Genomic DNA, 121896 nt, shown 5'->3' on the forward strand with positions numbered 1-121896 from the left:
GGGCCGGTCTAACACCGCATCATTTAATAAAACAAAGGGAACATAGAAGAATGCCAACTTGTGTCGTCGCGCCGCGCGAGTTAAGAATCGCTACTATAGTGTTCTGTGAATGTATATGTAATCGGCCAATGCTTGTACTTTTATCAATTGCACAGCTCGCGAATAAAGGTGCTGTAATAAACTGTATACATAGTACACTATCTAGAGTTGGTCTGTAATGAAGTAAACTGTTTTTCCGGAGTAATTTACCGAGGTAAACATTACACACTTGTTCAATTTACTTATGTGCTACTTTCACTTCTACGTAACAGAAATTTCGGCAAAACTAATTTCTACAATTTGCATTTTGAAGAGCGTCTTGGAGGTACAGAACTACAATATACAATTGAATAGTATATTCAAATTGAAGTGAACCCGAATATTCTCGTCAGGGGTAATCGTCAGCAACTATAGCAGAGAATTGGAAAGAATATTATCAGGGGTGTCAAACATACGGCCCGTGGGTCGCATTCGGCCCGCCAGACGATTTCATCCGGCCCGCGAAGCAATTCAAAGTAGATTGAATTCTTTTAATATATATTTTCCAGCACATTTGTAACAAATGTTGAGATATTTTGCGGGAAATACTTCCATATTTATAATGTCCATTACCCGACTACAGCGCTGTGGTTTCACTCTAGTTACGACTACATTACAGTAACAAGTCGGTGAAATCAACATCCAATTTCAAGAAGGCAAAAAGTGAACACTAAGTTCGTAGTTTTATACAAATATGGACCAAAAAGGTAGCGAAAACGCCAACGCGCAGCCGTTATAGACAGGGAAAATATATTAGTTGCACAAATATATCATTGAAAGATCTATGGTCGCACTGCTGTGTCAATTTCGACCCAATATATCCCCAGACATCAGAGAAACCGGACCCGCGGTTTAATAATAATAAACCTAACTCCAACGTCCGCGTTTCCAATTAAATATCTTGTATTCCTCGCAACCTATATGCAGGACTAACGCCAGACTACGACTAAATCAATTCGAGCATAGAATATGGCTACTATCTTCATTAACGCCACTATTTAAGCAGTTCTTAACTGTATTCAACTGGCAATCATCGTATTTTAGCCAATTATATTGTTCGAGAATAGAGGTTTTGCGACTTGCTACTCCTACTTGCAAAACCAATCTGCGTATTATCTATATGTGTTTTTAACGTATTCAAGTGAAAAGCAAGAGCATGAGGTAACATTTTGGAATCAGTTGACTTGTCGGCCCGCGAGCGATTTGAAGGCTTGAATCCGGTCAGCGACGTAATTTGAGTTTGACACCCCTGTTGTATATCAACAATGTACATTGTTCTTTCCAATTCCCTACTTAATACTGACGATTACCCCTGACGAGTGTCAGCCGAAAATATTCGGGTTCATTTCAATATGAATATTCTATTCAATTTGCATTTTGTACAGAGTACAAAGTAATGTTGGGATATGCTTTAATTGCTTTAATGAGTGTAATTATCATGGTAAATAAATGTATATTTTCTGAGATTGCACGAATATGTAGCTTCATTGGAGGTTTTACGTTAGTCGCTAATATTCACTCTTCAATTTCTAAAGTGTAACTTTCGATCGACTGCTGAGAGTAAGGGAATCCACGAATTCTAATAACTTACTATAGCACCTTTAAGATCTTCACTACATGAAGTAGCCTAGTTCTTAAAGGTATCGGAAACCTGTACTTCTACTTGTAATTCAGCGATATTTATACTTCTATTAAAGTAGCAACAAACGTTCTTCCATACGTTGGCCTTTCGTCGTCAAGGAATCGGTGCGGTACAATAGAAGTTTTCGTAATTAGTACCGCGTATAGCAGGGGCGGGAAACTTCTCCAGTCGGCGGGCCGGATTGCTGAATCGATACATTAGTCGCCCATTTATCCACAAATACAAAGAATTAATCGTGTTTATTGAATGTATTTTAAAGACAGAAATGTCATTTCGAAGCCATTTCTCACCGATAATGACGAAAACAATGTGGATTTAGAAAAGCATTGCCATACAGCCGCGGCCATGACTACTTCTCTCCGATCAATTACCACACGGTGCAATCCATAATTAAGATTTCCATGCGTTCGATAAGCCCGGTACCCCAAATTTACCAATATATCAATTCATTAGGGTTGAGTACATGGTAATTGCCGATACTTACGCGTAAGCTCTACTCTAGCCCGCTGCGTACACACGTATGTAATAAGACTAATAAGTAATAATATACAGCACCGGTAGGGCACTGCAAAATTATCGGTTCGCAATGCTTTATCTTCTATGGCACAATGCTATACACATTTGGATTGACATTTTCCTAAGTGTAGTAGCAGAGGGCATAAAATAGTTACGCTCCCAATGCAGTAATCAAAAGTGTAGTCCTAATTAAGTTTTATAGCGTGAAATATACTACCTATATGTATCTTGGACATAAATGTAACCATATCAAAATGCAATGGTGTGGTCACGGGCGAAAGGCTCCAAAGCCCCATCCGATTTTCCGACTTGAGCATTGTGACCAATGTTACCTCTAAGCTGCGCACGTGCGCGAATGCGCAGTGCTTACAAGAAAATCTACGTTGCGCACAAAATATTCGAAGTGATGACCTTTCTTTAGTCGTTGCGCACTGTTGTCCAAGGATCTGCGCAGTGAGTTGGTGAGTGTGCGCAGACTCGTCAAAAATTAAAGGGAGCATTGATTGTGTCACCATTCGTTTTCACTACGTCGCAATGGATATTTGATGTGTCACGTCATGACATCACCGACATGAAATATCAATTAATTAGGGCGAAGAGAGTAGTTAAAACCAATGTATTATTTACGAGAGTACAGATAGATGGCAAAAGGAGTTCATGTACTTTTGTACTATATCTAAAAATAGTATATTGAGCTTAAGCGCTCTCTTCGTCCTGATTTTTCGAAACTGCGTGCCTATGAGCAATGACGTCATGTTTTGATACGATTGTTGATATACAATGTTCTTTCCAATTCTCTTCTAGTTGCTGTCGAATACCCCTGGCGAGTGTAAGCCGAGACTGTTCGGGTTTATTTCAATATGAATAAAGAATATATACTGTTCGATTCAAATAGATTGGCGTAGCAATTTGCTGCGCAGTAGATCACATAGCTAAGGTAAGCAACACAACTGCCTTAAACAACCGATCGACATTTAAAAATCCTCCGCAGGAAATATGAAGGATTACGGTGCGGTTCGATAAAAATGTCGCAATGTCGTTTCGAGTCGTACTTGGAGGAAAAACTTGCAGTCATTTTGTAGCCTATACAGTATACTCTATACACAGACGGGGAAGCGAGTGGCGCAGTTGGTGAAACACTGCAGTCATGACACCATTGGTTGCTGGTTCGAGTCTCGGCTCTGGCATCTTTTTATGTGTCGGAGGTTTATCTGGGCTCCTCATCGCCGACCTCACTGCTTGAGCGGTGTCTTACGAAAAGCCCAGACGGACAAAGTGAAGTCGAGCTTTGAATAATCGACAGCAACAGATACTGAAGTGCGGACGCACGGAAGAGAGAGTGAAAGATGGTGAATGCGTGCGAGACTGGAAGTCGTCCGCGAAGCGTACGAAAGTGAAAAAGACAAACGAACTTTACAAAATTCATGTTCTGGGCACAAATGACCAAATAGGTTGTCCTGTTACCAAATCTGGTTCTCTGTTACCAATTAGAGGCCACGCACATGCCGGCTTGATACTTGTGGGTTGCGATTCCTCAATGCGGTCCGCACGGTTCTCGCATGCTTGTAGTCTTCTAAGCAGAGACTGCGACTACATCTACACTATGTTCCATATACCACAAGTGTTCGGGGCCGCATGTTTTAGTGGAAATCTGGAGCCGGTATGCTGACAGGCAGGTAGGTCCATTGACATCATCGTGACTCTCATATACTCCCCGGGTTTGATATAATTAATGACCCAGAAACATGGTAACGGTAAGTGTTTGCATACTTTGTGTTTGTTTTGTCATTAGGAATAGTCTTGGAATTTACCAATATGATATGTCAATAGTATGGCAGAATCATGATTTATTGTATTGTATCGATTATACAATCATCAACACTTTTTTTAATTCATCTTTGAATATATATGAAATGTAGGCTAACTAATGAATCGAAAATCATTGATGGGAGAAATTTGAAATGCTATTTATGATTTCAATATTGCTAGACAGATAACTTCACTTGTGGTCGTTAATTTACTGCGAGACACAAGGTAGCGCCACGCTTTTAATTTATCGCGTGTTGATGCGAGTGCAAATATCGTAGCCATGACAATCACGATTGGACCTTATAAAAATGTCAGACTTGCGTCTGTGATTGACGATTCCCACTATTAGTTTATTTTTCTTGGAAGGAATTCGAAATGTTGACTTTCCTTGTTACCTTAGAGAGGGCGTGTACGCAAACGCCAAACTGCATTACCATTTCAAACGTCGGGCAAGGGACGGCCAGGACTGTAGATGAAGCTGCTTACAAAGATACGACTAAAGTACTGATAATAATTGATATTCATTGCATGATCGATATCGTCCGTTATCGGAATTTAACTGGGAGCCATCAACAAAAGCATTGCCGTAGACCAATTATACTGATTAATAAAGCGTATACCACATAGTACATATTTTGTTTATTAGGACGCCAATTGTGGAGTTACAGTAACTTACGCGACCTATTCGTATTAGTAGCATCGCTATCGCGCGTATGATGAGCCTATATAGGTCTATTTCGGGGGATTTATATGCGACTTGAAACGAATTGAGCTTAAAATCTGTTTCAGAATATAGATAGACAATGGGCCTGTTTCATTTTGGAAGTGCGGGCGGATTAGGAATTGCGCTGATTTGCGTGCTCGTTTCGTTGTCAACTCCAGGATGGGTTTACGTTACCATCCTGCCAACTGCAGCCGGAGTTACGCCCGATTATTCGGAGTCGTCGATTGCATGCGGTCTGTTTTACAGTGAACCGCAACTGAACAATTTTGGCGGTAATATGGATTACGGAAATGGACTGTGTGAGTATACAATATTTAGGTTTTATAGATAAATAAGGACGTTGCAATATTGTCACGGAATATGCAAGAAAATGTTAGACAACGAAACGATTAACTCGAATGAACGTATTAATTGAGATGGTTGGTGTTGCTAAAGTCAATTCACTTTGGCACCGACTATAGGGGAGTGTTCCTTAAACTTGTTAACATTTTGATCGCTCCTAGCCTATGATATTTCAAAACATTTTCCGTCCTATCTTTCCACAATGTGTGGCGATACTAAATCAAATTGTTTTGATAGGAATTAATTTCAATGCGTTTACAACTTACGTGTTAAATGCACGAATTACGAACAGCCTTGAAAGCCGTGTTGGGTGAGGAAATTTATGACGCGACGAGGATTCAAATCTTCGAGAGAAGTCGCAAAGCAAAGCATTCGGAACATATTAACCGCACGGAGAACTCACCACGACATCAATTTTGACACTTTATTTATTGCTTGATTATATTTTCAAGTTATTCGATATTCCATATGGTTACAATACCATCAGCGCAAATATCGCAGACAATCGTCGGCATGCACTTAATTGCCGCCATGATGACCTGGCCAACGACCCAAAACTATTCCACTTTTTCTATTCGCACTGTTTCACAGACATAACTTCTACGCAAACCTCGGTGTGTATTTGCTGCATGTGCGTTAGCCTGGGCTTCCTCGTAGTCGGCATAATGGCTAATTCATTCACTGGTAATTTCATCCGCGAAAGACGACTAGCTAAAGTCGGCGGAATTATGGGACTCGTCGCTGGTAAGAATATTTTTTGTCTGATTTTAAATCAGCAATGTTTCAACGTAGCGTTCTAAGTGGTGTGGACAGGGACATAGCGAGATTGAACGGCTCACTGCATTTGGGTTACGTCATACTTTCATTTTGGCCAAAGGCAATAGGCGTTTTGCAGGACTTCGATCACGTGACTAGATACGCATAGCAACCACAAATTGGTTAGCAAGCTACAGTGCTAAATATCGCATAGTGTACTGTTGATTTCTGGTTGTAAACGTTTCGGAAATTTGTTGTAGAAGTCATCAGAGATTTACCTATGCTAGATGTCAATCCCGTACAAAGCACATAGAATGATATCGTCAGAATTACGCAGAAATCCGTCGTTAACGTAGCCGTATTTCGGATACAGTATATTATCGTTTTCGGGCTGTAAACGTTCGCAAGTGTCATGGAGATGCGCAAGGATTCAAATATGTTGGATGTCTTTGATTCATGAACTATGTAACCTCCTTGCGTCAAAATGATCGACATTGTAGCCGTTATTTGGTAGTCAACTATGATTTCATGACACAAAATTCGACATTGCAGGACATTGACTGCATGATATTTATTGCAGCATTAAGTTAGGTGTGGATAGTATAGTATACTATACTATAGTTGTATTGTAGTGGTAGTTGGTAATCATTTCAGCATTTCGATGATTGATATCGATTGCAATATATATATAGGATACCGCCTAGAGACAATGACTGCCAGTGCCAGTACGTTGATGTGTTATGAATTCATGCAATGTGCTACATACCATATATATATTAAACATCCTATGCTATTGTATGGCTTCTCAGTTGAACAATTTAAAATATTTAGACCTCTACACCTATATTACAAGTTATTGATCATTCTGTCATGCTGCCAAGTGCCACTACCCGAAGAAAAATGATCATCAGCTCCAATTGAGGGTGCAACAAACTGTCCCGAGGCCTGGATTACTTGATTGATTGCCTGGATTGGATTACTTCACTCTATGGCACAGTGCAAATATCTTGAGTTTCAAGACATGGCTATACCACATGTATACGAATTAATGATCTGACGAATTATCCCAAGAGAGCCGAACGTAGGCAACTAAGAAATTGATGATGCCCTCGTCAAGAATTCAGCCTGGAGCCAATTATTATCACCACATAAAATTCGGTCATGCGGTAGAAGGCAGCGTGGTTTCATGCCAACAGAAAATGTCAGCAGATGATCTGACCACTGACTAACTGTCCTGAACTTCTTTCCCGATGTTGATGTCTGCTTTGAAAATGATATTTCATTTGTGTACAGCAAGACAAGCGCTCTTCCGTGGATGCTATATGTCTAGACAAGTGGCTATGGAGGTAGAGGAAAATACATAGGCATAAGAGTCTCGGCAGTTATTGAACTTGATAAGGTTAACATGCATTTTTCTTCAACTATTTCTTATGCTCTGGGTATCAAATGCACAAAGATTAATAAATTGCACTTCTTTGCAAGTTTATTTGTAAATTCAATGAATCAAAGAATATCATAAGTTCAGAATATTACGGAGTCAATGCAAAAGAAACAATGTTAGTCGTCTTTAGAGGATGTTTCTAAGTTGGTTGAACCAATACACAGACGGGGTCAGCAACGAAGTACTATTTTACCCGAGTACTAGCGTCATTATGAGTTTAGGCTACTTCCACTTCTTCTTGACACTTTTTAGGTAGTACTTTTTTGTCAGGTTTGGGATTTTGTCAACTAGAAAGTAGCTTTGGCGCATGATTGCATCCCTTCAAGCGTGAGGTTGTCATAACAACTGTGCAAAATAGCCCCAGTACCACGGTAACTAAATTAATTTTTGAAAATTGCACCTATTTGTGGTGTCATCACCCTTTTGCGTTGATCAAGAAGATGCTACATGCAATGTTTACAATTGTCCCATGGCATCAATTTCTAAAACTAGGTGACCCTCAACCAAATCTACTTCATGTAACGAATTTCTTGACTACTTTCCAGAAATTCATTTCTACTTCCACTTGAAGTACTTTGGACATGTTCTGGAAGTAATTAGTGCTACTTGTACTGGAGTATAAATTAAGGCATTACTTCTACTCGGTTCCCAACAATGACCACGTTGACCACCTCTGGGTATAGGATGACCGATCTTGTCACTGCGTTTGAGCTGCTCTAAGAGTTATTTGATAGTTATTTCCCTTAGTTCGCTAAATAGCACACATATGTGACATCAACTATTTATCAAAATCGCGTGTGAGTTGCCAAATCCACTTTAATTGCAGTTGCGAAGTAGTGCTAATAAAATCGGCATTGTATAAGGCAACAATAAAGTGCACTGCTTTGCTTAGTCTTGATGGCAGGTTCTCCCAAAAGATACTTCCGATGTGTTCAGCGACATTTGTTTTATAGAAGCACGCCAGCACCCAAACCAGCAGACAGTATATCCTGATCCTTGCGGGTCCCGGCTGCTTCAGTCATATCATCCATCCAAAATCAGGCTCCACAACAGACAAATAGTACTGCTTGAACTAACAAATACTCTTACCAGAATATAAACCAATCGCTTTACTTCAAATGCATAAATTTAAGTAAATATGATCAGAGTTGAGGACCGTAATACGACTACGTTACCGATGGATTTTTGCGTAATTCTGACGATATCATTCTAAATGCTTTGTACAGGATTGACATCTAGCATAGGTGGATCTCTGATGACTTCTACAACAAATTTCCGAAACGTTTACAACCAGAAATCAACAGTACACTATGCGATATTCAGCACTGAAGCAGGTGCGCTAGAAAGTAGCTTGCTAACCAATTTGCGGTTGCTATGCGTATCTAGTCACGTGATCGCAGTCCTTCAAAAGGCCTATTTTACGGCCATTTTTGACCGGCTTGCCGAGCGGTAAAATATGGTAAAATATGCAGGTATCAATGGAAAGCTGCTGCTGTACTGATTACGAGAATATAAATTATATTCTGCTCATGGTCATGGGACCCCACCAAAATCAGCCTCGAATTTTGCATTGTGTGACGCAACATTGCTGTCAGTCTCTTTCTCCCTGAGCTGCAGTCTCGTTTTGCCTGACAGAATTGTTGCGTCACAGTGCCAAAGTCGATCACAGTGCATAAATCCGAGACTGATTTTGGGGGGGTTCCACGGCCATGATCGGAATAAAATTTATATTTTCGTAATCAATACAGCAGCAGCTTTCCATTGACACCCATTCTATCAAACTTAGCGCTCGGCAAATCGGTCAAAAACGGCTGTAAAATTGCCTTTGGCCAAATTGAAAGTATGAAGTAGTCCCAAATGCCGTGAGCCGTTCAATTTGGGACAATATGGTTTCAACATCGCCTTCAACTAGATCATTATTTCAATCACTTTTTTCTGCTATTTCAAGTGTGAACGTTGTCTTGATTTTAGGAATTTTCCTTCTTATCGGAATGTCTGTCTTCACGGGATTGGCGCTGTCCACTCCGTTTTACCGGGACTTCGTGTTTGGCGATCACGATTTCGTAACCATATCGTGGGGATACAGCTTCGCTTTCGGGTGGACAGCGACTGCCATTAGCCTGCTCTCTGGAGTCGTTGGTCTTCTTGGGAATTCTGATGGCATGTCTAAATGAAGAGGATGAAAAAATAAATCGAAATTAGTGCTTGTATGATAAATGAAATTATGCACGCGCCGGCGAGAGAGTTATATTCGGAGGTTTAGGGAGTCAGCAGTGATATCACCAATGATCAGATATACTTGAGAGCAAACAGAGATTCAAAGGTCATTTATTTCAAGGGAAAGATTATTGTCCCATGCTATATATGTCATTGTACAATGCATCATTCGTCCGGAATGGATGTTCTGATGATGATGACCGCATACCGTAAAATGCTGCACAACGATGTAGTCCTGGTCAAAGATATATTTTTTAACCGTTAAGATATGGCTCGGAAGCCTTTTTTCATCATGGAGCCGTATATTCAACTTGTATTTTAAATTTTCAATGTCAATTCACTGCAACGTCACAATGAAAGATTCGTAACGTCGAGGCTAAAATTAAGACTGCTAAAAACATGCTTAAACAAGGTCATGTTTAAGACATGCTTGTATTGAATTGATCTTTGTTTCAAATATAACCCTATAGTAGCGCAGTTCAGACGACTATCTCAGTTTCGATCACATCTCCGGCCTATCCACGAGATCCTGTCACGTATAAATCACCAGTTTATAGATATAGACCGTCACTTCGGGTTCCAGTAAAGATCATTTTGCCCCTGAATAAAATCGATTTTAATCGAATAAATAATTCAAATAATGAATTTTTTAATTTTTTTTCTACTTATAATAACAACCACACGAACAAAAGAAAATAGGATGAATATCTACCTTGTCAATCAAGATGATGAAGGATAACGCTGAAAATTTGATAATGTGGGGTTGTGAATCATCATACACATAGCTGAAAACGCTTAACCTATGTGGTAATGATAGATCGCTACAATCATTACTGATCTGTTCTAGTAGCGAGGAAACATGTTGTGTCAAATCGAGAAAATCCATAAGAGTTTTGCAACGATTAGGCATCAGCAGAGGTGGTCAAATTAGTCAAGAAAGCTATTCAAGTAGAAGAACAAGTAGCGACGAAAAAATCTACCCAAGTACAAGTAGAAATATTTCTTCCAAAAGCCACCTAAAACTACTTGAAGTTGAAGTAGAATTGACTGACTTTAAATCTACTCAAGTAAGTAAGTAGTTTTGAAAACAGTCCTAATTCGTTCGCATGGACTGTCAAAAGCTGCAAATATGCGGATGGTGCAGAGAGCTTGATTCGTTGTGCTGAATCCCAGGAGGTATAAATTTTCGACAGAATAAACATCCTTGCGCACATAGGCGCCGACTTACGAGGTTACGAGGTGGCGGCCACCTCGTACAAACCTCGACATGCTCAAACGCCCAAGTGATTTGTGACCAGTTAATTTGTAACCAGGCTAATCGATGCGTTAGAGACGTCTTCGATGTCGATACGTGCGTGTGCCAGGCGCGTAGACAGACTAGCCACGGTGGTCGAACTTCCCTATTTGAAACGCGACACACCGTCATTTTCAAATGATCAATCTAACTCTAATATTCAGTTGCTATTTAATAATTGTGTCATCAGTGTTTTGCGCGGCTGATTTGCGAGGAACATGTTGTCAATTAGCGAGAAGCATCTGTGATGATCTTCCGCTGAGATGGTCGCGAAATTAGGTCATTCATTCCCGTGCGTGTGGCAATCGTCGCTGCTCGCAAGCCTGATTTATCGTGTCCGCAGGCTTGAGCAATCGCTTCTGCAATAGGCCCAGTTCACACTATATCATCGCTTGCCTGCGCAATCGCATCTGCATTGGCGGCTTCGGCCTGGTGTGCACGATATCATCGCTGGCCTACACAATAGCATCTGTAATAGGTCTTGTGTGAAAGGTATCATTGCTGGCTTAACTATCGCGTCTCGGGCATAGCATGCTTTGGCTCCTATATCTCGATGGTTTGGAGACAATGCGGTCGAGTTTACGTTAATTGGTGATCGTTCAATGTCATATTGATTTAAAAGCGACATCGCGAAACTGAGTAACATCAAATCGCTGCTAATAGACTTTAACGTGCGTAATTGATTCCCGTTAATAATTTAACGTAACGATCAGAAGATGTGTATCATGGCTTGAGTTCTGAAAGACGACAAAGGTTTGAAATCGGTGCCATCAAGTTCGGACATTTTGATTTGCGAAAACTGTCACCGAGACTGCGTAATACGCGCGCGACCGCGCGTATTTAATTGTTCACCAGCGATCAGGGACTCACTAATTGACAGCACTCGCCGACTCTTTGGCAAGCTTATCATACGCCTAAAGTTGTCAATACGAAGAGATTATATGATCGCCGTTTATGCATGTACTTACCCGGATTGAATTGATGCTATATTGGTAAATTTGAAAATAAATTCCAAATCCCCCTAATTTTTAGACTGGCTACGCGCCTGGCGTGTGCCGAGAAGCACCATCCTAGATTTCCTCTCCCGACCAGGCGCCCAAATAGACGTTCTGCTTTCCTGAAATCTAAATTATGTGCGCCCAACGCCCATATTCGTTTACAAAACCATTCGTGAGTTAGCTAGCTTCTTGATGGTCTTGGTAATCGGAGCGCGAAATTGGAGGATGTGTTGTTGTGTGCCTGCGAATTGGAATTCATTTCTGCGCAGATTCGTTTCTCTAACAAGGCTTTGCCAGTAACATTATTCGGAAAATACAGCAATACAGCTTACATACAGATATAATGAGAAAACCGTTGTCGCGGAGAAAGCTACTCAATACGGTGTCAGACTCAAAACCCGTTCGTGGCGATACTAATTATAATACACACTTTCTCGTTAGCCATCATCTATATTTCTTGCCTGCTTGATACTTGATACATTGGTACTCCGAAATTGTCGCACAATGTCATTTTCAGTGTTCCTTTCGTTATTTATTACCGTGCAGTAAGCCATGCCAAGCCATTGTCAAATATTGATGCATCACAAGATTCTGGGGGGCACAAATTCTGATTTTATTCGATTCGTTTAAACAGTGAACCTTATGCATTCCGGTAAGCTTGATTGCTGGATTTCTATTGATAAGATCGCGGCATGCGCCCGGAAGTGGAATTAATTCTAGCCGAGAGGTGGGCAACCCGCGGCCGTAGAAGGAAATTTGTGCGGCCGTCAACACGTAATTCAATGCATGCAAATTGAATTTACGAATTGACCGATGTATTCCCGAAACGCTTCGCGAACGTAAATCGGGAAATGCACCAATGCCGCCCAAATCGCTCTTTAATCTACAAATAATTGCCGCGGTGCGAGTTGGTCAACGCGAAGCAAGAAACCACAAGAGACAATTACTGATTGGCTGCGCGATTTCGCGTTTGTAATCATCATTATTGTCTGCTTGAAATATTCGAGAGTTGTCGCATGTTACTTGGCAGGCTGGTGCGTTTTAAAATTCCATTTAATAACTCGTCTGCATGGTTTGATATGAACGAGTGCAGGCTGCACGGCCGATATTAAAACGCGCGAATGGTTTAACGCTGCACGTACAGTCGTACACCAGCGGCATGTAGTACTGTAAAGTGTGTTTTAGTGCAACGATGACGTGATCGATAAGGAACGATTATGACGTCACAACACTTCGCCACCTCGTAAAAAAATAAAAGTCGGCGCCTATGCTTGCGCATCATGGGATGCAAATTATAGTATTGATGTGAAAATGCGATACTAACCCTATGTTTACTAGAAGACACTGTTTTAGAGAATATCATGGCATGGTGCCCTACCCCATATTATAAGGCCCCAAGTTTAGGCGAATAGCAATACGTAGAAGTTGTATCGGATACGGTTTCATCACTTTGCGCGATTAGTATACGTTATTAACAAATATTGTGGATCGTAAAAGTTATATTTAGAGTAGCTTTATTTTCGAAAAATAGATGCATTACTACACTTGCTTTGATCCTTCAATATGTATGTTCTGCAGACAAAAGAACTGAGAGTAATTAGAACTCGAAGTATGTTACTTTGGAATTGAAAATGAAATACAAATTGAATATATCACTTCTAAAAACCGGAAAATCTATTTCATGTCTTTTGTCCATGATCTACTAAAGCAGGTGTAACGTTAAAAAAGCCGGATTTTCCAGATTAGCTGGACACGTCATGGGCTGCTAAAATACGAAATGATATTTAATTGCTAGATTGCGAAATGGTAGTTTCAAACGTTATGTAGGGCCATTTTTACTGTGATGAAATATTTGATATGGGCGATAATGCGATGTGAGCGGAACCAAGCAATCCGGTACCTAAATTATATTCACTGATTTCGTGAAAACATATTTCTGGGCTTTACTTGACTTTTATGAATATTAAATGTAGGTATGCCATGAAAACAGCCCCGAAAATCCATCGGCAATCTTTCGTATTTGGGGATTAAACTACTTCTACTTGACAAACTGAAAATGGCGAAAAGTAAGTAAGTAGATCACAAAATAGTACGAAGTAGAAGTATAAGTAGAGAAAATAAGATCTACTTGAGTAAGTACCAGAAGTAGAGGAAAACTACTTGAGTACTTCAAAAAAGTAGAAGTACTTCGTTGCTGACCACCTCTGGGCATCAGAGATGAGGGAATATTTCGATAGAGACCCCGGACTGCGCATCGTTTTCGGTATCCCACGAGTGCCTCGGAAATAGCAGCAGGAAGTCGCGGACAACTAACCATCCACAGCAAAACACTCGCATATTGATTGACTAACGCCCTTTGCTCTTTTGTCGTCTGTCTGTCAAATAGCTGAACTATACTGGCGCCGGTGACGAAATTCTATCTCCGGTTTATATAAAATGCACAGGATTTTCCAACCATAAACCACATTCACGCATCTCGACAGAAAATTTGAAAAAACCAAATTAATCAATAGAATCAAAATTCAAAGAAAAAAACTGATTTAAACCAGAACCCTACTGTCACTAGTAATTTACCAACTATGAATGGTAACGTCAGCAGAAGGTAGCAGTCACAACATGCAAACAATGTGCCCACAATATTATTCTATTCGCCTCTATATTGTACTAGCACTAGGCGGCAAACTTGAAGAAACCAAGCGGCAAGGCCTGCAATATCTAGAACTATACCAGGTTATACTACTGCGATAGTAATCTACAGGTATTTCGGGAAGAATTTCGAGATAAAGGGGTATAGTTTTGCCAAAAACATATTCAAGTCGAAATGGAAGTCATTTTTGTCTGTGACGAAGATAGATACTGCGATTTCTAATGTAGTCGTCTCGGATAGTCTGATTACCTGCTAAACATATATGTGACCTTCTCATCACCGATCCCGCTGTAAACACAGTGTCTTAAAAGCCCAAAGGAAGAGTTAGGCCAGCTCCAAAGTCGGCAGCAGAGACACAAAAGATGGATTGACTGAAAAGTGAGAATGGGCGAGAATGCAAAGTTGCCATGATACCAAAGAAAGGATACTGAACTTTATCATACCGAGTATAATGGTGCTTAAGTTTCGTCTCATTCTACTTGAGTATACCTTTCTTGTGGACTTAGACCCACTCACTCCTCGTTACTGACCGCATCTGCAAATCACGGCAATGCATGCGGATTTAAGATAAAAACCGCAACGGAACAACTGAAAATGGGTATAGGTATAGATTGGCCGACTGTTAAATACGTATCGAGTACGACTAAATGTACTCGCACTGGATCTATTCGAACAGTGTTTGTTTTGTAAAATTTACCCTAACCATTATTCTTGCCATAGTTGTCAAATGAAGTCGCGTGATTTGTCAACGGTATGGCAGGATCATGATTTATTGTAATAAATTATGCTCAGTTGCCGATTGAAATTATTGAAGAACATACAAGAACTGAAAAAGAAGCCGTATAATATGATCCATGACAACAATTTGAAGTGTTGGTCTTAACTTCTACAATCTATTAGACTACAGGGGGCACTTCAATCGGGTTATTATATTGATTTTATAAAACGTCAAACACGTTCTATTTTCCCATTAAGTTCGGAATCACCATGAAAACGCTTCCTGTAACATAACAACACAATCACGTTTCCATACGAGTAAAAGTATTGTAACTATGACAATTAAAGTTTACCGATATATAGATGCCAAACGCTTATTGTACCGTTTGATATTGCTGATTCCAACCGCTTGTCGTTCCCCGATTGCAAGTTGAAGTATAGATTTATACGAAGACGTTGTATTTGAGTGTATTGTTTAGCAATTCAAACAGCAATTGTAGATTTGCAACCTTGGGCTGCGGAAATCTGGAATTGTGTATGGAGCCTACGCCGGTGTTGGGATGACTCGAGTCATTACTTGAATGGAGTCACCTTTTTCGTATGACTTGACGTGACTCGAGTCACTTTGCAAATAGTACTTGACTTCACTTGACTCGAGTTTCAAAAATGCAGATTTACTCGTGACTCTGAGGAAAATTTACGAGTCAATTCCAAGTCATCAAGTAATTTGTGTCGATAAAAATCGCTGCATCATTCATATGTTCGGATAATTCTCGATACGCTGGCGTGATCTATGAGAGCGACCAATTTCATTCATTCAATGATGTCGCGTTTTGCTGAACCTCCCTTGTTCTATCACAAATAAGTTGACCACAAACGACGTGATTGGAGCTTACTGCGTTGGTTGTCGTCAAGTAGTAGGGAATTAATAGCAGAGTATCCATCAATGTTCTATCGATTGGTCATTGGTGCCCGGTTCTCAACTTAACCAAACCTCCTGTATAATTCAAATTGATTTCGAATATAGTTTATATTACTAGTCAACCATTGGCTCAGGCATAAATTGTATCCCATGGATATATAATTGGGTAGAGCATCTTATCACATCGTTTCAACTATCTGAGATTTCATATTCTATGCTCTATTTTGGCGGATAATTATAGAGGGTGGGTGTACCGTTCCTTACGCAGTATAAAAATTATAAGCATGCGCGAGCTTTACAACGCCTTTTTGTAAGTCTATATATTCTATAATCGGTCGTCGATTTAAAATCAATGACGAATGCAAGAACTCACACCGCGTACTTCAAAAAGACAACTCGACTTGAATTGTGATTTGACTCGTGACTTGACTTGACTTGACTCGACTTGTTTCGAGTTACCTCTAAAATCGAGGGACTTGGCTTGACTCGAGTCACCTTAAAAATCGACTTGTTTCGAGTAAAAATGTGCAATGACTCGAGATGACTTGGGACTCGAAGGTAGTGACTTGATCCCAACACTGGCATACGCACAAAATAAACTGCTAGAAGGTATTACGGGATCAACTAACAGTGGAGACAAATCGCACTACTACCACATTAAGCACCGTCTTATACCCGTTCTTGTGATTAAGACGACGTGCATTCGCCTACTGTACAACTGTGCCTTATTACGCTAACTGTTATTGCTTTGAAGTTACATGATATTTTTTACAATAATTTAACCCACCATATTGCGTGCAGAATAAGCCCATACAACCCGTTATTAACGGTAATACATCACATAAGAAGCAGAGCTATATTTCGTTTTAGGATAAGGGTTATGGGCTTGATTCAATTTGGAAGTGCGGGCGGATTAGGAATTGCGCTGATTTGCGTGCTCGTTTCGTTGTCAACTCCAGGATGGGTTTACGTTACCATCCTGCCAACTGCAGCCGGAGTTACGCCCGATTATTCGGAGTCGTCGATTGCATGCGGTCTGTTTTACTGCGAACCACAACTGAACAATTTTAACGGTACCACGAAGTACGGAAATGGTCTGTGTGAGTACAGTGTTTGTGTTTGAATGACGTACCCGGGCATTGGGAATATTGGGAATATTGTAAAAATCAGCGATGTAGCGCGTAAAACGTCAGGAATCCATTATTCAGCGCATGTCAATTGTGCGAAACGGATTGAATATGGAACGTCTGTGTAAACGTTGATGGGCACAGGCATTTGATAGGGTCGATGATCTAGAGAAGCGCTTGGAACTTTTTCGGTGCTGCGAATTTAGGTTTCGGGTTACACAAATTTATCATCTATAATTGAATATACTATTTAATTGTATATTGAAGTTCTGTACCTACAAGAAGCTGTTCGTTTATCATTTAACAGTTGGAATAATTCGTCTTTTTTAGTAAAGATTGTTCAGGGTACCGCTTGGTCAAAAGGAGCTAAATCATCATAGCTGAAATGATCGGCACCGAATAATCCCATGCCCGCAGCTTCGCGATATAAACGCGATTCGCATAGAAAAATAATGTGCCCACTGCCCAGTGACAAAATTCAAATTTGGAATCGAAGGAGATTTTCTAAATCAGACACGCCCCTTTTATGATGGTGTAATATTTCGCCCCCCTCTTATCGTCGTATCACAAAATGCAACCGGAGTGCTAGCAATCCTAACGGATAGTTTGATGGTATGGAATGTTATGACTGTTGATGACAGTATTCTGAAATATGGTATTTGGACTATACACAGAGCAATAACTATGAATTGGAGGTATTTCGCACGGAGCTCGTAAAAAAATTTCAGCTGACTGCAACTTCCGGCCCCCTTCTGGTGCTTTCACGCCCCTAGTTTGAGAACCACTGCTCTAAATCGTCGTCGGTTCTACAGTTAGCAAGTAGTGAGTAGACATAGATTTATGGTACGGATTAGGTGTTGTGATGATGATGACCGCCGACCGTAAAAATGCTGCATAGCGATGTGGTCCCGGTTAAAGTTATTGTTGGTCCGTTTATGACAGTGCTTTTAACCCTTGTCGCCGAAGGATGCACATTTACCCTATATTTTCAATTGTCTATGGCCATCCCATGTGACGTCAGAATTAAAGATTGGTGACATCATGGCTAGAATAAAACACACAATAAGAACCTGTTTGTTTTAAATGTAACCCTACCTGTACTGCTAACTAGCAAAACGTAAAAGATTTTAGGGTAAATTGCGGGTAAATGTGTGCAAGGAAAAGGCCCAACTGAATTCAGCCCATCCGGAGTTTTATATATCCATGAAATGGCGGAGCAAGCAGATGATAATCGCCCTTATTTATGTGCCACTATTGTGATGATATTATGGCTAGAGATCGTGCTCAACATTTTATCCAAGTATACGTGCTGTTTTGCAGACATAACCTCCACCCAAGCCTCTGTGTGTAGCTGCTGCATGTGCGCTAGCCTGGGCTTCCTCGTGGTCGGCATAATGGTGAATTCGTTTACTGGCAATTTCATCCGCGAAAGACGACTGGCGAAATTTGGTGGAATTATGGGTCTCGTCGCCGGTAAGAAAAACTGCCTTGAAATTAATATTCAGCTACATTGAAATGAATTTTTCTAACACTGCGGGTTAACATTACCGTGATTTTAGGATTTTTTCTGGCGACCGCGATGTCTGTTTTCACGGGATTAGCGCTGTCCACCCCATTTTATCGGGACGTTGTGTTTGGCAAGGATAATTTCGGAACCATCTCGTGGGGATACAGCTTTGCTTTCGGATGGGCTGCAACTGGGACAAGCCTGCTTTCTGGAGTTGTGGGACTTCTCGGAAAGTCCGGGGGTGTATCTCCCGAGAAACACGAGTTAGATTTATAATAACCAAACCTGAATTTGAGGCGTGATCAATAAAATATAACCATGCAATACCCCATTTCGATATTTTGAAGATGTAGTAACACGAGATCCTTAAAATTGGGTACGATAAAATGGTATATTTCGAAGCCTACTCGTGTATAATAGAAAATAATTAAAATGTAATTAAAAACTCTCCTCCGGAACAGCGAGCGCCAGCGTTGGCAAGGCAATCAACGAAATATACGGCGCGACGGGTATTTCGTGAGTGGAAATGGGAAATATTCTTTGGTCAACACCACAGAAGTATCGTAAAAAGCGGGTGATTCGGAAGTCGAGTTAATGTGATAACCTTGAGTTTAGCGATCTGCTTTTTTCGAAATTGTAAACGAAGCAGAGGAGTTCTAGGCAAAGATTTTAAGTATAGTGCGATGTTGCTGGTTCATATTTGTGACCATGATAAAGATTCAAAATATCTCGAGCTGCATGTGGCCCCATACGCATTTTACCGACGGTACACCAACGGTTCCCAAACTATGTTGTCTGGTTGGAGGCGGCCATTGCATTAATAATAATGTGTTGAAAATTTTGTGGATTTCGAGTAACATCGAAAATGGTAATTCGAAATCCAGTAGATCTACATTCAATATACAGAATCCAGATATCATTTATTGGTGAAGCTCTACGCACAGTTCACCAAACCTATACAGACAAAGCTAATGCCGTGATTGTATACGACACTTGTGCCTGGAATCTTTCCACAAATGCCAAGAGAAAACCCTGAGGAAGGACGCCCACAGCGAAAGAGAAAGCGCCAAAAGGAAAGAAGATAGCAATCATAAAAAATATGATACTGTCACATTTACAGTAAAGATGAAATCGGAGACAGCTGCGGTGGGTTCAATTAATATTTGCTGATGATACGCCACAAGCAAACAAAGGAGCTCGATTTGGTTGATTGTCGATACCGTGGCAGAGGTGCAACTGAATTTAAGTAAACCGTGAAATTATACCTCATGGTTAAAACTATGTATACATTGCAAAATATAGGCTTGCTCGAGTTCTAGGCCACATTTTTAGAAATGGACGTTGATTCCCGCTGCCATCACTTCACACGAAGGGCTGGCGAAAGACAGGCAATCTGAGGACTATTCTAATACCCGAACGAAACACTCCGTGCCCTATTGTTTTAAAATAGGAGCGAGTGAGAAACGATTGTTGGAAAATTGAAAATTTATGGCTGTTCTATGAAATATCGCCCAAAGGTGCTCTTATCATGTGATGCCTTTTCGTACAAATCTCATATTGCAACAAAATAAAATTATTATAACCGCGACAGCTGCTCGAATTAAAATAGGAAGTAGGCAAACGAATAGCTAATGGCCCAGTGCTGTCTCCGATGTATCCAGATGAAACAAAAACAATGAAAATCGCAAGATATGAGGAAACAAAAGCACTTTGTATAACGCACGATTGGTCGTTACCTAGTTCCAACGACAATGTTCTATTTTTGCTCGATCAGAGACTTGGTTGTGGCAACTTAGACTTTTCGAGTAGCTCGCTAATTCGACGCAGATCACTACCTCACTTTCTATGGGTCTTATCCGAGCCTCCCCCGAGACAGGGCCAAGTGTAAATTAAATAATTACAGAACATAAGATCACAATTTTGCTATTGAAATTTCACGTCAATTTCAAGGTAACGGTTGCAAATTCATTAACAACAGTTAACAACACCTCTAGGCTTAACTTAAAATCTAACTAAATGAATAATCGTGATAACTTAAAGATGCGCCAAATAATATATTAATCGAATCCCTTATATCCCTAATTTAGACTAATTTGAATCACTGACGAAATATCGTTCCCGAAGCCCAGAACGACAAATTGATTAACAAAGCGCGTGGGTTATGGATAACCAGCACTAAACGGTCAAAGTTACTATTGCTCTCTAAAGCTCATCAACACTCCAACATTTCTTGTATTACATGAGTTGCGTATGGAAGTGGGAATTTCCGTGAAATTTGGCTTTACTCCAGGTTAAATTTCAGGACAAAATAAAGTATAAACAAACAAACACATTTGATGACTCCAAAACTAGTTTTACACGGGGAGGAGTGTTAAAACTCAATTTTTATTTTATTCGTGATACAAATGGGCGCAACTCATTCGAACATTCAAATTTGAACCTATCGATTGCGGTTATGGCTATAGGACTGGGCGCAATGATTCGAATTCTCGAATCTGGATCGAGTATCAATTCTAATGATTCGGACCTAGTAGTGCGAGATGACTTAAATTATGCGCTCCGTGCAACTAATAGGCAATGTATCAACGTGAATCATAGTTTCGATAGTATTTTCAATTTTGTTGAAGCCTCGATTGGGCACGAAACATGTATTACTACGCTACGCATGTTAATGGAAACGAAACAACATATTCGTGAAATCGTGATCAGCACACATCATTGTCACAAAAGGCAATGAAATATGCACGTTCGAAAAAATGCCAGATTATCCGTAATTTATTGTGACGTAGAACTGGTATTATATTCTTCGTGGTCGCATAAAAGATATTCATTTGAATTTCTCCACATCATTCCTACTGTTATGGCGTCATAATGAACTCTACTAAAATAATCGATTCGATGTTGCCCAACCCTATAGTTGTGTCACATGAGCCATGTCGGCAAATGTCTGAATTGCGCCGAAGGAATTCGCCGTTGCGCAAACGGTAAGTTCTCATTTCTTAGATGATTTTCGCCCACGTACAACGCCCGTATGAAGTATGCATTTGCACAAGCGCGCGCGAAACTCATTCCATATACCATAAGTCAATATTTCACAATGTGTGGCGTTTCTATCAATATTGCTTTCTGTTTGTTGATACCACGTCATTTGTTTGGAGTGAGAGTATCGACGACAAATTTAAGTTTACATCCGTTGAACATTCGTGATAGCATGATGATTATTCGTGATTGTTGATTCTTTCCGGTTGACCCCCCTCTTTTATTCCTAACTTCTATTTATGAGCTCGCTGTTGCCGCGGAGTTCATTATGTGCAGAAGACGAAGGGACAAACAGCTGGCACTATTATAAAAAAAGCATGCGTTTTCCTTCCATCCCTATATATTGTTTTGACATTGCAGTAGTCCCTCGCGGCTGTTTGTGGTATTCATTGTGTTTTCGACTACAATGATCTTTTGCACAATGGCGACTTGAAGCAGAACCTATCTCCAGATCGTTTTAAGACACCATTTACGCGGATAAGAGGGCGAGGCGGAGCCTAGATACCCTACAGCACTGAAACACTGTAATATACTTTTTAACTCGTTACATGTTGTTGTTGTTGTTATTGTTGTTGTTGTTGTTGCTGTTGTTGTTGTTGTTGATGTTGCTGTTGTTTTTGTTGTTGTTGGTCACCGTGAACACCGATGAGCACCAGAATTGCTAGTATGGTTAACTTGGGATGGTATTTAAGGTGGTGCACATGAAGTCTGAAAATATCAGCGACTTTCAGCGTGTCGATATCGTCTTGCCAAACCGACTACTCTTAATATATTTTCTTAAACGAGTGAGAAGTGCTACTTTATCGACTTAGTTCCAAGCAATGAGGTATGATAGCAATCACGATAATTCATTAAATCTCTCACCGAATACAACTGAATATATGCATCTAACGTTTGACAAATTGGATGTCAGCATACACGGCACAACAAAATAAAATGCTATTGTAGGTATACCGCTGCATTTAAAACAAAACTCAATATGAAACAAATGTTTAAAACGAGGCCATTGTTTAAAACATGTTTTTTATTTATTTATTTATTTGATTGTTTTTATCCATGACGTCACGAATATCTGATTGTGACGTCACACGGGATTGACATTGACAATCGAAAATAGAGGGTAAATATGGCTCCTTCGACGAAAAGGGCTTCCGATCACTGTCATGAACAGATTAAAAATATCTTTAAGTCATTTTCTAAGCGTCTTGGTCTTGGCAGTTCCTGGGCCATTAAACGTCACGGCAATATTCCAATTAAAATCAGCTAATTCTTTCTCCACGGCATGCTACTTCCACTGTCAATACCGTCTCAGCTACTGAGGAATAGTGACGCCGGGCACATAGAATAGCTTATTGTGAACGACAAGAGCAATATTTTTTAGGTGAAATCAATTTCAGTATTTTAAAATGATTTACGAAGCGTACTTCCGAAATCTCAAATCAGGTCGCGAGCCGCAGAATATGACCTCACGGGCCGCGTGTTAGTGACCCCTGTTTTAAACAGTGTTAAAAAAATGCCTTTTTGCAAAAAATAATTTTTTTTCTAACGTTGTCTAATTAAGCCACAATTGTGTAAATACGCCCGAAAGGCCATGCAGTGAACCTACGGACGATTTGCACCCAAAATAGTCGAGGTATACGATGCGGGGCGGCTGGAACTCTCGAAATCGTCGTCGGTACAACAGTTTCTGCACGTAGATATAGATAATTGGTACTGAATGGGTGTTCTGATGATGATGATGACCGCCGACCGTCCAAATGCTTCATAACGATGTAGTCATGGTTAAGGCTTCCCACATGATCTCCTCGTTTTCCATCAAATGCCATGTCTGGGTTACCCCAATACCGATTCTTCATGTAGCGTGCGTAGCTTATAGTTCAAAGAGGGATGTAATTGATCATCACGATATTTTTTAATAAAATATTATTTCTTTTGTGACGACTATGTCCATCGCCCATGTTAGAGAGCACTGCGGTGTACTGGCGTAAAGTTCTAAAAACTTGGTCGGGAAACTGAGTGGCCTATTTCTTTTCGATATTGAATTCATGCGGCCCGCGACCTCTACGAAATTTGAAAAGTGTCCCAAGAACCGTTTTGAGTTGGCGGCCTCTGGTTTAAAACACGTTTTAAAATGTGCTTTCAAACACCATTTGTTTTAAATGCAGCCGTAATGGTGGTGGTCGTGATTTGGGTCATGTTTAAGAGCTACATGGTATAGTCTACTCTTCGAGAAAATGGTCAAACAATATGCTCGGTGGTATGTATGGTCAACGTTATGTACAGTGCCATCTTACTCGATAACGGCTACCCTGAACAGTGAACACCTCATCAATCGCGGCATAGAGAGGAACGTAACGCAATTCAGCGCAAAAAAGTCAACAGTGCCGATCGAACGAACAACCAAAGATGTTTATATTCATCTACCATGGATTGGTCCTATTTCCACCCGCTTTGAAAAACAATTGATTTCCTCGGTCAGTAACTGTTATGACACATTGAAAACTAACGTGATTTTTACGACAACGCAACTGTTCCCTTCAACACGTAAAGTATCAAGCGATTATGTTCCGACTACAAACCGGACTACAAGCACATCTATTTAAATTGGGAATAGCAGATTCAGCCAAGTGCTTAACGTGACGCCAAGAAGAGAGTGTCGCCCATTATTTGTCAAAATTATAGACACCAGAGAAGAGTTCTCGAGGACACGTGTCGGAGGAAGAATTTCGCTCCCACCGTAACAAACTTTTTGACTGACACGCATATTTTTCCCTACGTTGTGGAATTCATTCTCGCAACAAAGCCATATATTTGAGTTTATATTTTGTAATGCAATACCCACCCCTAGATGATAAATGACTTTTTGGATATGGCGAACAAAACCACTTGCGTTATAATCGCCAATCAAATAATAATCAACAACAACAACAACACCGTAAAGACGTGCTTCCTGCACTTCAACAAAGTAATGTAGTGCACGAATATAAGTGCCACTGTGATTGCGGTTAGGTAGGAAGAACGTCGAAGCGTTTGAAGGAAAGCATGGACCAGCATGTCCCTAGATTTATCAGATCGCTTGCATCGCACGCTCGGTGAACCGCTCACCCTTCAAAGGCCATAAATTCTGCCATTGGCAAACATCTGTTGGATAATCTCGATTCTGCGAAAAATTATCGAAACGACAGATTTCGCGTCATCAGGAGGGGCCGCTCACACTTTCATCTGTGTGCCTTGGAGTCGACCTCTATCAAAATACATCAGCCCAAGCTTTGTCATCAAAAGGAGTTCGTGTACCATCTTAAAATAGTACATTAAACGCTCTCTTATTTGAGATCTCATTTCATGCTGGTGACGTCATATTTTGAGATAAGAATGTTGATATACAATGTTCTTTCCAATTCTCTACTAGTTGCTGACGATTACCCCTGACGAGTGTCAGCCGAAAATATTCGGTTTCATTTTAACATGAATATACTATTCAATTAGAACCACCTGTAACCATATCTATTTGGATGCTGACCATTTGAATGTATGTAGCCAATACGAGGCGAATTTTTCAATCTCATATTTTTGTATGCGGTTTTGAGTTGTCGTAGTAGCGTTGTATGGGAGAATTTAAGTAATACGAAGAATCCATGATGTAGCATTTTCTCCAGTAATGCCCGTATCGCGGCAGAGTCGAATCAACTGTACACTAATTTTTATTTTATTTACAGCCGCATACATCTCAAATGAACTCCAAGAGACTGAGGTTTTCAAAATACCCCTAATATTACAAAATGTTGTAAATTGCAACTAATACCTTTTATGATTGGCGATACTAAGTAAACATTTTCATTAAATAACCCAGATAGGTTTAACAAACGAATGTTCATATCGTCAATCCTGTTGATGTGGGAAGACCATTTGTGTTGAAAAGTCAGGTGCGTCTCATTTTGATGATATCACTGAATGTGTGTGAAATTATCATCGAAATCGAAGCGAGAGACCTTATATAAGTATGCCTATTTATACTTGAAAAGGGCGCGGTTTAAAAGCATATAAGCCCTGGCAGTGAGACGGGCCAGAGTATAAGCAAGGTAGCAGGTATCCGGCGACGTTTGGGAAATGCTCTGATGTGTAGACTTCATTCATGTACGCCTCGCAGCACTGTCAATATCTCATGGAAAGCATGATGTTCAAATTTTTATGTAATACATCAAATCCAAATGACCTTACAGTACCCCGAGAAGTCGCTGGTATGTATAAGCCGTATAGGGCATCATTGATTAAATAATATATACTCAGTGGTCCAGAATGTAAACTATCATCTGTGTTCTATATACTGAATAAGTGAATTCATTGCAGAGGTATTGTATGTTCGAACTAGTTCAGAAACACTTATCATGGGACTTTTTAACTTTGGAAGCGCCGGAGGACTCGGTCTCGTTCTGGTATTCGTCATCATCGCCTTGTCGACACCGGGTTGGGTGTACGTGACGGCGCAAATACAAAGTGCAAGAGTGAATCAGACAGAAACTGCTGCTTTTGGGTTGTTTTATAGCGTTCCTGAGCTTATCAATAGCTCAAACATTGATTACGGAAAAGGATTGTGTAAGTACTGTGCCGTACATTTACAGGCGATGTGTTTGACATGAATGTCCCAGTCCGATACCCTGTATGCATGGACCGTATATGTAGAGGCAAATGTAGCGAGTCATTTAGCAGAAAGAGCCCCATCTACTTTAAAGAGATACCACTGGTCCGAGACCAGTAAGTGAGTTATTATTATATTTTTTATTCACAGCAAAACTGGTAAATACACACATAATCCGGGGAGCAACCTGCCCCACAAGGAAAATGGCGAGCTTGAAGTAAACTTTAAAAATTTCAGTAATCAAGTCAAATTGTTATTACTATGCAATACATGAAGGAGTTAGATTACAGAATGGCGCTAGATGAAGAACTGTCAAGGGTTGCAGAGGTAATAAAGATTATTGAAAACGAAGAATCGAAATTACAGAAATTATGCTGTGGTTTTCTAGTACAAGTGTAATTAATATTATTAACATTATTAGGGATAGTGTTTTTCGCAACAGAGGCCTTTTGCACGAAGGCGATGACGTGTGGCCACAGTTAGTCTTTGTCAGTGGTTCTCAACCTTTTTGTCTTCGCGGGATCCTTTCATTCCGTCAAGGACCACCGCGGACTCCCGCGAAGTCTTAGTTCAAATTTGGCACAATTATCGTGCAATCGCCATCCGTCTTGTGCAAACGATAACTGTAGCTTAGTGATAAACATCACCAAAATGAGTTTTCTAGAAAGTAAGATCATACTAATCATGTAGAAATTGGGTTGACTTCTATTATTTCAAAAATAATTCCGCATCTGCATTTCTAGAAGTAAGTGGTCGTGTCTTGAGAATACGCGCCTTCGATTTGACATGAACGAGTGCCGAAAATCCATTTACAATTGAAGTTCTGTACCTTCAAGAAGCTCTTCGAAAATCCATTTTCACAAATATATATATATATAGATGTGGCGAATATCATAATAACGCGGAAGGCATCCGACGACACATTTGGCACCAACATTGACTAACAAATTGCTTTAATGAATATATAACGTCAAGCCTGGTCATTTTTATCTAGCAGCATATCTTTGAGTCATTATGGAAAAATCCTTATGTATCTTAGGAGAAAATGGATTTTTGTAAACATTTCGAAGTCACCGTGATTGACCTTACTCATCCAACTTTTTCTTGCCCGCAACCCCCAACAAAACATCTCTAAACAGCAAAATGTTTGTATCAATGGGCTATGAGCAATTTAGCAATTAAAATGAGTCTGCATGGTAGGATATTTAAACTCAGATGGCCATTCTGTTGATGTGAGCTCTGGAGTTTTACTAAAAACGAAGCGAAACTGCTTCAATATTTTCCGAATTAAAAAAATACAAATTAGGTTATTAAATATTTCGAGGCTTTGCGGACCCCCTGAAAAAGCTTCACGGGTCCCCAGGGACCAGCGGACCCCCGGTGAGAAGCGCTGGTCTATGTGATGAATTGTCAGCCCTGCACGTACTTCTCGCTAAATATCGTCTATTCGCAGATCTGGCGGGAACTTCATCGCTGACTTGTATCTGCTTTTTATGTATCGGGCTCAGCTTTGTCACCGTTGGCGCGTTGGCTAACATATATAGCGGGGCTTTCGAGGAGGAGAAGAAATTAGCGAAAGTTGGAGGAATATTTGGACTTGTCGCAGGTCAGTTCAGTTTGACAGTGTCTTGAATTCTATACCACATCGCCTACAAACCGATGGCTCATGACTTCGTTCTCGGTCTCATGTTATTTGGAGTCGCGGGCTCGAAGCAATCTGGATATGTTCGTGAATGTGAACTTCTTATAAAACAAATGGAACTTGGCAAAATATTATATCGTCTAGAGTTGAATGTCTTCGCACAGCAACCTCAGATTGCTCGCTGCACTATGTCGGAATCGTGAAAAATTATTTTTATGCATGACTAAAACCATAAAGCAATCTGTCCTCGACCAGTTTTGTATATGCGAAAGACAACTGCTTTTCCTGTGGGTTCTTTCAACATTTCAACTTCAATTCCGGCCAATAGCTTTATAAGAGATTCCCGTTTGTGTGGTAATGTGAGAAAAATCCGGCTCCAATATATTTAGACTGAATCGCTAGTTTAGTCTGAGATATTTTGAGATTTCGCAAATAACTAATATGCATTTGCATCGAACATAAACGTGTGAAGGGTTTAGCAATTATTCCACAGGTTTCATCAAGAAGCTTATTCTTGAAAATGGTTTTCATTACCAAGACTATGACAGTGTCACCCCTGTGCCTCAGGCTACTGCTAAGATTACAATAATACTATAAGCCCATCACCCACACACTTAGACTTTGGGTAATCACCGTGGGACACATAACAAAATATGTAGGAGTACAATTTGTACTATGTACATGTATACATTGATTCATTAGGGAATTATACGGGAACTGGAATTTCTGCTCCCTACAAAATGCAGTCCCTCTATTTGACAAATATTTATGTACTGTGTAGCCATCCAATTTTGGTTTAGCCTATCTCGTTGAGTCTAGCCTATTTTATTTATGACAGATTGAAGAAATCGATATTTTGCGTCACGACCGTATGTCGATCAAATTTGTAATTTTATGTATCGATGTATTGTCAACCTCGATTAGCTTATGTGTTACTTCGAATGTATCGTGTATAAAAACTAAAATCTCGGGTGGTGTTGGGGTTCTCTATCGCCTTAAAAACTTAACTCCTCATCAAACTCTCAGATCAGTCTACTATGCCTTAATTCACTGCTATCTCATTTATAGGATCCTATAGTTTGGGCACCTGCTGCGAAAAAAATATCTGCAGATATTGCAAGTCTTGCAAAACAGAGCCACACGAATTCTGTGTCGGAAATCTAGATATGAAAATTGCAATAGGATGTATCGAAGCGTTGAAATATTGAAAGTGGAAGACATGTTCAAATTCGAGGTAATGAAATTTATGCGTAGCTATCATCAGGGTGACTGCCACTATATTTTGATAATCTGTTCAATATAGCTTCAGATACCCACCAACATCATATCAGATTTTCTTTTAACTTGTCTCTGTCTGTGCAACACCGTACAACCAGTCTAGTGCAAAATTCAATCAATTCTATTGGTGTCAGTATTTGGAATAAGCTGCCACCTAATCTCCGTAATTTAGACTCTTGTGCATTTAACAAACAATGTTTTCATTCTTTTATCTCTAACTACCGCTAAATTGTATTTGCATTGCATTTTGAATTGTTGCATGATACTGTGTTTTGTTTTTCTTTTCGTTCCTTGGTTACTTTTTTAAAAATTAGTTATCGACTGAACATTGCTCCTGTCCTGGGTGGCTCGGCTCTGAAGACTTTGTCATATCGAGCCTCCCGTTTACCTTGCATGTCGCATTTCACTGTAACATTTTTGTAGTGTAATGTTGATATGTAATGTATACGAATAAAGATTCTCTCTCTCTCTCTCTCTGTTGTAGTTTGAAAACAGACTTTTCACTAGAAATACGCTTTTCTTTCAAGGTTTATTCCTGACAGTGGGCATGGCGACTCTAACGGGAATGGTGTTTGATAACAAGTTCTTCGTCGAAATATTATCCAATCAGATTTTCATGCAGGAACTCGAGCCTACACTGACAGTAGACTACGCGTGGGGATACAGTTTCGGGTTTGGATGGGCGGCTATGGCTGTGTCGATTGTTTCGGGAGCAATCGGCCTTCTTGGATAACAAGTCACGATATATAGCAGAAAATGATACAAACATGATGCACAACGATATGACAGTACACAGATATTTTGCACAATATAACGCTTTGCATGAGATAGCAATGCTATCAATGAAGATATGAAGTTGTGTATTGCCAACATCTGCGGGTTCTCTGCAGGTGTTGCTGTATATCATATAGTCAGATATGTCAGCTAAAATTTTGTTCATTGCCTATAAATATGTCAGTAGCGATGAAATGCCCTGCGTGACACCAAATCATTTACTTTATATTTCATTGAAGGTTAAGGCTTATTATTTGAGAATATAACCACAGCCGTTTGTTTATTGTGTTGGATTCAATGAATTTCGAGTGGGATACACAAAATCGAATAACAGCCGAATCGAATCAGATTCGAATATCCCAGTCATGATCAGACGCGAATCGAAACGCATACTCTAATACAGATGGTTCTCAAACTTTTTTTAGACACGCCTGCTTTATGATCGTGAAAAATTTAGCGCCCCCCTTATTGTCAAATCACAAAATGCAACCAGAATGCTAGCAATTCCAATGGATAGTTTGATGGCGTCGAATGTTATGACTATTGATGAGAGAATTCTCAAATGTGAAATTAGGACTATACACATAGCTATAACAATGAATTGGAGGTAAATCGCGCAAAGCGCAAATCTCTCTTTCAGTTGACCGCAGTTTCAGATGTTTTCACACCCCAGTTTGAGAATCACTGCTCTAATACGATCTTAAAAGTATACTTTTGGTCTACTTTTAGATATCATATGAGAAAAAACGAACTACACCGTGATTACATTGCTGGGTTGTACTTTGACAATTTTGCAATTGAAATTCTTGAACACATAAAATGATGAGCGATGATGTTGTTGGATTTATATTGGAATACGCCTTATTAGACACATGCTACACATCTCCGTTATATATCGCCCAGTCCTAGGAAGGCTTGACAAATGATCTCAGCTTGTTTGGGATTATTTTCACTTTTCATGATAGCATGTATTTAGCGGGCATCACCCGAGCTACATCTAATCGGATATAAGATTCTATTTATTAGTCAAATTTGCAAATATCCGTTTCATTGATGATTATGATCTAAGTTAGTTATCGTTTACCCAAACACATAGTTGCTAATCAAATCAATCTTCTATCAATAATCAAGATGGTGCTTTGTTTGTTGGGGATTAGCATCAGGCGGCAGAGTATATACGACGAACCTGTGTTAGAAACAGTTAGAACCAATCTCATATCATTCGTCTCACCGCTTCATAGGTTACGAAGAAATATTGATAAAGTATAGCTACAATTTCTGTTATTGTCGGTGGTGGACAAGACCAATACCTGTTATAGGGCCATTCCGATCTATTATTGACTGGACAATTTGTATTTTAGTGCGATGATTAATGAAACCCAATATTTTCATCTAATTGTCGACGGTAATTTTACGAGCGGATGTCATGCAAACAAACTCAACACCGCCGACATCTAAGGATCTTTTACGGAGACCAATCGAAATTGCGCACTGCTGACATGGTTTTAGCGCATAGAAAATGACCTCTGAACAATCAGATATCATGACTATAGGCGCCGCTGGTTTCCTACAGGGTTGGTTCGATTATGTTCACAATAAAGACAGTTTTGTAAGGTTAGTCATGTTCACAATAAGGCTAGTCCTGTTTAAAATAAGGTTAGTCATGTTCAAGATAAGGTAATCTCATGTTCACAAATAAGGTCAGTCGCTATATTCCTGGTATCAATAACGAACAGAACTCGGACAGGTGCTCTTGGCAGCAATTAATATTTATTGACGAGACGTTATAAACAAACAATCCGGGCGTTCTTTTCATCCTCCGTACTGAGATAAATATTTTCACACAGATGCGAGACGGAGAGATTTTGGATACAATTTCGACGTATTATGGGTATAGGATCATGTGGGAAGAACTTTAAAACTCCATTTGTGCGATATCAATGGAATGCCTTTCTTTATTTAAAGTTCATCTAATGTAATGTTCGAGCAAAATCCAACTGTAACGGAAATGCTCAATTTTTCATGGAAGCAACTCGAATATAGAACGCGACTGCACTATATTTCCTAGTATATTTTCAACCATACTCAACAACTGTATCTGTGGCATCGACACCTTCACGCTCACCAGCTATGTTCCGTGTAGAGCAGTATTTCTTAACACTTTAGCGCTCGTACCACTTGAGCTTTTAATAGAATTTCTCCTACCCCCTATCCATTCTCAACACAACTTCTGATGGTACCTGAATTTCAATTAAAACACCGTTGTCATGAACTAGCACGCAGCACGAAGAAAATTTTTGAGTTGAATAACTTGAGACAGAAAAGATTCCACTTTTCATTGGTTTGCAAAATAATTTTAGGCTGTAGATAGCGTGTAAGCCTAATCGCACAATACATATCGCACCCTCTGATTTGGTGCTTCGTACCTCAAGGGGTCCACAGCTCCCTGTTCAATAAACCCCGGTGTAGTGGACATCTCATAAACAGCATCAGCACGAACTAGAATGATTTTTGAATGATGGTTTTCAGTTGAAAAGGATCCCATGTTCAAGTCACTGACACGTTATAACTGTTATTGGGAGCTGTCATTCAAAACCGCTGCAATGTCAATAATTTGGTTATCTCTGTTAATTCGATTCGACATGCGTGATGCGATTCCTGCGTCATGAGAAATGATTCTATTGGATTTCGAACAGGTGATTCGTTTTGCCAATCACCAATTATGACCTTTCGCATGCTTCACGAATACCGAATGTGTACGACCACAACAAATCACTAGTATAATAACCATTTTTGTTGGTTATATTGAGCAAAAGAGTTTAATAAGCAATTGGGAATGATATTCAGCACCGCTAATATTGAATTCTTCTCCATCCCGTTGACGGGAAACGGATAATTGCGTGCATTCGTTTGAAGTGTTTCATTTTGATGATAAAAGAGGAACCTTATATATAAATCGTGAATTAAGCGTTAGAAGCTACTTCGTTTAACGAGTGCAGTGATAGCAATAACTAGTTGTAGATATCACTGAACGAGAGGGTATACAGTACAGATATAGATGATTATTCTCTAATTCTTCTGAATACTCTTGGATACACGCAAAGTCCTATATGAGTGTGCGCACCAACGTATAGGTGAATTAGAACTAGAGTTTACATATAGTAGGCCTATAGTGAAAGAAGTTTCCAATGCTTTGTGTTTTGGACTCGGACTTTGGAACGCAGACTTTGCGTTCGAACCATATCAACTATTGACTCAAGCTCTGTGATCCCTCGTTGAGGGTTGTTTAACCCATAATCAGGTAGCAGCACGTAAGACGTCGGGTTAATGGATTCAGCATTGCACTGGCAATGGTTACCGTGTGACGTGTGGTGACAATAATTTGCCAAATTTGCGACGTTCAAATTATGATATGGGAATAGCCCTTCTCAAGAATCAAGGTAATCTCACAGTTCGACATTTTACCTCCTGGCCAGATCATTTCAACACATTACAAGAAAGTATCAGTGACCAATCTTGAATATCTCGTCAAGTAAGTTGAAAACATCCATGCGCGACACCAACTTCACACGAATTCCGACTTCATTGCAGATACCATTAGATTATTATTAGTTAATATTATTATTATTAGTTCAGATTAGTTAGGAACAATTATCATGGGGATTTTTCACTTTGGGAGTGCGGGTGGACTCGGTCTTGCACTTGTATTCGTCATCATAGCCCTGTCGACACCGGGCTGGGTATATGTGACGTTGGTCGACAATCAGAACTCGACAACCACAGCATTTGGGTTATTTTATAGCGATCCTGTGCGGACTGATGGTTCGCTAATCCCATATGGCCATGGATTGTGTAAGTGAAGCACAATTTTTTACCGGATTTCGCTTATTTGAAATCGCATATTTTTCCACTCATACAAGGAATCAGTCACATCCCATTTGAACACCAGCTGGACGAAGCATAGAAATAGTACTTGCTACATTTATTGAACTTTAGCGTTCTTGTTGTTGTTGTATATAGCGTTCATGTTCTGTCTGCATCTATGGTAATTATATACCGGGCTGATTTGTTGTTAAGAATCCTGAGTTGACGTCAATGTGACATTTGTGGTCGCTCAAGTCAAGGCCACTAGCTGCGCTCGCAGTTTGCCTGTATACTTCATGTTATGTTCATTTCTATGACGTCATAATCGGATACATGCAATGTAGTTAGATGCAGGTTTTTGAACTTCCTTATTTGCTGACTATTGCCCCCGAATAGTGTAAGCTAGAAGCTTCGAATTTACATATATTTACATTATGAAGATATTGTTTAAATGTATATTATAGTTCTGTATCCAAAAAGTCTCTTCATGTCAAGGCTGTAATCAATAACATCATGTACCTCTGGCTGCATCCCAGACGTTCGCATCGTGAATATTAGTTAGGTTGTTGTAACGTAACTTTGTTTCATTATTATTCAAGGCCGAAAATGTTCACAATGGTGAAGCAATTAGCTTTGAAATCTCTAAAATAGCCAGTTCTACTTTATACATCCAAAGTAAAAGGCAGCTTACGAGGAGGCTTGCGACTGAATTATCAATCCAGAAGACGAGAGACGGAATAAATGATTTACTATAAGGCATTGCGAAATTTGTCGCTGAACAGAGAGCCGAAAGCACAGAAGAAGTGAAATATGCATTCACAAATACGTGAATCAGTGAACAAGTATTGTGGGTGTTTGCATCAAAGGGCGTCATATTATCATGTATGACCAATTGTCATTGACCATTGCCAAACACTCTCAGACACCGGCGGGCGGATCCGGATGTGCTTCGTAGGTCGTATACCCGTCCTCTATACCAGTGGTTCTCAACCTTTTTCATTTCGTGGGCCGGTAAAATTTCAAAAAATGTTTGGCGGACCGGTGAACTTTTGAAAATTGAAATCAATCCAAAATGTAAATATGCAACCGTTTTTTTTATTTAATTTTTATTGGCATAAATGGCGCTTGTAAACACTTGGGTCATTTGCACCCGCACAGTAAATTTCGTAAAGTCTTTTAACGCCTTTTTCTTGCGTACTTTTTCTGGTATTTTGCTGCCTTCTTTCAAGAGTTCGGCTCTCTCTTCCTCTGGGCTTTTTCAAGGCGCTGTGTATACAGCAGGATCGGCGATGAGGAGCCCAGATAAACCTCCGACAAATAGTAACATGGCAAAGCCGAGATTCGAACCAGCAACCATTGGTGTCGTGTCTGCAGTGTTAAACCACCTGCACCACTCACTTCCCCTGCAGGTATTTGTTGCTAGAGTGACATTTAGGGGGTTTTGGTCTTAATTAATTATGTTCACGATGCCGTCCATATGCTTTTACGGTAGTGAGTCTGCGGAGTCACGGTAAAATTGCCTTGTCCAAATAAACGTGCTATCGACGAGAGTCGCTTAGAATCTTTCGCCCCAAAGGCCGTGGGTTTAACCGACCACGCCTACTCGAATAATACTCTTCTCTTCAACAATATCGAGAGAAGAAGCGTTTCGGAGTTGAACCAAGCACCTTGTCATGCTACCTTGCTCATTGCCCACAACCACCAGAGGCAGTCTACTCTGGCTACTACGAATACCATGCTCCGCACGAAAAACCTGACAACAGCTATTATACCGGCCATCCACAAAATCAGGTCCGAAAAAGCACTTCGTCAGCCCACCCCAAGAAAACGTTGGCCTTGGGCCCACATGATGATCGGCCAAATCTCTCATGGACATCGTCCCCAGACTCCACAGTGGGGTGGATGTTTTCACCATTACTTGTGAGCAGATTCATTCTACTTTGTGTAGGCAGAGAGTTTATGTAAATCGCACCAAGCGCGAAGATTTTCTATAATTCATGACTGGATAGGTCAATGATATTGGTAACTGCATATATATTGCAATAAATTTTTATCCTCTCAGAATCATCATATTTTCCGGTAAAATTGAGTGAGGTGTCGTCTTGGAGAATTTAGGGCAGTGTTTCTCAACCGGGGGTTCGCGAAGCATTTTCAGGGTGTCCGCGAAACCATTTTGTAAAATGATTGACATAATTAATTTGTAATATTTTTGAATTAGCGAAAACATGATACAGTTTCGCTTCATAATTGCTGAAACTTCAGGACTCACACCATATTAGAATAGTCGTCTGACATGAAATATCATACAGTGCAAACTCATTTTAATTGCCAAATAGCCAATAGCCTAATGATACAAACATATTGCTGTTTTGAGACGTTTTGTTGGGGTCGTTTGAAATAGAAATTCTTGAATTAGATACCCTAATCTGTGCCAATGAATGATTGAAACCTCACCACGAAATCCATTTTCAACTGTGATGTAAATCAGCACTATTCCCGATTGACTTCAAGACGAGATGCTAAATAGAAATGACTAGGCTGGACGTTATATATTCACTAAAAACTCTGTTTCTCAATTTTTGTGTCATATATGTTCCGATCACAGCAAAAGGTGTCGTCGGAAGCGTTACGCGTTAATATTACGTTAGCCAGCGCCTATTTTTGTGAAAATATTTTCGACACTCGTTCATGTCAAATCGAAGACCTGTATTTTCAAGACAATAAATACAGCTGTAAAAATTGCTTCGAAGTATTAAAATTCTATACCCAATTTTTACGTATAGTATGATGTTATTTTCATGAAAAGTCATTTTTGTGGTTGTTTCTCACAAACACAACACATCTGACGGTTGCACGATAATTGAGCTAAATTTGAACGAAAACTTGTGGGGGTCCGAGGGGGTCCGTGACAGTACAAAAGGGGTCCGCGAAGATAAAAAGGTTGAGAACCACTGATTTAGGGCAAGTACGTAGTAATTAAATGTATTCGGGCGGGCGTGTTGGAGTAATTACTTCGTTGCATATCATTATTTCGTGACCTACTGTCTGTTATATAGTGAATAGATATTGTAATCGCCCATGCGCACTAAACTAAAAGACGGACAAGATTCCAAATTAGTATTTCAAACTGCAACTAATTTTTCTCCGTGGGATGACATTCGTCCAGTTGGGTAGGCTACAAGATTGCCAGGACAACGAGATTCGGCGCGAGCAATTTCGGCACCTATATGGACAATTAGACATCTATATATCGAAGTTTTCGGTCAACAAAGAAAAGTCCCTTTCGGTCCATGATTTCTCGCTGCCGATGTTTGGCACATCTTTCGGAGTCCCACGTCAGCCTAATCCTCAATCTGTATTGGTGCGTCGTAGCGCGGTAATGTTTGACAACGATATGCCTAAATCATCTGTTTTTCCTGGAGAAAGGCACCCAATATAACCAAGACATCCAGTAAGTAAAATTAAATCGCGCAGAGCGCGTACAAATTGAAATATGTTAGATAAAGTATTTTAAAAAAGTACAGTATAATTCATTTGCGTTCAACCACGGCCTCTCGACAACGGGGGTGTTTGGCGCCTCGCAGTTATCGTACTGCACAAAATGAATAAATTGAAAACGAATCATCGTGTAAACTGTGCACTGTGCAGTTTAGCGAATCAGTTCGAACTTGTCGCTCGCATGTCGTCAAATGACTTGGCTTGAACGCCAAGTCAAATCGAACATATTTCCAGACACAAAATGTCATCTCACGAAGTTTTGAATCAGTTTAAAATTATAAAATGCCCGGAGGACCGACAGGAAAGTCGTCACGGTCCGGCACCGGTCCGCGGACCGGCGGTCGAGAATCACTGCCCCACAGGACGAATGTCATCCCACGGAGAAAAATTATTTGCCAGTTATAAATACCAATTTGGAATATTGTCCGTTTTTTTAGTTTAGTGCGCATGGGCGATTACAATATTTATTCACTATATAAACGACAGTAGGTCACGAAATATTGAAACGCAACGAAGTAATTACGCCAACACGCCCGCCCGAATACATTTAATGACTACGTACATGCCCTAAATCAGTGGTTCTCAACTTTTTTGTCTTCGCGGAACCCTTTTGTACTGTCACGGACCCCCTCGGACCCTCACAAGTTTTCGTTCAAATTTAGCTCAATTATCGCGCAACCGTCATATGTGTTGTGTTTGTGAGAAACAACCATAAAAATGACTTTTCATGAAAATAACATCATACTATACGTAAAAAATGGGTATAGAATTTTAATATTTCGAAGCGATTTTTACAGCCGTATTTATTGCCTCGAAGATACAGGTCTTCGATTTGACATGAACGAGTGCCGAACATATTTTCACAGAAATAGGCGCTGGCTAACGTAATATTAAAGGGCAACGCTGCCGACGACATCTTTTGCTGTGATCGGAACATCTATGGCACAAAAATCGAGAAACAGAGTTTTTAGTGAATATATAACGTCCAGCCTAGTCATTTCTATTTAGCATCTCGTCTTGAAGTCAATCGGGAATAGTGCTGATTTATATCACATTTGAAAATAGATTTCGTGGTGAGGTTTCAATCGTTCATTGGGACAGATTAGGATATCTAATTCAGGAATTTCTATTTCAAACGACCCCATCAAAGCGTCTCAAAACAGCAATATGTTTGTATCATTAGGCTATTGGCTATTGGGCAATTAAAATGCGTTTGCACTATAGGATATTTTATGTCACACGACTATTGTAATATGGTGTGAGTCCTGAAGATTTAGCAATTATGAAGCGAAACTGTATTATGTTTTCGCTAATTTAAAAATATTACAAATTAATTATGTCAATAATTTTACAAAGGGTTTCGCGGACACCCTGAATATGCTTCGCGGACCCCCCCCCCCTTTGAGAAACACTGCCCTAAATTTTCCAAGACGACACCTCACTCAATTTTACCGGAAAATATGATTATTCTGAGAGGAAAAGAATTTATGGCAATATATATGCAATTACCAATATCATTGACCGATTCAGTCATGAATTATAGAAAATATTCGCCCTATGTGCGATTTACATAAACTCTCTGCCTACACAGAGTAGAATGAATCTGCTCAAAAGTACTAGTGAAAACATCCACCCCGCAGTGGGGTCTGCAATTACCAATATCATTGCTCGCTAATTTAAAAATATTACAAATTAATTATGTCAATAATTTTACAAATGGTTTCGCGGACACCCTGAATATGCTTCGCGGACCCCCCCCCCCTTTGAGAAACACTGCCCTAAATTTTCCAAGACGACACCTCACTCAATTTTACCGGAAAATATGATTATTCTGAGAGGAAAAGAATTTATGGCAATATATATGCAATTACCAATATCATTGACCGATTCAGTCATGAATTATAGAAAATATTCGCCCTATGTGCGATTTACATAAACTCTCTGCCTACACAGAGTAGAATGAATCTGCTCAAAAGTACTAGTGAAAACATCCACCCTACTGTGGGGTCTGCAATTACCAATATCATTGACCGATTCAGTCATGAATTATAGAAAATATTCGCCCTTGGTGCGATTTACATAAACTCTCTGCCTACACAGAGTAGAATGAATCTGCTCAAAAGTACTAGTGAAAACATCCACCCACTGTGGGGTCTGGGGGCGATGTCCATGAGAATTTGGATTATCATCATGTGGACCCAAGACCTAGACCCAAGACCCAAGACCCTAGACCCAAGACCAAGACCCAAGACCTATTATTGGGGTGGGCTGACGATGTGCCGGACCTGATTTTGTGGATGGCCGGTATAATAGCTGTTATCAGGTTTTTCGCGCGGAGCATGGTATTCGTAGTAGCCAGAGTAGCCTACCTCTGGTGGTTGTGGGTAATGAGCAAGGTAGCATCACAAGGTGCTTGGTTCAACGCCGAAACGCGTCTTCTCTCGATATTGTTGAAGAGAAGAGTATCATTCGAGTAGGCGTTGTCGGCTAAACCTACGGCCTTTGGCGCGAAAGATTCTAAACGACTCTCGTCGGTAGCACGTTTATCTGGAGAAGGCAATTTTACCGTGACTCAGCAGACTCACTACCGTAAAATCACATGGACGCCATCGTGAACATAATTAATTAAGACCAAAACCCCGAAAATGTCACTCTAGCAACAATATCCTGCAAAAAACGGTTGCACATTTACATTTTGGATTGATTTCAATTTTTAAAAGTTCACCGGTCCGCCAAACATTTTTTGATATGTTACCGGTCCGCGAAATGAAAAAGGTTGAGAACAATTGCAGTGTGGTACAAGATTGCCAGGACAGCGAGATTCGGCACGAGCAATTTGGGCACCTATGGACAATTAGATATCTATATATGGAAGTTTTCGGTCAACAAAGAAAAGTCCTTTTCCGCTCATGATTTCTCGCTGCCGATTTTTTGGCACACCTTTTCGAGTCCCCTGTCAGCCTAATCTTCAGTATGTGTTGGTGCGTCGTAGCGCGGTAATGTTTGACTACGATATGCCTATTTCTATAAATCATCTGTTTTCCTGAACAAACGCACCCAATAAGCAAGACATTCAGTAACAGTAAATTGAGAAGAGCGCGAAAAAAATGATATATGTTGGATAAAGTTTTTTAAAAAAGTACTGTATAGTTCATTTGCGAAATAATTTTGAGTCTGTTCAACCAATTGGGGTGTTTGGCGTCTCGCAGTTACGGTCCTGCACAAAATGAATGAATCGAATACGAATCATCGTGTAAACTGTGCGAATCAAGTTTAGCGAATCAAATCGGACGCCAAGTCAAATCGAACATGTTTCCAGACCCAAAATGTCGCCTCACGAAGTTTGGAATCAGTTTTAAATTGTAATATGCCCGGCGGACCGGCAGGAAAGTCGTTACGGACCGGCACCGGCGGTTGAGAACCACCGCTCTATACCACAATATCCCACGACCGCACATTCGGGTGCGGGAAACACTACTAATACCAACTCCACACTTCTCCATCGCAGATCTGGCGGGGACTTCATCGCTGACTTGTATCTGCTTCTTATGTGTTGGGATCAGCTTTGTAACCGTTGGCGCGTTGGCTAACATATATAGCGGGGGTTTCGAGGAGGAGAAGAAATTGTCGAAAGTTGGAGGAATATTTGGACTTGTCGCAGGTCAGTTCATTTTGACAGTGTCTTGGATTGTACACCATATCGCCTGCAAACCGATGGCTCATGATTTCGTTCTCGGTCTCACATTATTTGGAGTCGAGAGGTCGAAGCAATCTGGATAGCTTCGTTAATGTGAACTTCTTATAAAAAAAACGGAGCTTGGCAAAATATTATACCGTCTAGAGTTGAATGTCTTTGCACAGCAACCTCAGGCTGCTCTCTGCACTATTCGGAATCGTGAAAAAATATTTTTACGCGTGACTAAAACCATTAACCATTTTGTCCTCTACCAGTTTTGTATATACGAAAGACAACTGCTTTTCTTGTGGATTCTTTCAACATTTCAACTTCAATTCCGGCCAATAGCTTTATAAGAGATTCCCGTTTGTATGGTAGTCTGAGAAAAATCCGGCTCCTATATATTTAGACTGAATCGCTAGTTTAGTCAGATATTTTGAGATTTCGCAAATCACTGAGATGCATTTGCATCGAACATATACGAGTGAATAGTTTATCAATTATTTCACAGGTTTCATCAAGAAGCTTATTCTAGAAAATGGTTTTCATTACCAAGGCCATGACAGTGTCACTCATGTGCCTGATGATACTGCTGAGATTACAATAATACTATAAGCCTATCACCCACACACTTAGACTTTGAGTAATCACCGTGGGACACATAACAAAACATGTAGGAGTACAATTTCTAATGCACATTGATTGATTATGGAATTATACGGGAACTCGGATTTCTGCTCCCTACATAACGCAGTCCCTCTATTTGACAAAGATTTATGTACTGTGTAGCTTACAATTTTTGTTTTTGCCTATCTCGTTGAGTCTATAGCCTATTTTATTTATGACAGATTGAAGAAATTGATATTTTGCGTCTCGACCGTATGTCGATCAAATTTGTAATTTTATGTGTCGATGTATTGCCAACCTCGATCAGCTTATGTGTGACTTCGCGTGTATCGTAGCTGGAAAATAGACTTTTCACTGGAAATACGCTTTTGTTTCAAGGTTTACTCCTGACAGTGGGCATGGCGACTCTAACGGGAATGGTGTTTGATAACAAGTTCTTCGTCGAAATATTATCCAATCAGACTTTCATGCAGGAACTCGAGCCTACAATGACAGTGGATTACGCATGGGGATACAGTTTCGGGTTTGGATGGGCGGCTATGGCTGTATCGATTGTTGCGGGAGCAATCGGCCTTCTTGGATAACAAGTCACGATATATAGCAGAAAATGATACAAATATGATGCACAATGATATGACAGTACACAGATAGTTTGCACAATATAACGCCTTGCATGAGATAGCAATGCTATCAATGAAGATAGGAAGTTGTGTATATTGCCAACATCTGCGGGTTCTGTGCCGTTGTTGCTGTATATCATATAGTGAGATATGTCGGCTAAAATTTTGTTCATGTCCTATAGATATGTCAGTAGCGATGAAATGCCCTGCGTGGCACCAAATCATTTACTTTATATTTCATTGAAGGTTAAGGCTTATTATTTGAGAATATAACCAGCCGTTTGTTTATTGTGTTGGATTCAATGAATTTCGAGTGGGATACACAAAATCGAATAACAGCCGAATCGAATCAGATTCGAATATCCCATTCATGATCAGACGTGAATCGAAACGCATACTCTAATACAGTGGTTCTCAAACTTTTTCTAGACACGCCCGCTTTATGATCGTGAAAAATTTAGCGCCCCCCTTATTGTCAAATCACAAAATACAATCAGAATGCTAGCAATTCCAATGGATAGTTTGATGTCGTCGAATGTTATGACTATTGATGAGAGAATTCTCAAATGTGGAATTAGGACTATACACATAGCTATAACAATGAATTGGAGGTAAATCGCGCAAAGCGCAAATCTCTCTTTCAGTTGACCGCAGTTTCAGATGTTTTCACGCCCCAGTTGGAGAATCACTGCTCTAATACGATCTTAAAGGTATACTTTTGGTCTACTTTTAGATATCATATGAGAAAAAACGAACTACACCGTGATTACATTGCTGGGTGGTACTTTGACAATTTTGCAATTGAAACTCTTGAACACATAAAATGATGAGCGATGATGTTGTTGGATTTATATTGGAATACGCCTTATTAGACACATGCTACACATCTCCGTTATATATCGCCCAGTCCTAGGATGGCTTGACAAATGATCTCAGCTTGTTTGGGATTATTTTCACTTTTCATGATAGCATGTATTTAGCGAGCATCACCCGAGCCACGTCTAATCGGATATAAGATTCTATTTATTAGTCAAATGTGCAAATATCCATTTCATTGATATACTATGATCTAAGTTAGCTATCGTTTGCCCAAACACATAGTTGCTAATCAAATCAATCTTCTATCAAGAATCAAGATGGTGCTTTGTTTGTTGGGAATTAGCATCAGGCGGCAGAGTATATACGACGAACCTGTGTTAGAAACAGTTAGAACCAATCTCATATCATTCGTCTCACCGCTTCATAGATTACGAAGGAATATTGATACAGTATAGCTACAATTTCTGTTATTGTCGGTGGTGGACAAGACCAATACCTGTTATAGGGCCATTCCGATCTAATATTGACTGGCCAATTTGCATTTTAGTGCGATGATTAATGAAAACCAATATTTTCATCTAATTGTCGACGGTAATTTTACGAGCGGATGTTATGCAAACAAACTCAACACCGCCGACATCTAAGGATCTTTTACGGAGACTATTCGAAATTGCGCACTGCTGACATGGTTTTCGCGCATAGAAAATGACCTCTGAACAATCAGATATCATGACTATAGGCGCTGCTGGTTTCCTACAGGGTTGGTTTGATTATGTTCACAATAAGGGCAGTTTTGTTCACAACAAGGTTAGTCATGCTCACAATAAGGTTGGTCATGTTCAAAATAAGGTAATCTCATGTTCCTAATTGATGCCATAGCAATTTCATCTAAATCAGTGGTTCTTAACCATGGCTCCGTAGTGGATGATGATGTAGTAGTATTAAGATATATCCCTAATGAATATAGAGAGCCAAGTAAAATTCCACAAAACATGTCAAATCTCGAAATTTTTGGTGGCTGTACGCGGCGACGTTTGCTACATATGTTTTCATAAATGTATGGGGTTAATATAATTCATATAAAATGGATCGCGCGTACTTTTAGATCGCCAATTTCCCGTTAAAACACTGCCCTTCCGCTTGCTAGGGTTATTTTCAACAAAATGTTTCGAATTACGTATTATATCCTGCAGCGCACAGCGTGTGGATAACTGGATATCGAAGGAGACACAATGTATATCACTTTTGAGAGCCCCTTGTACAGATAATATGCTTTGAAGCTTTGTTCACTAAAGGAATAACTAAATAAACTTGTTTTTGAGAGCTACAAAATTAAATCTTCAGAATATTTATTCATCGTATCATAAAGGATGATACTATCCCCGTATTGCCAATCGCAGATGTGAGTTCGGGATACCTATACTTCTGGTTCGAACCACAGGGCACGAGACCGTGCCCGATTGTTTTATAACAACCTTGATTTGACCCTGAATATACCAGATAGAATTATTATATGGTTCATCATTGTCGAGTTGTCCGCGAGCGCGATTAAATCGCGAAATATTTCCAATACTAAACTCCCGAAAAGATCGATTGGATTTGACCTCTTACAAAGACCGAAACTGCTGCAACCCAAGCCCACAATCGTGGGGGGGGGGGAGCTCGAAAGGGGCCGTAAATTATTGCGGCGAATGAACATAAATTACACATCATGTTTTGACGACTGCCCCACGAAAAAATGCGCATAATTATAGTAAATAGAAATAGGCATTTCGGCGTCGGCCATTACCGCCCCACGATGCACGATTACATATGAAGTTCCTGCCAATATGAGATTCCGAGAAGTGTGCCAAAAAGATTGTCAGCAAGAAAACCTTAGCCGAGAAGATTGCCCTTATGGTGACCGTAAACTTCGATGAATATAAGTCTAATTGTCCATTGGTGCTTAAATCGCCCCTACCGAATTATCATGTCGTCACAATCTGCACCCCACAGGACAAATAACATCCATCAGAGAAGAATTATTTGCCAGTGTAGAAATACCAATTTTGAATCATGTGCTTATTTAAGTTTAATAAGTCTATGCGTTTCAATATCTTTTGACTAGTTAGCGGACAAGAGGTGACAAAATACCAACATGTATTGAAGTAATTGTACCAACGGGCACGCCCGAATATGTTTAATTATTAATTACGTGGGCTTCATTTTTCCAAGACAACAGCTCACTCAGCGCTACTGGTAAATCTGACCACGTGAGCTGAGAGGATAAGACATATATATGCAATTACCACCTGTTCATTCATGCATTATAGAAACTGATGGCGCCTAGGGCGACCAGGCCAGACAAACTTTGCTGACCATCGAAATCACGTGATGAGATTCTTGGGGGCGAAGCCCCCAGAAGTTTGATTTATCACGCTATTGCTGTCCAAGACAATCGTATTTAGGGGGACTGACAAAGTGCTGTTAGGTAGGGTTACCATATTTTGGAATCGGGAAAGGAGGATACTTTTTCACAATTTTCAGACTTACAATACGTGAGCAAAATTCGAAAAAAATGTCCAACTTACCTCAAAATCGCGGTTGGTTGACTAAAAAAATGGTCAGGTTTCAGGCTCAACTCCCGAAATACAGTTATGCTTTTAGATTTTCCGTTGGTCGACTAAAAAAAGTCGTCGCTAACGTTCAAACCACGATTTCCTGTTTAGCATCATTTATGCCCACTTTCACTCGAAACTATCCACCATCGTAGCTCTAAAAGCTGTCAAGGAGGACAAATTGCCATAAAGAAGGACATTTAGGCGTCCTCGAAGGAAATCTTCAAAAACATGAAAAGGAGGACAATATGGGGCTGGGAGGCGCTAGAGCACGATAATTTTTGAAAGGGGACGCTGGATGAAAAAAGGTTAAGAACCACTGATCTAAATAATATCTTTAGAAATCCTAACGATTTTACATGTGGCTATTGGTCGAAGCTAGGTTCATCTGGATATTTTGTAAGAACGAAGAGCAAACCAAGCAAACATGTGTGGAAGCCCACCCATTAGGGGTGTTTGTGTAATGATTGTTAGTTGCTATTGTGATGGTACTGTTATTTCTAGGGCCGCCAAGTGTCTAGCATTGACTACGTGAAATGGACACTTGGTGGATACATGACAATGCATGCTCCCTTCTTGTCTGAACTGGCTACCATGAGGCACGGAAATAAAGCTGTCTAAAAACTATTTTGAATCTCTTTACATCGACTATATTAGGAGGTCTTCCACACATACACTTGATATGAGAATATCTAATATGTGAGTTCAATATGCATTTCGCATTAATAGTAAATGCGTAGGCTGTACAGTGTACACTGTACAGGTACATTAACTTGTGCTTCATTCGTTTGGTCATGTCTCATTGTGAGTCGCGCAATAAAACTTGCATTATCTTGTGTCATTTCGCATGGCACGCTGTCATGACACTCGGTGAACTTGAACGAGATCCGTCAAATTGATAAATAACCAATTAATCATGGTATGAGAGCCCGAGGAAATCGTTATACATTTAACAGTCGAAACATGTATAAAAATTTTCATCTGATGCCTATCGCTGGAGTATCGACCGTAACATCACTTTCAATGAGCAGGTGTTGTTATTCTGTGGTGGGAAAAGATAACCTTTAATATATACACTTTTTTGCTTCCAGGAATATTACTGACAGTGGGCAAGGCGACTCTCACTGGGATGGTGTTCAATAACAAGTTCTACGTGGATATTTTATCCCAACCGACCGTAATCCAGGACACAAGTCCCTCCTTGACGATTACGTACGCATGGGGTTATAGTTTTGGGCTTGGATGGGCTGCTATGGCTGTCTCCATTATATCGGGGGCGGTCGGTCTTCCTGGATAGCAAGACATTGTATAAATGTACGATTACCTGGAAATGAGATGCACAACGACAAGACATCCAGATCAATTTTTCACGATATTACGCATTTTGATATCTGAACGCCTTGAGTGATTATGGGCTATTGTTATTTCCCGACTTATCTAGCGCTGTCTCCTATTATTTCACGTTAAGCATAGCGACACGATAACATGAGCAATTGAGCATGAGCATGGACAACCACGAAACCTCAGGAGCGACGCAGTCCTTTAGCAATGGAAGAGCATTTAGTAACACCAAAACATTGCTTGTATTTCGCTAAGCTTTTGAAATACAGCAATCTTCATAGTTGTTGTTGTTTCGACACCTATATGGTAATTTCACACCAGGTAGATCAGGGCTGGCCAACCTTTTTAGCCAAAGGGCCACACTCGATTGACGAACTTATGCGCGGGCCACTATCCGCGCGAAGCGCGAAATTTTTTCGAAGTTCATAGGTCAATAATATTGCCACTTGACTAGATTGCGGACCTGCTGTATATCGCTGGGCTAAGTTTGCGAGGACTGCGCTATTCGGCGCATGGACACATCGATATCGAAAGCTGCGACCAACATGCGTCGATCATATTGTGCCTAGGTTTCATTGTCGGCAGTCTTACTGCGAGCGCAAACGCACGGTCGCTTATGTTGAACGACACTTTGTCTCGTAATCGCGAATATAGTTAGACTTAATCTGATACACTGGGTGTTCTTCCATTTTCGCAAAAGGGCAACAATATTAAAAACAAGAAATCGACTGACAACATATTGCGCTAAGCTTTTACAAAATTTTTAACTTTGATAAATTTATCGCAAATTATTCTGCTTTATTGTAGTGTACGGAGATCTACCAATATGTGAATGGCTGAAGGATCTGTCAATGCTTCGGAACTGATATTCTAGTCATCACAACTCAAGTGTTGCAGCCAGACTAATCAAATTTTTGGTTGGCCTTGCAAGTTCACAATCTGTGCAATCCATTTTTGATGATATTAGAAATTTCGGAAATTGCCTCGCGGGCCACTCAAATCCTTCTCGCGGGCCAGATGTGGCCCGCGGGCCACGGGTTGGCCGGCCCTGAGGTAGATATTGCTTATTATGATTCCTGATCTGCCGACTTGTAGCACGACCCACCTTCGTTCCAGGCTTTTTCAATACATCGCTTATGCGGATTGAATGGCGAGAAGACTTGGACATGGACATGGACAACTACTATAGATAAATTCTATATAGCTGCGTAAGCTGCCTCATTAGAATAATTAGAGCGAAATGCCGGTCATCTAATTCTCGTCTAATTTGCGTAGCGTTCCGTGGAAATGTGGGTAGAAAGGCGGTGGATTAACTGACTACGCCAACTCGAATAATATTATTCTTCACCTCGACAATATCGAGGGGACTAGGTTTCTGAGTAGGACCATACACATTGTCGTGCTGCCTTATCTCCCACTACCACTATTACCCGCCAGTCCACCGCTAGACATACTGTACTATGAATACAATGCGCCACACGAAAACACTAAGCAACAGCGAAACCATGCCATTTACAAAATAGCTTATGGAATGACCACGTAAACTGCGCGATTTTGCGAGTCAGCTTGGAGTTGTCGCTCGGGTGCTGTTACCGGAGACGGCCCGAACATCAAATTTACGAATTGATTTTTTTAATATTGATGTCATTGGAGCTTTATCACTACTTCGGGAAAGGGTATATGCGGCTATATACCAACAGGTGAGCGTATTTCAAACTTGAACGAAACGGTATGTATTCACTTTATGGATACATGTACCATTTGCGAGTGATGGCAACAGAAGAGGACGTTCAATCATCAATGACGCTCGACCCGGTTATCGTAATTCGATCATCGTTATTCTTCCGCTACCATTCTACCTATGTATAGGCTAACACAACGCTACAAAAACCGACCCTGTTGCGACAGTGCAATGATCGAGTTACCACATCAGAACGTATAAGAATGCTATTGTTTTACCAAACAGCGATTGAGCAGTTGCGCTAGCACAAGTATGGAATAATCTACGACAATGATTCTTAAGATTGAAACACTGACATAAAGCATCGGCGAGAGATAAATAGCAGACGACAGAGTGGTCATGCGCCATGCGGGGCCTACGATAACTTAAGTTGAGTCAGTTTCGAAGGGTCGTACAATTCATCATACGGAATGCTGCTCAAATTCGTCTGTGCTTCGTACAGGGATTCTCGACCCGTGTACAGCGAACCTATTGCGGGCCTTGAGATATTATCCTTATTTTGTTTGCGTCATTGTCGCAGTCAACGGTACACGTCCGACGTTCGTATAGTGAATCGTTTTCCATACGATCGTTTCGTCTTCATTAATCGGTATACTCGTACTCGTATTCCGTCGCTAAGGTAACCATTTCCTCTGGCAACCATAAATATAGCTTTTTAAAGATCGTTTTCTGTTAATTATTCCTGCCGCGGTGCAGGGGGATGAAAACGTTGGGCGATCAGTAAGGAACAAGACCATAGTGCCATCAACTTGTTCTTAACAATTTTAGGTATAATATTAACTTCAGGGGTAGTTTAATTGCTGTTTGTTTCATATTCATGGTGCTTCGACATCTGCGGGTTTTCAGTTCATGTTAATTTGACGTCAGACCGGCCCATGTCTTCCAGCATTGGTGGCTTTTGTAAGACACCACTTACGTTGACTGAGCGGCGAATAAAGGTCTCGAATAGAATTACCTCCAACACTTGGTAGCAATTCAGAAGATGACTTCAAGGTGTGGGCAAACCGCGACTGATATGCCCTTAATCTAAGCTTCAATTATCACGCGTTAAGGCAAACACCTTTTCACGTTCTCGGCAGGTAAAAAAATATGGAAGGCACGCAAAAGATAGGGATATTTGTACTTGCCGTAGCAATAATATTAAATATCGTCGCTATTGCCTCGTCGGGATGGTATACTGTGGCAGATGTCTCGTTTGGGTTGTCTTCATCGGAATCGACAGGTAATGCAAGATATGGCAGTGTGCGAAAAAATATATAATATTATATATATACATGAGATATTTTGACAGGCGCGGCCGTCACTGCGGATAATCTCGCATTGGCGTTGAACATCGTTGGAGACATCTTCCTGGCAGTCGCTATAGGTGCAATAATAGTATCTAAAGGGGGCGTCGGGAAGTTTGGAGGCATAATCGGACTAATTGGCGGTATGTTCAGTGTGCAATATTTCCCAATCTACGTCCGTCCGTACGTAGAACGAGGAGGAAAATGTAGGTTCACCCACCCCGCAGACTCCTGGAGTTGGAGATTTGACGTCATATTCGTTTGCAATGCCACAACGGAGCATTCATACCATGCGAGTTAAAATTTAACCCTAATTGTTATCCTCTGTCAGATTTATTAGCCTATAATTCATGAAGGGTAAACTTCGCTGGGTAAATCCGTTTCCATACAATCATGCATGTTATCACTTGAATATCATGAAAACAATTGGAATCTGTCATCTTAGTGATTTCCTTCGCATATCGCTTATCGTCTGTCGCGATTCTGAAGGCATCTAATCCTACGCTCTTGTAAATGAACGAATGGTGGGTCGTAATTCAAGATTCTGAAGGAAATATAAATACTTTGTAGATATTGATCTAAGCGAGGGATGAGCGAAATTCAATGTTCCAAAACCAGCGACACGAGCAATCCAAAGTATACAAATATTGTTCTTGGATTTGATGCAATTTCCCTTTTATCTTTCAGTTATCTTCATAGTCGCTGCGATGATATCTTATACTATCAGGAGGGGAGATCTCCTGAATTTCTTGCTGGACGGAATATCGTGGGGATACAGCTATGTCTTGGGATGGGTGTCGGGTGCTGTGGCGCTGTTTGGGAGTATATGTGCTATGTGTGGTTGATATAATAATAGCATGTTGTGCGGATTATATATTATTGGGAATAATTGGGAATGTGAGATTCATTTGCTGCTGCGTGCCTGTTCTATGGAATGGAAGACACCGTATTTTTGAAGAAAAAATGTATCAATAGATGCTTTTCTTTTTTCTTTTAACACTTAGGCAATCTAAATTAGTGATAATAAAATTACATACATGCATGCGACGCGGACGTTTCATCGACTAGCACCGTTCACCGTATTTATTTTCTCACTCACTTCATCTCTATTTTTATTGTCAAACGCACAATCTGGGCTTATGTGACGCTAAGTTCGTTATTTAGCATTCACTTCCTTTGTAATTTACTTAAAAATCAATTCGGCATTTGCATATCAGTGAAGAGTCGGCAGCGAATAGGCCTTGCTCCAGTGGCGCATTCGGTTAGCGCGCCGTACTTATACGACAGATACGGAGTGATGCGGAGGGTGCGAGTTCGAGCCTCGCCTGGAGCATGCATTTTTCGATGTTCCTTTCATATAATGTAGCCGTAGTGGATTCGGTTTTCGCCGCTACCCGCGAACGTATAAATTGTACATCTCCCTTTCCGGTGCGATATCGCTATAGCGAAGTAAACGTTTACACATGTGCTCACATGCTGTCAACGATAATTATTCTACCCGTGATAGCACATTGTAATGGTAATTGGGACCATTTGCCACTCATGAACACCGATGTAACTTGTATAGCCCTATCTACCAGTATCATTGACATAATGCAAAATAAGACATCGTCAGTCGTCACATAGCATATGTACATCCTATACTTTCGCTTTGCCTTAATCGCACTGTTTAAGGGTAATACTAATGCAAGGGCGCCCAACCCGCGGCCCACGAGAAGGTTTTGTGTGGCCCGCGAGGTAATTTTCTAAATTAGTTATATTATCGAAAATGAATAGCTAGGATTGTGAACTTGCAAGGCCAACCAAAATTGTGACTGTGACAATTTTGGGCTGTTGCTGACTAAAATATCAGTTCTAACCCATTGGCAGATCCAGGGTCCAGTCACATTTTTTAGTAAATCGTGGTACATTACGATAAAGTGGAATAATAAAATTTAATTGCCACTCGACTCATGCTTTCAATATTAGTACCCTCCTGAAAATTAAAAACGCCAATTATAATTTATCCGATTGAGTCTAATTATATTCGCTTAGTCTTCTCGCGTTTGCGCTCGCTGAAAGACTATAGATGATGCAACCTTGCCACATAATGTCATACTGTCAATCACCAGCACTTTCGGCAATCATTCCTCACCAACGATTGTGCATCGCAATTGTTCAAAGCAATATTCCCCGATTCCAACATCGCAAAGAAGTTTGCTTCGGCCAGGACCAAGACTACAAGCATTGTTACTGGACTAGACTACTTGCTCCATACGCTCAAATGATTATATCTGAACTTGGTGTAGGCCTACAGCCTTTTTCCATGTCGGCTGACGCCTCTAATCAACAAGGTTAAGCTATATCCTCTATGGTCGTCAGATTCTTCAACGCCAAAGTTGGAGTGCACGTTTGTCTTCTTGACCTGCGATCGGTGCCAGGCGAGACATCGGCACGAATCACGCGAACTATATTCTCTCCTCTATTCAACAGAATGGCCTAGACATGAGGTAGCTGCCATCCTTTTCTGGCAATATAGCACCAGTTAATTTTGGCGGATCACAGCGTTGTGGGAAAACCACAAAGTCTTCTCTCGCCTCAAAGAGCAAACATTGCATCTGATCCTATAGTCCGCTGCCCTGCTCATATTTTGCATAATGCAGGAGAGAAGGGCCTCACATTTGACTTAAAACAATCGTATTGAAGATTGGTAGCAAACCAAGGAAAGGAAAGGACTCAGTAAAATCACAGTCAAATCCCAGCTCCAAGTAAAGATAAACCTTGACCTAAGCTGTCGTGAGATCTATGAAGCACCTTCTAATAACAAGGAGTCGCAGGAGCAGTTTGTTTCTGGCAAAAAAGTACGGAATGTGATATGACACGGCTCTTATAAATACAATGTATGTACAGAAACACTTTTTATTGCTAATCTAATTCCTCGACTGTCCTTATTTTTTGGTCCATGTCGATGGCAACCTTGGTTATCTATGACACAATGGCTTGTAAGCAAGAAGTTCAACTACCACTGCTAAGCACGACTGCGTCAGAACAATATATAAATAGATCGCTTTATTATTTCTGTCGTTTAAATTTGAAATAATTTCCCATTTCACGAACGCCCAGGCGAGACCGCCAAAAATTAGATTTTCACTGGGTCACCATTTTCCGGCTATTGATTATTGTTAAAGTCGCCAAAACTGAGTTTATATGTAATGCCTTGGGTCACGTTTGCAGACCTAGGGTGTGCGGGGTGTGTTATTCTACTTGTTTTGGGGAGAAGGAATTATCGCTATCATATGCTATTTGAATATTGGGGGGAAATTATACCCGCATTCCGTACTTTTGTAGCTGTGTGTCGGGAAAATGTAATTTTCAACAGTTTCGTCAGACCGTTAAATGGCGAAGTAACAAATTTGACAGCTTTTCAGGAACTAAGTTATACAACGGATCCCTTCGAGTATATCATACCCTAATAATTCAACAAAAATTATGAATGCAACTTTTTACGGCAACTTTTGTTAAAATTAAATGCAACTTTCTCGCGCTTTTAGTGCAACAAAAACTTGCCCTTGTCATTGCTCAATAATCTATTCTATATCCGTAAAGCAATTCGCGAAGATGACAGACTACTTGGAGAATGCTACACAAATGCATTGCTCTAATATAGCCTACCAAAAAGGATGCATGTGTTTCATTGACGAACTTCCACCCGTGGTCTTCATGTAAGTATATTTTGAACACTGCTGCGTGGGAATGTCGCTACATACCATCAATGCGCGTGTGTCGCATTCGTTGGGAAATTCCACCTTTGTATAACGTGGAAACGACATAAGCGACTCACTACAATCTCAACGCTAGGGACTTCCGCTAGTACCGTACAATCATGCGATGAGCCAGTCGACGCATACGATGAGTAAAATCCAAGGCTATATATTGGAGAATACGAATTTCGTCCAGTCAGTGGAATGGTGTTGCAGGTCTACACAGGTAGCATAACAAACTTTCCAGCAATATGGAAACCTTCACGCCATCATTTCACCAATGAATCATACACTTCGGAAACGGAGCTAATGTCGGTCTTCGTGACTAGGTTTTCGTTGTCGCTCGTGAATTATAGGAAAGGCGATCGTCAGTGCTGGATATAGTGTGTGAACGTCCGTCATGATATGGATACCGTTCTTACTAGGTAAGAATTTCTATCGTTAGTGCCATCTTGATTAACCAGTTAATCAAAATGATTCGAATTTTCGCAATATAGTTCCGTAGAACAATTTGCGCTGTTCGAAAAGTGTGAAATTAGGGAAGTATGTATTGCGATGGACTGTCAAGATATCGTGTCTCTTGCTCCTGGTGTACAAAATGTGAAAGAGGGCTTCATAGTTGATGCAGTTTAGAAAACAGTAAAAGCTTTTCGAAACTATGATTGACTAAGTTCAATAGAATCAGTGGAGCCATAGCAGTGCCGTCTTTGATCATACAGTTTATTCGCGAATTGAATGCTTTGTATCGTTCGTAATCATTACGTAATCACTAGTTTTGCACTCATGAACTTATGACGTAATAGGCAATTGCCACGGCCCGAAAGCACGGACCGAACCACGACCTGCCTACAATGTTGGTACCAGTGTTGGGATCAAGTCACTACCTTCGAGTCACGAGTCATCTCGAGTCATTGCACATTTTGACTCGAGTCAAGTCAAGTCAATCGATTTTCGAAGGTGACTTGAGTCAAGTCAAGTCAACTCAACTCAGGTCGAGTCACGAGTCAAGTCATAATTCAAGTCAAATTGAATTTTCGAAGTATCAGTGACGATTCAAAGTCATAACACGTTGCTAGCTGTGTAAAAGACAGAATAATTGGCCATTTATATTGAATCAAATAACTAATATAAAGTTAAATATTCCTCAAGAAGGCACTGTATCGCTCACGCACGCGTAGAACTGCAAATAAAATACTCGAGTTACTATGTATAGCAACATGCAACAGTCTGTTATTAGCAGCCAATCGGCTCGAAGGCTCGAGAAGTTTAACAAATTCATATGGTACAATACACTATACCGATCCGTGAAAAAATAAACGCACAAACTATATTCGCTGGATTTAAGTCATATAAGAGGGTCGGTAAAGGCGATCACCGTGGAATTTAAGCACTGGGCCGTCTAAGAAACAGAGATACTTTGTTATGAGGTTAATCTGTTGCTACTACTACTAACAACGCAAGCTGTGATCATTACGTTTGTTGTCAATATATTTGTGATGTAACAATAGTGGATCAGTGAAACGTACAATCTCTCAATGACTGGTTACTCTCGCAAGTGACACAGCAGGAGTATCGCACATAATACTAACATTCACAGCATTCAGTGATTTAATCGATACCGTTTACTTGATGACTCGAAATTGACTCAAAATTTTGCTCCGAGTCACGAGTCAATTCGCATTTTTTAAGCGCCGAGTCAAGTCAAGTCAAGTCATTTTTGGAAAGTGACTCGAGTCAAGTCAAGTCATACGAAAAAGTTGACTCGAGTCATCTCAACACTGGTTGGTACATCGCTGTCGCGATATGGGAAACAGAGAAAGAATGGTGCAAGCTATCAGCGCATTCGTTTGTGACATTACCGAAGCGAGTCATGAAATGAGGCACGCATTACCGTAGGACCTACCTTGTTATCTCAAAGGTTTCAAGTGGTATAGCCGACATACCAAATGAATTTATATTAATCCACAATAATCGCAATATTTGTTTTCCCGTAACATTTGTTAGCGGCTATGTAGCCTATGCTTTTATATTGATTGCGAATCTCTCCACATTCCAATAGCTCGTGCCGGTATAATACGTATCCCAATTCATGTTGCATCTTGTCTACGCACGCACGTATTGACGAGATGTGGTCCCGTCCGTTTCATTATTATTATTCACTGCGAGCCTGGGAAATAGGTCAGCTTTTTACTATGTAAGTTTCAGCAATTTGTACACGGCAACATACTGAATTGATGCTAATATGCTAATTTTACATTTGAAATCTCAGTTACAGGCGTGAGTACTGAACTGACTAATACTGACTATACAATACAGATTATGGAATATACAAGAGTTGTACCTTTCCTTGATTTGTGATCATTGCGCAGTGTACCGGTACACACGTTTAGAAATGGGTGCGACACAATTTGGAAGTTTGATGGAACCATCGTAATTATTATCGCTGTCCCTTATCCTATGCACGTGTTCGTGGCACGCTACCATGGACGTTTATCTGTGCTTCCCTTTTCGGGTCTAGTGACTTCTCTGCATAGCCGGTCTCGTTGTAGTAGTTTTAGTATAATTTGCTAGTTATCGGAAACGTGGTTTCTTGACTGTCTACCAGGGCTGTAGAGTCGGAGTCGGTGGAGTCGGAGTCGGAGTCGATGGAGTCGGAGTCGATGGAGTCAGAATCAGAGTTTGTGAAAATGACCCTGACTCCGACTCCGACTCCAACTTATTTATTATGAAAACAATTTCTTTCAAAGGTATCTTTATATTAATAATTATAACTGAAATAGGATTTTTATGTACCATCAATCACTGTCATTAGAAACGATATATAGATCAAGGGCGGCCAACCCGAGGCCCGCGAGAAGGTTCTGTCTGGCCCGCGAGGTAATTCTCAAAATTCGTTATAACATCAGGAAAATGTCAAGTCCAACCCAAATTTGATTAACCTGACCGCGAAATTTGATGATGACTAAAACATCAGTTCTGACGCATTGGCGTAACCAGGATCCAACCACATTTATCGTCGTTCTTCGTATATGACCACAAAGTAGACTATTTAGTAGCAGATTTATTTAATTTGAAATTTTTCTTAGCACTTCGTATGATATAATGTCACTCGATTTCTTGCATTTAGTATTGAAGCCCCAGCTGAAAATTATAAATAAGCGTAATTTACAGAATTCAGTCTGACTATATTCGCAATTAGGAGATAACGTGTCGTCCAACGAACAATTTTTTCGCTTGTGCGCTCGCAGCGAGATCGTCGGCGATGAAACATTTGCGCAAAATGATAGAGGCATGTTCACCGACACCTTCGATATTGCTATGTCCAAACGCCAAATGATCCTGTCCTTGCCAAATGAGCCCAGTGGTATACTAAGGCGACCCCCAATATATGCAAGTAAAATGTTTATTGGTCAAATTGATTCATTACCTTTGAAAAAATCGCGCACTGCCCAGTTGCACACAGAGTTTTCATGACATAATTGTTTTTTTTTATTTTTAAAGCGTAGTAAAATAAGTAATATAAGTAAATTTGAATCTGGATGAACTGGAGCCTTTCATGGCTTCAACCCGCGGTCTGTTTCATCTTATTTACCGCAAAGGTGCCACATACGTTCACTGACTAGGCTTCCAGCGCCTTTCTAGCACCAAAGCTCCCAGACTAATCATTACGGTTACGTCATAACCTTGACGTTCACAAATGAGTTTTTCTATCCCTCACAGGCGCGGTCCAGCTAACCGAATCAAAGAATGACTGCAAGATTTCCGACAAGAATTTGACGCTTCATCGCAGCATTGGAAATATATATCCTGATGGTTATCCGCACAGTTTTTCTCCTAATCAATATTGCAAATGGACGTTCCCGAACAGCAAATATCAAAGCCAGGGGCTACTTATATTAATAGATAAAATGAAACTGATTAATGAAGGAAGACGAGAATCTGCGGGGGATATAAGAATAGGTATGTTTGAGCTCAATGTTATATTCCGTATGGGGAATTTAGAGCATAGGCCAAACTAAATCATGTTTCAGAACGTTTTATCACCTCTTCTATTGGAACTTCACGCAATAAGTGTGCAAAAAGAACCTTCATCCACACTAAGATTTGCCAAGTTGACATTGTGGTATCATCGATGTCTGTGAATCGCTGAGGCCCCATCATTGTATGCCTCTATTACGTAACTTTCATCCCTGTTATACGCTTATGCCCATCTATGCATATTTCACAATCGACATCCATGGATAATCACTGCTATATGACCACTATGACCAGTCATGACGAAGTATAGACGAATTTATGGAAGCAGTACCAGAAACCGTGGTGAACTGCAACCCATGGATTGTCCATACTATTTCTTTAAAGAAGTGATACAGTAATGTACGTCCAGTATACCTCTAACATACCAATCACTAACTCTAATCTATGTGCAGGAACAGTAATATTTTCCGAAATACCAGCAGCGAACTGCAGATTTTACGGGAAAAACTTCAGCGATATTGACGTTCACAAGCTAACCGCATATGTGAAGAGGTACCACGAAAAATACAATCGTTATTGTACCGCCTGGTATATTGACAGCCAAAAGCCGACGGGGATTGTATTTCGAGCACACAACGTAACTACAAAGGCACTGAGTGATATTACGTTCCACGTAAAATATAACTACGTGGACGTGAGCTTCAAAAGAACCAATATAGGTATGGATAAATGAAGGGGTGGCAAAAATAAATTAAAAAAAAACACAATTCTGAAGACATATGCAGATATTTAGTATGAAGATCATTATACTGCTTCACTCTTATTAACTTATGATTTATTTAAACTGAGCTTGTACATGCGTCCTTACGCATGGTCGGCATAGATCAGGAAGAAGGAAGGAGGAAGGAGGCGGAAGGAAGGAGGCGGAAGGAAGGAAGGAAGGAAACACCATGACGGTGCTTTGACGATGGGCATGCGAAAGGACCTTAATGTTGTCGAGTCAGCATTACCATTTCCCAATCTACGCCATTCATGACTGTTGAAGGCTTAGCAGTAAAACCGTGGATATAGCAGATTTACAAGCAAGTCTTTGGTTTGACAGGGCCCCCCTGGTTCGATCCCAAGATCTATAATTGATGAAGAGTATTCTTCTATATCTTCTTCGTCATCCAATCGTTGCCGAATCATAGATATCAAGGAATGAGAATACATTGAATCGACTTTTGTTATTTACAGCTGATGCATTACCCGCTACAACAGCTAATACTCAAAGCTTATTAGCAACCATGGGGATGATTCCACCCGAAACAGATGAAGATAGGACATGTGCAGCGAATCAAACATACGTATTAGTGCTCATCATTGTATGTGTAATACTAATGGCTGCAATGCTGATCGTCGGTGTACACATGCGAAGGTATGCGTTATACTGCGGTGATAAGCAATGGAATGACGCCACCAAGATACTGTGATGAAATCAACGAAATTGTGCCATAAATCACAAAATTTAATATCGGACACTGAAGTAGCCTTAAATGTGAATTGAGAGTGGGGGTTTGGTTCATTGACTCCATCAGTCGTTTTGACGTTCATAGTTTCGTTCAAGTGCAACAGTCTCATCATATACTTAGAAATGAATGAACACCAGTGTGGCGGTCCGATAGACCTGTTCGAATATGTTGAACTGAAGCCTACATCCAATCTAGTTCTGAGGTCTGCGAAAAATGTTAAAACGATTCGGAATAATGCAAAATGAATACTGTATTCAGGAAATACATATCCGAAATAAAGGCTGCCTCTGCTATTGATTCCACGAATGACACAGTCATGACGTACAGTACAAATACCGACCTATCTCCCTACGCAACAGTAGCTGCAACAGGGTATGCATTGCATTCCGTTCATAATTTATTACATATATTCTACAGGTCACATATGGATTGATATAATTAAATTATTTATCTACTCGCAGACAGGAACATAAGGATTCAAGTCTTTGCACTCCTTACGATACAGAGTCAAATCAGCAGTAAGTTAATTGCTAACCTCGTTCTATGCATTTGATCGGTCTATACATCATGATTGCAGGCGCTCCAATCATGAAATGTACGACGTGCCAAAGAATAACCGCCTGAGAACAGTGACTGTTCAGTCTTCACAGAGTGTCATCTCGGAAGAACATTATCAGGTCCCTCCGTCGATTACCACCATCCAAGAAACTGCAGAGGAGACGCAACCCAGCGCTGGGCAAATAAGGGATCTTTATGCTGTGGTTAATAAAACCAAAAACTGACTATACAGCCTGTATACCGATGTCCAGAGCGCTCGCAATGGCTCCTGAAACGGAAACACATTCGTTAACTGACAAGTTGCTGCCGATCAGTGATGTAGAGGCCTGTTTATTTTTGGATATTGGATTTTATTTTAGAGATTCTCCAAAAATAAGATTTGAAAACTTCCAAAAATAAGATTTTTTTGGATGATGTTTTTCAGTGAAATAAACAAGTCAGAGCGATGTAAACGACCAGAAAACTCATAAAAATACACAAAACAGCATCTATGTGAGGGAAGGGGTCACCGAAACGCAAAAACTACTTCCACTCAATCCACTTCACGTTTCTGCTGACCTTGCCTGCCTGCCTGCCCGCCCCTCCACCTTTGTACTCCTATAAGTTTCAAGGTGCGACACGTAGGCCTAGAGAAGACGGGAAGGCAGCTTGAGTGAGGCAAAGGAACGGCGAAATGATATACAGCCACCTCTGTCACAATCACTCCGTCCACACGATGACGGGACTCATTTGCTGATGCTTCAGACGGCAACACAGCTTGATCCAGAGTAGATGGAAAGCGTGCGCCCCAAGTTTGTTGACGCTCGTTTATTGTCAATGAAAAGGGTGGCCTCTTGGTTGACTGGACACCGTACCAAACTCCTTGATGTCATGGACGAAAACAGTCCGGCGTGTGCAACTTCGCTGCTGTGGTCCATCTGATCGTTCTCGATCGCATGGTCACGCTCGCACATAGCTGAGCACCACCGTCACGAAGCTTCATGGTCTTGACGTTCTGATCATGGAGCAGCAGGAGCTCATGCGCCTGGTCGAACGCCTGTGTCCAGGTGAGGACTGGGACGAGGACCGCCACAAGGAAGGTCAGAGGGTGTTGGGGTGTTGGGCTGTCAAGTTCAATGAGGCACGCGTGGGATAAGGTTTCAAGCGCATTACTGACGAGCGCTTTTCAGGAGCAAAGGCTTGGAAGATTAGAAAGTTTGAAGAGTTAGACATTCCTCCATTTTTGGACCCCTAACCTCGATGTTTCCCACAATTGCGACGTTCGAGGCCGATATCTCGAAAATCAAGGGGGGGGCGTCTCGCAGTGATTAATATTCTTTAGTAAGGCATCCTCCAGGCCAGAGACTAAATTTGTGAAGAATGTATTGGAAATTTCGATCAAGATCACTGATGATATCTATGTGTTGGAGGACTTGAATACATGATAATAACATACTTTTGGTGGATTTTTCCAGTAGTAATAGGGCTCAAAACACCTTCAATTCTTATTTTAGGAGATCCTCCAAAAATAAAATTTGAAAACATCCAAAAATAAGTTATTTTTGTTATTTTTGGAGAAATCCAAAAATAAACAGGCCTGGTGATGTAGCATCGCGAGAGCACAGACAAAGAAAAAAGTCGCGGAGAACTAATAATTCATTGAGGAGAATATTATTATAATATTATTATTGTTGCGTGTAATGGCACGCCGATTTAATACGTTTCTCTATAATACTATTGTTTTCAATGAATTATTGCCAATTGGATTTGTAGAATTCTATTTTGGCCAAATACCTCTATAGTCTGTTCTGATTTTTATTGATATTTGTAAATAATAAATGTGAGTTTGTTGTCCAACCGGACATAAGGTATGAGGAACGAGTTCATGATATGAAGCAATTTTATTTCTGAATTTGTCATCATAACCATCTATCTGTGGCATGAAACTTCACCTGTGTGGTGTCATCGCCAATCTAGGAGTTACCACCTGGGTAATAAGATTGTGCCAATCGTCGCCCAGTTCTACTTCTTAAATTAGGCCACTTACTTTACAACTTTTTAAACTACCGTTTTCTACTTCAATTGGAAATACTTTACGAATGTTTAGTAAATTGCCAATTTTCTTTGCCTAATATATTGATAAAGTGTACTTCAGTGTGTACGCATACACAGATCGATAGTTACGGTGAATTAGTTTCATAATATTAGGGTTTCCCATTATCGAGGCTCGTCAAGTTCTCCTTATACTCCAATGTCTTCCCTGCTATCTTGTGCAACGTTGTGGTAATTCCGTGGTTCTCAACTCGAGTACTACGGTACCCAATAGGGTTATATTTAGGGCAGGGACCTTCAAACCTATGGGTTGCGACCGCATGGGCTCGTTTGCCTATTGTCTGAGAGTCGCGGTGACAAGTATGGGTCGCGTACATAGAAATCAGTAGGACGAGAATTTATCCACCCAGGAAAACTGCAAGTGAGTTGGTACTTGGTAGTGATATGTGCTAACATTATGCATATATACAGACACACACGCTCGCCGCGGCCGAGTAACTTATAGATCGTTAATGATATTTTGTGTGATGCATGATTTCATGCAGCACTACTGGACTACTTCGATTGGATATAGATAGAATTAGTTCGTAAACACCTGTTGCTATAGTCTTGATAGACGAAGGTCGACGAATTCATTATCGCTGAATTGCTAATACTGCGCGTACAGTAACCAGGACGCGAAATCGACAATGATGTGGTCGCGGAACATTTTCGACTCGGAATTTGGGGTCGCGTCCACAAAAAGGTTGGGAACCCCTGATTTAAAGTATGCCTATACTCAAAGGTGCCGCGACCCTTGGAGTACTGTGATATCGGCGATACTACAAAGTATCATTTGGTTAGCGCTTCAACTGTTACGTTTATTCATGTCTGACCAAGTCACTTTGAGGTTCGTGGGTCACCGACTCCTGTCACCTGTGGACATATTATAATCGCCTAGAGCCACAGGAATGTGCTTTGCTCTCCCACCAGGCCCATGTCGCTGCATGTCAGAATAAACAGCGCATTGTTTAGCTACGCTGCAACTAGACGGGACAATGACGAATAGGGCAGATTTGGAGATTTCTCCTGTTTCTCCATGGATGACACAAACGAATCAAAACTAATAGTGGTTGCTTCGCACGTCGACGCGCGAGGACTCAAACTCTTTGTTGGTTGCGCTTTGGCGTACCCATGCTATAATATTGCTGCACCATAGCATATTGGAGACCTGTCCTCATTTCCTGCTGCGTAGCAGGAAGTTTACAATACAATACACCAAATTCAATGATGTATATTCGTTGCAGTATTTATAAATGAGTCTGACTTTTGACACCAGTTGATGCGTTATGCGCCGTGGCCCCTGGTGTAGGCCACCGTAACATACATGATGAGAGCTCACGAATCTATTGTTCTAATCTTCAACAACATAAACACTAATACAGAGACCACGATACGATTACTAATCCATAAGGCATATAGACATCAGTCGGGACACCGAACACATGCTATAAATACGAAACCATGACACACGATAAAATAATGGTACTCCATCAGTCCTAGACAAATCAGAGTCAAAGGGCAACGACGTAAATGCACGAACGTAATGCAAACCATATATATGCACTTACGGAGCTGATATAAGATTCAGAACGATATTCTATTTGTTGTGTGGCCTCACTGCTGCAATGGTGAAAAATCCGGGTCACATTGTAATTCACAACGACTTGATAAAATAGAAATGCGTCTGTCTATAGTCAGCTCCTAGTTCCTACTGGTTACCAACGACAGTGATGAGTCACACTTGGAAACATGCACATGGTTAGATACTTCAAACGACATAATTCTGAGAAGGAAGCGAAAATCAATTCTTTCTTAGTGACTCTTAACATTATTCACTGTATTGAAAGGACTTCACGTGGAAATTCGTCCATCGTAACATGATCAGGATACTGGTCTTAGTAGGTGAGTATACGTTTTCTGGTTTATTGAAGATGTTATATATACCATGTTTATATCTGTTTCATTTTGCGTTGGATATTATTAGACAGCAAGCTCCATTATCCGCGAATCTGTAGCCTTTACGTAACCAAAGTTCGCATTGAAACATATATATGGAAATCTGAACATAAGTAACTGATGTGTGCCCAGTGAGGAATATGATCTCGAATTTGTCAAAACAACTGATGCCGCTTAGTAGTGTAGCCTGTGGTATTCCGGTTTTTCACTGTTTGGAATATTAAACCTGGTGTTATGGCGATTTTGGGAGGAGTTGAAAGCCGGATGCCCGGATGGGAACTGCAAATCATTCATGCTGTAAATTAGCTTTTCGATCGCGTTTCCCATCCAAACAGCGATGTCACTGAACGCAACTACCTACCACTTATTGAGCACGCTGACTACCCAAATTACTTCACAGTACTTATGCATGAAACTTTTAATCCCTCAAATTTCACTGAAAGGCCACTCAAATGAGAATCACTTAAATGGTTGGAGCAGTACTTTCTAACGTGTGACTTGAGATGTTTGTGTGTGTGTCACTCTCAATAACCTCAATGTATGTCACTCAAACGATTTGTCACTATAACTGAACTGCTATTCTGTTGATGCACAACTGTGATGGAGATGTGGACTTGAAACACAGTCTTAAATCACCGTGGTTATGGACGGAAAAGCAATCATTTCTTCGAAGTCGGCCTATATGCATGCATTTGAACATTTCGCAGGTATATTATACGGACTCCAGTATGCGGCAAGTAAACTGGTAGATTGTTCAACGGAATTCAATACGAGCTGGGAAACTAGCCGTTCTCCGCATCGTTGCCCGCGTAACGTGAACTGCAAATGGCAGTTGACGACCAGCTTGAAAGGATTATCGCTACTTCTCTACAACCTGACAAAAGAAGTAAAAGTAAAAACAAGTAAGCGCACCAAACAGAGATCCATCGTCTGAAATTGCCGGTGGTCTATTGATTTCTTTGCTTCAGGCCTTTAAACATAGATAACACACTCCGTTTAGTACATGTGTTTTACACAAATGCCTAAAAAAACAGTTTTAGCACGTAAATATAGATCATTGGTACGGAATGGGTGTTCAGATAACGATGACCGCCTAACTAACTGCTGCATAACGATGTACTCCTGGTGATGTACTCCTGGTTAAAGATATTTTTGGTCAGTTTATGACTGTGGTCGGAAACCCTTTTCGTCGTAGGAGCCATCCAGAGGTGGTCAAAGTAGTCACCGTCGCTACTCAAGTAGAAGATGAAGTAACGGTGGAATTTCTACTCAAGTAGAAGTAGAAGTGGCGCTTCACAAATAAGTAAGTAGGTATTCTACGCTTATTTTTGCCTACAAAACTGAAAACTGTCATGTAGAAGTAGAAGTATTCTGAAATCCTACTTAAAAAGTAGTATGAGTAGGAAAAATCTACTTCAAGTTCTTCAAAAAGTAGAAGTACTTCATCAGTGACCACCTCTGTCTTTAACCAATATTTTCATTTGTCAATGTCAAGTCAATGTGACGTCACGATTAAATATTCGCGACGTCATGGCTAAAAAATACCAGAAAAAACAACAATAAAAAACATGTTCCAACCAAGGGCTCTGTTCAAACATGTTTGTTTTAACTTGATTTTTGTTTTAAATGCAACCCTAAGTTACATGGCGAATGGCGATGTGACCGATGGCCGCACATTCCATGTTGCAACGGCTTATTACTTGCCCGAATTACGCATAGTACCATTCGAAATGGCCGTCAGCATTCACTGCTGATAAGTGACTTAAAATATATTTCCGACTTAGAAGGCACCGCGGGAAACAACATAGCAATATCGAATGACAAGGGTTCTACCATCATGCTGCGTCGCCCAATGCACCGTGCGCATGACCTGTTTTCGTCCAGAATATGTCCTGAGGGGCTACCAGGGATATCTAAAACGTTTTAGAAATCCCTGGGGGCTACGTGCGTACCGCTAGTTAGTGACCCCTTATGAAGGGTGAGATTGCATTCCATCAATACAATATTTGTCAAACCAAAAAATGATCTAACGCTACAACATCGTGCAGCCATGAAATCTTATTTTCCTGCCCAGTGACCATATACCTAATTAGCACTGATCCTTTATGCTCCAGGTACGAGTAGAAGTATGAGAATCCCATTTCATTGCGGAATATTTGGAACGGACTTGCCAGCTGTCGAGCTTCCGATGATAATGCGACAATTGGGCGTATTGGGAGAGAACAGGCCCATCAACTGCCTATCGTGGTATATCGAAGCTGATCTGCCAGAGTATCTCCTTTACAAAACCAACGACTATTTGGCACAGGAGTATCCATGCAGCTATGCATTCTTGAATCTGACAATGCCGGGTGAACTATATCGTGTTGTCTATAGTGCAAAATATTCGAACAATATCGCAATATTGGATAGAGTAGACCGTTTCACTCGATACCACAATGCTTCAGAGGTGTTCATGTCAGTAATGATGTACTTCTACTTTATTGGAGTACTAGAGTAGGTTTTTCCTATATTTCCAGAGCCTATACTCCATGCACACCAAACTAGTACACTAATAGCACAATTTGTGATATAATCATCCAGTATACAATTGGTAGCATTGGTACCGAATGCGACAAAAAGCATTCGAAGCTGTACGCACCATTTCCAATTATACACATCATAGATACATACTCGAGTGGTTATTTTACAGATTACATCCACCGCTACTTAGCAATTTTTGAGGAAAACTACTTGGTTTTTAGACTTTGAATATTTAGGTATAAAGTGTGTAGTGAGTGAGGTTGCCATAAATCCTGTAGGACATGGCTCGGGCAACTCTAAATGGTGGGACGCGGAACAGCCGAAAATGTAATACTAAACGGCGGACCGAGTGGTACTGCGGCCTGAGCGGACCATAGCAAAATAGCTCAAATCCAAACGGCGGAACATGCGAGCCGCGGAGCAGGAGGAACTCGCAATACTAAACGGCAGACCAAGTGGGACTGCAAACCGAGCGGACTACTACAAAGACCACAATGTAAACGACGGACCGCGGATCAGGTGCAACTCGCAAATGTCGCAATACTCCTACTTTCTCAAAGGGTGCCTTTCATTTTGACAATAAGGGTCATACCGAACATAAGGATATCTTGTCTAGGGTAACTATGGGGTGTCTGTAAGTGTGGCAACGCAATAATAACACAGTCCAAACATACCCCAGACATGATGTCCTGGTTGCAACGCAGTGAGAACTCACAACAAACATACCCAAGACATGGAGTCTGTATTGCAATGCATTACCAGCACACCCCAAACATACCCCATACATGATGTCCGATTTGCATTGCAGCACAGTACAAACACACTCCAAACACACCCCAGACTTGATGACCGGCTTGCAACACAGTACCAATAGGTACACCCCAAACATGATATCCATAGGTTGCAATGAAGTACAAACGCACACCAAACATACCCCAGACGTGATGTTCGAGTGGCAACGAGGTATATACAGGCTTAATTTTCGAACGGGCACATCGGACGTAGTATTTTTTTGATCTGTGTCCCCAAGTCGTTTAGACACCTTGCTATCTTTTAATTTTAATTGTATCGCAGTGTTGTGGAGTTTTGAAATAATGAAATTATTATTAAAACTGATACTGTTTTCTGGTGTCAGCTGATTACAATGTCATGACAATTGAAAGTTTATTACATAGAAATACAGGAATAAAGTAAAGTTGTGCCGTAACTAGGCGTCGGAGCATTAAATTACTTGACAAGTTTTTTAACGAAATGTAAGCTTCAACAAAGTCCAGGTATAAATATCATTTGACAAAATATGAATATTGAGAGATGCGCCTGATCCGCGGTCAGCCGTTTACATTGCGAATTTTGTGACAGTCTGCCGGTCCGCAATTCCGCTCGGTCCGTCGTTTAGTATTATATGTTCCGCTGTTCCGCGGTCCGCCGTTTGGATTTGACCTATTTTGTTATGGTCTGCTCGGTCCGTAGTTCCACTTGGTCCGCCGTTTAGTGTTGCTAGTTCCGCTAGTTCCGTAGTCCGCTCGTTCCGCCGTTTAGAGTTGTCCCGTGGTTCTCAACATTTTTGTGCGGACCCATTTTACATCGTGACGGACACCCGTCGACCCACTAAGTTTTAGTATAAATTTAGCTCAATTATCATGCAACTGTCATCTGTCTTGTTCAAATATTAACTGCAGGCTAGTGACAAGCAGTAACGAAATTATGACTTTCTAAAATATAAAATTCTTACTATTTACATAGAGTAGTCTTTTATTAGTTCAAAGCTAATTCTGCAACTGCAATTCTTGGAATCGTGGTCGTGTCTCGAAAGTTCTCCGATTTGATATGAACGATGAGTGCCACTATACCTAAATTTTTATTCGCATTATTGTTCTCACATTCGACTTGTTTTCGATCATTTGGTTTACATTAGTCAGGGGTGGGCAACTTCTTCGGTCGGCGGGCCGGATATCGGAAACTGTATTAATTGGCGGGCCAGATTACAGAATTGATACATTAATCGCGTATTTATCCACCTATACAAGGAATAATGGGTATTTAATTAGGAGTCATTTAATTAGGTGTAGGCCTACCATATGTCCTTATTTTTCTAGGAAATCGAAAATTTCCTCCGAGGGCACCTAAATTTCCTTCTTTTCAGAAATCCGTCCTGTTTGACAGATTTCACTGCTAGGCTAATGGATAAGGTTAACTAAAAACCGCCATACATGAGAAGATTCCCAGTAAATATTTCAAAAAAAAAAGCGGATTTCAATTTTGGTAACCTTTAAAAAGTGTCCCTTTTTCCCGATTCCAAAGTATGCTTACCCTAATTTAATGTAATCTTTAACTTTGAATCAGAGACCCAAATCAGTATTTATTGAATTGATTAACCTATAAAGTAAGCTACTTGAATAGCTGTTGAAGTCAATCAGACATCTATGGTCGAGCGAAGTTATCAATAAGTTCTTTAAACTCTGACTGCAAGTCGGATGTAGAAACCGCGTGGACATCAGTTTTATTGGAACGAAGCCTTGTTCATGGTCGAAAATGTTTGAACGCAAATTTATGAATTGTAGACCCGAATAAAACTAGTAGTTTCATGACAAAGACCATCTTTTTCAGGTTGGCAGACTTGGATTCAATACTTTCAGCTTAGAATTTCACTTTCAAGCTGAAAACTGTCCGCGGGTCGTATATTGCCCACCCTTGCGTCAGACTATACAATGTATTCTAAATAAATTTCATCATTCACAGTAACTGATCGCAACAAAAGTCGTACAACCGTGACTACATTTCCATGGCAACCCGTTACACCAAAAGAAATAACGCAATCCGATCTTGAACGTATAACTGAGCCAATGGCAACAAACCGATCGGAAACCGATTATTCGGTTTCAACAATTACCATAATCATTGCGGGGATATGCGGACTTTCATTTGCTTGTAACATACTACTTGGAGTTCTCTTATGCAGGTATATGATTTAATGATCTGATTTCAGTTATACGCTATGCTCATATGCATCACAACTTTCGAGAAATCAACTTGCTGTATTGGTAGGCTACCATATCGCCGGAGCCATGAATGAATTTTCGGTCGTATGCTCTCTGACGAATTGACTTCCAGAATCAAGAATAAATATCCCCAGCTGCAATGTACTTCACGCTCAAATTTTAATTGTAGTCTCACCACATAATCGGTACTTCTATCCAGTGCATGGTATCCTATGGAATGGAATGGGAAATTTCCATACTCAATACCTGTTTCAATCGCTCCGTACTATACTTACAATTTTCCATACCATAGCACATTCTTCCGCGCCATATTTGATGCCTTTTCCACACTTTTCCAGTTGCCCAACCTTCCACATAAAATGCTATTTGTGACGATGAAATTTCTAACGTTTATATTCCGATTGTTTGGGATGAAATTATTCGTTTAAACAGCCCTGATGAACCAATTCTATCTTCAATTTATTTGTGTCACATGTCAACGATGTAGGTTGGCTATAATCATCGAAGACGGAACGTGAAATATACACGGAGTTATTTTGGAATCTCAACACAAGATCATGACTTGTAAAACTAGCGCGGCAACGCGCTGCTGGCAGTAATATGGAGATATCATCTACAAAGGTATTGTCCCAATAAAATATGGCTTAGAATACAATTTCACATCGCTGCAATCACTAAAAGTTTTTGCGACTGCGGATCAAATGTCCGATTCTTCCGCCAATGGAGGGGGGTCAAACTCATTGGCTTCATTAGCCAGCATCAGCGTCTCAATTGTTTTATCAGAGATAATCAGATTTAATGTAGGTAGAATTCGTGTTGATGGCCGCAATAGTGTGACGTTGCTGCTATACAAAGCTACATATTTTGAATTACAATGTTGCTTATGTCAAATCGAAGTTGCGTCATGATCATACGAGCAAGGTGCAGGAAATGACTTTCAAGTTCAACAAATTGATATTAGTATTCATGCAATACCTACTTTCACAGAGTCTACGATTTTAAAACTCCTCATGGTTGAAGTTACTGAGCTGAAGCGAAATAATTCGTTGAACCGATGAGCGAAATGTACCATGTATACCAAACATACCATGGTTCCATATCGTACCATACCATACCATACCATATCATGCCCTGCTTCTATCTTCATCTATAGGGCTATACACACTGACTTGTTCATTCGCAAATATATATGAAGACCCTCAAAGAGCATGTATTTGTATACATTTATTGTTGAGCTAACAGATTTCTACTAAATCGGTGATGCATACATTCTGTCAATGTTGTCGTATTGAAATTCCTCATTATCATATCCTACCCACATAAGACGGCAAGCCACGCAAAACTTCGCCCTGGATATTAGGCAGGATTTTATACTCCTCAATATGGTCTCAGCACGCAAAACATTCGCGTTAACTATATTTGTGATTTTCAGGAAATCCTCAACCAAGATGAAGGTTGACGGAGGATCAGCGTACGCCGGCAGCACCGAACCGACTCGTTATACTACCGTGGAGTATGTACATTGCACAATATTTATCCCGTTGTTTTATAGGAAACTTATGATGCCTATTTTGCATGTTTATAGACCTGAACACGATGCTTCATTTGATCAATCACCTTACGAGATAGTGCCATGCCAGCAGTGAGTCTCTTTCTTAAATCGATCGTGCCTGTATACTTTCCAACCGAGCGTAATTGAAAATTGCAGGGACCCCAGTTACACAATGTATGACGTGTCGCAGAGTAGCCGCTCAAGGCCGGTCGCTGAACAGGTAGCATCGTATACGTCTGTGACTGTTAACTAACCTTTGATGAGCGGCCGAGGTGAACCATCCCGGATCTGGAAAATGAACGACTTTCATGCTATAGCTAGCTATATCATTTTTAATGGTTTATAAAAAGTATATGAAATGAATACTGTAAAGCTAGTATTACTGACTGTCCCTTCGACGACAGAGAATCGGAGGATAGGCTCTATTATCTCCGTGTTTCATTAGTGTTGTGGATCTGGCTATATATTATAGCTAATTTATATTGGGCAAATTGTATTTGGTATAGTGCTCTCGTTTTGTAAATTCTATTATTGTTGCTTTCATACCATTCTAGCGTCACACTATCTATCTCCTCTTAAAATTTCGAATTGCAATCTCCGTATTCAACTTTGTATTGGCGTGGTGTCATTATGAACAATATAATAAAAATGCTATTTCACTCTTTTGAACCTCTGAAATTTGGGATCATAGTCATAGGAAATTAACTTCGATAAAATATCTTCGTCGTGAACTACTATAAAGCCAAGCATTTGAGCCGTCAAGAATATAGGCCGACGCAATAAGTGCCATCCGTTTTTGGTACTCTATATATCAGTGGTCGGGAACCTATGGCTCTTTGGGCTATAAGATATGGCTCTTTGCCAAATATTTATTTTTGTACTGAATTGATCAATATTACAGCGATTTGTTGGTAAATTTCCATCACGGCTAAAATAATTATTCTCGTTGCAGTATAAACATGTCTTTGAGAGGTAAAGACAATGCCTTCTTCAGGTTTAGGGGCTCGGACCCCATCTCTTCAAAATCATTGAATTTAAGTTACTGTCACGCCGGCGGCCAATATCACTCGCGAATTCTACGCTCCAGTATTGTTTGTATTAAACTGGAGCCGAACCTCGACTGCTGTTAATTGGCGGGCTAATGATTAGTTCTCTGATTGCGCCGTTTATTTAGTTGCCTTATATAACGACTACTCGTGCTGTTAGGATGTCTCTTGTGTAATAAACGTTTATCGTGTGTCGACATCGTTTCGTGGTGCAGCAGGGAATACAGACTCTGTCCTGGCATCGTAGCAGCGATGGGATTGGAACACACGCCATCGAAATGACTGGTTACTCAAACCTCCCGGCGATGTATCCTAGTCGAAATCTTGAATTGTGCGATACGTTGACTCAAAGAGCATAGCAGACATGGCGACGCCCATTTTCAAACGGAGGTTTCAAATACACATTGTCTTCCTGGTCTACGGCGCGAAATAAACTGTTGTGGATGTAACATTCACAATTACAAACTCGAATTACAAACAACGCCATAGCTATCCACGTTCCACGTTCTCCACGTTCTGTGTAGTACCGGCGATAAAATGTATGCGTGTAGCGCAACGTTATGTTACCGCCGAATACTTTGAGTATTGAGAAGTCAATAAGTATTTAGATTTTCGGAATCAGTGTGACAGTCACATTCGAATACCAGTTATAATAAATTCTATGGTACTTACGGTGAATTGTGTTACCACTGGTGAGGCTTGGTCCGTCTGCGTCTTACCTCTCGTTTCTAGCTTTATTTCCGAACAATAAATACTATATTTTACAGAGAAAATGTGGCGAGAACGAGGAATCCCATGTAGTGAGTTCGAATTAGTGCAACCATGACGTCACGAATTTGCAATTGTGACATAACAGTTGATTGGCATGTATGGCTCTTCGGGAGTTGAGATGGAAAAATAGGGCCAATACGGCTCTTCGGACAAAATAGGTTCCCGACCACTGCTATATATCCTCGCAAGTATAGTATTTATGGGAGATATGGTTTGCATACAAGAACACATCTCTGAATTAAAGCTTCAAATGTGCGGTAAATGTGTTAGGAGACATAACTACCAGTGATGAGCGGATAGTGCATTTCGAGACTCCGAATCCATCCGACAACTTTAGTGTCTGAGGAAAACTCCGTCCGACTCCGAAGAGCTCAATCCCAGACTCCGAGATACTCCGATGAATCTCGTCAAGTATCCGAAACAGTGGCAAGCATGGTACATAGTACAGATGGTACAACATGGTACACGTGATAATATGGTTGGCTTAATAGTATTGTTTGCTCTCCAGTCCCCTATTGCAGTGCAGATGGCTGATTCAACAAGAAATATACATCGCTATGCATCATTTTAAAGTCAACGGTCATCATGAACCGAACATCCATTTCGTACCAATGATTTATTTCTAATTGCTATAACTGTTGAACCGACGATGATTTCGGGGGTTTCACCCACTCCATATCGCCCTATTAGTGCTGCGGCCCGCGGAGTCCTCAAACTAGGAAATTGGCCCGCGAACACATTTGAGTTTGAGACCCCTTGTTTATAGGATATTAGCCATTTGTATACTCTCTGAAACCGTTCGCCAAGTCGCTTTATTTTATTTTCAATATGTGTGTTATCGATGGTTTCTTTGTGCGTTTGGTTACATAATGAACGTGAAGCTCAGCACGACGTGTATAATACTGATCAGTGATCATATATTCAAAACTTTGCCATCGATATATTGATTCTTTCCGATGCGCCAATTTGTTCCTTGCATATCTATGTTACTTCTAGCAACGACGTAACTTAACGCAGGAACTTAATGTCTTCTGCCTGAATAGATTATAAATCAGTTTATGTTAATTCTATTCAGCGTGTTGCATTACGTCCATTCCGGTCAATTATGAGAATCAGACATTATGCGTGGGGCGATTCATCCAAACAACCATCAATTCTCTTTCTTGAAATCATGATCAATATTTAACAGCCTAAAACCAAATTTTCAAATTTATTTGACTGTTACATTGTCTCAGTCATTAAACTTGATTGGTTGGTAAACGCATGGCGCTGTATAGCTAGCAGATAAATGCAGCGATCAGCTCAGATAAATCAGGATTCACTCAGTGTAAGCCATTATCTTACAATTGAAATTGTATCAATTGCTTTGCATCATATCCTTATGAGATATGACATCATACTGTATTCTATTATATGCTCGCAATATTCGATCCTCGCATTTTCAATATGGCCTATTATATACGCTAGCTCTTGGCCAATGACTATGCTGTGACTTCCTGCTAATGAATGGATTCACACATCATGTTCATAGTTCAATTGTAAATTCACGAAGAATCTGCAGGCTAATTATGGCACGCGAGGCCCGCCGAGTCCCGATTGTTTTAAAATTCAAAGCATCTAGGGATCAAAATCATATGGTAAGGCCATAATTACAGTTTCCTCAATCTATCTCAATATAGGTAGCCGTTATGTCAATGCTGCCAGAAACATTGTTTCCGCATCTGTACTAGGGGTAAATGTAACAATCGACCTCACCGCTAGTGTGGTGGAGAAATCGCCTTGATATATTAAGTGCGCATGCGGTAGTTATCAGTGATGAGCATCGGAGCGGAGACGGAGTGGATTCGGAGCGGAGTTTTGCCGATTTTGTTACAGTCGGAGCAGAGTCGGAGTTTACTACAGATATTTTTTCGGAGTATTGCAACTTTTGTCTCCGATATATTTGGATAGCTCTGACCAGAATACACTATTGATTATGATTACAAACCAAAACACAGACAGTTGACACGTTGTAAATTTGTAACATGACGGGTAACATGCAAAATGATTGCCAACTGCATAAAAATCAGCCATCTGCACTGCAATTGGGGACTGGAGAGCAAACAATACTATTAGGCCAACCATATTATCACGTGTACCATGTTGTACCATCTGTACTATGTACCATGCTTGGCACTGTTTCGGATACTTGACGAGATTCATCGGAGTATCTCGGAGTCTGGGATTGAGCTCTTCGGAGTCGGACGGAGTTTTCCTCAGACACTAAAGTTGTCGGAGGGATTCGGAGTCTCGAAATGCACTATCCGCTCATCACTGGTAGTTATGTCTCCTAACACATTTACCGCACATTTGAAGCTTTAATTCAGAGATGTGTTCTTGTATGCAAACCATATCTCCGATAAATACTATACTTGCGAGGATATATAGCAGTGGTCGGGAACCTTTTTTGTCCGAAGAGCCGTATTGGCCCTATTTTTCCATCTCAACTCCCGAAGAGCCATACATGCCAATCAACTGTTATGTCACAATTGCAAATTCGTGACGTCATGGTTGCACTAATTCGAACTCACTACATGGGATTCCTCGTTTTCGCCACATTTTCTCTGTAAAATATGGTATTTATTGTTCGGAAATGAAGCTAGAAACGAGAGGTAAGACGCAGACGGACCAAGCCTCACCAGTGGTAACACAATAGACACTTACGTGACCTTTGACACGAACTAATCAGGTTGCAGCAGGATGTAAACAAAGAACAAGGCCGGGCAAGCTTACTATGAGCGCTTATGGAAAAGCGTTGAAAAATGAAGGTTTTTAGCAAAATTACATTGAATTGGGAATAGCTGACTTTGGTGAATGATAATAACGTAGAGCTAGTATGTATTTGCAGTGTTCTAACCTACAATAAACATGAATGGTGGCAAGCACTCGTCAGCATGGTATGTCCAAATAAGTGGATTTCTGACAACTTTTCGGATGAAGCAACTATTGCTGTATTATCCTTAGTCGTATACTATACTATAGGACTGTCGTACCGAATAGCATGTATTAGATTAATCTTGAGTCAGGATATGTGGGGTATTCATTATGTGGGCTTTGCGTTATCTGCGTTCTATTTATGGAATCGTATATAGTACAGTCTACAGTCTGCATCATTATCTAGCAAATTACTGTTACACTGGACACTTACTTGTCTGCATATTCAATGATCATATTAATATGATAGGCAATATGATCCGTTCCCAGCTGAAATCGTCATTTTTTATTCTAGCTCATGTATTGAATCAATCAGGACAAATGCCGGATAAACACTGTGCTAATAGCCTGTGTAACTTGGAGATGGCTACTCAGACCGTTCCTGGTGTGCGCTTGTACCTTTCCCAGAGCCAATAACATGCATGGAAGAATGTAAAATCTGGATAAAGGCATGTGGACTTCCTTGTAGTCATCTGAATTCTCATTTTATTAATAAAATGACATATCTATTATTGTACCAAAAATATTGAATCGTGACATAATTAAGATGAAATAATTCTGTGTTTCAGAATGAATCTAATCTGAAATGCAGTCACACTTGATGCCACAATCGACTTTGTGTGTGTCTCGTTTTATTCCACAGTTTTGCTGCATGATGGTGTGGGTTGAAATTGTTGAGAGCAATATATTCAATAATGAGATGAATAGTTGAAATTGGTAGCGGTGATACGTTGCATGAGTCGGACGAGTACGCCTTGATAGGTGCCTGCACAGCAGTGTTGCTCTGTAACATAAACATATTATACATTTTGTGCAGGCGTGATGGATATCTTTAATGAAGCTGCAGAAAGAGGAAGTCGATGGATAAAACGCAAGAAAATCAAATTTCTGGAAGAAGTAGAAGCACAAAACAGGAAACTCGTACAGGAAAATTACAAATTGACGGACAATTATTGCTAGTGAAATTCAGTTCTCAGATGAGCATCATAATGTCAAAAGATGCGGAGAAGCTGAAATTTTATGCTAGACTACAATAAATTCTTTCTGAATTGCCCAACTTATCCTACTGACGTCAAATTTATAGTAGGCCTATTGCTGTACGCTTCATTAAATTTCGATTAGGCCATGTATATAGATATGTGGTTCTTAAAAATGCACCATTTGCATTCATTCATGATTTCTCAAAACTGAAATGATTACTGACTGTCAATAAATCACATACAACTTTGAAAGGATTGATGGATTGTGGTGCACTTACTTTTGTGCAGAAACTGTTCACAGAGACCATTTCAGATCGAAATATTAGTGAAATATGTGGGTTCGACAAGAAATGTGAGAAAATGTTGGAATTCAGCTATGGTGAACCAGGAAATGCTATCATGGCAGAAAAGTGATTCACCATTGAGTCTGAAATCAAGAAATTGAATCTAGATTTAAACATTCCTGCACATGATTTGTCTGCCTGAGCCAGACTGTTCCACAACCAGAAAGATGGTGAGACAACGTATTCATATTGAACAGCTGATCGGAAGAATCAACAAGTATAAAATTTTGTCTGGTGTCCTACTATGCAGCATTGTGTATCAGCTAACCAAATATGGACTAATTGCTTACTCTAATTCAAGATTGAAAATTAAAAATGAATGATACAGCATATTCAGCAATTGTGAAAATTCAGTTCCATTGTGAATATCGTAATGCCTAATAGCATGCTACGGATCGTAATTGTGCGGTGCCATGGTCAATGTGTACCAACAGTGCATGTCTATTCATACTATATTCCAGTGGTTTGCATTGAAGCTCATTTAGATGCCCAATTTGTTGAATGAACAATTCTCCAGGTGAAAATGTTGCAGGATTATGTGTGTTTGGTGGAATGTTATAAAACTGAAGACACCACATACGCACCAAAATCTACCTTGAGGCAGGAGTTGATCGGTTGCGAGTACGGTCGAGAGATGGCTTGTCAATCACGATCGAGCTCACTGATGCTGATGCAAATCACAATGCAGTCCTTGTAGCTTCAGGTGCTGGATTGTCTTAATCAATGCATATGCATGAGAGCATATATCAGAACCCAATGTGAAAATAAATCATGGTTACAATATCTATTGCAGGAGTCTTTGACAAAATGTCTTTTTCCTTAATTTCCATGTCTTACAAGTGCAAGACGAATCAATAATGAATTTTCTGAGAATGTGTATTTCCATTGAGTGTGATATCTCTCTTTTCCGCAAGTTGCGATAACATTGGCTGTTCACTAGAATAACACTTCCACAAAGAGTGAATTGTCTCCTCAATCTTTGTCCCTAAGTCGGGTACATAGCGCTCCATGATATACTTCGTAGCTTTCTCCGCGGTGTTAGAAGAAGATGCTGTTCCACTCAAATCCAGAAATTCGATAGAATCTCCATAGCTTTCAAGTTTCATAATCAGTACACTAAAATTGTGATGTGTGGCAGAAGCTGTATTTTATAGCATATATTTCTGAACATGAGATATGCTTGAAAATTTCGCTTTAGACCTGGAACCTGTGAAATCGTCAACATATGCATTACCACAATCCCATAGTATAGTATACAACAATCGTCGCTTAATCCGAAAAGTTGTCAAAAATCCATGCATTTGGACACAGCACGCTGATGCGTACTTGCCACCATTCATGTTGATCCTAGACTAAAAGCTGCAACTACATACTAGCTCTACGCTATTAGTATTCATTAAGGCCAGTCATCCCCAATTCAACGTAATTTTGCTTAAAACCTTCATTTTTCAACCTTTTCCCATAAGAGCTCATAGTAAGCTTGCCCGGCCTTGTTCTTTGTTTACATCCTGCTGCAACCTGATTGGTTCGTGTCAAAGGTCACGTAAGTGTCTATTCACCGTAAGTACCATAGAATTTATTATAACTGGTATTCGAATGTGACTGTCACACTGATTCCGAAAATCTAAATACTTATTGACTTCTCAATACTCAAAGTATTCGGCGGTAACATAACGTTGCGCTACACGCATACATTTTATCGCCGGTACTACACAGAACGTGGAGAACGTGGAACGTGGATAGCTATGGCGTTGTTTGTAATTCGAGTTTGTAATTGTGAATGTTACATCCACAACAGTTTATTTCGCGCCGTAGACCAGGAAGACAATGTGTATTTGAAACCTCCGTCTGAAAATGGGCGTCGCCATGTCTGCTATGCTCTCTGAGTCAACGTATCGCACAATTCAAGATTTCGACTAGGATACATCGCCGGGAGGTTTGAGTAACCAGTCATTTCGATGGCGTGTGTTCCAATCCCATCGCTGCTACCATGCCAGGACAGAGTCTGTATTCCCTGCTGCACCACGAAACGATGTCGACACACGATAAACGTTTATTACACAAGAGACATCCTAACAGCACGAGTGGTCTTTATATAAGGCAACTAAATAAACGGCGCAATCAGAGAACTAATCATTAGCCCGCCAATTAACAGCAGTCGAGGTTCGGCTCCAGTTTAATACAAACAATACTGGAGCGTAGAATTCGCGAGTGATATTGGCCGCCGGCGTGACAGTAACTTAAATTCAATGATTTTGAAGAGATGGGGTCCGAGCCCCTAAACCTGAAGAAGGCATTGTCTTTACCTCTCAAAGACATGTTTATACTGCAACGAGAATAATTATTTTAGCCGTGAGGGAAATTTACCAACAAATCGCTGTAATATTGATCAATTCAGTACAGAAATAAATATATGGCAAAGAGCCATATCTTATAGCCAAAAGAGCCATAGGTTCCCGACCACTGATATATAGAGTACCAAAAACGGATGGCACTTATTGCGTCGGCCTATATTCTTGACGGCTCAAATTCTTGGCTTTATAGTAGTTCACGACGAAGATATTTTATCGAAGTTAATTTCCTATGACTATGATCCCAAATTTCAGAGGTTCAAAAGAGTGAAATAGCATTTTTATTATATTGTTCATAATGACACCACGCCAATACAAAGTTGAATACGGAGATTGCAATTCGAAATTTTAAGAGAAGATAGATAGTGTGACGTTAGAATGGTATAAAAGCAACAATAAGAGAATTTACAAAACGAGAGCACTATACCAAATACAATTTGCCCAATATAAATTAGCTATAATATATAGCCAGATCCGCAACACTAATGAAACACGGAGATAATAGAGCCTATCCTCCGATTCTCTGTCGTCGAAGGGACAGTCAGTAATACTAGCTTTACAGTATTCATTTCATATACTTTTTATAAACCATTAAAAATGATATAGCTAGCTATAGCATGAAAGTCGTTCATTTTCCAGATCCGGGATGGTTCACCTCGGCCGCTCATCAAATGTTAGTTAACAGTCACAGACGTATATACGGTGCTACCTGTTCAGCGACCGGCCTTGAGCGGCTACTCTGCGACACGTCATACATTGTGTAACTGGGGTCCCTGCAATTTTCAATTACGCGCGGTTGGAAAGTGTAAAGCCACGATCAATTTAAGAAAGTGACTCACTGCTGGCATGGCGCTATCTTGTAAGGTGATTGATCAAATGAAGCATCGTGTTCAGGTCTATAAACATGCAAAATAGGCATCATAAGTTTCCTATAAAACAACGGGATAAATATTGTGCAATGTACATACTCCACGGTAGTATAACGAGTCGGTTCGGTGCTGCCGGCGTACGCTGAGCCTCTGTCAACCTTCATCTTGGTTGAGGATTTCCTGAAAATCACAAATATAGTTAACGCGAATGTTTTGCGTGCTGAGACCATATTGAGAAGTATAAAATCCTGCCTAATATCCAGGGTGAAGTTCTGCGTGGCTTGCGGTCTTATGTGGATAGGATATGATAATGAGAGATTTCAGTACGACAACATTGACAAAATGTATGCCTCACCGAATTAGCAGAACTTTGTTAGCCCAACAATTAATGTATACATGCTCGTTGCGGGTCTTCATATATTTTCCAATGAACACTCGGTGCGTATAGCCCTAGCTGAAGTTAGAAGCAGGGCAAGATATGGTATGGAACGAAATTTCGGTATGGAATATGGGATTGTTCGTTCAAATATGGTACGGTATGGACATATCCAAGTATGGTATAATTTATTTCTCATACATTCCATACTTTGGCAATTTTGCCAGAACCATGACAATGATCCAACTTGATTCATCAAATCAATGGCATACCTCAGAAAATCGTTCACTGAAAGCTCTATGTTCAATGAACATGTTGAACATTGTTCATGTTCATGTTCACATCTCAAAGTGAGAATCAGACTCACACATCCATGTCGACATCTACACGGAGACAAAAAAAAATTTGGGAACTCTCATATGAAGCAAAATAATATTAATGATAATTATTCCAATCTGAATATAATAAAAATTAATGACGTTCCGCCGCTGCCGCGTTACGGCTAGCATTGCGCTCATCGGTTCAACGAATTATTTCGCTTAAACTCAGTAACTTCAACTCCGTAAACTACCAAGAGGAGTTTAAAAATTTTAGCCTTCGTGAAAGTAGCAGTTACATTAATAGTAACATCAATTTCTTGAACTTCAAAGTCATTTCCTGCGCTTGCTCGATTGACCTTCACACAACTTCTATTTGACATAAGCAACTATGCAATTCAAAATATGTACCTTTATATCGCAACAACGTCACACTATTGCCGCCTCCAACGCGAATGGTACCTACATTAAATCTGAATATCTCTGATAAAAGAATTTAGACGCTGATATTGGCTAATGAAGCGGATGAGTATGACCCCCCCCCCCCCTTGGCGAAGGAATCGGACATTCGATCCGCAGTCGCAAAAACCTCTACACTGATTGTAGCGATTGTAGCGATGTGAAATTGTATTTTAAGCCATATTCTGATGGGACAATACCTTTGTTTATGTAATTATGTACTAGTTACGCACTAGTTTTACATGACATGAGCTTTTGTTGAAATTCCAAAATAACCCCGTATATATTTTACGTTCCGTCTTCGATTATTATAGCCAACCTACATCGCTGACGCTGAGAAATTGAGTATAGAATTGGTGCATCAGGGCTGTTTAAACCGATAACTTCATCCAAGTCAACCGCAAGATAAACGTCGGAAATATCCACGCATCAAAAATAGAATTTTATCTGGAAGGTTGGGCAACTGCGAAAGTATAGAAAAAATATAAAATATGGTATGAAAGAATGTTGCTATGGTATGGAAAATTGTAAGTATAGTATGGAGCGATTGAATCAGGTATTGAGTGTAGAAATTTCTCATTCCATTCCATACCATACCATGCCCTGGATAGAAGTACCGATTATGTGGTAAGACTGCAATTAAAATTTGAGCATGAAGTACAGTACAGCTGGATAAACTTATTCTTGATTCTGGAAGTCAACTCGTCAGAGAGCATACGGCCGAAAATTCGTTCGTGGCTCCGGCGATATAGTAGCCTACATAATACACGACAAGTTGATTTCTCGAGAGTGGTGACGCATATGAACATAGCGTATAACTGAGTTAGATCATTAAAACATATTCCTGCATAAGATAACTCCAAGTAGTATGTTACAAGCAAATGAAAGTACGCATATCCCCGCAATGATTATGGTGATTGTTGAAAACCAATATCCAGTTTCCGATCGGTTTGTTGCCATTGACTCTGTTGTATGTTCAGGATAGGATTGCGTTCTTTTTGTTGGAGTATCGGGCTTCCATGGAAATGCAGTCACTGTGTGACTTTTGTTGCCACCAATTCCTGTGAATAATGAAATTTATTTAGAATATGTTGTAGAGCCTATTGGTAACCAAATGGCCGAGAACATATCGCCTAATGAGAGCAAGAATTGGAATAAAAATATAAGTAGGCCTATATTGGCTTCAATGTGCCAGACTATGCTAAGGCGTTTCAAGTTGCGATACTGTTAAGATAACATATATATATATGCCATGTCATTATGGATCTACTGGAGGGAAATCGGAACACTAAAATGTAATTTGCTTTTAGCAGAGGAATCGGATCGGATCTCCATTTATTTAGGCTAATCCAGATTAGGGTTACCGTCATACGCTTGAGCAAAATATATACGAGTCCGTTCAGGATACATTTCCTTTCCGACCAACAAAAATATAAACCAGGACATATCTATATAATATATATATAATGTCCATTTGGTCAGGTGTCACAAGTCCCGCATGATATCTTCTGCTAATTTATCGATTCTCCTGCTCTGCTGTGCTTCATCGGCAGCAGGGTTTAATATAAGCCAACGCCCAGTTAAGTATTGTATTGTATTGATAAGGTACGACAGTGGTGCTTACACCCTTATGAGGTTTTGTGCTCTACGACAATGGCACAATGGCAATTTCAAGAGATCAATGCATTTTTCATGGCGACTTTTCGTGCACTCCCTCTTCCACGAATTAGTCATTCAGCATTCATCAGATCTTTGTCCCGGCTTTCAAGCTCACTGCTCTTACTGGGTCTTTGAAGTCACTGCATCCCCAGTGAGGTCGGCGACGAGGAGCCCAAATAAACCTCCGACACATAGAAACTTGGTAGAGCCGAGACTTGAACCAATAACCATTGGTGTCGTGACGGTGTCGCCTGGCACAATGCGCCACTCGCTCCCCCAATCCCAGTTAAGTGTGCAATAACGAAGTGAGAATGACTTGTGACTAGAAACCTTGTGACTTAGTTACAACCCTGGGAAGATTACACATTGTTGGAGAAGTACAGCAGATGTAGTAGTCATTGTAGGACTCAAGTAGAAGCATTGCCTAACTTTAGCAGCGGTGATTTACAGGACGTGGCAAAACTTCTTCAAGTGAGAGTAAAAAATATTGATATGTTAAGTATCCATGTGAGTAGTTTCCCATACCAGATTGTATCGACACGTCACATACTCGAGCGAAGGTTGTTATACTTTAAAAATTGTAGGCTTCATTTTCGCCACTATCGCAGAATGACTAACGATTGGGGCAAGTTTTTGCAACTTTTGCAACTTTTTTTACGGCGTCGGGCAGCTTCCTAAATACTCATAATTTATGTAGTATAACGCTTCAAGCTGTTTGTAGGAATTTTACACTGCAACGTTTTGTAACTTTTTCTATTTTTCACTCGACTTTTCACTGCATTATTGCGCAAAATGTAAAGGAGTGATTTTAAAATAATACTGCAAAACTGTTTCTAGTATGATTCTATCCTCTTCAATCTGCATAACAAAGAACTATATGTGCTAGATTAGATGCCTCTCAATGTTATCTATGACGAAACAGCTGGGTCGTAAGCTAGAACTTCAACAACTCAAGCCAAGCACGACAGTGCCAGAACTAAATTGGGATTGAAAGTATGACTTGGCTTTTGACCAAACCCGCACAATTTTGATATATGTTTAAATGACAGTCAAATACAGGAATGTCCAATGCGCGGCCAACCAGAGGTTTTTGTGCGACCCGCTCACACTCCAAGTAGTAGACCATTTTGAACTTTGAATCATAGCGTAAAAAATGCACCAGTCAGCTTTTAGGGGTGCAGCATGGGAGGTTGCTCTCTCCGTTCGCCTTTATATTTCTAGTGCATGAATGAACACTGATGAGAGATTGTAGCACAATAATGCTTCCGGAACTTATTCAGTGAGGCTAGATGCCAGTCTATCAGTGACACTTGTTTCAATAGTACATTGCTGATTGACTGTTGATATTTTGTAACTCGTGCATTATTGCAACTTTTTACTGCAACTTTTGTTGAAATCAAGTGCAACTTTTTCACGATTTGATTGCAGCAAAAACCTGCCCTACTGATCATACTAAAAATTCGTGCAATTTTCAAAAATATACTCTGTTTGAGTGATCAGTAGCTATTTTACCCATAGTCTTTATGGCAATCTCACTCACTATACTGACTTTATACTTAAAATATTTAAAATGTTTAAAGTCTTAAAAGTAACTAGTTTTCCCATGTAGAAGTGGAAATAGGCTATGAATCTATAGATGAGCAATTGCATATGGCCAGAGTTGGATCAATTGTAATTTGTAATTGAGCTGAATGTAATTATTACATTTTTTCATGTAATTGTAATTGTAATTGTAATTGAAGCATTTCGATTTGTGTAATTGTAATTGTACTTTCATGAAAATTTTGCTCAATTACAATTTTAATTACATTGTTATGGAAACCTGACAATCACAACATAAAATAATCAATCAATCAATCATTTATTCGTCACACCAGTGAAAATCCGGTACGGACCAGGATGAGGACGAGGGGCCGTCTTGCTATGTGTATAGTCCAAATTTCATACTGGAGGCTTCTCTCATCAACAGTCATAACCTTCCATACCATCAAACAATCCGTAAGAATTGCTTACATCCTGGTTTTATTATGTGATATGACGATAAGTGGGGCACGAAATATTGCACTGTCATAAAGGGGGCGTGTCTAAAAAAGTTAGAGAATCAGTGGGCTAAACTAAATCTTAATATTTCAAAAATGAATGAACAACAAAAAGACTCTTCTGAAACCCGTGCTGAACCATTTCCTACACCACGGTCAGAGTTTTATTTTTGAATCTCTGACCAGCACCGAGGCTTGCTGCAACAATTGCAAAAAGAAATTCAAGTTTCCAACCAAGACTTCATCAAACTTGAACACGCATTTGTAGAGATGTTATCCCAACCTTACCTCCAATCTTGGCCAAATTTACTGGGGCAGAAATTTTCGCACCCTAATGTTCATCAAATGCAATGTAACAGTTTCCGAGCAAGTGAAAATGTAAATGCCAACCAAAATGTTGTAATTAGTAGTTATCAGGAGGTTCTTTCCATTTGCATTTATTTTATTTTTACACATCTTATCGGTATCATCCTTATCGCTGACGCTTTACCAATTACATTTCATTATCCTCATTGCACTCAGCTCTGAGTAGCCTAATCGTTTGATTACATTTCATTGACTGTCCTGTAACCTATTCGCTGTTAGTCGCTCAAACGTTTGGTTGTTAACAGTCGCTTGAAATATTTTTCTGTGCTTGTAGTGTTCAGTACTCATGATTAGGAGTAGTTCGAATACCTTCGAGTTTTTTTTTAAATTAAACGATATTCTACATATCATGAATGAAACATGAATAGCTTGAGATTGTTGCTAATTACGTCGCTACGCTTGTCAAAGATTATCTCTCTACCGAATCAATTACATGTTAAAAAAATTATTATTGTAATTGTAATTATTGCATTTTAACATTAACTGTAATTGTAATTGTAATTTGATATTTTTAGCATTGAGTAATTGTTATTGTAATGTAATTGAAACATGCAAGGGAGTAATTGTAATTCTAATTGTAATTGAACTGAATTATTGTAATTGATCCAACTCTGCATATGGTGCGTACAGGTACGAATGGCTTTTGCACCATGTCGTTTCAATGAAACCATTGACTATCTTAATGTTTTCCAGATAATGTTGCAAATTGTGCTAATGGTGTACTCGTATGGTGTAATTTCAGTAGGCACTGGATATATAGAGAAATCCCACTTGAGTACTCCGATAAAGTAGAAGTACTTCGTTACTCTAGACAGCACGATATAGCTCACCTGGCATTGTGAGATTCAAGAATGCATTGCTACATGGATACTCCTGTTCGTTGGTTACTAAGTGAAGATATTCTGGCAGATCAGGTTCGATATACCACGAGGAGCAGTTGATGGGCCTGATCTCTCCCAATACACCCAAGTGTCGCATTATCATCGGATGCTCGACAAGTGACAAGTCCATTCCAGATATTCCGCAATTAAATGGAATTTTCCATTTGCCACTCGTACCTGGAGTATAAGGGATCAAGGCTGATTAGGTTTGTGGTCTCTTGGCAGAAGAAGACTGCATGGCTGTACGATGCTGTAGCATTAGATCATATTTCTGGTTTATCAAAGTTTGTATTAATGGAATGCAATCTCGCTGTACATTAGGGGTTACCAACTAGCGTTCCGCACGTAGCCCGTCAAGACATACTCAGGACGAAAACAGACACGGTAAATTGAGTGACGCAGCAATGGCAGCATGATCGTAGAACCTTTGCCTTTGGATATTGCTATACGTTGTGGCCCGCGGCGCCTTCAAAGTCGGAAAATTCGCCCAAGTTGAGTTGCTGCGTCTTGCTCTACAGTCTACACACAGGTAGGCCTACGCTACAAAATATTTATTTAATTAGGCTACTTATCAGGTCATAGCTGTTGCTGTGAATGTCGACGGCCATTTCAAATCGTAGTATGCGTTATTCGAGTAAGAGATTAACCTTTGCAACATGGAATGTGCGGCCATCGGTGGCATCGCCATTCGACATATAACTATCCTATATCTGTTTAAAGACGTGAAACAAACAAATCAATAAACTACCGATTTTTTCAGATAAAGGAATCTCTGTTTGATGCGCTTACTTGTTTTTACTTTTACTTCTGTTGTCAGGTTGTAGAAAAGTAGCGACAGTCCTTTCAAGTCGGTTGGGAAATACCATTTGCAGTTCACGTTAGGTGGGCAACGATGTGGGGAACAATTAGTTTCCCAGCTTGTATTGAATTCCGATGAGCAATCTCCCGGCTTGCCTGCCGCATGCTGGAGTCCGTGTAAGATACCTGCGACATGTTCAAATTATTTTGAGCGAGTCCAAAATTATTTTGCAAATCAACATAAATTATAAAAGTATTTTGTTGGAGATTTCCTACAACTTCATAATTTTCTTCGCGCTACGTGCGATTTACTGTACTTGCATGGGTACCGTAAGCGCCCGAGAAAAAAAAGTGGAATTCCAGCGCCGCTCCACGACGCACAAATACTTCTGACATTTCGGATGCGACTCCACGAAGAGTGTTTTACCAATAGTCCTGCGCTTGTTATCTGAAGTCAGCAACTCCTTCAGCCCTGCCAGTAAATCAAATCACGCAGACTAAGAGAGGATGAGAAATTATTAGCATTATGCAAGTACCAATATTATAGACAAAATTCCATCTTAAATATGAAAATTTTTCGCGCCTGACGCGATTATATACACCTATATACTGAACCCCTAAAACAGTAAAACGGTTTTACTAGTAATCGTAAAAATGACCGTCGCAAAGGGAGGGTCTAGTTTTTGATCTCAAGGGGCCCAACACCAACGTTTTAAGGGGGCTGACAAAGTATTGTTTCGGCATACTTTTACTAGATATTTCGTTCGTACAAACAAATATTTTAACGCGTATCCATGTCGCCTTTGATAGTTACTAAGAATATGTAAGATAGTCGATAAGTGTCGCAGGAAAAGTGATTGCTGGTAACTTTTCTTTGTTTCACAAATAACCAGGTATGTTGCGAACGTTACGTTTGCGTTCGCAAACGAACCTTCGTAGGTTCTACACCAGACTTAGGCAAAGCGCGGCCCGCGACGCGGTTTTGAGTAGCCCGCGACGCGGTTTTGAGTGGCTCGCGAAAAGTTGCCTGGAATTCAGTACATAAAACCTACTTTTGAATGTTAATCCGTGGACTAGAATCGTAGGCTGTATAAACTTAACCGGACTTTCGTTCACTATTAAGCCTTGTTTATTTATTTACGTAGCCTAGGTACGTCATACGAGTAATAGAGATTCAAAGTGAAGTCAATGTAGCAAAGTATGCTGTAACAATCGAAGTCGCAAAAAGTCACTGTTTCCATAGTTACGTTCAAACCTTCTTGGTTGCCAGTGTCACATTTGCATAATCCGTGCTTCGAATTCCTACGTGATACCTTTCCGAATCCCTAATTCCTAAAACAAGTCAATCAGGGCTCGTGATGAAACGATGAACGGGCAAGCATGTCAAAAAAAGCTGACCAAGACAAGCTTTGCAGTATCCTAAAAACGTGTCTCTGGGCTAAATTAGAGTTTAAAATGTATCATTCCTACCATTGCTTTGAATTATGACGGCTAATAAATATTATTTTTGCTAATTAACCATTACTTTCTCATTGCCTTATTTCAAAGTCATGAACGTCATGTATTAACAGTGTAATTCACTGCTTACAATTTAGAAATACAATTTTGACGCCGCAGAATATAGTTCAAAATGTTGACTCGGCCCGCGAATGTTTTTTATACTTTCATTTGGCCCGCGGGGAATGTAATACAATTTTTCACGTCATTGTAACATATTTGGTTGAAATTCTTCCCATTTCAGCTTCGGACCACTCTCTGCAAAGCGCTGGCAGCATGCAAATGAAATAAGTAGCCTACTAAGCGAGCATGTACCTTGCCAATTTCCAGAAAATCATTTTTTTGTTGGAAAAGTTTGCTCGAAATAATCTGCTTTCGCTTTATGTTTTTTGTGGTATTGATGGTGTTTTTCGACTACAATGGTCATTTATACCAGGCCGATATTCTTTATTTCGATTCCGACTTGTAGCACCGCCAACTTCTAAGCTTTTTTGTAAGACACCTCATACGCAGATGAGATGGCGACGAAGAGCCTATTGGACGATAAACCTCCAACAGTTAGGAAGGGATTCTGGAGTCGACCTCGATCGGACTCGAAAATTATCGGTTTGTGGGTATTTAGTGACTCTCTGTGGACTGCAACCGCCCAACACCAGGAACGAAATACAATGTAGCTATAAGCAAATTTTGCTTAATCAGCCAATCAATTATTTTATTGACATCAACACAATTGATATAAAAAAGGGATAGTTATCCAATGCACAGGTGTCTGTCTCTATAGCTGGCGTACGGGATTGATCTTGATTTGATATATTTATTGTGTCATGAAAACCAAATCCGTCCGAGTGGGGTATTGACTACTGTATATCTCGTTAGGTGATATCTAAATCAAGTTGAAAACCTGAGTTTTCACTCTGAACATTATCAATATAGCAACAGTCTGACGCTTTGCAAATGCATTGTCGTTTCTAACCTAGACCTTGGAGTGCATGGTTATATCCCCTTGCGAGTCCTCGCCGAAATTGTTGGCAAAAGTGACGCATTGTATTGATTTTATAAAATTATTATAACATTTGATTGTTTCACTTGATACATTTGGAGATAGTTAAAATGTCAGCCTGTACATCAGCACTGTGGCGCAATGTTGCGGAGTCGTCGCTATAAGGTGCCGAGTACTGATTATATTACTTTCCTGAAATATAGGTTCAGAATTTGCAATATATGACGTCACATGACATCATAGGTTCGTGTTCACGTTCGCGTTCACATAGAACCTTTCAAAAAAGTCCGTGTTATGACGAACCAGAACCTTTCGCGGGTTCGCACCATCCCTACAAACAATGCCTCAAAATACGCATTGCTATAATTTGGCAGATTTCCATCTGCTACATTCCAAATAAACGTAGAACGGTAGCCTACATTTGTACAGTCACCCAATGGCTATACAGATGCACAACCCTTTTGAAGGGGAGGCGGAATTTGGAAAAAATTGACAAAAAATTTGAAATTGAAATAGCTTTATGCTCTTCGAGACTGTTTGATTTTGTAAGTGAGTGCGATCATGGTCTAATGAACTTATTGCACATTATATCAGGGGCGGTAACTTCTCCAGTCCGCGGGTCGGATATGGAAAAGGAATTTTCTGGGCTGTTTTGACTTTCACGAACACATTCTGCTGCTTTACGAGTCCCCTGTCCAGTTCTGTTGCTCTTGTTTGACGTTTCGCTTCTGATAAAGTATACTGCCATAGCCTGCATGATTTGTCGGAAAATGGCTGCTAATGTTGTACTCTTTAAATACAACAACAATTTCATTGCACAGCAAACACACTGCTTTCATGCCGACTTGTGTAAAAAAGTACTTGGGCATCCAATCTTTGTTAAATTCGCGACAGTCATTGTCAACTTTAGGTTTCTTAGCAAAATCCGTCTTAAAATATTTACTGTATATTCCAAGTGGAATTTTAACCGAAAACAAAGAATATAACTAACAACATGGGCCCGACTTTTATTTTTGCACGAGTGATGACGGCGACATCAGTGACGTATGCAGCCGATATTGAATGGGGGGTTCACTTTGATTAGTCTATTTTCATGTCGTTGCCGAGACTTCGCGGTGCGCGGTGCTACTAATTCCCAAAATTTGTTAGTTCACTATACACTGCTGCATCGCCGATGAAATTACCGCCATGTTCATACAAAAGCTAGCTACGATTGCCACTAAGGAATACAGAGGCGTGCGTGCATGAATGTGTGCCTTTCAACGACCTACGTCGTACGGCTGTATGCGCGAGGACAGCCAGACCCAAATAGTCTTACTACTGTCATCCACACAAGGTCACTACAAACCAGAATAATAACTTCAGCCACAGAGAAAATTGTTAGCTGATATTATTAGGTTTACTTTACCACTAGGCCTACTCAGTTATCTGATTCAGCAGCGAGAACATGACGTTTCGCACATGCCGGCATTTTAACGACACCAATCCGTTAACCGGAATCCCGTATTCTATAGTTCTTCAGGTATAGAAAGAAATGCTTGGAGGGCGGTCAAAGCGTGGTGCCTACGCAGTACGCATCATTACCGATCGGGCCAATATATCCTTCTTAAGCCTGAAACGATGCGGTATACTTTCTCGTATCAAGTACTCTGGAGATACAACGAATTCACTGAAGTGTGACAAGGTTTTCAACTCCTCCTAAAATCGCCCCAAAACCCGGTTTAATATTCCAAACAGTGAAAAATCACCCGGAATACCACACACTGCACTACTAAGCCGACATCCGGGTGTTTTAACAAATTCGAGATCATATTCCCTACCCGACACACATTAGCTACTTATGTTCAGATTTCCATATATATTTTTCAATGCAAACTTTGTTTAGCCTACGTAAAGACTACAGATTCAACAGATTACTGTCTAATAATATCCAATAAAAATGAAACGGATATAAACAAGGTATAATAACATCTTTTATAAATCAGAAAACGTATACTCACCTAATAAGACCAGTATCCTAATCATGTTACGATGTACGAATTTCCACGCGAAATCCTTTCAATACAGTGAATAATGTTGAGTCACTAAGAAAGAATTGATTTTCGCTTTCGTCTTACAATTATGTCGTTTGAAGTATCTAACCCTATGCAAGCTTCCAAGTGTGACTAATCATTTGTATGACACCGTGGACGTTGGTAACCCCTAGGAACTAGGAACTCATTAGACAGATGCAATTGTATTCTATCAACTCGTTCTGAATTACAACGTGACCGGGATTTTTCACCACTGCAGCAGCGAGACCACACAACAAACAGAATATCATTCTGAATCTTATATCAGCTCCGTAAGTGCATATATATGGTTTGCATTACGTTCGTGCATTTACGTCGTTGCCCTTTGACTCTGATTTGTATAGGACTGATGGAGTACCATTATTTTATTGTGTGTCATGGTTTCGTATTTATAGCATGTGTTCGGTGTCCCGACTGATGTCTATATGCCTTATGGATTAGTAATCGTATCGTGGTCTCTGTATTAGTGATTATGTTGTTGAAGATTAGAACAATAGATTCGTGAGCTCTCATCATGTATGTTACATCATGTATTGCTACACCAGGGGCCACGGCGCATAACGCATCAACTGGTGTCAAAAGTCAGACTCATTTATAAATACTGCGACGAATATACATCATTGAATTTGGTGTATTGTATTTTAAACTTCCTGCTACGCAGCAGGAAATGAGGACAGGTCTCCAATATGCTATGGTGCAGCAATATTATAGCATGGGTACGCCAAAGCGCAACCAACACAGAGTTTGAATCCTCGCGCGTCGACGTCCGAAGCAACCACTATTAGTTTTGATTCGTTTGTGTCATCCATGGAGAAACAGGAGAAATCTCCAAATCTGCCCTATTCGTCATTGTCCCGACTAGTTGCAGCGTAGCTAAACAATGCGCTGTTCATTCTGACATGCAGCGACATGGGCCTGGTGGGAGAGCAAAGCACATTCCTGTGGCTCTAGGCGATTATTATATGTCCGCAGGTGACAGGAGTCGGTGACCCACGAACCTCAAAGTGACTTGGTCAGACATGAATAAACGTAACAGTTGAAGCGCTAACCAAATGATACTTTGTAGTATCGCCGATATCACAGTACTCCAAGGGTCGCGGCACCTTTGAGTATAGGCATACTTTAAATCAGGGGTTCCCAACCTTTTTGTGGACGCGACCCCAAATTCCGAGTCGAAAATGTTCCGCGACCACATCATTGTCGATTTCGCGTCCTGGTTACTGTACGCGCAGTATTAGCAATTCAGCAATAATGAATTCGTCGACCTTCGTCTATCAAGACTATAGCAACAGGTGTTTACGAACTAATTCTATCTATATCCAATCGAAGTAGTCCAGTAGTGCTGCATGAAATCATGCATCACACAAAATATCATTAACGATCTATAAGTTACTCGGCCGCGGCGAGCGTGTGTGTCTGTATATATGCATACTGTTAGCACATATCACTACCAAGTACCAACTCACTTGCAGTTTTCCTGGGTGGATAAATTCTCGTCCTACTGATTTCTATGTACGCGACCCATACTTGTCACCGCGACTCTCAGACAATGGGCAAACGAGCCCATGCGGTCGCAACCCATAGGTTTGAAGGTCCCTGCCCTAAATATAACCCTATTGGGTACCGTAGTACTCCAGTTGAGAACCACGGAAATACCACAACGTTGCACAAGATAGCAGGGAAGACATTGGAGTATAAGGAGAACTTGACGGGCCTCGATAATGGGAAACCCTAATATTATGAAACTAATTTCCCGTAACTATCGATCTGTGTATGCGTGCACACTGAAGTACATTTTATTAATATATTAGGCAAAGAAAATCGGCAATTTACTAAACATTCGTAAAGTATTTCCAATTGAAGTAGAAAACGGTAGTTTCAAAAGTTGTAAAGTAAGTGGCCTAATTTAAGAAGTAGAACTGGGTGACGATTGGCACAATCTTATTACCCAGGTGGTAACTCCTAGATTGGCGATGCCACCACACAGGTGAAGTTTCATGCCACAGATAGATGGTTATGATGACAAATTCAGAAATAAAATTGCTTCATATTATGAACTCGTTCCTCATACCTTATGTCCGGTTGGACAACAAACTCACATTTATTATTTACAAATATCAATAAAAATCAGAACAGACTATAGAGGTATTTGGCCAAAATAGAATTCTACAAATCCAATTAGCAAAAATTCATTGAAAACAATAGTATTATAGAGAAACGTATTAAATCGGCGTGCCATTACACGCAACAATAATAATATTATAATAATATTCTCCTCAATGAATTATTAGTTCTCCGTGACTTTTTTCTTTGTCTGTGCTCTCGCGATGCTACATCACTGATCGGCAGCAACTGGTCAGTTAACGAATGTGGTTCCGTTTTAGGAGCCATTGCGAGCGCTCTGGACGTCGGTATACAGGCTGTATAGTCAGTTTTTGGTTTTATTAACCACAGCATAAAGATGCCTTATTTGCCCAGCGCTGGGTTGCGTCTCATCATCATCATCATTGGTTTATTAGCAATTTTATCAGTTCAATACACCACAAAAAATGCGATACAATGAATAGACAGGAAGATGTCGAAGCGACTCCTCTGCAGTTTCTTGGATGGTGGTAATCGACGGAGGGACCTGATAATGTTCTTCCGAGATGACACTCTGTGAAGACTGAACAGTCACTGTTCTCAGGCGGTTATTCTTTGGCACGTCGTACATTTCATGATTGGAGTCCCTGCAATCATGATGTATAGACCGATCAAATGCATAGAACGAGGTTAGCAATTAACTTACTGCTGATTTGACTCTGTATCGTAAGGAGTGCAAAGACTTGAATCCTTATGTTCCTGTCTGCGAGTAGATAAATAATTTAATTATATCAATCCATATGTGACCTGTAGAATATATGTAATAAATTATGAACGGAATGCAATGCATACCCTGTTGCAGCTACTGTTGCGTAGGGAGATAGGTCGGTATTTGTACAGTACGTCATGACTGTGTCATTCGTGGAATCAATAGCAGAGGCAGCCTTTATCTTGGATATGTATTTCCTGAATACAGTAATCATTTTGCATTATTCCGAATCGTTTTAACATTTTTGGCAGCCCTCAAAACTAGATTGGATGTAGGCTTCAGTTCAACATATTCGACCAGGTCTATCGGACCGCCACACTGGTGTTCATTCATTTCTAAGTATATGATGAGACTGTTACACTTGAACGAAACTATGAACGTCAAAACGACCGATGGAGTCAATGAACCAAACCCCCACTCTCAATTCATTTATTACTTCAGTGTCCGATATTAAATTTTGTGATTTATGGCACAATTTCGTTGATTTCATCACAGTATCTTGGTGGTTTCATTCCATTGCTTATCACCACAGTATAACGCATACCTTCGCATGAGCACACCGACGATCAGCATTGCAGCTATTAGTATTACACATACAATGTTGAGCAGTGAGCGCTAATACGTATGTTTGATTCGCTGCACATGTCCTATCTTCATCTGTTTCGGGTGGATTCATCCCCATGGTTGCTAATAAGCTTTGAGTATTAGCTGTTGTAGCGGGTAATGCATCAGCTGTAAATAACAAAAGTCGATTCAAGGTATTCTCATTCCTTGATATCTATGATTCGGCAACGATTGGATGACGAAGAAGATATAGAAGAATACTCTTCATCAATTATAGATCTTGGGTTCGAACCAGGGGGGGCCCTGTCAAACCAAAGACTTGCTTGTAAAACTGCTATATCCACGGTTTTACTGCTAAGCCTTCAACAGTCATGAATGGCGTAGATTGGGAAATGGTAATGCTGACTCGACAACATTAAGATCCTTTCGCATGCCCATCGTCAAAGCACCGTCATGGTGTTTCCTTCCTTCCTCCTCCTTCCTCCTTCCTTCTTCCTGATCTATGCCGACCATGCGTAAGGACGCATGTACAAGCTCAGTTTAAATAAATCATAAGGTAATAAGAGTGAAGCAGTATAATGATCTTCATACTAAGTATCTGCATTTGTCTTCAGAATTGTGTTTTTTTATTTATTTTTGCCACCCCTTCATTTCTCCATACCTATATTGGTTCTTTCGAAGCTCACGTCCACGTAGTTATATTTTACGTGGAACGTAATATCACTCAGTGTCTTTGTAGTTACGTTGTGTGCTCGAAATACAATCCGCGTCGGCTTTTGGCTGTCAATATACCAGCAGGCGGTACAATAACGATTGTATTTTTCGTGGTACTTCTTCACGTATGGGGTTAGCTTGTGAACGTCAATATCGCTGAAGTTTTTCCCGTAAAATCTGCAGTTCGCTGCTGGTATTTCGGAAAATATTTCTGTTCCTGCACATAGATTAGAGTTAGTGATTGGTATGTTAGAGGTATACTGGACGTACATTACTGTATCACTTCTTTAAAGAAATAGTATGGACAATCCATGGGTTGCAGTTATTTAATTAGTGTTGGTCTTATGACAAGAATACGAATCACTCGGTCAAGGGAGGGCGAACTTTAGTAAAATGCAAGCTTCGCTCAACATCATGAGGCTATTTAAGCTGCATATTGCTCGGAAAGCAGCGACTAAGAAAATAAGCTTTGTACTATTGCATATACATTTCAGTGCAGTGGTTCTCGAGGTGGAGGCGTTAAAGCATCAGAAGAGGGAGGCGAAGCCGAAGTTTATTAAATAAAAAAAATCGCGTTTCCAGCGCGATTTACCCCCAGCTTACAGTTATTGCTCTGTGTATTGTCCGACATTGATATTTCAGAATTCACTCATCAACAGCCATAAACTTCCGTGCCATCAAAATATCCGTTGGGACTGCTAGCATTTTCGTTGCACTTTTTAATATTTCATGATATCGTGATAAGGGGGCGCAAAATCATGTCATAAACTATCATAAAGGGAAACGGGCCTAAAAAAGTTTGAGAACCACTGTTCTAGAGTCTTAATATAAGAACGTGGATTGGGATAACATGTTCAACATTGTTTCGAATCATGACAGCAAATAGATTGTTTTTAATTAAACGTCAATTTCTCATTACCTCACACGAACACATTCACTGAGCAGCATTTATTAACAATGTAATTTAAAAATAATATTAGAATACGCCGGAGAATATAGCTAAAATGTTTCACTCGGACAGCCAACGTATTTCTACTTCTCATTTGGTCCGTGGAGGAAGATAATTGCCCACCCCTGTCATGGATTCACGTTGGGGTTGACTTTTCCAGAAGAGTTTGACTCCGGATAAAATGGAGCATTTCATGGCTTTAACCTGCAGTCTCTTTTATCTGATTCATCGTAAAAGTGATACCAGCATTTACAGGCTAGTCCAACCACCCCTTTCTCGCACCAAAGCTTTCACACTGATCATTACGGTTACGTAATAACCTTAGTGTTCACAAATGAGTTTTCCTCTCGCTCACAGGCGCGGTCCAGCTAAGCGAATCAAAAAACAATTGCAAGATTTCCGACAAGAATCTAAGGCTTGATAGCGGCACATGAAATATACATCCTGATGGTTACCCGAACAGTTTTTCTCGAAATCAATATTTCGAATGGACGTTCCCGAACGATAAGTATCAAAGTCAGGGGCTACTCATATTAATTGATGAAATGAAACTGATTGAACAAGAAAGACGACAATATGCGGGCGATATAAGAATAAGTATGTTTGAGTTCAATTTTCTATTCCATATTGGAAATTTATAGCGTCGGCCAAACTAAAATCATGCTTATGAACGTTTTATCACCTCTCGTATTGGAACTTCACGTAACAAGTGCGCAGACAGAACTTTCATTCTCACTAAGATTTGCGATGTAGGCATTGTGGTATCATCGATGTCTGTGAATCTCTAAGGCCCCACCATTGTGTGCCTCTGTCACGTAACTTGCATCCTTGTTATACGCTTATGCCCATCTATGCTCATTGCACAATGCACATCCGTGGATTATCACTGCTATATGACGAGTCACGACTGAGTATAGGAGAATTTATTGAAGCAGTGTGCTCCTACGACATCTCAAGTCTGTTAACCAACGTCCCAGTTGAAGAGACCATACAAATCTGTGCTAATGAGTTATACGGTGATTCTTTGCGATCCCCGCCATTTTCGAGAGACATGTTCGTCAAACTAATGCGCATGGCAACTTGTAACGTGGAATTTAGCTTCAATGAAGTCATATACAAACAAACTGATGGAGTCGCTATATGGGATCACCTCTTGGTCCCATACTTGCTAATATTTTCGTAGGTTATCACGAGCAAAATTTATTTCGGAACATTGACAGACCACTGATGTACCATCGGTACGTTGATGACACTTTCGTGGTCTTTAACAAAGAATCGGAATGTGATATATTTTTGAGGCATTTAAATCAGCTTCATCCGTCGCTCAAATTTGCTATGGAAAAGGAGCATAACAATTCTCTTTCATTCCTTGATGTCTTCGTAAAAAAGTTCAATAAGAAGTTTCTAACGTCAGCCTTTCGGAAAGCCACTTTCACTGGCCAATATATCGCTTTTAATTCATTTTGTCCGACAAAGCGCAAAACTAATCTGATACGAACGCTTGTTCACAGGGCTCTAATGATTTGTAGTAAGTCGGAACTTGAATCGGAAATAGATTTCATACGGAAAATCTTCCAGTCTAATGGGTATCCAGAGCACATTGTCAAAAAACACCATTGACAAAAAACTAATTGACTTCAGCAGAGCCACTAAATTCATTGGACCCAGTAAATGTCCAGTATATTTACATTTACCATGGATTGGTAAAGTTTATGGTAGATTTGAGAAGCAAATCATGTCGTCTGTTAGTCATTGTTTCATGTGGGATTGTTTTCACCACAAAGTCTCTCTTTCCTGCAACACAGAAGGATGTACTACCTGCCACAAAACCTATAGTAGCATTATTTACAATTATGCATGCCGATGCGACAGTCGGTATGTGGGTCGTATTTCACTTCGTTTGCAACAAATAATCAACCAACATGTGGCCAAGCAGATTAGAAAACCTGACGTCAATGCTTTTTCAGACAGTCAATCGCAGACAAGTAACCCTTTCTTGCGAGACTATGATCAGACCACGGCATGTAACTCTGCAATGGGTCAGCACCTTCTTACGCATCCAGAGTGTGCAAAATCGTATAACGATAACAGATTTTCAATTCTTGCTCGCGGACGTAGTCTGTTCCATTTAAAGGTTCTCGAATCGACTATAATAAAACTCGAGCAACCGATTCTTTGTCGGCAAAAGGACCGACTCTATTCTCTCCGTGTATTTCATTAGTGTTGCGTCACTGGCTATATATTATAGCCAATTTGTATTGCACTAGTTGCATTTTTGCTTAACGCTTTCGTTTTGTGAATTTTATCGCTGTTGTTGTTATACCATTCTTGCGTCACACTACCTATTTCATCTTTATATTTCGAATTGCAATATCCGCATTTACTGACGGCCACTCCCGACGAGGGTCAGTTGAAAAGCTTAGAGTGAATAAAGTGCGAATATGAATGTGTTGTTCGTTGCAATATTCAGAAAAAAATATGAGCAACAGTCACAAAATTGTTTTTTTATACGAGTCGTTGCTATCAATCCCGAGGCGTTTTAATTTGAACCAATAAAAAGTTCTTACAGAATAAAGTCTTATCAAATTTTATTGGGGGAAGTATTTTAAGAGTGGGATAGACGGAATTTAGGTAGCACGGAAGGAAGACTAGGAAAAAATCTGAAGTGCGGAAGGAAGAAGAAAGGTTGGGAACCACTGGATTAGACAGAAAAAATAAAAGTATTAGCGGTTGCTTCGGACGTGGACACGCGAGGATTCAAATTCTGTGTTGATTCTGACTTTTGACACCAGTTGTTGTGTTATCTGCCTTGGTAGATAGTTCTACAGTAAACATACGTGATGATAGCTCAATACGAATCCGATGTTTTCATCTTCAACAACATAATCACTAACACAGAGAGCAAGATAGGATTACTAATTTATAGGACATATAGAAATCAGTCGAGACACGGAACTCGTGCCATAAATACGAAAACATGAAACACGAGAAAATAACACTGGTAGACATGAGTTTTGTTTTCTGGCCAAAATGATGACTATTAAGTTAATTTTCGTACGCTGATTACGAATATGAAGTCGCTTTTTTTCTCTCACGTCAAGATGCTTTATAATCTATGATTTAAAATTTTGCATTTTAGTGCTAAAAACAGCCTGTTCTGCGACGTATTCCTTGCTGTTTGATCATAGCTATCACCATTGTGACGTCATCAGAGGTGGTCAAAGGACTTACCCTAGGTACTCAAGTAGAAGTAGAAGTAACGACGTCAATTTCTACGCAAGTGGAAGTAAAAGTAACTTTTTATAAGTATGGAAAAAAGTCATTATCTTGGCTTAGTTTTTGATATCATTATCAATTTAATAATATTTTCTTCCTTTCAAAACATCACAAGACTGCAATACAATGAAAAGATAGGAAGGCGTCGAAACGACTTGGAGTAGTCTTTGAAATCAGACATCAGAAAACTGAAATCAGACCTAGGCCTGGGCGAAGTAAAGAAGAGGTATACACAGCACAACGAATGAATAATGAAGCGACATTGAGGCTGTGAAGCATTTTAAATCAAAAATATTTACCATTTGGTGTGACAATATGGTTTGGAGAGAGCCACATGGACTTGGAAAAGATTGTTACTTTTGCTCATGTGTTTTTTTAATGTCAAAATTTAGCATAAAATTCAACATCCAATTTGACTTGCGCAGTACGACCGATTTCTCATGGGTGAGATGTCACAATTCCATTGCCTTCAAAAGTTTTACCAGTAGTTGAAAAAAATTCTCTCGGTGAAGAGTCTTTGTCTGAAGAATGTTCTCAGCATGTGTGTGATGGTGATCAGCAGCCATATAAAGTTGAATCAAGCTGAACTAAATAACTGTGTCATAAATTTGAATTTGCCAAATGAATCTACTCTTATTGTAGGTTCCATATTAAAAGCCAAACATATAGCCTACTTGGCACTGATACCAGTTTTGCTTGGTATATGCATCGTGATAGTGAATACACACTATTCTTTGCCGGCGAACCCACTCTAGTCAATTGTGTCGATGTTCAAGGTCTCATAGAGACATTGGGAACCGTGAATTGCGCATCTTTATTTATGCATCAAGCCTAAAAGCTTTTCGCACAATACAAATCAATGTGCTTCTATCCCTGTAGCTGGTACAACTGGCATCAAGGGGTCTTGCGAGAATATGAAACTTTTGATTTCAAATTTGGAATATAGTACTCAAACTACTCAAACGTTTAAAGTTTCCGTTGATTTTGAACTCATAAATATGGTACTGGTTAAACGGTCTAGAACTACAAGGTACCCTTGTTTTATGTGTGAATGAGACAGTAGAAATCATTGAATTTAACGTAAGTGGCCGATGAGGGAGTGTCTAATACCAAGCATAAAAATGTTTCAGAGCCTGCTCTTATCGACAGATCTAATGTTGTATTTCCACCATTATGTATTTAACTGTATCCCATGAAAAAGTTTTTTAAGGCTCTGATCAAAGAAAGAGCACGTTCTAAATAAATTCACGAAAGGTTTCCTCACTTGAGTTAATACAATAGAGGGTGTATTTGCTGGACCTCAAATCAGAACACTCACCAAAACCCCGTATTTCTTATTAGGAAGACGGATTTGGAAAAAAAATATATGACTCTCTTTCATTGAAGTTGCCTCTAAATTTCTTGGAAATACTTTAAGGATCCTGATTATCTGGAGGGTTTTAGTTCAAGATAATCACATCTCAAATCCAATAAAGTAAGCTGAGAGCTTTGTAGGATGTGTTTCGCGTCATATACGGACCTAAACGGGCACAAACGCCCTTAATACAGCCGTATTTGAGTAAAATTTTCATTCGATTTTTGCGACAAATTGTGACATGATGAGTGAATTCTGACGGCAAATTCGGAGTCAGCATGGTCAAATTAGGTAAACTCAATTATTCGTTCTAAAAAAACAACAACAAAAAGTTGAAAAATGTCGACTAGTGAATGGCACTTATTACTATAGTCCTATACAAAACTGATTCAAAGCGTAACAAAGTTAAAATGCGCGAAAATGACGCAAACCTCACTCGGACTTATGGAGCTGATATTAGATTCAGAATGATATTCATTTGCTGTGTGGCATCACTGCAGTCGTGAAAAATCCCGGTCACAATTTCATTCAGAACGACTTGTAATAAAGAATTGCGTCTCCTTTGTGACTTCCTGGTGGTAACCAACCTTAAAGGTGTCATTGCAAAGGATGAGTCACAGTTGGAAATATACCTAGGCCTATAAGGTTCGATACTTCAAACGACCTAATTCCAAGAAGGAAGCGAAAATCAATTCTTCATTGTTGACTCTTAGCATTTTTCCCTGTATTGAAAGGATTTCCTGTGGAAATGCAGATGTCGCAGCATGATTAGAATACTGGTCTTAGTGGGTGAGTATACGTTGTCTGATTTATCGAAGATGTAATATATATCTTATATATATCTTAGATAGATCTTTTGCGTTTTTGTTGGACATTATTAGACAGTAAGCTCCATTATCTGCGAATCTGTTCGCTTTGAAACATATAGATGGAAATCTGAACATAGGAAGCTTAGGGAATATCATCTCGGATTTGTCAAAACATATGATGTCGGCTTAGTATAGTCCAGGGTGTGGTATGCCGGGTGATTTTTCGCCGTTTCAAGTAATAAACCAGGTTTTGGGGCGATTTTTGTAGGAGTTGAAAGCTTTGTCACGCTTCAGTGATTTTGACACCCCAGGCGTGGAATGCAAGACAAAAACAATATCGCTGTGTCTGCAGAGGACTGGATACGGGAAAGCATACCGCATCGTTTCAAGCTTGAGAAGGATATGGGTCCATTCGGTCGTGATGCGTAGGTACCACGCTATGACCTCGCTTCAAGCATATTCTTCATTCTTTCAATGATACGTGAACACAGCATCTTGAAAAGTGCAGAGGAATCAAAAGCGTACAAGTACGACACACGAGCGTCCGCGTCTTCCAATTTTCATGTGATCGACCTAAAAGATCTCTATCAAATATGCCGGACATGACGTGTGGAACAGTATCCGCCGGCTATCCGACAGTCGGCGAGCATTTCGAAATACAAGCAATTTCTAGTAAATGAATGGTAGTCCGTCCTCAAGATTACCGGACCACGACCTGACCTATCGATCTCGCCTTCAGTGACATGCTACCCCAATTTTTGTCGCTTGCTTTTCTATACTGTCTTCTTTTACTTTTCATTCGGTGTGCATGCTTCCACTTTACATCACCTAAGCCAGTGGTTCTCAACCTTTTTGTCCCCGCGGACCCCCTTGGGACTTTCACGAACCCCCGCGGACCCCCGAAATTTAGATCAAATGTATCTCGATTATCGACTAACCGTTATCTGTCTTGTGCCCAAATCGACCTTATGCTAGCGATAAAGCAATCAGAATGCTAACAATCCTAACGGATAATTTGATGGCATGGAAGGTTATGGCTGTCGAAGAGAAAATTGTCAAATATGAAATTCAAAGTTATACACAGAGCAATAAGTAGAAGCGCTAATGGTATGTAAATCGCACGAACCGCGAAAATTTTTTCCGTTGACTGATGGATAATTATTTTGATAAAGCTAGGACATCCAAACAAATAGAGACAGCACAGCAAAATATTCGATGATAGGTCCCAAAGCAATATAAATTTATTGCTATGTGTAATTGTATATCTTCATGGCCATGTTTTGAATGAAATTAAATGCCGTAAATGAGAGGAACTGCTTGGAATTTACTATCAAATGCGCCTATAGTTACCCGCAATGCCACCTCCAATCCCGTTGCAGAACTAACTAGCACCACAGCACATCCGTCACATAAACACGTGAAAAATATTTTTGAAGCAACCTTCCTCTCTTATATGTGTGACGCGCCCGTATTATGATATTTCTAGTGTGCCACGAGCTGAAAAAGTTTGTTAACTACTAATCCGATGCGTCTGATTGTACGTTCATAAGCACGATAAATAACACTCGTTTTCACAACCTGGCTTCACTTAACTTGAAAAAATATACGAACTTTTCGTGAGCCAGCATTGAAGTTCTTCCTACGTATATCCCAGATAGGGCCTACCACTATACGCACCCATATAACGTCATATACCGATTTTGGCCGTACGATTAGGGCAGTGGCGGGTGACTTCTCAGGTCGGCGGGTTGGATTACAGAATATATGCAATAATCGCGTATTTATCCACCTTGACAACGAACTAATCGTATTTAATGTAAACTTCAAGTTTGAAGGATGAAGACCACAAACTGTATTTAACAGTAGCTGTTGAAGTCAATCGGACATCTGTAGTCGGTCAGAGTTGTCAACAAGGTCTTTGAACTCTGACCTTGTCTCGTTAATGCTCGTGGTCGAAAATATACATAGGCATACACCCGAAAAGAGCAAGTAGTTTCATGTCCATCTTTCTAAGGTTGGCAAATTTGGATTCATTCTGTGACGCATAAAATTTGACAATACTTTCAGAATAGAATTTCACTTCCAGGGTAGAAACTTTCTGCTGGCCGATCAAAATCCTTTCGCGGGCCGGATCCGGCCCGTGGGCCGTAGGTTGCCCAATGGCCATCCCTAGATTAAGGAGATGTTCAGTTTTAAATGATATGTTCAGTTTCCGCAAGATATACTACAATATCCCTATCTTAATATGCGGTACTCGAAAGTTTCAAGTCTAAGAGCTATGATGGTAACAACCATGGAGATAGGTTGATTGCCATTTATCGTTCGGACTTGATAGAAAGGAAATGATCTTGTCTTTTCAATGTTGGCATGCCTCTTTACTAAGGCCAGGAGCGTCATTGTCAAGCTTTCATAAGAACTAGTCACAGCTGTGAAGTGATGTATAGAAATTGAGTTAGTTGGAACAAAAGTATTGAATGACGGAAGTTAATAAGAATTTGCAACTCATATGCAATATGTATATTATATGGGAGCATCGTTCGACTGGAAGCTCGTAATAGATAGTCATCGCAAAATGATTCGGGTACTGATTTTAATAGGTGAGTACGTTATCTACCGTATTGAACGCAGTTTATCTCTTGAATTCGATGCTACATTACCCTGCTATATGGAAGCGTATTTTGAAAACTGGAAGTTTTTTTCAAAGGCCTATTAAGAAAGATATGGGATATGTGCGAGATATCCAATATCGGTCAAATGGATTTCTGAAGTTGTATCTGTAAGTACTCCACATGTAGGGGGGGGGGGGGGTGCCTATGAATCAAAAATGACAAAATGTTCTCTGGCCCAAATCCTTTCTTGCTGTGTAATATAATATATGCTACAGCAAGCCAAAGAAGAATGCTTGGTCGCAACCGTCACAAAATAGAATAAAAATAACTCAAATGTTGTCATAAAATCATGTTTCGATTAAGGCTCAAACTTACAAATTTGCGGGTCCTTGCATACTACCAGTAAATCGACTTTTTGACTTCAAAATAGCTCGTCGTTATAGCGATAAAGCACCACAGGTAATTATTACAGTCGTCTCTGTATAGCCGTGTTTCCGATGTTGCATGATTAGTCGTCCGGATATTTTGCTTGATTCGGTCTCTATTCTATAAATTTTGTAATTGAATTGAAAGAAAAGTCCACTCAAGGACGGCATTGAATAAAAATATATGCCGTTCTATGGCCTGATACCTACACTTCACATTAAGGATGATTGCTGGTTTGTAAGTGTTAACGGTTACAAATAAAAATGTATGCGTAGACCGAAATTTATTTTACACCCCCTAAACCAGTGGTTCTCCACCTTTTGTATTCGTGGACCCCTTTTTAATGGTCGAGGACCCCTGCGGATCCAATTATCGTGCAACCGTCATCTGTGTTTGCGTATATTAACTGTAGGCTAGTGACAAACAGCAACAAAATGACTATTCTTAAAAATAATATCACCATCTTTATGTGGAAATTAGATAGACGGTAGAGAATTCTGCAGCTGCATTTCTTGAAATACGTGGACATGTCTTGAAAATCCGCGTCTTCGATTCAATGCGAACGAGTGCCAAAAGTTTATTTCCACGAAGAGTGGTGGCCAATTGTACAATACAATCAACGCTTCCGACGACCCCTTTGGATATAATCGCAACATATATGCCGTCAAAATTGAGACACATATTATTTCTTAAACATATAACATCCATCTTCGTCATTTCTATCTAGTAGCTCATCTCGAAGTTGTTCTAGAATAGTGGTTATGTATATCAAGCTCATTGACCTTACTATCCCGATTTTTTTATTTTTTCACGAACCCCAACAAAACAGCTCTAAACAGCAATATGTTTGTATCAGTAGACTATTGGCAATTAAAATAAGTATGTACATGAAGATATTTCTTCTCAGACAGTCATTATGTTGATGTCAGTCACGAAGTTGTAGCAGTAATGAAGCGCAACTGCATCGTTTAATTTCTCTATTTTGAAAATAAAATCATAATACGGTTTCAATCATTTTGTAAATTTAGAGGTTTCGCAGACCCCTGAAAATGCTTCGCGGACCCCCGGTTGAAAACAACTGACCTAAACAGCAAACATCTGTCACAGACCTCCATAACTAGCGCAGGTCGAACTTATTTGCATTTAAGGATACATTCTTTCAGCATGCAATCGTAGACTAAATCACTTAGTGTAATCATGGAATTGTAATCGAGACTTTTTCGAGTAATTTCGGTTCCATCCGCAGTGGTGCATCGGTCCCACATCTCCCCTAACTATCGCTGGCTACAGCGATCCGATTTGAGTATCAATTTTAACATTCGAGTACAGTGTGGCGGAATTACATTTGTACTGGTGACTATTGTATACGCTGTTTACATAGGAGTTATTTCAACACCGCGATGTATAGATTCTTAAATAGTTTTTTCTCACCTTGCCAGCCTTCGAACCTCGGTTGGTGTCCAGAACATGTGGCCAATCGTATAGCGCAAGGCTGAGCCTGTTTCTTCTCATACTCCACTACATCACAATGGATCCACGATGTCACGTAATCGTTACAAAGTATCGCTCCTTTTCCTAGTTTTCTACCATCCCTCCCTAATTTTAATTCCGCATACAGCAGTGGCGGGCAACATACGGCAACGGGATTTTTAGCGGCCTTCAGGTAGTTTCCGGCCTTATATGATCTGATCATGCGACCGATGGCCAAAGTCTTCCGCAATCCCTCGCTACTTGCTTACTATACATCAAATTATAGTGACTGTTGGTGATTCTTTAGTCCTTTGTTTTATTCGTGCTCTTTGAGTCTTAGTTTTCAATTTTAAAGTCGCGTGACAAATGTGTAATGTTCTGTCACAGAGAGCCGTTTCATTTTTTCCTTCGGTCTCACATCTTGCCCAAGCCGGAAAAGAGAAAAAAGATTCAAAGTGTAATTTGGGCTGATTAGTGTAATAATTAACGGAGGAGCGGACACTAATAATATTTATTGTTATAGCCATGTTTAGTTCTCCTTCCAACGTACAGCCAGCGTTCAGAGAACTTGCGGACAACGTTGACCGACCATCATAGATGTCTCGTTGACTGCAACAGCTATTGAAGTACATTACGTTAATAAACTCATTCAACACTGTTTATCTGTATGCTTCAACTTGACGTTTACATTAAATATGATATATTCCTTGTATGTAGGTAGATAAATACTCGATTAATGTATCGATTCAGGAATGCGGGCCATCAAGTACTTCATTTTCCCATATCAGGATCGTCGACTCGAGAAGTTGCCCGCCCCTGATATACAACGATCAGCACAGTGAATAAGCATTGGCAGTAACCGAATGCAAATGAATGTCAGTTGCTATAATTCATTTTGCATCAGCCCTATTTTATTTCGGTACACATGTGCGTCTCAGCCCATGCAATCAGTGCTGGGATCACAAAACTACTGGACCGACCGAGGTCGATGACAAAATTCCTACTCAAGTGTAGGATGTTGATCTATTCGCTCCTCCTCGCCATCTAATCAGTGTTCGCGGTGTCTTATAAAAGCCTAGAAGTGGCCGTGCTACAAGTCGGCAGCTACGGTATAAAAATGATGGAAATTGGACTGGTGTAAATGACCATATGTATTCGACAAACACCATGAATATTGCAAATAACCTACAAGTCTTCAAATTTTTTCAAGTCAGATCACGACTCAACTCACGCCAATTTTCAAAGTTGAATCATGTCAAGTCACGTTTTCTGATTTGGACTCAAGTTCGAGTCATTAGGTATTTTTAGTCTATGTCGTTTCATATTAATGTGTTGATGTGCATGCAGAATTTCATGTAAGCGGTAATCAAACTTGCTGACGTACCATCTCTCAACAACTAAATCGATATGCGTCACTGCGGTTACTCATGTAATTCGACGAGAATGCACCCACATGGTATGCTACATATTCTAAAGCAGTGGTCCTTAACCTTTTTTCCTCCAGCGCCCCCTTTCAAAAATTATCGTGCTCCAGCGCCCCCCAACCTCATATTCTAAGGAATGTAATAAAGACAATGATTAAGAGGGATGGCCGTAACAGCACTTCGTCAACCCCTCTAAAAACGATTGCCTTGCGCACCCATAGCGTGATAAACCAAACTTCTGAGGGCTTCGCCCCCAAGATCGCCATTGCGTGATTTCGATGGTAGGCAAAGTTTGTGTGGTCTGGTCGCTCTAAGGTATCAGAATTTTCTATAATGCATGAATGAATAGGTGGTAATTACATATATAAGTCGCTATAAACTTTTTATCCTCTCAGCCCACGTAATCATATTTACCAGTAGAGCTGAGTGAGCTGTTGTATGGGTAAATAAAGGGCACGTAACTAGTAATTAAACATATTCGGGCGCGCCCGTAGGTGCAATTAATTCGTTACCAGGGCCGTAACAGCACTTCGTCAGATTTTATTACTGAGATGATGCATGAGAGCCGTAAAGACAACGCTGACCTCATATTTGTGTTGAGGCAAAATAGTTTTTGACCGTATTTGGTCGAGACTGCCAAAAAAGGAGCAAGTTTAGTCCTGATACACATTACCGAATATATTTACGCATGGTTGTAGCGATATTATATTGCTATTATTATGTTGTCTGTGGTGTCGCTTCCATCCTATCAAAATCGCGGAAATGGAACCAAGTAGATATAGGATTGATGTTGATGACGTGGCTTTGCGAAGTAGCATATTTGGTGACTTGAAAATTGACTCGAACCATCGTCTCCGAATCACGAGTGTAACTATATTTTCTCTATACGTCGGGTTCGCGACAATTCAAGTCGTTTTGTGGTAGTAAGTTAAGTCAACTCAATTTATATCTGTGGTCATCTGAATTCCAATTACAGTCGTTGTATTATTGTAAATGTCCATTTAAACATTCAGCAGGTATCTTACATCGAGTGCAGTTTACGGCGAGTAAAAAGGCGGAACTTTGCTTCCCCGATTCCAATGTAACTAGCTTTGAACCAGGGCATTTCGGGCATTCTTGCCCGCGTAATGCAAACTGCAAATTGACGGTGTCGGCTGACTTGAATGGACAAGCGTTACTTCTGTACAGTCATGGTGTCGACAAGGCAACGGACGTAAAAGTGAAAACAAGTAAGTGTGTCAACCAGACTTGGACAACTCAAAAATTTTCAGCATTACAATATTAGATTAGAATTCGAATTCTAACTACTCATTTTCCGGGTAGAGTTGATGAATGGATATTTCAGAATACTGAATTTTTTTGATTTGCACTTAACATTTTACATGTACATTGTTTTACGTCTTTCGTCTAGGAGCGATGATGAACAGTTTAAAATGTTCCCATGAATGAAAGTATAAAAAAGCTGACTAAGCTTGGAAGTTGCCTTCCAGCAATAATATGCTATGTCCCCAATTACCACATGACACCTTCAATATTCCGCCGCTGTTCCAGGAAAATGGTCGATTCACATGTATTCGATTCGATTCAGCTGTTCAGTCTACACTTTTTTCAGATAAGGGAACCATCTATAAAACATCACTCGTCGCGTGCGGAATATTCGGGATGAATATGTCAGCTCTTGACTTTCCGACGGTTTTACGAGGCTTGGGTGAACTGGGGTTGGATTTGAATAGCAATTGCTCCTCTGGGCATATTGAGCCGGGAGTGCCACAATATATAATTTTCAAAACCACTAATGAAAGCGTACCGAAATTGAATGAGGATCCATGCAAATATGCATTCGTTAATGTGACGATATCAGGTGACCTCCATTGCCTCTGCTGGAATATGCTATGATGTAACTCATCATGAAGTTGATTTGGCAGTTCAATTCAGGATTTAGGTCTCCAGTAGGCTACTTTTCCAGCCAAGTTTGGGAAGTAATTAGGGTTGCAATTTAAACAAATGGTGTTTGTTTGTTTAAAAATCATGTTTTAAGCAGTGCTTCATAAAAACGCCTTTATAAATAATATTTTTTTCAAACGTATAATTATGCAGTAATTGTGTAAATACTTTCGAAACAGCATGTAATATGACTGACAATTTGCACCCGATATAATCGATGCATGTGATATGGAATCTTTGGAACCCTCGAAATCGTCGTCGGTTCAACAGTTATAGCACGTAGATATAGATCTTTGGTACGAAATGAGGTTTCTGATGATGATAACCGCAGACCTCAAGAATGCTGCAGAGAAAATATGTATCTCGGTTAAATTCCCTTGTGACTGCAAGATATCTTAAGATTAGCACGGCCATGTTTATTGGGCGAACAAAGCCTATTAGTAGGACAAGATTATGCAACTTTACCATATTTTAAAGCTTCCGAAATACTCAGAATTCATGTAGTACGATGTTTAAAACTGTTTGGATAAATTTTATATTGCAACTTTGCTCTATTTTTCATGCAACTTTTATCAGGTATTGCAAAAAATGCAAAGGAATGATTTAGAAAACATGCCATAAAACTATTTCCAGTATGGTTCTAGTCTCTTTGTTCTGCATAACAAATAGCTATCTGATGGATTATTTGCCACCCAATGTTATCTACGTTGGTTTGCAAGCTAGAAGTTCAACAACATAGTCAATCACGACAGTCCTCGAACTAAATTAGCTATAGATGCAGATAAAAGCGAATTTGTAACTCCAAGCGACATGGATATCACAGTGTGCCTATCTCAGCCTCTTGACTGAGCCTAATATTCGTCGCTTTCTTTGACACGCCATTTGCTTACTTTCCTCCTTATCAAGTTTTCCCAAGAAGTAAGATTCTAAACATCTTATACGCTTTTAGATTTTATTGGAGCAACCGAAAATCCGCAATCCGAGCCTGGAAATACCACAAACTTAATGATAACAACCCAACGGGGACCGGAAACCTCAAATTCATCAACCACCACCACCATAGCACTAGCGGCACTGTGCGCATTTTCGTTAGCCTCCAACATGCTACTAGGAGTGTTCTTGTGGAGGTATGTTCTATGCACCTGATTCAACGCTCGCATATCGTCAAGTGGGACGATTTCGATTGTTCAATTTCACTGTAATGGAGTGGAGCAGACAAGTGACAACATTCTCCCGCAGTGAAGCTGTGTAGCCGTATATGACTGTTTACAAAAAGAAAACATTGATATTACATAAATAAATAAATAAATCAGTAAGTCTCAATCACAATGTCTATACTATAACTATTCTTTGCGGATTGAGTGTATCAATAAAGAAGAATATTACAGGTATACCCATATATATTTAGTTTACTTGGCTCTGATTCCCACTAAGCAATGCATAGGGACAGATTGATAGGCCTACACAGCTTAACGTTCCTTAAATTGCTATCAACCCTAACGCTAAGTGTTTTTAGGATTGCTCGGTTTTAGGCAGGCGTGTATATGTAATGTATGCTTGTAGCTGGCCCAATTCCCACACAGTCATGTCGTACGCTACTCGCTGACTCTGTTGCGGCCTTGTACTATAAGCCCTGTACATGAACAATGAACATGTCTTCAATTTCTTTTGACTATGACGATCGAGAATCAGGATATAGTTTTACACTACATTGTATCATTGGAATCACATCATTGTGATTCTTCCGCATTGATTATTATTCTAGTTCATTATAAATATGCTCTTAATATTTTGACGGTCAATTTCCGAATTATCTGCTGTACGCGAGTATCATCACACCACTCATCAGTGGCGGCTCGTGACAATATCGGGTGGTGGGGCAAGGGCCGCAAGCGACTTGTTATCAATATGACGTCACAGTAGCGTTTTTCAACGTTCATGATGGCCACATGAATTTCCCGTAAACAATGATTTTTAACGTAGGTGCCGCGAGAGGTTTGCCGGTGGCGTGACTTGAAGTGCGGTAACAAATGTTTTATTCATTGTTTTTTATTCAAATGATTATTTTACAAAATGTACGCGAACTAAGAATCGTTCCCATGCCACGAATCAATCATCAGGTTATCCTTAGTAGCATGCGTTATGATTTCGTGGTAGAGATTACGCAAGCGCCGAGTAAGACTATACCAAAAATACACAGACCAACTACCTACAAAGAGCATTCGCATGACACCTTGTGGTGTTTTAATCGTGCCATGCTCAGCAATTCTGTAAAGTGCTGCAGCGCCTCCGACCCGATTTGTATATGGATTCTCGTCCCGAAAGCGAGTCAAATCGATTTGCCCTCGTCCGAAAGTGTTTGGTACACGATCCTGATGCGTTACGACCAGGGGATAGGCAATCAAAGCGGTGGCACCCATAAACGTAAAACATTATAAAAAGCCAGCTGTTATCCATGGAAGATTAATTACGAGTCTGCCTGCCATCATTCAAGCAGGAATCAAAGCATTGTGTTAAATTGAAATGCGAGCACATATCGCATTAAACAATTTCATGAATAAATTATTTCATCTTGATGAATTTTTCACTTTTTTTCCATAGCCATAACAAAATATATCGGTAAATTAACTGTCAGTGTGCCTCGAGTAATAAGGATGAAAACCACTCACTTTTCCTTAGCCATAGACATGGTTGAGTTACCTGGGCTCACTTGATTGAAATTATTCGGAAAGAACATGATGTGTACAGTCGTCCGCCCACCAGCATTAATTTATGTCTGGAATAAGTATTGTGCGCGACGTGATTTCTTATTAGCAAAATGTTCAACAACGAGTTTATTGAAATCTGGAATTCCCAGAACCACGTCGTTGTGAGTCGAGAGAACAGCCAACGCATTAAGCCTATCTTGGCCCATCCTGTTTCTGAGAAAGGTCTTGATACGTTTCAATGTGCTGAAACTGCGCTCGGATTCCGCGGATGGAATCGGGGTGGTCAAAATGATATTCAGAAAGCTAGTTACTGTAGCAAAGTTGATCGAAAGCGAATTTTCAACTAGGAATTTTGAAAGTTCACTAGTGGTTTTAATTTCCGAAAAGGATGTGTTAGAATACAAACAAGTCAACTCGCTCTCCAACCGAGCAATGTCGATCATCGGGTAATAACGAGGCACGCTGCGCAGTAGTCCAGAAGGAAAATGAATTTTGTAGGCAGGGAAATTTCCCGGATTTAACAGGGCGAAAGTAACCAACTGGTCACTATTCAGACGATGTTGGATTTGGGACATCAGTATATCGCAACATTCGTAAGCCGCAACAAGCAGGTTTTGCACACTTATCCCACGACGTAAAAGCGCTGTGTCACCGCTGTGACTATAAATCGAGAGATTGCGTATGCCTAACTGCAGGCCGTGTTATTTTTGGCATTTCAAGAGCCAGATGCCAAAACTGCCAAAAATAAAAATTTGAAAATGCCAAAAATAAGCAATTTTTGGCATATGCCAAAAATAACACGGCCTGCCAAATAGTGTATTTCGCTCATGGTGTTGTGTTAACTGGACCGCGTTACAAGCGAGAAGAGCGTTTGTGAAAGGCAGGTTTCTTAATCTGAGTCCAGCCCACCCATTAGGGGTGAAAGCATGGTGTCCTAAATGGTGTGGGCACAGCGTGATTGAACGGCTGACTGCATTTGGTTTACGTCATACTTTTCATTTGTTCAAAAGCAATTTTACGACCATTTTTGACCGGCTTGTCGAGCACTAAATTTGACAAAACGGGTATCAATGAGAAGCTGCCGCAGTACTGATTATTAAAATATAAATTATATTCTGCTCATGGAGCTGGAACCCCCGAAATCAACAACGATTTTTGCATTGTGATCGAGTTGAACATTGTGATGCAACAGATTGTCTGGCTATTTCTGAGCTGCATAGTCTCGTTTTGCCTGACAGTCTTGTTGCGTCAATGTTCTTAAACAAGCTAACCTTCCCAGGACTGTTCCATGCGAGTTGGTAATATTAAAGCTACCTGAAGTGACAAAAGTTCTCCGAAAATATATCGGTAGACTGAAGGAGAAATGATAGTCGGGCTACTAAATAGAATGTGTTGAGAGACAACACAGGAAACTCCTGGAAAAGGATCGGGAAGAAAATTTTTTCAGCGATGAGATCGATGGCACTGGCGAAGTGATCTCTTTTCATGATGCATGGAAGCCAGTTCGGCCCTCCAAAGATTTTGAAGCTCTGAAAACCTTTTGTGGATGACTGGCAACATTCTTTCCTTCAATGGCTACTGTTGAAGCCGATATTTCCAAGATTCGCTGGGCGAGAAATGAATTTAGGAGAAACTTAGCTAACCTGAGTTTGGAAGCACTGTTACAGTGCTAACGATTTAAGTCTATTCAACACCTGTAACAATCAGCTGTTGAGCGTGTTTGTTAGGCTCTTTCTTTTTTGTTTTTGCTTATTGGCACCGAGTCCGATGGATAGGCCTACTGCACATTTTGTGGTTTCGTTCGATATTATTACCCTATGAAATCGTTAGGTTTTTTCTTCTTCTTATTGTTTGTTGCCACTGATTATACGTGGATGCAGCACATTTTGTGGTTTCTTTTGAAAAACTAGCCCAAATAAAGCGTTTTTGTGACTAATTCGAGGCTGAAACTATCTATCTAGAGGACGATGCCAAAACTACCAAAAATAAAAATCGAAAAATGCCAAAAATAAGTTATTTTTGGCAGTTTTGGCATATGCCAAAAATAACACGGCCTGTCTAACTGGGAAGGTCAACGAGTTCGGACACATACGCAATTGTTATCTCATAGATTGGACAAGGAAATGTCATATTGAATCCAAAACATCATTCTGAAGAACTACGGATAGCAGCCTCGGAAATTCGGTCCCGGTACAGCTTGGGAGATTCTGGCCTTGAGGCTGGAGACTGTCACACGACACATACGGCTTACGGTCTATAGTGTCTATATGTCTGCTGCAAAATCGCCTTCGGAAAATATATTACCGAATAAATACGTGGATGAAAGCCGAAAACTTGGTACACTGTTACATGAAATCATCGAGAAGTATAGCCTCATGACCGTTTTCGGTATGGTACACTGTCAAAATTAATACGAACAGATCAACGCCGAATTTTGCGTAATATTTACTGAGGAATCGGCTGATCAAGCGATCAGCTGTTAGCCGCCATCGAAAACGAAACAGCTATCGCGCTTGACAGGGGTTGTAATTGTGAGCAAATGGCCCGAAGGCCACCATTCCACGGTGAAATTGACATTGGAGAATATAAAATAAAACTAAATATTTGAATGCAAACCGAGGATGTTAGTAAACTGTTTCATGATATCATCATCTCATCACCTATCTCAGTATGGAACACAGATACACCGGCTTTTGCGTGAAATCCGCAATGCGTTAGGTAGGCTAAGTGTCAGATCAGCGCACATCTCTACCATACTCGAACTTAATAACGAAATTGCTGCCCTAATCACTGAGTGTCAACCTTGAGACTTGGCACAGCGTTCGATACTAAAATCAAGACATACCATGTAAAAGTTCATGACGGATCTAGCTAAGGAGCATCGTTAAAATCAATGGAGACCAATACCGGCTTTGCGTGAAATATGTTTGCGATACATGACCGATCAGCACACACTCGACTTTGGAAACGGAATTACTACCCTAAACTTTGAGTAGAAACCCTGAAACTTAGGACAGTGTTAAATACCACCATCACGACATGACATACCAAGTTTCAAGAATTATCATGGTGTGAAACACCATCAAAATCGACCTGTACCAGCAACGGTCGACTCAACGCATATCACGGTATCCGAGTTCAGATATAGATACGATTGTTACATCACACCTTAGGGGCGAGCAAGCATATTTGCCCGGTTGCTCGGCCATTTTACGAATAGGAGAGAGTAAAGCAACGTTTCTTAATTGTGCGCAGCTTTGAGAGAATAGATAGTGAAAGCTTGTTATGAGCGCTACCGGGGCAAGCCCCGGCTAGGCATTCACAAAGCGAAAACACAGAAGATAATTTGATTTTCGCGGAGACTTCGCTATGTATGGGCATTTGCAAGCCGAAAGCACAAGAAGAACGCGGGTTTCGCTGTGATCTCGATATATATTGAGCGCTGTGCGTCTATAAATGGTTAAATTGTTATTGAACAGAATTTTAGGTGGGGCAATGCCCCAGTTGCCCTATAGGACGAGCCGCCACTGCCACTCATATACAGTAATGTGGACCTAATTAGTATCACAATGTACTGGAATGTAAGAAATTATTCGAAGAGCTTCTTGGAGGTACAAAACTTCAGTATGCAATTGAATAGTATATTCATATTGAAATGAACCCGAATATTTTCGGCTGACATTCGTCAAGGGTAATCGTCAGCAACTAGTAGAGAATAAGAAAGAACAGTTTCAATTCAAGCTGGCGACGTCATATTTTGTGATACGATTGTTGATATGCAATGTTCTTTCTTATTCGCTACTAGTTGCTGACGATTACCCCTGACGAGTGTCAGCTGAAAATATTCGGGCTCATTTCAATATGAATATACTATTCGTTATACATATACTATTCAATATGAATATACTATTCGTATTTCCTGGACCAAAGGACCCCTTGACTTCGTCATTGCTGCCCATTAATATTCATGATATACCGTTGAGCCGAGGCTATATCATTCCTTCATGCATTAAATAAGATAAATTTTATGCCGTTTATATTATACGTAGAGACTGGATATTTTATTGTAATTTGTAAAGCAGGCTACATCAATATATCCGTTATCATCGTGCCGAACACCATAACAGCAAATTCGAAGTAGCTAAGTATCGATTCCCGCTCAATTTTGAGCGAACTTACGGACGGTAACTGTCAGAACTACATGACCTATGCTTATTCTATCGTCCTGCAACTCTTTCCAGTTGGTATATGCATGATGGAAGAGTCGGACTTCAATGTGATATCATGAGCACGAAGGTTGCCGTCACGGTTTGCGATGTGGGGGCAGTTATATCAAATGTACCGTTACAATAATTTTCAAATTTTAGAAGCATAACGAATGTTTATAAATTGTAGAGTCGACATTTATAACTTTACCGGTGTACTAGCGATGAATTGAATTGGATTGGACAAGTGGTTCAATGAGCGCCGAGAACTGATGCTTTGTGTGCTCCCTCTCGCGATATATCAGATAACCATTAACTATTCAGTCTCGGGAAAATAAAAATTAACTGCCACAACTTCCATAACAAAAATCGTTAACAGGGCAGACTATATCTCAGAACATAATATTCCTCGACAATATAAGCCCCTGAATACGCGTCTATTCCTATACCACCCATTTATATCATGTCGATTCCAAAGCCAAGAACGCATCCAACAAAATATAGTACAGAAGTTCCATGGGAATTATAAATTGCTTTGAATTCCGTATCCGAATCTTGTACTACTATGATTTCGCCTAAATTGCTGCACGAAATATGATCCTCATCCGCGCAAGATCAAGATGTTCGTTTTGAATACACGCATCGTCACTTGCATTGCTATAGGGATAACTTGTAAAGTACGTTTCATTACGCATAAACGAGAAGAACGATATTATAAATATACAAATTCAATTTCCTCCTGATTTTTTTACTGCGAAGGAATGTCAACTCTTCCAAAAGGGGCGCCACTAAACCACCAGCATCACACACTGAGTATGCACATCGCGACCACGAACTACAATTCACATCAGGCGCTGGACAAACAGCATGTGGGGCAAGGCCTGGCGACAGGTATGATGTTAGATATAATAGATACTTTGGTAATATTCAGACCGTTTTCTTTCTCAGACATGAATTCATGGACGATGAGTACGATGAGCAATCTCCATACGCGACTGTATCATCACAACAGTGAGTATAAAACTTCGTATCAGTCAAACCGGGGCCTAAGTATCGTAGGCCTCGGTCAAACATAATTTCATCAGTTTTTTTTGTCGCAGAGTTCTCGATAATCGAGCGAATGAGCCAACGTACAGTCGTTTGAGAGCAGCAACAGTTTCTGCAGCGGATATTCATCATGATTATTGACAGCCTTACAAGCCGTAGTTCATCCAATGATTGGGAAACCGATTTCCGTACCTGTGTATCTACACTACAGGCTTCACTGTAAAGACGACAATGGATTATCTTCATTTCACATAGCATTGGTTGCAAATTTCGAAGTGAACTTTGAACATTACCGTGGTCAATCACTACGGTCATTATATTTTATATTAGCTTGTGCAAAAATTCTGAATTGTCTGCCTGTATACCTGATGCATTTGTGGTAGGCCAATGATATTCCAAAGCCGGCCATTGAAATCAGCTTGCTGTGTTGGCCATAATGAAATTCAATGACCTTATTCTCATGCCCACACTCTCGATCTTTACAGTAGTTATACAGGGTTGTAATGACTCGAGTCACGATTTTTTTGTGACTCGACTTGACTCGAGTCATTTTCTTGAAATGGGAAAATGACTCGACTCGACTCGACTCGAGTCAATATTTGGATTGACTCGACTTGTACTCGAGTCATTATGCATGACTCGACCCAAGTCATTGACTCGGCTTATTTTATATGACTTGAAGATGAAGAAATTTGCGAATCGTAATGGTTAGATCAACGCATCTGACGAATCCTGCCTATATCGCTATTTGTCACCACTGCTTTCGTTGCACTCGTGTAATATCAGCTATGCCGCCGGAAAAACAACAGACAATGGTACATAGTAGCAATGCATTGCACAAAATCATCCAGTGATAAAGAGGTAATAGATCCTCCGCAATCAAAGTACTCAAGACTTTTCAATTATACAAGCAAACAATCGAAGCAAAGTTCAATTAGAGCCAATGAAATGACTCATATTGTCAATTACTTGGAAGAGGCTGATAAGCTCGTGTGTAGATTTGAAGGCGATGATTCTTTGCATTTTTGGGCGACTAGAAAGAATGAGTATCCATATCCAATGCTCTTCAGTGTGGTTCAAACATGCTTGTCAATTTCTGCATCTAGTGCACCATGCCATGCCGCTTTAACATATCTGAGGATCTAATTTCCACTTTAGTATTTTTGAAGTCTAACTCATTGATTTGATCTGCTGTCTGTGAAAACATACAATACCCTCCGTCCATTGGACGGTTTGTTAGGTATGTGCGTTGTGCACGTGAGTAATAATGAATGGCTAATGTTGTGTGATGTTTGTACAATAGGGCTGTTCAAATATATAACCTTTTTTTATTCTACTAGGTGGCAACTTGATAAAATTGGTGTGTTGCATAAAAAGAACACTGAATCTGGCTTAATTTTAAAAAGTAGAATCAATGATATGAGAGGAGAAAATTTTGGATTGGAAAATAAATGGAGTATTTTAGTGATAAATTCTTTCATATAATATAATTACATACTAGTAGTAAGCCGACTATTTGTTCATATCCCAAATATTCCACTCTCTAATGCCTTTGCTTCTTGTAGTTGGAATTGAGCCAAATTTGCTACGAATCGTATTTTTACACAATGTAACAATATCATGAGGTAGCTGGTGAAATTCGAAAGTCTCTTTTTGTAATTTGTCCAAAATTTTCTCTCATAGCATTGCTTTCTACTAGTTGGAATTGAGCCAAATTCAAGTTCTTTGAGGCAATCTAATAATTTCCAGAAGTAGTCTCCTTTTTGAGATTTTGTCCTTTTTTTGAGAATTTTTGGTAAATGTCGGGCAAATTCGACCAAGATACAGTAAATCAGCACTGAAGTAACTCTACCTCTACATAAACATGCATCCGTTGATACTCCATCAGCTGGTATCTAGACGTGAATTCGTTGGTTCTCTATCAGATAGTATGTAAACGTGAATACGTTGGTTCTCCATAAGCTATTTGTGAGCTATCGTCGATGTGCTCGTAATAAAAACTGAATGCCTGTATTTGTGATGTATCAGACTGACAATACATATATTTGATTTAAAGTTCTAAGATTAGCAAAGTTATCATATTGGCGGCCTGTCACGTCTATCTGTAGCATCGGTAAATGAGGCCAGGAACAGTCGGTTATCTGTTTTTATATACATATGCCAAGACTCTGATAGAGACAAAATATGCATGTTTGGCAAGCAAGGAATTCGATATCACCCAAGCATGATTGAAAACATAAGTTGAACATGACTTCAATACTGTGACTTGGACTCGGACTCGAGTCATAACACTATGGCTCGGACTTGACCCTTTAAACGGTGACTTGGACTCGGACTCGACTCGGTGATGAATGAAAAATGACTCGACTTGACTCGAGTCATAACTGCAAAAGTAAGATTGACTCGTGACTCGGAACCATGTGACTTGGTTACAACCCTGTAGTTATATACATTTATCTAACATAGGCTTTTCGAAGTACAGAACTTCAATATTAGATAAATAATCCATTTTCCTTGCCAATGGCTATCCTGAGCATATTGTCAAAGTAACTATTGAACGTAAATACAATATTTCCACAAGAATAAGCCGTTTGGACCGAGAAGGTGCCCAGTTTATTTGCATGTCCCGTGGATAGACACAGCTTGCAGCAGGTTTGAAAAACAGATTAGGTCCTCCATGAGTCATTGTTTCCCACAATTGGAACCCCGTGTCATATTTACTACGAAATCTTTACTACCAGCAACGCGTAAGGATGCGCTTCCTGCGATTGATCCGAGTAACATAATTTACCAATATACGTGCCGATGTGACAGTCGGTATGTGGGTCGCACATCTCAACGCTTGTAACGAAGAATTCGTCAACACGTCACACGTCAAATTAGGAATTCGCAGGGTGATGACATGTCTGTTTCATTATCACAGTCCCTATAGTTTAGGGTTACCATATTTCCGAAACCCAAATTCCGGACACTCTTTAGCGCCCACTAGTGGATTTCAAAATGAGTTATGACGTCACACTAGCAAAGCTTTGCTCAGAGACCAGAGGTGCTGGTCACGATCCGGTTCAGGAGGAGTATGTGGCTGTGTGATGTGTAACCGGGACCGAAAACACATATTTACAGCCTCCTACCGCCCAAATATACAATGATTTTGAGCCCACACTATAGGGTAATCGATGCAACTTCTGGGGGGGGGGGGATGCTTGCTATATGGATCCGGTTTATATATGCATCTGGTCGTAAAATTATTTGAATGAATTCGGTCAATAATATTGGTCGTTCCATATATTACTATGTAGCTACTGCTCTCCGCCCACATGATCAGAGCTAGCGTTAGAGCTGGTGGAGGATGATGAGTTCGAAAATACAGGGAGCGTAATTGCACTTCGCTATGTCATGTCCATGTCCTACCGATAAGATTGTTTATCATCCTTATGCCGGTGCGCACCACGGAGCTTTATAAACACCCAACATCCAGTGGTTTCAAACCTTTTATGGTCGCGACTTCGTCTCCAATTCGAAAATGTTCCGTGGCCCAGATCAAACTTTGACGAGCTGATTACTAAAAGAAGTCAGCACCTTTGCCCAGACTTACTCACGGGCTATTTTGGAAGCTGATCACATTAAACATATTCGCAAACCCCAGAATAAAGGCCTACGACACCCCGTTTGGAACCACTATC

At 40.1% G+C, this 121896-nt stretch overlaps 11 protein-coding genes, 1 long non-coding RNA gene and 1 other non-coding gene across 21 annotated transcripts in view; 11 read left to right on the forward strand and 2 right to left on the reverse strand.

Moving 5' to 3' along the window:
• LOC145456824 (uncharacterized) overlaps positions 1 to 2219 on the forward strand; it is a 6133-nt gene extending 3914 nt beyond the window's left edge. The window contains exon 3 of the mRNA XM_080334946.1: positions 1 to 2219. This exon is cut by the window's left edge and continues 262 nt beyond it. The gene's annotated coding sequence lies outside the window, so the exon portion shown is untranslated.
• A 2616-nt stretch (positions 2220 to 4835) lies between these two features.
• LOC145456823 (uncharacterized) lies at positions 4836 to 9545 on the forward strand. The gene is made up of 3 exons (XM_080334945.1): positions 4836 to 5068; positions 5703 to 5855; positions 9280 to 9545. Exons 1-3 carry the CDS (start codon positions 4849 to 4851, stop codon positions 9480 to 9482), a joined length of 576 nt encoding a protein of 191 aa, XP_080191071.1. The 5' UTR covers positions 4836 to 4848; the 3' UTR covers positions 9483 to 9545.
• A 7352-nt stretch (positions 9546 to 16897) lies between these two features.
• LOC145456825 (uncharacterized) lies at positions 16898 to 19063 on the forward strand. The gene is made up of 3 exons (XM_080334947.1): positions 16898 to 17203; positions 18551 to 18703; positions 18790 to 19063. The coding sequence occupies exons 1-3, from the start codon at positions 16984 to 16986 to the stop codon at positions 19011 to 19013; spliced, it is 597 nt and encodes a 198-aa protein (XP_080191073.1). The 5' UTR covers positions 16898 to 16983; the 3' UTR covers positions 19014 to 19063.
• A 6842-nt stretch (positions 19064 to 25905) lies between these two features.
• Positions 25906 to 31724, forward strand: LOC145457352 (uncharacterized). The gene is made up of 3 exons (XM_080335548.1): positions 25906 to 26369; positions 27866 to 28018; positions 29860 to 31724. The coding sequence occupies exons 1-3, from the start codon at positions 26162 to 26164 to the stop codon at positions 30063 to 30065; spliced, it is 567 nt and encodes a 188-aa protein (XP_080191674.1). The 5' UTR covers positions 25906 to 26161; the 3' UTR covers positions 30066 to 31724.
• A 1283-nt stretch (positions 31725 to 33007) lies between these two features.
• Positions 33008 to 43526, forward strand: LOC145457353 (uncharacterized). The gene is made up of 3 exons (XM_080335549.1): positions 33008 to 33958; positions 40977 to 41129; positions 42150 to 43526. The coding sequence occupies exons 1-3, from the start codon at positions 33763 to 33765 to the stop codon at positions 42353 to 42355; spliced, it is 555 nt and encodes a 184-aa protein (XP_080191675.1). The 5' UTR covers positions 33008 to 33762; the 3' UTR covers positions 42356 to 43526.
• Positions 43527 to 49933: 6407 nt separating this feature from the next.
• Positions 49934 to 51386, forward strand: LOC145456976 (uncharacterized). The gene is made up of 3 exons (XM_080335125.1): positions 49934 to 50111; positions 50181 to 50318; positions 50863 to 51386. Exons 1-3 carry the CDS (start codon positions 49979 to 49981, stop codon positions 51018 to 51020), a joined length of 429 nt encoding a protein of 142 aa, XP_080191251.1. The 5' UTR covers positions 49934 to 49978; the 3' UTR covers positions 51021 to 51386.
• A 32-nt stretch (positions 51387 to 51418) lies between these two features.
• Trnai-uau (transfer RNA isoleucine (anticodon UAU)) lies at positions 51419 to 51508 on the forward strand. The gene is given in 2 exon segments: positions 51419 to 51456; positions 51473 to 51508. It is a non-coding gene; the product is annotated as a tRNA-Ile (tRNA).
• A 2367-nt stretch (positions 51509 to 53875) lies between these two features.
• On the forward strand, positions 53876 to 61812 carry LOC145456973 (uncharacterized). 2 transcript variants are annotated; one of them, XM_080335121.1, is made up of 7 exons: positions 53880 to 54340; positions 57636 to 57875; positions 58346 to 58612; positions 59130 to 59310; positions 59663 to 59776; positions 59866 to 59922; positions 59982 to 61812. In XM_080335121.1, the coding sequence occupies exons 1-7, from the start codon at positions 54316 to 54318 to the stop codon at positions 60184 to 60186; spliced, it is 1089 nt and encodes a 362-aa protein (XP_080191247.1). In that variant the 5' UTR covers positions 53880 to 54315; the 3' UTR covers positions 60187 to 61812. The 2 variants fall into 2 exon arrangements, with proteins under 2 accessions (XP_080191248.1, XP_080191247.1); XM_080335122.1 differs by lacking the exon at positions 59663 to 59776 and having other exon boundaries at positions 53876 to 54340.
• A 426-nt stretch (positions 61813 to 62238) lies between these two features.
• On the forward strand, positions 62239 to 71724 carry LOC145456975 (uncharacterized). 3 transcript variants are annotated; one of them, XM_080335124.1, is made up of 7 exons: positions 62239 to 63937; positions 64699 to 64893; positions 66106 to 66342; positions 69254 to 69473; positions 70946 to 71026; positions 71099 to 71155; positions 71222 to 71724. In XM_080335124.1, the coding sequence occupies exons 1-7, from the start codon at positions 63913 to 63915 to the stop codon at positions 71316 to 71318; spliced, it is 912 nt and encodes a 303-aa protein (XP_080191250.1). In that variant the 5' UTR covers positions 62239 to 63912; the 3' UTR covers positions 71319 to 71724. The 3 variants fall into 3 exon arrangements, 2 of the variants coding, with proteins under 2 accessions (XP_080191250.1, XP_080191249.1); XR_013920746.1 differs by lacking the exons at positions 62239 to 63937; positions 71222 to 71724 and adding an exon at positions 70001 to 70134 and having other exon boundaries at positions 64013 to 64893; positions 71099 to 71135; XM_080335123.1 differs by lacking the exon at positions 62239 to 63937 and having other exon boundaries at positions 64026 to 64893.
• A 3832-nt stretch (positions 71725 to 75556) lies between these two features.
• On the forward strand, positions 75557 to 77065 carry LOC145457968 (uncharacterized). 5 transcript variants are annotated; one of them, XR_013921027.1, is made up of 3 exons: positions 75557 to 75689; positions 76151 to 76240; positions 76673 to 76971. It is a non-coding gene; the product is annotated as an uncharacterized LOC145457968 (long non-coding RNA). The 5 variants fall into 5 exon arrangements; XR_013921031.1 differs by having other exon boundaries at positions 75580 to 75689; positions 76151 to 76304; positions 76673 to 76966; XR_013921028.1 differs by having other exon boundaries at positions 75681 to 75818.
• A 5317-nt stretch (positions 77066 to 82382) lies between these two features.
• On the reverse strand, positions 82383 to 91933 carry LOC145457608 (uncharacterized). The gene is made up of 4 exons (XM_080335826.1): positions 91792 to 91933; positions 87286 to 87480; positions 86446 to 86673; positions 82383 to 82612 (listed from the first exon to the last, which is right to left on the reverse strand). Exons 1-4 carry the CDS (start codon positions 91814 to 91816, stop codon positions 82383 to 82385), a joined length of 678 nt encoding a protein of 225 aa, XP_080191952.1. The 5' UTR covers positions 91817 to 91933.
• Positions 91934 to 94390: 2457 nt separating this feature from the next.
• On the reverse strand, positions 94391 to 96305 carry LOC145457609 (uncharacterized). The gene is made up of 5 exons (XM_080335827.1): positions 95940 to 96305; positions 95259 to 95446; positions 94798 to 94911; positions 94652 to 94708; positions 94391 to 94592 (listed from the first exon to the last, which is right to left on the reverse strand). The coding sequence occupies exons 2-5, from the start codon at positions 95285 to 95287 to the stop codon at positions 94391 to 94393; spliced, it is 402 nt and encodes a 133-aa protein (XP_080191953.1). The 5' UTR covers positions 95288 to 95446; positions 95940 to 96305.
• An 8368-nt stretch (positions 96306 to 104673) lies between these two features.
• LOC145457291 (uncharacterized) lies at positions 104674 to 121132 on the forward strand. 2 transcript variants are annotated; one of them, XM_080335480.1, is made up of 7 exons: positions 104676 to 104977; positions 109326 to 109538; positions 109922 to 110170; positions 111203 to 111380; positions 117926 to 118057; positions 118115 to 118177; positions 118267 to 121128. In XM_080335480.1, the coding sequence occupies exons 1-7, from the start codon at positions 104887 to 104889 to the stop codon at positions 118352 to 118354; spliced, it is 1014 nt and encodes a 337-aa protein (XP_080191606.1). In that variant the 5' UTR covers positions 104676 to 104886; the 3' UTR covers positions 118355 to 121128. The 2 variants fall into 2 exon arrangements, with proteins under 2 accessions (XP_080191607.1, XP_080191606.1); XM_080335481.1 differs by lacking the exon at positions 109922 to 110170 and having other exon boundaries at positions 104674 to 104977; positions 118267 to 121132.
• The last annotated feature ends 764 nt before the right edge of the window (positions 121133 to 121896 follow it).

This window comes from Botryllus schlosseri, chromosome 15 (assembly GCF_051294905.1).
Source record: "Botryllus schlosseri isolate E-star chromosome 15, Bs_hap1, whole genome shotgun sequence".
Taxonomy (NCBI): Eukaryota; Metazoa; Chordata; class Ascidiacea; order Stolidobranchia; family Styelidae; genus Botryllus; species Botryllus schlosseri.

Coding starts and splice junctions, on each gene's coding strand:
- LOC145456823 (XM_080334945.1), top strand. CDS start 4,849: ATGGGCCTGTTTCATTTTGGAAGTGCGGGCGGATTAGGAATTGCGCTG. Junction 5,069..5,702: donor GGATTACGGAAATGGACTGT/GTGAGTATACAA, acceptor ACTGTTTCACAG/ACATAACTTCTACGCAAACC. Junction 5,856..9,279: donor AATTATGGGACTCGTCGCTG/GTAAGAATATTT, acceptor TCTTGATTTTAG/GAATTTTCCTTCTTATCGGA.
- LOC145456825 (XM_080334947.1), top strand. CDS start 16,984: ATGGGCTTGATTCAATTTGGAAGTGCGGGCGGATTAGGAATTGCGCTG. Junction 17,204..18,550: donor GAAGTACGGAAATGGTCTGT/GTGAGTACAGTG, acceptor GCTGTTTTGCAG/ACATAACCTCCACCCAAGCC. Junction 18,704..18,789: donor AATTATGGGTCTCGTCGCCG/GTAAGAAAAACT, acceptor CCGTGATTTTAG/GATTTTTTCTGGCGACCGCG.
- LOC145457352 (XM_080335548.1), top strand. CDS start 26,162: ATGGGACTTTTTAACTTTGGAAGCGCCGGAGGACTCGGTCTCGTTCTG. Junction 26,370..27,865: donor TGATTACGGAAAAGGATTGT/GTAAGTACTGTG, acceptor GTCTATTCGCAG/ATCTGGCGGGAACTTCATCG. Junction 28,019..29,859: donor AATATTTGGACTTGTCGCAG/GTCAGTTCAGTT, acceptor TTTTCTTTCAAG/GTTTATTCCTGACAGTGGGC.
- LOC145457353 (XM_080335549.1), top strand. CDS start 33,763: ATGGGGATTTTTCACTTTGGGAGTGCGGGTGGACTCGGTCTTGCACTT. Junction 33,959..40,976: donor CCCATATGGCCATGGATTGT/GTAAGTGAAGCA, acceptor TCTCCATCGCAG/ATCTGGCGGGGACTTCATCG. Junction 41,130..42,149: donor AATATTTGGACTTGTCGCAG/GTCAGTTCATTT, acceptor TTTTGTTTCAAG/GTTTACTCCTGACAGTGGGC.
- LOC145456976 (XM_080335125.1), top strand. CDS start 49,979: ATGGAAGGCACGCAAAAGATAGGGATATTTGTACTTGCCGTAGCAATA. Junction 50,112..50,180: donor GTCTTCATCGGAATCGACAG/GTAATGCAAGAT, acceptor ATATTTTGACAG/GCGCGGCCGTCACTGCGGAT. Junction 50,319..50,862: donor CATAATCGGACTAATTGGCG/GTATGTTCAGTG, acceptor TTTATCTTTCAG/TTATCTTCATAGTCGCTGCG.
- LOC145456973 (XM_080335121.1), top strand. CDS start 54,316: ATGATATGGATACCGTTCTTACTAG. Junction 59,311..59,662: donor GTCGGTGTACACATGCGAAG/GTATGCGTTATA, acceptor TACTGTATTCAG/GAAATACATATCCGAAATAA. Junction 59,923..59,981: donor GATACAGAGTCAAATCAGCA/GTAAGTTAATTG, acceptor TCATGATTGCAG/GCGCTCCAATCATGAAATGT.
- LOC145456975 (XM_080335123.1), top strand. CDS start 64,635: ATGGACGGAAAAGCAATCATTTCTTCGAAGTCGGCCTATATGCATGCA. Junction 66,343..69,253: donor CTTGAATCTGACAATGCCGG/GTGAACTATATC, acceptor CATCATTCACAG/TAACTGATCGCAACAAAAGT. Junction 71,027..71,098: donor ACTCGTTATACTACCGTGGA/GTATGTACATTG, acceptor GCATGTTTATAG/ACCTGAACACGATGCTTCAT.
- LOC145457608 (XM_080335826.1), bottom strand. CDS start 91,816: ATGATTAGGATACTGGTCTTATTAG. Junction 86,674..87,285: donor AGAAGTAAAAGTAAAAACAA/GTAAGCGCATCA, acceptor CTTATACTCCAG/GTACGAGTGGCAAATGGAAA. Junction 82,613..86,445: donor CTTGAATCTCACAATGCCAG/GTGAGCTATATC, acceptor CATTATTCACAG/GAATTGGTGGCAACAAAAGT.
- LOC145457609 (XM_080335827.1), bottom strand. CDS start 95,287: ATGCTGATCGTCGGTGTGCTCATGCGAAG. Junction 94,709..94,797: donor GCAACAGTAGCTGCAACAGG/GTATGCATTGCA, acceptor ATCTACTCGCAG/ACAGGAACATAAGGATTCAA. Junction 94,593..94,651: donor GATACAGAGTCAAATCAGCA/GTAAGTTAATTG, acceptor TCATGATTGCAG/GGACTCCAATCATGAAATGT.
- LOC145457291 (XM_080335480.1), top strand. CDS start 104,887: ATGCAATATGTATATTATATGGGAGCATCGTTCGACTGGAAGCTCGTA. Junction 118,058..118,114: donor GGGGCAAGGCCTGGCGACAG/GTATGATGTTAG, acceptor TTTCTTTCTCAG/ACATGAATTCATGGACGATG. Junction 118,178..118,266: donor GCGACTGTATCATCACAACA/GTGAGTATAAAA, acceptor TTTTTGTCGCAG/AGTTCTCGATAATCGAGCGA.